The following is a 144179-nucleotide window of genomic DNA, read 5'->3' as shown; positions in this document are numbered from 1 at the left end:
CCTAGGTGACCATTTTCAGATGTCCTTTGAGTGTCTCCAGGAAGGGAGACTGCACAACCTCTCTGGGCAGCCTGTGCCAGTGGTTGGTCACACCCTCACAGTAAATCAGTGTTTCCTTCTGTACAGATAAAACCTCCTGTTTTGCAGCTTGTGAATCCTCTCTTGCTGAATCCATACTGATGATTCCCAGTGATTTTTGTGTCCTTCATGTGCATGGAAATCTTTGCCAAGATTAGTTATTCCATACTAATAACTAATAATGTATGTTATTAGTTATTCCATAACCAGGGATTGCAGACTCCAGGGATCAAAGTGATGAATAGGAATGACCAGCCTGTCATTCCTATTTCTAATGAGGTCAGAAGCCCGCAGTGACTTCGATGGGCTTCAGCTCAATTCATAAAGTCAGAAATTGACTCAGGAACCTTGCCTTTCAGTGTTTGCCACCAAGTACAGTTCTTAACATTACTGTGATGGTCCACTCCTAGCCAGTAGTTGCCTTCCTTACAAGTACAGGTAAAGTTCAAAACAGCCAGAGTAGTGAAGTACCTTCCAGTATCACTTTTGAGGAAATGAGCAATTAAGAAGGATGTACAAAAATAGACTTACTATGAAAAGGCACAGGACTGCAAGCCTTCCACAGTGCATGGTTCAAGGGGATTTCTGTAACTCTCTGGCTAGCACTGAAACTGAGAAGTTTCTCCCCAAAGCACAAAAACATCCTTTCTGCAGCTGGCTGCTTTCTGTTTTTTTGTCTGATTACATATTATCTCTCACTTGCATTCTGTTCTCCTTTTTCATAACCCTGCCGTGAACAGGCACGTTCTTCCTTTCATATCCCTTTTCCAGGCCTTCTGGTATTCAGCCTCTTCTATTAAAATCTCATCTAGATTCATTATTTTTTAAATATAAGAGGGAAAATCTATTCCCTCTCCAATGTACTAATTTATTTATTGACTACATGCATCATCCAAAGATGTAGTCCAATTGTATGAGAGCAAGATGGAAATTCAACTTGCACATCACATCTACAAGCCCTTCTGGGTTATGTGGCTTGCAAGAGATACTAAATATAGAAATTAAATAGCTTCCATAGTTAATCTAGATTAAATTAAAATTTTAATATTGAAATTAAATACCTAATGTGGCATTCAATCAGTAAACTAATGGGATCATATTTCAAAATATAAAACAGAAAATAGAATGTTCAATATTTTCCACCCTGGAGTCTGACTCTTAGTACTTGTATCAATTTTTTGCTAGGTGCCTGTAATTCCCTTCATAAACCTTATCAGACAAAGCAGTTTTAAATCATGGGAAGGTTTGGCTACAGCCCAGTTGAAGATCTACTGCCATGTCTCTTTTGGCATTTACAACAGCTGGCACAGGACCCCACTGGCTGAAAATCAGCTAGGGAGACACTAACAGCAGCAGGTTCCTGCCTGCCCTGGGCTGCTCCACACCAATTTAAATCCAGATCTGTCCCAGAATATCTGAGTTCTGCTGTGAAGACTTGCTCTTTGCTTAGATGCTAGAGAGGACTTGCTCTTCCACAAACATCTGCTGCAAACGGTGGATCAAATAACAGAAGATACTATATCACTCCACGAAGAACTAGACTCACTAATGGTTGCCTGTTGTGACCCCTTCCCTGGGTGCTCCTGTGTCTTCTTCCTTGCCTTGAACATCTCAGTGCTTTGGGAGCACCCCTTCACCTCATCAAATCCTGGGGATCTTAGATCCCCTTATCCCTGCCTGCCCTACAGGTGGTGACCAGCACACTGTATGCAGCCCCGAGGTGGCTAAGCAGTGCAGCAGGCTCTGGTGACCCCGTCAACACTGGGGCTAAGGGGCTGGATGTAGTGACACTCAGCAGTGGAGACACACACAGCAGCTCTCACTCCTGAAGATTTCATGGACTCCTCTACTTGCTCTGCAAGTATGGGTACATGAATTTGGAAAACCCATGTTGTTTCCATACCTCATTCCCGTATGTTCTTCTGGGCTTTTGCTCACTGCAGTTCAGGCAATGCACAAGTCTGGGTTCTGCAAGTAAATTGCATTCCTTAAGGTACCCAAAACCTCCCTGATTATCTTGTCATAGTATTACTAATGCCAGAGGCCCACAAAGCATTCTCTGAAGTATATTCCTGCACCCAGATGCTTAAATAATTTATATAGTCAGCAAATCACTATGTTGGTACAGAGATGCTTTAATATTAAACTGCTGTAAATCTGCAATGGATACATTCTGCTGAGCCCAATGAAAGGCAAACAGCAATAACATGACAAGGTAGCTGAAATATTCAGTACATTCAGAAAGATGCTTGGAAACCAAAATAGCTCACAATTTGTTCATCTCTTCTGCAGACGTTTAGGGAGGATTTGATTTGGCTGAACACAACAGTAAGTTAATAAGGTCAGAAGTATCTATATACTCACAGTATATAATACAGCCTTATATAAGAGAGCAAATGCCTCAAGAGGACCACATGCATTTCTTTCACAACATGCTATATAATTGCAAAGTAATTCAATCTTGTCTACTTCCAGTCAAGCCAAATACATGACATGAGACAGAAAGTGAGAGAAAAAAATCCATGTGAATAAGCTCACAAAATCTTCTGTGTAGAGTGGAAATGAAGGAACCTCATATGACTAAAGCCAATCATATTGTGCCACAAAACTAAAGTGCCAAACACTACAAAAAGGAAGGAAAGGTAAAATCTTTCACAGACTATGTGAGAGTTCCCCAGGTACATAGAGAACAGCACAAAATCAATTCACACATTGGTTTCCACAGGCAGGCACCTCTAGGGTAGAATACAGCAGGATTTAATAGCACAGAGAAACATTTCATGCTTGCTTTTGGACAGAAAGTAGAAATGTATAATGTAAGAGAAACAGAGCAGAAAACAGTGCCACAATGGTATGCTTCATCCATGTAGACATGCTTCATTACCAACAACACGAGTGGTTTTCAAGCTGTGAAGTTTTTCCTCATTCATTGGAACACAGAACATGGGAGTGAAGAAAATGTAGGGCTTGTTTGTAAAGAAAATTAGCATTCCAACAAATGGAAAAATGGTGGGTCTCAGGCCAAAAAAACATACTTAAAATGGTTTAAAAAAAGGCCAGTAATGTGAAGCACACTGTGCTCCAGAGTTATTTAAAAATACAAGAGACTAAAAAGTGAGGCAATTACAGCTCAAGAATTACAACCAGTGTCTTTGTTAGCTTTGATTTAAACCAAAAGCAGACATGCTGATATCTCCCATCCATACTTCTAAGAGCAAAAGATATTGTATTTAGACCATAAAGCTATCTCTGCTCTACCTATTTCTCCCATTATGACCTTGTTCTAGCCTTTTGCTAGCCCCTTCCTAAAAGTGATACTGCCTTCCAGGCAGTGACTTCACCTTTCTCTGTACCCAGTCTTTCCCAATGGATCATCCAGTCACTAGTGTTCCACTGACAAATCTAAATGGTAACTTAATTCCTTCTTGTTTCAGTCAAATTTGACCTCCTAAAATGAGCATTTGAGGTTTCATATTTGGAAAGTGAAATTAAAAATTCCCAGCCTGGAGCTCTGAGAAGTGCCAGGTGAATATCAGATGAACTGAAAAAGTAGAAATTTATTTAATCTACACTAGAGGGGATCTTCCAACCAATTACAACAAGCTGCAGCACCTAAATATAAACACAAGTTTAAGAGAGAAGTGTATTTAAGCCGTAATACTAAAATTACTTCTGCATATTGATGGCAAGTTAGCAAGCAGAAGTTTCCACTGGAGCATACAGCATGCTTTGAATAAGTCCCGGCGCAACACAAGTAATGTTTTTACATGTAAAGGCAACCTTGATAAAACATTATTGAAAGTAAAAGATTGTTTTCTTCCTAGGGCTCAGAGGTGACTCCTGATAACAAAACCAATAAATATCGATGGCTTTGTCCACCTGTGCTCTGCACTGCACTCTACAAGAAAAACAGCCTTAGCCTATCTTTTTCTGCCTTAAGCTTGGGCATGTCTGACACCAGCAACGTCAGTCAGAACAACTCCTGGGCTGAGCTGTATTGAGCTCTGCATTACAGACTATCTCTCTGCCTACAGAACCTATGGAAGTGGCCTGGGAGACTTGAAACTCTCCTTGTGGAAGTAGCAATAACCCTGGAATAAGCAGGAGGATGGAGGACCTTTGCCACTGGGTATCAGAAGTGCCTTGCAAGTTTTGGCCGCAATGCCTGTGCCCAGGCTGGCTACAGGACAGGGCATCAGTGCACACCAGCCCCACAGCACACACAGCTGATCTGCTGAGCCTTGGTGGGGTCCAAAAATCTCAAAGTCCCACCAGAGAGAATGAAGGAGTAACTATTTCAAAGGAAAGTAAACATTTCATAATTGATTTTTATCAGTTTTAAATTTAAAAACTGATTTTAACCATTCTTGGACTCTTGCTTACTTCTTGCCTTGTTGCATCGTGCTTATGTGACAAGGTTTTGGTAGTGAGAGGCTGCAGGGTGGCCTCTGTGAGCAGAGCCCAGCAGCTGCCCCCATGCCAGATCAGAGCAAGCTCCAGACAGCTCCAAAAGGGACCCACTGCTGGACAGAGCTGAGCCAGGGTGCAATGCTGGTTGGGCATCTGGGAGAGCAGATTGGAGAAAAGGGGAAAAAACTGTTGTGCAGCAGCTGGGTGAGGGGAGCAAGAAGCAGCCCTGCAGCCCCCAGGTGGGTGCAGCAGGAGGGCAGGAGGTGCTGCAGGCAGGCAGCAGCAGTTCCCCTGCAGCCTGTGCAGGGAGAGGCCCCTGGTGGAGCAGGCTGTCCCCCTGCAGCCCATGGGTCCCACATGGAGCAGATCTTCACGCTGCAGCCCCCCCATGGGTGGAGGAGCCCCCGGTGGAGCAGGTGGATGTGGCCTGGAGGAGGCTGCAGCCCATGGAGAGCCCCCGCAGGAGCAGGCCCCGGGCCGGAGCTGCAGCCCGTGGAGAGGAGCCCACGCAGGAGCAGGGGGTCTGGGGGGAGCTGCCGCCCACCCGTGGGGGACCCGTGCTGGAGCAGTTTGCTCCTGGGGGATGGATGGACCCCGTGGTATGGAGCCGTGTGGCAGCAGTGCTTGAAGAGCTGCTGCCTGTGGGCAACCCATGTGAGATCAGCTGGGGAAGGACGGCATCCCATGGGAGGGACCCCACGGGGAGCAGGGGCAGGGAGTGATGGAGAAGGATCAGTGGAGACGAAGCATCAGGGACTGAGCACAGCCCCCATTCCCTGTTCCACTTGGGGGGGAAGGTAGAAGAGGGTGGATGTGGGGGAAGGTGTTTGTAGTTCGCTTTGAGTTTCTCACTTTTCTAGTCTGATAGTGATAGGGAATACATTACATTAATGTTTGTTTTGGTCATGTCAAAGAGTAAAGTCTGTTTTGCTCATGATGGTAATTTGAGAATGATCTCCTTGGCCTTAACTCACAAGTGTTTTTATCATATTTTATTCTCCATCTTGCTGAAGAGGGGGAGTGAGAGAGTGAGATGGTGGTACTTGGCTACCTACCAGTGTTGAACCATGACAGTTGTACAGAACTCTCTTCCATCAAGTTCAATGAAATCACTAAATTCAACAGGTCCATTTTGCAACACTCACAACCACATTTTCTCATTGGAAAGTGATGTATCCTGACTGTGTATTTGATCTTGTGTCTTGCCTGATCCTAGCGGCTGTAGCACTCTGCTACTCACAGTTAATGGCTCCCCTCTTTATAGCAAGTGATAAATGTTGGCCTTTTCAAGCTGATCTCCTCCCACAGCTGATGTGCTTTTCTGTAGGCAGGAAGTTAGAAAAGCAGGTAGGGAGCTGTACTTTATGAAAACTGTATTTTTTTTTTTTTCATTTAGCCATGGAGATAGTTAGAGTAGAGGCATACAGAGATCAAGTAACACGCATAGAGTAAAAATAATCAAAGTTCAAGATCTGGTCCCCAGCTCCCTACCCAGAGATATGAGATGAAAAACAGAATTTGCAGAGATATTCAGCACTGGTAAAATACTGTACCCATCTCCTGGTGATGAGGGACACAGACAGCACACAGAAAAAGAAGAGAGCTGATAAAGCACAGTCCTGTTGTTTTTTTAGAACTGAAGATCAATTAAGTGTGCACATCTTTGAGTATTTTTCCCCTTAGGAAAAAAAAATATACTGCTGGAAAAGATTTCACGTACCAAACAAGCTTCTTAAACTCCAGTGGCTACTCACCATGTTAAGCTTAACTCCTGTTTATTCTTTTAGCACAAGTAAATGAAAATGATTGTCTGATCAGATTGCTAGACCCAGTAGACCAAGATAATATGAGACAAAAATGCCAAGCAGAATTGAAGGCAGCTGCCCCATTTGTCTGCTGTCACCCTGAGCAACTTCAGAGTTGTGTATAAGACACATCAGGCACATAGGGATGCAAGATGCGCTGTCCCAGCACCAAGAGAACTGGCCATGGGGAGCCCTTCCAGCACCCCTGCAGTCCCAAGATGTACGCTGGCATGCAAAGGGGTCACTGAGGAGACTCCAGGGCAGATTTTCCCTTCCAGCAAGACCTGCTGTCACATTTCAGCCGGTTCAGCTTCAGAGTGTAGCTGAAGGAAGCTGAACAAATGGAGGAGGACACCAACTGGGACTCAGGTACTTCCTTTGACTTCAGAAGCACGGAGACCCTGCAGAGCCAGATGACCATCCAGGAGAGTCCCAAGCTTTGTTCTGTTCTACCAAGCTGTGTGGGTTTTGTAGATTACAGCAGGGTTAATAACCTTTGTTAATCAATCCCAAAACACACAGCATAAAACCCATAAGCTTATAGGGTAACGTTCCTTCCAGGGCTAAGAAAGACCCAGAGGAAGAAAAAAAAAACTGAGCAACCATGTTCTGTGGAGAGGAAACCTGACGAATGATGAAAATTCCTTCCTTTTTACATTGCTACCCTCAGGGAGAGATGAACACCTGGTTTTCTTCAGAAGGGAAAAACAGAGGGTGAACGTGGCAGGTAGCATGCTTTGGTTTGGATTTGTCTGCGTTGCTGCAGAAACATGAAACTTGCTTGGTGAATCATATTCCCTAATCAAGTTACTTGCTGTCTAAAGCTCATATTTACCCACAGCCTCAGCAATGAGGTAAGAAATCTGAAGGGCCTTTTTATAAACTTCTTTTGCAGCACGATCATAGAAAGGATGGCAACAAACACTGCTACCTAAGTAAAGAACAGTAGGCTCTCCAGCCCGTCAAAAGATGTGCCTTCTAAAGTTATTCAGTGTTCTTTATGTTGCTAAACCTTTTAGTGTAACCTAACTTTGTGACTTCTTTAGCTAGAGTCACAGAAATCTGCCTTTCTACTTATTAGGAAAAAAAAAAAAAAGGCACAAAAGCCTGAAAGTTATGCCCTGCACATGTTTCAGTTTCCTTCTGTCCCCACCTCTTCTGAACAAATTTGCCCATACCATAGTTACAAGACATGTTACCACTTCAATCATCCATGAACATGAAAAAAGAAGAAAGAAGAAGAAGAAGAAGAAGAAGAAGAAGAAGAAGAAGAAGAAGAAGAAGAAGAAGAAGAAGAAGAAGAAAAGAAGAAGAAGGAATTAACAACAACAGAAAACAGCTATGAAATACCACCCTAGCATACTTCTCACCAGAACCTCTGATAAGTCATAGCGGATGTTGCTCTGCTCACTCAAGAAACAGGTCATACATCAGACCACAATGTGATGTTATCAGTGAAGAGCTCTTGAGACTTACTGGGTATAACAGGTAGACATAACTAAACTGGTGCATAATCTGATGAGACAGGATCACAGGTTTTTGTATTTAGATCACAAAGCAAGTTATGATGGTATCAGTCACAGTGTGTTGAAGAGCTTACAATTTTCACCTAAGGGTGGGTAAAATAAGATGGCTTATAAATGATTTGAGGAGGAATCTAATTAGCATGAAGGACATTTCTGTTGATAAAATTGAATGCCTATGTTCCAGACTGCTGCCTCTCATCAGACCCTTTTGTTCGTGGTTGTTAACAAGTACCATCTTCTCTGCAATGACTTTGTATAGAAGCTCTATCAGACAGTTTGGATCCCAAGCTACGCTTTAGTCTGCTTGACTGACACCCTTAAGTTATATCAAAATTCTAGGTCTGTAAGAAAGACATCATCCTAAAGTGAACACATAAATTCCCTATAGAAAGGGCAACAAAATACATGGGAAGACTCTTCTCCCTAGGACTAACCATCTACACAGGGCCCAGTAATGCCACATTTTTTCACTTGGCCAGAGAGTCAAACAGGTCCGGGTTTATAGGCTGGGTTTTATTTGTGGGTAGTGATAGAACAGTGCAACACTGCATTGTCCTCGAACTGATTGCCCTGTTTTGCACCGCAGTGTAATGCTGGGTGTCTCTAAACAGCTCAGAACCAAACATAGCCTCATTTTCGTGGATGCAGTGATCTTTCTGGCTACAGAATTTCTTTGTGCCTACTATGCTAAGTTAGGTAGGGTTGGATTGCCAAAGGCATTGCCCAGTGCCTTGAACACTTCAGTAATACAGATTATTCTTAATAATCTGGATTCAGCTTTCCTGACTAACCCAGTATCTGATGAACTGTGAAGACTTTTCTGCATGCCTTCGCTGACCAGATGACACAGATAAGATGCTTCTCTTCGTGTGCAGAAGAGTCTGAAAAATACTCTATTTCCTGTCCGAGCACAACAGATCTACACTTCATTTTTTTTTTTTCACCTTCAAGGCCACAAACTTGCCCATGCCCAGATAAACCAGCACTGCAGATATTTGCTGTAGAACCACATCGAGTCTTGCCTAGCCATGTGAGAAATAAGGGCCAGAGCTAGACCAAGGTCATGTTGCTGCTCACCCAGGAAGGGAAAAAGTAATGGAAAAGTAACTGTGGAGCATTAATTTTGCTGTTCCTTTGCTATCAGCTGTGGGAGAGTTTGGAAAAACAAGTGCTGCCACTTAGGAGAGCAAGCTCTGAATACCTCAAAACACTTTCTTGGTAGAAGTAGCACCACCAGCCCAGCATTTCAACTACCTGGCATAGGCAAAAACAAATCCATGCCATTTTGCTGCCCTAGGCCATTTCTTTCTTTGACTTGACTACAGCTAGCCCTGTTTTCCCATATACCCAGGTCAGCAGTGTTGTTACAAAATATGAGATTCCAGTGTTGCAGAATTTCTTCATCTGACTAATTTTGTCATTGTCATTGCGTGTGCCCTGTGCCCCAAGCTGAAGGGTGGAAAATCTTCTCTCACCTTTCTGTCCAATTTATGCTTGCCTTGTGCCTTGCACAAAACCAAGATGCACAAAGATCAGGATGGTACTACACAGAGGCCTGCCAGCAAAGGGTGAAATCCAGCAGATTCAGTCTGCTCGCTTTTATGGCCCCCCACCCAATACAGCTGCTGAATGAGGAGGATTTTGTTGTACATGTTCCTTTGACTGATTGTCTGTATGACAGATTTCAGCAGAAGTCAGACAGGACCTCTGGGAGGCAGCTAAATGCAGAACTCCTCTGAGCATGAAGCTCAGTGCCGTAACAAAAACTGCCCTCAATAAAAAGCTCAGCATATTCAAGCATTGTAAGTAATTAGTATTTTCCCCACTGAAAATTGTCTGAGACTGAGTATGATAATGAACTTTGTTCCTAATGAAGAATCAAAATGTATTTCAGAAGTTTATGACTATGCAGTTAGACAGATAGATATGCAAACTCTGGAGGCTGAAAATTTCTATATCTTAATTTTCTATTTCCATGGCCAGTTCCAGCACTCTCTTGGGTCTTCCAAATAGCCACCATAATCCATAACGTTTAACAATGCACCAGGACTTGGGTTCTGATCCCTTGACATTGGTGGTGATTCTTTTTTATAGAGGTCCAGAAGGACTTTGGAAAAACATTGTTTCCTATGCAGCATTCAGACAAGTCTCTAAAACATTTCTCTAGAAAACAATTTGCCTTACTGACAGCTGATTGATTGCAAACTGTAGTTACATCTCCATGGACTGCTCACATTCATACACAGGCTTAAGTTTCGTGTTCTGCAAATGAGCAGCTTAGGCTTTTAGTAGGACACAGGCTAGAAGTGCCTCAGTGATAACCCAATCTATTGTTTTTTCCCTCTTACATTTTCTCATATATAATACCATTATAATCAGATTATTCCTTCTTGTTTCTACTTAGTTATTAATATTTCTGCTATCCATACATATACTTTGAACAACAAGAACAAAAAAACTCTTAGAAGCACTGAAAAGAATGTCTTGTGAATTTTCACCCTCTGGTACCCATAAGGTGATGATGAATTTACCAAGGTATTTTGTAGATATTTATGCATATGGTATTTATCAATGAGCTTACAATCAAACAGCTGCATTTTGTGCTCCTCAATCTTCTGAATGATCTTTCTCCATAGAATTAACTTCTTTTAGTCTAAAAACAAGGTGGATCCACTAGAGTAAAAAGAGCTACTGTAGATTTCTTTGATGTAAAATGCAACCTGAATCACCAATTTCTCTCCAGCTAATTCACAAGTAAAGCCAGCTCATGTCCGTAAGACCCACAACACTGTAAATTAAACTACTGTTCAATGAGTGGCAATAACCAATGCTGTGGCAGGAAAGCATATGCTAGGGCAAGAGGATATAGTCAGCAACAAGAGCTTATAGATATGCCAGGCAATGACAACCTTTTAAGTTTCTGGGAGATTTATTTTTATTGCCTTAGGAGATGGTTAGGACCTCATGGAAGAAATGTTCTATGAAGGAGGTTGCTGCTATCTGGGACACAGCAAAAGCAGATGTGAGGAAAGAAGGGAAACAAATAGGTGAGTCTTTTTGACAGACTAGAGAAGGGCAACAGGGACACGGGGATTATGGGTATGGGTTGTGTAGGGCCAGCAAAAGCACAGAGGAGTGGAGTCTGAATGCTGAAAATTCACAACCTCTGTTCTTCTCTTTTCAACACATATTTTAAAAATTGCCATTGAAAACCCTAGTAAGTAGCAAAGGGAGATCCCAAAGATCAAATCTAGGCAATGCCCTAGTACAGCCAGCAGGAGTAAGGGGACAGCATAAAGGATGAGTTCATTCTTATCTGAGCAAATTACCACAAAATGGTTTAGTGGCCACTCAGTGAAACAGAAGAAATCAGCCAGACAGAGTCATTAACACACTTTATACTCATGAAAACACCTACCTAAGGTTAGAGAAGAACAAGACAGGCTTAAGTAGAGTCCAAAGACAAAAATTGTACATGCTGTCTGCAGTATTTTCTTTCTGAAAGGTACAAACATAATGACCTGTGAATCAGCAAAGAAAATGTAAGACCTTGCATTTAGAATATATATATTTTATAACTGTGCTTGCAGACAGGTGTGCACTGATACATGTGCACCTACATAAATAGACACAATAATGCTACATAAATACACACATAAATGCTTACAGAGGAACACAGTACATGCTCTTTGGCATGGTGACTGACCAGAGGCAGCCTGACTAAGCTGTCCCTTCCAGTGAGCTCCTGGATGCAAAAAGTCCTGCAGCAGAAATACAAGTTGCTTTGATCCAGGGTTGGCTGGATCAGAAACCTGAAGGCCTCCTTGCAGCCTCTGACACAGAATAGTTACTCACACCCTGCCTACTGGGCACTTGGGACTTCTTGCCAAGTGCTTGAGCCTGGTAAGCCAAGAGGAATGGCAGATTCTTCTTTTGTTGTGCAGACATCTACAAGCTTATTCTCTGAAAGAGTTTAATTTTTTTTCCCAAAAACTGCTGAAGCTCCTTTCCTAGCAGGCTTCCTCAGAGACTATCTCATTAGCACAGATTCAATTTTGTTAACCATTACAGTCAGAAAAGAGGACAAGCATCTGGTTACAGATGGCAGTCCTTGTGGTTTCCTCATGCTTTCTCCACCCAAATCATGTCAGATTGCTCCACTGTTTGAGAGTCAGCCTGCAAGATATCCCTTTGCAAGTTTCTTTTTTCTTTTTTCCTTTTTTTTTTTTTTTTTTTTTTCTTCCCCAGGATGCTGTTAATTCTAAAAAAAGCAAGTTGTTTTTGTTTTTGTTTTTCCATTTGTGGGATTTCTTTGAAGATGTACTTTTGTATTAGCTCTTCTTCCTCGGGCTGCAATGCAAACACCCATCCTTATCTCTTTCCTCAAATTTCAGCCTCTGAGTTCACCAAGCTTTGCAACGTGCAGAGCTGGCCTAGGGCAAAAGGAAGTTCAGCAAAGCAACAGGAAAGACACAGACCCCACTTCTCACTTACCAGCTCTCCAGCTCCCAGCAGCACCGGATAAGCACGAGGCAACAGCCAGCTGCAGGGAGGAGCAGGCATTCTGCCGGGGGCTGTGCCTGGGGGTCACGGAGGGGCTCCAGCAGCCTCCCCTCCTCATCCCACAGACTGTGGGTCGGCCTCTCACAGCCACCTGGCAGGACACAGCCTTCAATCCTGTGCACCCACCTGAATGTGACTTCAAAAACCATTCCTGCCTGTCAAGACAGATTCCCTTCATCATCCTTAAGTTTTCTGATCCACAGCTGAGAAGAGAGATCACTCTTGGCAACATGGTCTTAGGATTCACTGTGATTTTGCTGCTCAGCTCACAGTAAAATGAACTCACCGAGTTCAAGCCAAAGCCCCTTTGCCTCCTCTTTTCTGTTTTCCTGTTTGTGCTGCTTTCTTCAAAGAGTGCTCTTCACCCTGTAAAACACAAACAGTTTAGTCCCTTGCTTACCACTGCTAGCTGCAAATGAAAATGATGCTTGTCTGAAAGGACAAACACTTCACAACTGAAAATACAAGCCAAACATAGGAGGCTGCATCCTGCAACACTACAGATCCTGCTGAGGTACTTTCGAGCACCTTCATTGATTTTGAGAATCAAAAGCACAGCATTTGATTCTGCGAGCAATCAGTAACCCCTTAAAGGAGCAGAGTAACCTCGAGCCTCATGGGGAATATCCAGAAGTACCCCCTCCAGTCTGCAGACTTGCCTCTGTCCCCTCCAGAACAATATCACAATGGGACTTGCTTGTGGATCCATGGATGGAAACAGATGCTCCCATCGGAGAGCAGCATGCTTACCATTACTACCTGCCTTTCCTGCTGTGGCTCTTGCAGAACTTTATCTTTGCATACAACCAGGCAAAAGAGGTATAAAATGCAGCCAGAAACAAAGAAGTGCTTTGATCACTGACAAGACAGAGACAGTGAACATTTTTTCTTACAGACAACACTCTGTCCCAGACAATGGTAACATTTCTGTGAATATTAGGAAAAAAAAAAAAAAGTTTTACAGCAGGATATTCTGCTATTTATTCCATAGGATACTTTCAGCCACCCATCAGAAAGACCTCTTAGGTGACAAACCCTAAAGGTCTTTTATATATGAAGTTACCATGTAAACATTTGAGTCTCTTGATATTCCCAGGCACCATACAGAGCCTGAGCCACTTTCTCCCAGAGACAGTGGATGAGTGCCATTGAAATACAATCTTTTGTTCCACTTTCCACAAGCAAAGATGATGGTCTACAATACAACAAAGGCAACCCTTGCCAGCAATTCAGGTTTCTGGGTAGCAATAAACATGACTCATTGCTGAGGGTTGTAAGAGACAAAACCACAGGCTGCTGGGCATCAATTTATTTAAGAAAATCCAGTCTAACTCAACTGTATAGTGGAAAATTGGGCTTCCTCGATTTCTACAGATGCATCAATCATTCTCTGACATGTTCCTTATGCGCATGCAATCAAGATAGCAAGCACTGCCCTATTCTCTAGCTTTATCCTATAGCTATCCATTTCTGTCACTGGTTTTGCAATTACTTTGCTGCCTTTGACTGGCTTGCTCTTTCCCAGACCAACTCAGTCCTGAGCTTTGAATCATTGTCTTACAGCTACTGACTTGCTTGAATCTCAGTCATCTCCCAGCTATGAACCACTCCCCATATTCCCCTGTTATCCAGTTGAGCACAGCCTCATTTTCCATCATTTGCATTGCTTTTAATAGGCAAGTATTAATGTGTCATGGTTAGCTGAACTGGGCAGCACCTTCCTGGCATTTTTACTTTCACCAGAAATCACACCTCTTTTTCTGTTTGGTGAATCACACAAGTCACTTCCTGTCACTACTAGACAATCACTGGCAACAGGACAGCAGACTGTTTTTAAGAGCCATCTCCATGAAAAATATGAAGTATCATTCATCCTCAAACAGTGAATGGGTTTCTGTGTTGGAAAAGAAGAGGGGAGCTGTGGAATTCTTGTGTCATTTGGTAGAAATCTTAGTGATTATAAATGTGTATGACTAGCTGTCCCACATTGCAGCACCCTGTTCTAATTTTAATGTAATTTTTCATTAAATTAATCATATCTTTCTTACCTCTGCGCTGACAGGATTATGAACTGGTTCATTTGTTAGAAGACCTAATTATTGGGGGTTGGATTACACAGAATGGAAAGATTTTCCTAGGTCAGTAGTTATCTCTGCATATCAAAGTGTCCTGGAAATGCTCTAAGCAATATCTTAATAGCTTGTATATGAAACAAATGGATATTAAACGCTGGAGCTTAATGTTTGTTTGTTTGTTTGTTTGTGCAATATCTAATGCAAATGAACAGCAGGGAACGCATCTTGCTTCCAGCTTCCAGGACTCTGGTCACTTCATTTTGCCTGCATAAAATGCCCAGCATCACTGACCAAGGCAGACTGCATGATTCTTTTCTTCCTGAAACCATTTTGCCTGACTGTTAATCTCAGATTTGAACCAAGTATGTCCTAGGAATCCCTGAGTACTACTCAGGGGTGCTTGGAAACTCAGGGGGCTGTACCTCTTCTTTATTAAAGAAGATGCAGCAGAGCTGCAGGTAAGAAAATCAAAGGTGTTAGCACTCATGATCCTTAAAGATCCCATATCCTTTTCTCCTGGGAGTGCATAGAGCTGCAACTGCAGAGCCACTGGGCAGCAGCACAGAGCACTGCACACTATAGGATGGCTCCAGCAGAGGCAAAGCTTGTACTGGGGACACACAAAAAGGCACAGGACCTGGCAGAACAAGTGTCTCTGAATCTGAGCAGCTTGGCTAAGCACAGCTGCCCATTTCCTCCATTTTAACACACCCATAAATGCAGCTGGATGAATAGTGGACTTATGTGATGGTATATCAGGTGAGCTGTAAAGGGTTCTGCAAAGCAGCACTGCTTGCCAATCTGAGTGTCTAGCTCATGTTCTGTACAAGGAAATCAATCATAGCCCAAAGGGCTGGATTTCAACTTTGCTTAAAAAAATAAAAATAAAATAAAAATAAAATATACCCCTCTGCTGCATCTTGTGGAGAAGCTGCTGTAGCAGGAACCTCTTTCCCCCTCTGTCACAAGCCTTGCAGCTGCAGACCTGCCTTCTGAGTCACTGCACAAACCGTGCGGGTGCTCTGTGCAAGTCACACACTCACCACATAGAAGTGATGCCTCAGGTGCCCAGTCCCAGAGTTTTTTTGTCCTTAGTGAAGCACTGACACTCACAAAATCAAAGGCAGTGATTTTGTTAAAAGGAAGGCTGCACTCCTGAACTGTGTCTGACTCACTGCTCTGAAAGTCAGTGTCTGAAGAGACTGCTAGATGAGATTTAGGCACCAAAGCTCTTCCTAGAGCTCTCCACGAACCATCAGCAAAGAATAAAATCATCACCATAGCACAGAGAATGTAAGTGACCTTCACTATCTGTCTTCTCTGCAATAAGGCCAAGCCTAAAACAATCTTTCAAAAGCTCTTTCAGGTCATTACCGTGCCTTTCAGGAAGGCATGGTAAGTACCCTTTTCTCAAGTGATCTGTACAAAATATGACACATTGTTTTTCAGGGAGTTTTCCTAATAGCTTTTCATACCAGGGCTGTCTGAGATGAAAAGTGAAGTGGAGGATTAGGCTTGCTAAATCAGTAAACTGCTCTCTGATGCATTTGTTCTATTGCTGCTATAGAAGCCAGCAAACTAACTGAATTACATTTTTTTTTTTTAACTGTAAATTCTATTGCTGGCAGCTTCTGGTTAGACAAACTACCCTGGAGACGGTGTAGCACAGCTTCCTCTTTGCATGAAATTCACAGGAACATCATGTGCAAAACACAAAACAGCAATTTTCAGGAAATAAAACTTTCTGATATTTCTCATTATTCTTATCATATATACATACTGCTGTGTCTGCTTTTGTTGCAGTAATTTTATCAAGATTCATATTCACCACAGTTGCACTGCTTCTTGGTACAACAAATGCTTGCAGTAGCCCTGCTTCTTGGTACAACAAATGCTTTCAGTAGCCAGCTGCTAACTAACTTCTTTGCATGAGAGACCTCTTGATATCAGCAAACATAAACGTCACAGTTGTCTTTTCCAGTGGATAGCCTGTGCCTATCAGAGGGTAGTTAACACTACCCAGCACCCTCAAGGGGGAGGAGGAGATGTCTGAATCTGATAACCAGACAAAACACACTGCAGCTAAACCAGAGGACCAACCACCTATGGTGTCAGTCACCCCCACAGTCAAGGCAAAACAATGGAAGTGGAAGTCAGCTCGTTTAGTAAGGGAAGAAGCTCCTGCTAGAAGTTCTGTGAGGGAGAAGTGGAAAAGGCAGGCAGCTCTAATGCAGAGCCATCACAAAGAGAGGAGGAAGAAGAGACAGAAATCATAAATGAATCAGAAACCACTCGATCCCTATCCCTGAGTGAGTTATGAGACGTACAAAGGGATTTCAGTCATCACCCAGGTGAGCACATTCTCACCTGGCTCCTTCGATGCTGGGACAGTGGGGCCAGTAGCCAGGAACTAGAAGGCAAAGAAGCCAAGCAGTTGGGATCCCTCTTTAGAGAAAGGGTCACTGACAGAGACGTGGGGAGAGGGGTGCAGGTTCTTAGCCTCTGGAGGTGATTCCTGTCAGGCTTGAAGGAAAGCTGTCCCTTCAAGGAAGATACTGTATATCAACTAGGCAAGTGGACCACCATGGAGAAAGAGCTCCAGCACATGAGGGAATTAGCAGTGCTGGAGATGGTTTATAGTGATTTGGGCAATGACCAGACACCCAAAGATCCCAATGAAGTCCAGTGCACATGCTCCATGTGGCAGAAGTTTGTACAGAGTGCACCATCATCACACACCAGCACGCTGACAGCGATGAATTGGAGTGATAGGATGGGATCAGCAGTGAATCTTGTGTCCAGTCTGGCAATACAGAGAAAATCTGTCTGTTCCCCTACAGGCCTGCATCTTGGCTGTTGAGAAACTGTCCTAGCCGGTCCACCACCTTGAAGGACATACTTCTTCCTCCTCACCAATGTGTACCTGCGCCTCAGCTATTAAAAGTCAGCATTTGTCTGCTCAGGGGTGGGGTGGTTTCACCATGCTGGGCAGCTGAACTCCACCAGAAGATGGTTGTCAGATTGCCTGGTGTTAACCAGCCAAGTGGCTTCTGGTAAATTCACGCCCCAGTGTTTCCATGTCCCAGCACCCAATACCCATAGCATAGTCTTTAACAGTGCATTATACCTCTCAAACTTTCAAGAGGCTTGTGGGTGATAGGCATGTGATAGGCCCATTCAGTGGCGTGCCTCTTGGCCCAGGAGGTGACAAGATTGTTTTGAAGTGACTCCCACTGTCAGACTCAAAACAGTTGCTCTGTTTCCATTGTTGTAGCCACCCCCACAGAGTGTTTGCCACCATCCAGTATATATAGAGTACTCAGCATATACAGTACTGGCCACTTTTCCCATTATGCAATTTTTAAGGCTGATTGGATAGCTTTCACTTCTGCAAACCAACTCAACTCACTGTTCCCTTCCTAGCTTCCATGACTTGCTGTGTGGGAATCCACACAGCAGCTTTCCACTTCTGATAGTTTCCTACTACACAGCAGGATCCATCAGTGAACAAAACATAGTGCTTTTCATCTTCTGGCAACTCATTATATATATGGTGGTGCCTCTTTGGCACAAGTCACCTCTTCAGCTGATATTCCAAAATCGCTGCCTTCTGGCCAGTCCATTATCTCTTCCAGGATTCCTGAGCAGCTGGGTTTCCCCATTCAAGCCTGTTGTGTAACTAATGCTGCTGACTTACTCCACATCGTGTCAGCTGCATGATGTATAGAAGGCATTGCCACTTTGAACAACCAATGTAACACAGGTAGCCGTGGTGCTAAGAGGAGCTGTGCTTCTGTACCAACAAACTCTGAAGCAGCTTGAACAGCCTCATACACTGTTAGTATCTCCTTTTCAGCTGGGGTGTACTGGGCTTCTGATCCTCAATACCCCCTCTCCAGAAATCCAGAAGTCAACCTTGAGTTTCTCCTGGGGTTTTCTGCTGGAGGCTCCAGGTGAGGCCAATGCTCCCCAGCTGCAGTGTAAAGCATGTTTTGCACAGCTGGTGCTGTTTGGGCGGTCCCAAGGGCTACCGCACGAGCTATTTCCTGTTTAGTCTTTTCAAAGGTTGTTGTTGCTCAGGGCCCTGCTTGAAATAGTTCCTCTTTTGAGTTGCTCAATATAGAGGGCTCACAAACTGACTGTAGCCTGGAACATGCATTCTTCTGAACTCCACAAGACCTAGGAAAGCTTGTGTTTTCTTTAGGCTAGCTGGTGGAGACAAAGCTGTCATGTTGTTGATCACATCCATGGGGTTCTGACAATGTCCATCCTGCTACTTTACCAAGAACGTTTTACCTGCCAATCGCAAGAACTGGATTTCTAGTGCAGGTTCCTTGATCTTACTTTGCTCTATGGCAAAACCAACTTTCAGAAGGAATTGGACTATTTTCTTCCCTTTCTCAAAAACTTCTGCTGCTGTATGGCCCTACATGATTATGTCATCAATGTACTGCAGTGTTCGAGCTCCCTTCATAAAATCATTAAGGTTGGAAGAGACCTATAAGATCATCTGGTCCAACCATAACCCTACTACTAATATCACCCACTATACCATGTCCCTAAGCACCAGGTCCAATCTTTCCTTAAGCACCCCCAGGGATGGTGACACCACGCAACCTGTTCCAATGCCTGACTACTGTTTCTGAGAAGAAATTTCTCCTAATTTCTAACCTAAACCTCCTCTGGCACAACTTGAGACCATTCTCTCTAGTCCTATTGCTGGTTATCTGTAAGAAAAGGCCAACCCGCAGCTCCCCACAACCTTCTTTCAGGTAATTGTAGAGAGCAGTAAGGTCTCCCCTGAGCTTCCTCTTCTCCAGACTGAACAACCTCAGTTCCCTCAGCCACTCCTCACAGGACTTGTGTTCCAGGCCCTTCACCAGTTTCGTAGCCCTTCTCTGGACATGCTCCAGGGCCTCGATGTCCTTCTTGTGCTGAGGGGCCCAAAGCTGAACACAGCACTTGAGGTGCGGCCTCACCAGAGCTGAGTACAGGGGGGTGATCACCTCCCTGGTCCTTCTGGCTGCACTATATACAAGCCAGGATGCCATTGGCCTTCTTGGCCACCTGGGCACACTGCCAGCTCGTGTTCAGGTGAGCATCGATGAGCACCCCCAGGTCCTTTTCTTTTGCAGAGCTTTCCAGCCACTCTGCCCCAAGCCTGTAGCATTGCATGGGATTGTTGTGGCCAAAGTGCAGGACCCAGCTCTTAGTCATACTGAACTTCATCCCATTGGCCTCTGCCCACTGATCCAATCTGTCCAAGTCCCTCTGCAGGGCCTTCGTACCCTCCTGCAGGTCAACACTTCCCCCAACTTGGTGTCATCTGCAAGCTTACTGAGGGTGCTCTCAATTCCCTCATCCAAATGATCAACAAAGATATTAAAGAGGATGGGTCCCAACACCAACCCCTGGGGAACACCACTTGTGAATGATTGCCAGCTGGATTTCACTCCATTCACTGCTACTCTACATTACTACACAGCAATCACATCTGCCAACTTCCGTAGTACCCTTGGGTGGATCCCTTCTGACCCCATGGACATGTGACAGGAGCAGCAGGTCTCTAACTGTTTCCACCTGAACTGTGGGAAGGTTCTTCTGCTCCCCATGCCAGACTTCCAGGTTGTGAGGCTGAGTACCCCAAGGAAAAGTGGTCTGACTAGTAAAGACAGATGTAAAGGAGGCATTAAGAACCTCAACCTTTTCCTTATCCTCAGTAGTCATGTTTCCATCTGCGTCCAGTAAAGGATGGAGATTCTCCATGGCCCTCCTCTTACTGTTAATATATTTGTAAAACCATTTTTTGTTATCCTTAACAAAGTGGTCAGGTTGAGCTTGTGCTGGGCTTCAGCCTTCCTGATTTTTTCTTTGCATATGCTGGCAACTTCCTTGTACTCTCCATGAATTGCCTATCCCTCCTTCCACTGGACATAGATTCTCTTTTTCTCCTGAATACACAACAAAAGTTCTGTGTTCAGTCATGCTGGTCTTCTCCACTGTCTCATCTTACAGCACACAGGGACAGCCTACTTCTGCACCTTTCAGACTTCCTGCTTGAGGAGCATCCAACCTTTCTGGACTCCTCTACCCTTCAGGACTGCCCCCCAAGGGACCCTCCCTACTGGAGTCCTGACCAATTCAAAGTCTGCCCACTGGAAATCCAAGGTAGCAGTTTTACTGACAACCCCTCTTGACTTCACCAAGAATAGAGAACTCTGTCATTTTGTGGTCACTCTGCCTGAGACAGCTTCCTACCACCACATCTCCCACCAGTCCTTCTCTGTTCATGAACAGCAGGTCTAGTGGGGCACCCCCCATGGTAGGCTCACTAACCATCTGAGTCAGAAAGCTGTCTTCTGTGCACTCCAGGAACCTCCTAGCCTGCTTCCTCACGGCTGTATTGTATTTCCAGCATGTCTGGGAAGTTAAAGTGCCCCATAAGAACAAGTGCTGGCAATTGCATGACTTCTGCCAGCTGCTTGCAGAATGCCTCATCTGTCTCTTCATCCTGGTTTGGTGGTCTGTAATAGATCCCAAACAGAATGTCCACATTGTTGGCCATCCAGTGATTCCAACTGCTGTTTGCAAATTGATGACAATGGGAAACCAGTGATGCAAATAACAAAATAAATGTGAAAATTGGCCCACGTACCTAACCAAACGTGGATTTGTAACTGCCATTTGGAACCAGGCATGCTGGGTGCTGGGTTCTACAACGCTCAGGGTCCCTGTGACATGTCGCTTGTCAGCTGGATTGGCCACAGAGGGGTTGTGAGCCGTTTTGCCATTGTCTCGTTCACAATAGTAGGTGAGACTTCTCCTCCATATGTAAGGGGTGCCCATGGCGGGGGAAGGAGAGGAGGGATGTGGATGGAGTGGATGAGGGCAGTGGGGGTGCTGCAGGGATTCTGGGGAGGAGTAGAGGGTGCCAAGGGCCTGAAAGCACTGCTTTTGCTTCCTGCCACAGGGGGACACGGTGGCGATGTGCTGCAGGTATGGTGGGATGACACAGCTCTACTGGATCCTGTGAGTACTGAATCCACACGAGCAAGTGCTCCATCTCCTCCTGGTACATCAAGGCACCGCTATGCTGACTGCGCCAGGGTAACAAGTGGCCAGGACCCCAGGTACTTCACTGGCCAGGGAGCAGAATCTCTGGCTGGCTGGCTGGGGACCAACTCTGGCTGGCTGGCAGGGGAGCAGTCTCTCTGGCTGGCTGGCTGGGCAGTACATTCTCTGGCTGGCTGGGGTCCACACTCTCTGGTTGGCTTGCCGGGGAGAAGACGGTCTGGCTGGCTGGTCGAGGAGCACACTCTGTCTGGCTTGCTGGGGAGCACATTCTCTGGCTGGCTGGCTGGGGAGCAGATTCTCTGGCTGGCTGGTTGGGGAGAACTTAATATTTCCAGTTAAATCAATAATATGTTTAAATAAAAATAAACTATGGTTAAAAAAAAAAAAAAAAACAAAAAAAAACCCTGAAAATAAATAAAATAAAATAAAATAAAATAAAATAAATACATTAACCAATACAATTAATAATAAATCATGTACTCTTTAGTGCTTTTTTTGTTTTCTTTACTACTCAGAATAAAATGATTTTGTTGGTATAGATAGGTTCACCATTTCAGATATACTGGCTGTGGAGCTCTTTCTCTGGCTGGCTCGTGGGGGAGCAGACTCTCTGGCAGGCTGGCTCAGAAGCACTAAATATTTCCAGAGAAATCAATGCCATGAATTAATAAAATATTAACAAAAAATAAATGGAAATAAAAACTTTTGAATAATACCATAATTATATAAAATAGTAATTTCTCTGTGTTCTTTATGAAAAAGGAATAAAATGGAATTTGTCAGTTCAAGGACGTGCCGGATGGGGTGCATGTTTTGTGGCTGGCTGACTGGGGAACATGAAGGTGACAGGTATGGTAAGGTCTGGCTGGTTGACTTGGGCTTTTTTAAAACATGACATAAATATGAGAATATTATTAACAGGAATCTATTTTCAAAGTAAGGACTGGAATCATAATTTAAAATTACAAGTAAAATCCTACTTTAAATCAATGACAAATATAGATATATGTATGTATTTGGTGTGTGTGTGTGGTTTGTTCATTTATTTATTTATTTATTTTTATCGTATGGTTTTGGCAGGTAGCATGAGGTTATTTATTGTGCTGCAGTTGAACCATATATTAACTAGAATTAAATAAGTAGTATGTTAAACAGCCACCTGTATACAAGCTTTCATAGAAAAACCTGCCATATTGGACGTATGATTATTTTATAAAAGTTGTCCTCTTTATTATGTGGGGCGATTTAGTAGTGGTTATTAAAGCACCCCTGTCTTTTAGGAGTTAACCCAGCTTTCTCTTCTATTGGGAGTAATCTGTCAAGGAGGACAGTGGCAGTATTCTTGCTCTGTGAAATATCTTTTGCCAAATGTTGCTCTAGGAGACACTTTCATCAGGCTTTTTAAGCTCATCCATTGTTTTGCATAATGTACAGGGAAGATAGATACCAGCACAGATTGCACCTGTGGCCCAGCTGCTGGGCCTGTCATGGGGGTTGGAGCAGCCATGGGTCTTGTCATGGTGGTTGGAGTGGCAGCAGGGCCTGTCACAGTGGCAGCAGGGCCTGTCATTGTGGTGTCAGGGCCTGTCACTGTGGTAGTAGCAGCAGGAGGGCCAGTCGGAGGGCCTGGAGTGGCTGCAGGGCTGTTGCTGACCTTGGATTAGTGTTGAGTGCAGCTCAGTTGGCATGGACCAGGCCCCAACACGTTGCAGTGACTTGTATCTCTCTGGAATTGCCCAAGTGACAGCATACATTTTGCAAATATTTTACTAGTTTTTCAGGATTTTGTACTTGTTCAGGGGTGAAATTGCAAAACACTGGAGGTGCCCACTGTCATAGGTACTTGTCCATGCTCTACAACACCCGCCGCTCCCAACTTTGCTGCCTCAGTGGACCTGTGGGTGGTGGTCTTAAATAGTTGATAAACAAGGAACAAAACCAGAAACACATTCCAGAGACATAGCATAGGATGTTCAAAATTCTTAAGGGCTATTGTGGCTAGCGTGGAGGAGAAGAGGAAAGGGAAGTGCTCCATCTCCTCCTAGTACATCAAGGCACTGCTATGCGAACTGCACCAGCGTAATGAGTGGCCAGGACCCCAGGCACTTGACTCCTTGTGTGACCATACTACTGGGAAATAGGAATAATTTAAATGACTCTATGAATGGCTGTCAGGGGAGCAGACTTTCTGACTGGCTGGCTGGGCACTGACTCTCCCTCTGCCTGGCTGGGGACCGACTCTCTCTGGATGGCTGTGGACTGACTCTTTTTTGTGGCTGGCTGGCTGAGGAGCACATTCTCTGCCTGGCGGGCTGGGGAACAGATTTGCTGGCTGGCTGACTGGCTGGGGAGCACATTCTCTGGCTGGCTGGCTGAGGAGCAATAAATACTTTAATGTAGATGAACACAGAGAATGAATAAATATAAAATACAAAACAATAAAAATAATAACTATGATATTAAATAAAAAACATTTGATCAATAAAGTAATAAATCAAATATTATTTAATATTTTGTACACGTTATTCATTAAATAATAATTAAATGGAATTTGTCCATGCAAGTAGTTTCACAGTTTAAAGATGTGCTTTCTGGTTGGGAATGTGAAGGTGACAGGTTTGAGGCAAGTCCAGCCACTTGACTAATATATATATATATTTTAACATTAAATAAATACAACAATATATTAAGCCAGAAGTTTCTACATAAGAACTGGAATAATTCTACAAATAAAGAAAAAATAAAAATAAAATCCATGGTGAAACTTCTGGTTTTTTGTTTGTTTGATTGTTTGTTTTTTTAATGTGTGTTTTTGGCATGTAGCTATAATTGAGTGCACCTTCAGCAATTTTGCCGATGTCACCAAGCTGTGTGGTGCAGTCACATGCTGGAGGGACGGAGTGCCATCCAGTGGGACCTGTATAGGCTTGAGAGGTGGGCACATGTGAACTTCATGAACACATTCTGTCTGGGGAGCACATTCTCAGGCTGGCTGGCTGGAAAGCAATAAATATTTCCAGAGAGATTAATACAATGAAAAAAAAATAAAATAGAAAATAAAACAGAAATAATAAGTGATAAAAGGATGGAAAATAAAATCATTCCACCAATAAAATAAATTATCAAGTACTATTTACTATTTTGCTTGTGTTCTTTATTAAATAGTAATAAAATGTAATTTGTCAGTGTGACTACTTTGACAGTTTAAAGATGTGCTGCCTCGCTGGGAACATAGTCTTTGGCTGTTACCATACATTGATAACAAGAAGAAAACTAAGAAAAATGTGGGCCCATTGCTGAATGGAAGGGTGCCCTTGTGACTAAGGATACAGAGAAGGCAGAGTTACCAAATGCCTTCTCTGCTTCAGTCTTTACTGCTACAGCCAGCCCTGAGGAATCCCAGACCCTTGGGACATGAGGGAAACTCTGGAGAAAGGCAGACTTTCTCTTGGCTGGGGAGGATCGGGTTAGAGACCATTTAGGCAAACATCATATTCACAAACCCATGGGCCCAGATGGGACGCACTCACAAGCACTGAGGGAACTGGCAGATGTTATCGGTACGCCGCTACCCAACAGCTTTGAAAGGTTGTGGAGAACAGGGGTGATGCCAGAGGTCTGAAAGAAAGCTGATGTCACGCCAGCCTTCAAAAAGGGCAAGAAGGAGGACTCAGGGAACTACAGGCCAGTCACCCTGCCTCCATCCCTGGACAGGTGTCCATCAACAGCTCATCCTGGAGGTCTTCTCTAATCGTGTAGAGGAAAAGGTGATCAAGAGCAGTCAGTGTGCATTCCCCAAGGGCAAATCATGCTTAACCCATCTGAGAGCCTTCTGTGATGGAATGACTGGCTGGGTAGATGAGGGGAGAGCAATGGCTGTTGTCCACCTTGACTTCAGCAAGGCTTTTGACACTGTCTCCCACAACATCATGACAGGTAAGCTCAGGAATCGTGTGTTAGGAGAGTGGGCAGTGAGGTGCATTGAGAACTGCCTGGATGGCAGAGCTCAGAGGGCTGTGATCAGCAGCACAGTCTGGCTGGAGGCCTGTAGCTAATGGTGTCCCCGGGGGGGGTCGGTACTTGGTCAGTACTGGGTCAAGTACTGGTCAGTACTCGTCTGTGGCCTGGATGGAGGGACAGAGTGCAGAATTCCCAGCAGGTCAAGGGAGGTGATCCTGCTCCTCTGCTCAGCCCTTGTGAGACCCCACCTGGAGTATTGTGTCTAGTTCTGGGCTCCCCAGTGTAAGAGGGACATGGAGCTCTTGGACAGAGGAGCTCTGATTAAACTCTTAATCTGTTCTGCCACTGATGATTAGCATACATTAATTCCAGTGCTATCTTCTGCTAACTACTAGCCTCATGAAAAGGTTGGAATTAAAAGATAGCTCTTACCCTTGAGTCCCACAGTCATGGTATTCCCCAAGTGGGACTTTACCAGCATATAGACACATAACCCATAGGGAAAGGAAGAGTAAGCTTTGGTCTGAAGGGATTACTTTAGCATAACAAATCAGAATGGCTCAGAATCCCTTGCTCTGTAAAAAGCCTTTTACCTCCATGCTGTGGTAACAGCACTGAGTTTCTTTGGGTGCTTTTTTTCTTTCTTTTTCTTCTTTCTTTTTCTATTTTTTTCCCAACAAGCTCTAAACTACAGAGTTGTCACTTCTCTAAATTATTATCAATCCCAAATAGCTCTTCTTTGTTCCAGTGGACTACAAAACATCTTTTTTCTTTACTCTGGAAAAGACTGTATTTCAGAAGCAACCACTTTCCATTACAACACTTAGTGGACATAACAATGGTTCAGCTCCTCCAAATGTGGTGGACAAATGCAGGAATTTCAAATGCTCTTCCCCATTCCTTTCTGTGATACATACCTTTTTTACTACTGGCCTCCAAGGGAAGGAAGGTCTAAAGAAATATAAGTTACATCTGGTTTGTCAGCAGAAGAGCAACAGCCTCTCTGTCATTACATCACAGATCTGCAGAGGTGCAGAATGGGTTCCTCAATCAGTGAGCAGATCTTTGGATGAGGAAAGGTAGTTGTACCTTTTAGGTAATAAGAACACAGCTAATGTGTATAAGTGCAGATGAGTAAGCTGAAAGTAAACTGATGAAAAGATGAGCAAATCACCATTAGGAAATTACTTTGGCTATAATTTCATTAGTTGTCTAAATACAGTTGCTAGGATCTGCCTGTGCAGTGTAAACAGCTGCAGCAGGCTTTAATGCATTTGCTATCTTACTTGCATTCCCTGACTGACCTCATGTTCACCAGTCCTGCTGGCCCCGGATTCTGAAGCATAAAATAACATTTATTATAACCAAGCTCAGCCTTCATAAAGTCCACTATTCAGCCACTCTGTGCTCACAAGCAGCACAAGAACTGCTCTGTGGGCTTCATGGTGGTTGCATGACAATTATGTAGGCTAGAAAGAAAAGCACAAAATAAACAATAGACAGGTCAAATAAGGACAGAAAGCCCCTAATCAGGATCTATGCACACACAGATGCGCACATACAGAGGGATTTCCATATCCATCTATTTATACCCATCTATATTAACCATCTGAACATACTGATCAGAGTTGTTTTATTTATTTTATTTTAATACTATGAGAGGAAGTTGGTATAAAGCAATCAGAGAAGGATTCTCAGAGTGACCTATCTGGGCTGCAGACATTTGCAAAGCTGATGGCAAAAGCATGATTCATTTTTATAAATTACTGAACAAAAACCAACTTTCTGTATCCAGAAGTAAGTACCATATTGGTAACTGCTGTACCATGCACCATACATATGCTTACATATTGAAGAGCTATGTGCCAATCAGCAAGTCAAATATTTACTTATGGCAGAGAGGTAATAAGGACAAATGTACACCTATACAGACTTACAAAGTGTTTACCAGCAGCTTACTTCCCACTAGAAAAAAACTGCTTGTTTGTCATTTGTTGGTAGCTTACTCCACAAGAATCATATAAACTTTTCATACTAAAACTGACACCAAGTCTCAGAATTTCAGTACATGCTCTGAACGCTCTGGTTCTGTGCATGCTGGGTGGGTAGCTAAGTCCAAACTCTTAGCTCCTGTTCATATTGCTTCCTTATTCATCTTAGACCACAGGTTTAAAGACTATGACAAGGAAGTTTTCCATCTGTCCATCAAAGGCAGCATACACATGAGTAATTCATTCATCATTGGTTTTACAGGGTCAAGTGGTGTCACAGACAGGCTCCAAAGCAGAACTTACCTAGGTGCAGGTGCAAAAGAGTGACACAGAGGACAAGTCAAAAGGGAAAGATTAGAGAAAGAGACAGCAGAAGAAGGAATATATTTTGGAGGTTATTTGAAGACTTTATATATGCCATCAAGTTATTAGTATTTGGTAAAACCCTGCCTTGAGACTTGTTTGCATAACTTTCATTAGCACTTCTGTTCTTCTAAACATTTTGCAAACATTAACTAACCAATAACAAACATTAACTAACCAATTAACTTCCAACAGTATGCTATATATTACCATGACTAGAAGTATCCTCACTGAAAAATTAGGAAAATGTTTAATCTGAAAGTTTTTCATATTCAGTCAACAAGAAAAATCTTTAAAGATTTTTTTCCCCACCCAAAGGGAAGTAAATATGGTTGCAGAACAAATAACTTAATCAGGAGTCCAGTATTCTGTAGAACAGCAGTTTCAGCAGATATTTTCTGACAAGTTTACTAGTAACTCACGCAAAGCCTCACAGTAATTCAATACCAAGCTCAGAGCTTTACTTCAAATCAAAATGTAATTAAATTCTACTGTCATTATTTAAATGTCTTTGTCATAACAGAACACAGACGAAATTCACTTTTGCGTACCTTTAGAGTTCTTTTCCAGAGATATTGTGCATCTGTGATACGTGGTCTCTTCTTTGTCATGGTATCGCTCACATTTTGGTCTCACTCCTGGTTGCTTGCAGTATGCAAAACACAGAACTGCATGAATTTCCGTCTTTGTTTGGATATGGGGTGGGACAACAACAAAAGCAATACTGCTTCAAGAATGGCTCAGTTAAGCATCATGAAGTCAACATACATAAAATTGCACAATTTTGGCTATATCTGGGCCCTCAGACTATTTCTTTACATACATATCTAGGAAGGAGATAAGGCCTTAGGCATGTGATTATTGCACTGGCCGAGATCTTAAATTGGAGATTATCTTAGATAACATGAACTTCTCAAAGCAGTAGAAGTTATAATGGAAAAATACTGGCAGAAACTGAAACAACAAAACGCGTAATGAAAAAAGAAAACCTTCTAGCCCTTCAGATCTTATTTGTAATTCACAGGCTGCTCCCCACCACCTCTCCCCTGCCATCACTTTTCACCCTGCAGCATCATCAGTGCCAGATATCCCTTGCTACACCCAGCCTCCCCAGCTGGCTTCTCCAGCCCTCCTCTCCAGCTAAGTTCTCCCAGCTCCCACTGTTTGGGTCTGGCAGGGCTGTGTCGAGGGGACACATCCCTCCTGATCTCCCTACCATAACCCCTCTTCAGTACCCTCTCCAGCACTGCCACCAGCCCCAGAAGATACTGTTGTCTTCATAAAATAGCCCTGCTCCCAGAACAGCGTCTAAAAACTGGTTCTTGTTGTTGTTTTCTTTTTGCCTGTTTAATTATGAAACAAACATTTCATAAATGTAGGGTTATGTAGTTTGTCCCAAGTTGTTCAGTCCAATGCAGCTGCAGAACCATGGTCTACTGATGAGCATTCTTATTGCTTTAATAAAACAAAAATGAATAAACTAATAATAATAATAATAATAATAATAATAATAATGAGAGTCATTAAATATTTAAGATTTTTAGAAGCAGTGTAACACTGATTTGCTGTAGAGGCCTTTCTTGACGTTGGAAAACAAGGAGAAAACAGTCTGTGTGCAGAAAATATGCCCATCACAGGAGCTGCAAGGAGCCAGGAGACATCTCACTTGGGGAACAGAAAAAACTCTTTAATGACTGTCAAGAATTATACTCCTCAGAAATCCTTTCAGTAAGCCCCATTCTGTAATTTTTTTAGATTAGCCTGGTGGCAGGAATGGGACTCCAGTGGAGGCAAGAAGCAGTGAGGATAAACACTGTGAAGCCTGACACAGGAGTCAGCTGGGAGAAACAGCAATTGCTGTACACCAAGGAGCATTCAGGGTGCAACCATGCAGCACTGGCACCGTTTCATTAACCTCCATTTGCAGATGTTTTTCAGTAATGCGTGGCCTACTAAAATCTTCATCTTGACTTTGAGGATGGGTTTTCATCACTGACCATTGACTTTGCTTGTACACTTGTATGCTAGGGCTCTGAGTTGATGCAATCTTACAGAATAACATCTTTGATTAGGCTGATGGCTTCTTACTGATGCAGCAGTTTCTATCTGTGGTGTACAGATGACCTTCTCCTCCACTGCCTATCCTCCTTCCTAATGAGAATAAACCGCATAAAGATAAACCGTGTTAAATAGGTGTAACTACTCCTATGAATAGGGCTTCAGGTGCTTCAACAAGAGCAGAATAATTCAAGATAGCCATTTTTACATGTAGGTCATCACTGGTGCTAATTAATGCAAGGGTCCTTTATGTTTGTAATGGTCAATATGAGCAATTCATACTTCCACTTGAATTTAGCTGTGGTTTCTATGACTTTATCTGTAGACAAATCTAATGAATCAAATCATCAAATGAAACCTGTCTGCTGCATAGTGCAGACCATGAAAAATTGGAGTAATGCCTACTTCAAGCCTTCAAGTAAGCATTACTATTTAACTAGCAATGTCTCCGAATTACACCGTATTAAACATGTTCTTCAGTAATTTGTTCCAAAGCCAAATTCCCTTTCTGAAAAAGAGTCATAATTTGAATTTTATTGCTAATATCTGGCATTGTGGTCCAGCCACTGGACCTTCACTAAATTTCTGTCTGCTAGATTAAGCATTGTTGTAGTAGCTGATTTGTTCACTTTCTGCATTTATGACCCAAGATCAAGTTGCTTTTTGCCTAGGGTTAAAAAAAATAAATAAATAAATAAATAAAAAAAGAGAGAGAGAGAGAGAAAGAGAAAGAGAAAGAGAGAGAGAAAAAAAAAAATGCAGGTATCTCCATCTATCAGAAGCACTGACATAACTTCTTTTTGTCTGCCTTCCCTTCTCTTTAGGTGTTGTTTTAATTTTATCTGGTCAATCACTCATCCATAACTCATTTTCTATTAAAGATTCAGCACACTGTTCATCTGCATCAGCAGGGTCAACTGCACTGATTAACAAGGAGACACATATGGATTTGGTTTTCCACAGAAATCACAAGAAGGAAGAACATGATCAAATGGTTGATCACAACAACAGACTCAATAGAAAATATCCCACAAAGATTTTTTAGGAGTTTTTTACCCAGCAGACAGAGGAAACAAAACCAAATACGCTTGTAGGAAGGCTTTGGGAACAGTTTGTTGTAAAGCAATTCTAATCACACGGGGCTGGATTCAGCAGCTCCACAACAGTGGCTTCAAATGAGGACCTACTAGGATGACCTACTGTGTCCATTCATAAAATGTATGTGCAGAGACTTTAAGTAAATTTTCATTTAAGAAAGCTGTGAGGAAGAATTCCTGGATTACAAACTTCAGCTGATGAATACCACAATACCACATACCACATACAATTAGCTGACTGATTTCAAAAATTATAATGCTGATATGCTCTAAGGAATTGAAAGAGAGGCAGTGTTTCCTCCACTGGCTGAGTGGGCTGACTCCTCCTCCAGCTTGGTTTGTTGAGGCAGCCCCATTCTTGGGAAGGTGTGTTGTCTGATCTCTTGTGTGCAGATGGCCAGAGGCTTTTCTATTTAATTCTCTCGTTATTTTTCTCTGCCATATAGCAAGGCTGGAATTGAAGGCCTGGCAAAGAAATAAACCATCTAAACATGCTCATTGTTTTGCAGAACATCTCTGTTCTGCAAAGAAGAGGGATGAAGCTTTATCAACTGCTGGCATTCACATTCCAGTTAAGAAAAATCTTGGAAATAAGAATGCTTTTTGAAAACATTAGTGGAAATATAGCAGTCAGAGAAGTAAGTCTCCAACAAGCTGCATGTAATGCAGCTGCATGCATTTTATCCTTGTCCAGTCCCAGCATCATCCATTTCTTCAATAACTTGGAACAAATTTTTTAACCAACTGTTTTTCCCTCTTTTCTGATGATGTACATAATCATACTCCTTCAGATGCATCTTCTTGACACAGTTTTTTTATGTGTAGCTCTGCCTGTACCAAGCAGAATCTGGGGGCAAGAGAAAGAGGTTGTTTGGCATACAAACAGAGGATTACTTTCTCTTGAAACACAAGCAGAATAAAATTTGGGTAATCTCCTGGTGATGGAAGCTCATAAGTGTTGTACCAGGTCAGGCCCAGAGTAGCTGAACACATGCATATATCCTGCCCATTAAATGGAAATTCAGCCATGCCATATGTTGATTTTATTGAGAGCCCTTAGACCTGTTGTTGGACAGAAAGCAAGTTCTGGACTCCAAAGAAGTTTAGAATAAATGAAAAGCAAAAACTAATTGATATGCTGATCTTAAGGCCACAAAGGATCTGGGTTGCATTATTAATCAGCAAGAAAATACCATAGGAAACAAAAGCAAGTATAATATCTCTTGGAGAAAATAAAAATATGATGCCATAAATTCTGTCATTTAAAACTCTTTCAGGATGAAGACTTTTCTGCTAAATGAATGGTCTTACAATTTGTCTACAGCAAATTTTTCCATGTATCAGATGAGATTGGCAGAGGACCTTTGGAGGCCATTTGGTCCAACCTCCCTGCTCAAGCAGGGACACCCAGAGCAGGTTGTCCAGGATCATGTCCTGGTGGCTTTTGAAGATCTCCAAGGATGGAGACTCTGCAAGCTGTGCCAGTACTCCATCACCCACACAGTAAAGTGCCTCCTGATATTCACAGGGAACCTCCTGTGTTTTAATTTGTGACCATTGTCTCTTGTCCTGCCACTGGGCACCATTTCTTTTTTGCACCATCCCTTCAAGTGTTTACAGACATGGATAAGATCTCCCTGAGCCTTCTCTTTTCCAGGCTGAACAGTCCCAGCTCTCTTCCTGTCCTCACAGGAAAGGTGCTACAGTCTCTTCATGATCTTGGTAGCCCTATGCTGGACTCTCTCCAGTATGTCCAGGTCTCTCTTGGACTGAGGATGGAGGTGTGTGTCCTTACTTCCTAAACCTACTAGCAATTTAGTGCTAAAATATTTGCAGGTAGACAATCCAACTGTATGATTTCCAGTTCCTGTCGTGTTTGTGAATAAATGGTGACTTGAACCTCTATGGTCTATGATGCAGTTGTTCTCATTTCCCAGCTGTGGTGGTAATAATGCCACCTGCCGCATCTCATTGTACTCTCTAATTTCCTTCTCATTGCCCCAGGTAAAGCTTGGACTTGCCATCTTTTCAGTCTGAGAGAACAAACTCAGGCATTGAAAAGAGGCTCAGCAATAGAAAAGCTGCTGCTTTTAATTAAATCACAATGAAGTCTCTAATTGTAGCCCAGGGAAGAGTCTTTTAAATAAACTCAAAAGTGTTATAGCAAACACTTGAGATGCAAGGTTGAAGTCCATCACAAATTTTTCGCATTAGCACATTGTTTAAATTGATTTCTACAGATAATGCAGAAAACATCATTAAAAACCATTGACCTGCCTTGAGCAAAAAAATCACAGGCTCTTTCTTCAGCCCTTTCTGATGAAATACTACAATATTCTAAGTAATTTTGTTAAAATATAGTCAAGCTGCAGTAAACTTTCAAGATTTTTCAAAGCACACTTTTTACAAGAATAGAGGCTGATATGAGCTCTGGGCATTTTCTCCTAAATTGCCTTAATTTTCAAAATATACTAATGCAAGTCTTGCATGCCTTGATCAAAGATGGCAGCAGAAACCATGCTATAGGCAAGCATTTCCACTTAAGCAAATCTCTACTAAGACACGTATGTGGCAGCTCTGTAGCAAAAAGATGTATTTTCCCTGTCTCCCTTTTCAATATACCTTCTGACTCCTTTCTGCCTCGGCTGAGAAAATTTCCAGTCCAGAGTGTCACAGCTTTTCCTTTCTCCCCTTTCTAATGAGGATTGCTGCTCTAAGGATTAGTGTACTTTAGCCATAGGAAGCTCCAGGAGTCTGATAGTCTTGAAAAAAAGGATCAGAATAGTACTCAACTGTTGGCTTGAAAGACTGAACAGTGCTGAGGTACTTCCAGTGAAGATTTACACCTCATTACTAATGGATCACAATGTTCTGCAATAGGATTTCTATGTAAATGGGAACTACCACACCAAGAAATAAGCACATTCTATAAAAACTTCAAATACACACAGATATTGTACCTGAACTAAAAATTGAGGTCATGCTGTAAATATGCATTCATGTGGCTCTTAAACTCCGTATTTGCTAACCCAAAAATGTTTTTATAATGTTTATACATTCTGATTCCAATGTCATGGTAGTGACACAGCAGTCACAGAAATGCTTAACAGACCAAGTGTATTTTAATTACAGTTATAGGTTGGGTGTCTAGTTTCTAATGTTTCTCTTCCAATCCTTTTATTCCAACATCAAAGAAAACATGTAGTGAGGCATTTATGTTTGTATATATTATCTTCCTGATTCCATGTCCAGCCTAATAAAATCATTAGTGAGATAAGTTGTACAAATGTTGTCCCCACAGTGTATTAGTTCTTTTTCTTGTTCCCTTAACTTTTTTATTTTAGGACACATTTAGCATCTTTACTGTTTCCAGACACTAAATAAAAACAGTGGGCTGGTTTTGGACCTGTACTGGCAGCCAGGAACAACACTAGTGCCCTGCATACACATCCTTGCTGCACAGGAAAATTAGGTTAACTGATAGTCCAAGTGCTCCAAGTGCTCCATGTGATCAGCACTGGGCAGGATGAGTGGCAGAAAGACAGTGTGGGATATCCTGAACAAAACAAAGACAGAGGCATCAACATGGTATCTACATTGCTAATAGCAATGTCAAACAAAACAAAACACAACAAAACAAAACAAAACAAAACCACCAACAACAGCAAAAACTAGATAATATTATTCAAAAGTTAAGGAACTTATATTTTGTCCATTTTTGAACCTGGAAACACTGGGACATGTTGTGCCAGGGGCTGCATTAGATGATTTTCCAGCCAGAAAGATCCTGTGATTTTGAGAACTGCCTTTCTACAGATTTGGTTGGCCTTTAAGTCACATTCAGAAAATAGGCATCTTTATAATTCCGTAGTAAATTTGCATTCCATGAAGTTGCAACTATGCAAACTTGTACCTTCTCAGCTATCAAACATACCACTGTACTGGATGATGCTTCCTTACACTGTCATCTTTATTACCTGCAAAGCACACACTGCCTTATTTCAGACTAGTTATATTAAAGATATCACTCAACCCAACTCAGTAAAAGTAGTGCAAAATTGCACATTGGTTAAAATTATTTACTTCAGCTAAGTTTAACATGCTGGTCTGTTTGGTTTATCAATTTATGACAGAGCAAACCATTCAAATACAAACTGGGATGTGTGTATGTCCATACATATAAATAAAAAATCAGTTTAACTAAATAAAAAAGTAAATAAATATATCATTAAACATAAATTTATGTGTATAGAAGGCTAAGACATGTTCTTCTGGCATCCTAACATTCTCTTTTATTAACCTTTTTCCATGTGGAATCCTCTACTTTTATATATAAGTACTGATGTATGAATCTGTACATACCACCAATGTCTCATATTCTACAAAATTTCTATAACCCCAGTCAAGTCAGAACAGCCCTGGGCAGACATGGTAAATCACCAAAATAACAAACACACACTTTAAAAATAATCCCCATTTATTTGAGAAACAGTACATCAAAGAGATACTTGACCTGCACACACACAAAACTTCATCAATGGTTTTGATCAGCAATTACTATTGTGCAAACAACCCACCTCAGACATCATCCATACATTTGTAAGTGCTTAACAAGGTAGTAGAGCATTGTTGTTCCCATTTTACAGCTGGAACAGAAAAGTCAGATGACTCGTCTGAGAACTCATAGGAAATCAGTGTCACAAATGGGGGAAAAGGCCCACGACTATTGACTCAAACCCAACCTCAAGCCACAAACAAGCTGACCAGGACTGCACTTAGAAACAAAATCCCAGACCAAGGAATGACTTGGTTCCTTCAACTCAAAGAAGAAACAAAGTTTTCTCGTGGGTACAGGGCATGATCATTATTGTGGCATCTCATGGGTGCCTTTCACAAGAGCCAGGTGCATAGAAATGGGACAGTAACACAGAGAAAGCTAGACTGCGGAGTCCTCTGGAACCGCCAAAACTGAGCTGGTGGCACAGCAACATTGCAGAGAATCCCCCAAAATGCCAAGGGGCATTTCTTAGCCACAAGAGTCCTGCACTGACCAAGGTTTCCCTCAGCGTGTGGTGTGGCAGCCCAGCTGAGAGGAAGCCACCCGACCCCTTTGCTACCAGCAGGTCTGACATGGGCCTTGGGAAGCATGGGTGGCCTGAAGGATGGCTGCTATAACTCTGAACTGCTCTAAAGTACAGACATCAGCCTGGGGTCATGGCAGTGTGAGGCTGTAAGACTTGCACAGAAAGCCACTTCTACACAGGGCCTGCATTTCTGCAGCATGGCTGTTCTGATGATTGCTGCTGGATGTAGCGTGTTTTGTGTTTCCGCATAGCACCACACTACTCAGTGTTAATTAGAAATAGCAGTTGTTATCCACCACGTGTAAAAATACTGTCCCAGAAGGACTGGGATTTCACAGGAGGGTATTTCTATTGGCAGGGATAGATACGAAGGCAGACATCTTTTGGCATGGGTATCTACTTTTAAGGGCTGCCATTAGGACAAACCCTTGCTACCCTTGAAGAGGAGTAGTGCATTATTCACGCATGTTCACAGAGGCTGTTTTCAATCCACCACCACCCACTCCACATGTGTGGCACAGCCCCTGAACACACACTCCCCAGAAAGAAAGACAACGCGCAGATGAGCTGGGAGAAGGAAACAATGCCAAGTGCAATGTGGTGTCCAAGGATTTCTTCTCCTTGTGTCATCCAGCCACATTCACGTTACAGAGAGCTCTGCTCGCTCCCGCAGAGGGGGAGTTTGGGGCTTCAGGCTGGCTGGGGAGGCCACATGGCTCATGTGGTGTCGCGTTCTCTTGGCTTTGTCTGTGAGCTGGGCACTTCCACTTTTCCTGAGGTAGCAGATATAGAGGTCTTTGATTCACACCTTAATGAAAAACAAAAATGAAGGAAAAGGGGAAGGGCAAACAGGCACGGCGGGGTTCCTTAAGAAAGACACAAACACGCTTGATGATAAACATTTCTGGAATATTCCATCAGGATAGTGCCAGAGTCTCCAAAAGCAAACCTTAACCTTCCAAAATCACCTTGAAGAACAGTAACAGGATCGTTGTAGCAAGTTACAAAATGGTGAACCAGAGACACATGACTTTTCATAAATAGGTGGCCAGGTACACGTCTCCCCAGGGCCCTGGACCTTGTGCAGAAGGAGCAGTTCTCCTGGCAGCCTCCTGCAGCAGGTCAGGGCAGAACTCCAGGCCCCTTGCTGCAGCAGTACACAATACTGAGAGCAGGGAGAGCGGTACTGCTATAGCGAGGTATTCACAGAACTTATACGTAGAAAATATTTGTCAGAGGACAAATAAACCCACTCTTTCTGTTGCTCTGCCAGTTTTTCTGCCAAACATTTTATCAGGACGGGGTCTACTTTGGAGTCAAACTTATTGGCAAACCAATGCCCATAATTCATAAGCCATCGTAATTCTGCAGCCCCATAGATACAGACACTGCGAAGGTGGGTACCAGTGCATGGAGGATATAAATGTTCTTCAAGATAATTCCATTTCACCAATCGAGTTTTGCTCTGAAGGTCTGTGATGTCCTGGGCTGACCTTGAAATTTCCCCAGGCACCCCAGGAACACGTACAAGAGTGGCCCAGAAATGTTCATCCGGAGAGTAGGTATCCCTTGACCAATCAAAAAAATCTTTTGCAAGAGAGCTTCTGAGGGTGTACTGAATAAAAGCTCGACTTAAAACAAAATAGGCACTGCCTACAAACACCTCAATATTATGAGGTGGCGGGTTCTTGGAAACGTTGGTTTTCACAGGCATCTGCATGTATTCGTAAGGCACTTTCATAAGTTCATAGTGATAAGTAAATCGTTCTCTTTTGCTGCTGCTTGGCTTTACAGTTTCCAGCATGTTTCCCCCATTGAGTTTCTTCAATTCAGCGACCAACTGGAAATTTGACCTCAAAGGGAAATCTTGGCCACACAAGTTAATAACATACTTCCAGGGAACTGTAGAGTCCATCAGATCAGACAAACAATTGAAATCTGCTTGCAGCCTCGAAATATGTGCGTAGTCCACTGTCTCCAGTTTTGATGCAATGAAAATATTGGGGAAACATTTAGCTAGATTGTTCATTGCAGATTTGAAGCTTTTTGTTGCTTTTTGGTCATAATGGATGCAGTATATATTTTGATGACTGTACAGTGAATGTATGAGCCTTTCTACCATTACTGCATCTTTGTGAACAACCAAAGAATAGGCTAATGGAAAATTCTCTTCCTCTGGAGAAACAGGTTTTAGGTGGTATTTCCTAAGTGTGCGATAAATGTGGCAATCATTCGTCATTGCTATGATATCTGCATCATCTAAATCAATTATATCTTTTCTTCTTATCTCTAAACTCTTGCCAATTTCTTGGGGATCTTGTTCATATATAGATGAACAATTAATTTCATACTGAAAGTGATTTCTAAGGTAGGAGTACCTGTTTCTAACATAAGAAGAAGTGCTCAAGAAGTGCTCAACCAAATAAATGCGCTTAGATGGAAAAAAATGTCTTTCAACATGGAGGAGTTTCAGGAGTGCAATCACCCACCCCGTGAAACACAAAATCAGAATCTTCCTTCTTGTGGGACATCTGTAGGGACACTTATGCCTCTTCATTCTGTAAGAAAACAGAGATAAATTGACATTTTACAATAGGAACAATGCATCAGAGGCAATTACAGCTTTTGACAAAAACAGGAGCTCACTGGTCTGGCTACAGCAGAAGCATCACCTTTCTCTTTAATCATCACATTAATTTAAGGACAGATTTTGCCACAATAATAGGCAATGATTTTATTACCTTTAACTATCTGATTGAAAGCAATAAAACAACTCTGATTTCAGATAATAACCAGCTAGATAAGTGTGTTGGAATAAGACTCCTATTGTTTATTTTTCAGACCTCTTTTCTTCATTTGAGTCATAAACTGAGGTACAGCAACCCCTGCATTGGCAGAAACATGACTGTCCTCTAAACGAGTAGAGGAAAGTGTATTTTCCCAGGTAACTCCAGGTAATTCACTGGGTGTGGCAAGAGACTCTCTCATGAGTCTGCAAAGAATGCATGTTTAACAACTTTCTGTATTTAAAAGTTAAAAATTAATAAAATAAATTAATTAATTAATAAACCTGAAAGTTTTAAAATTCAGTCAGAGCATCCTCATTGTCTTTGACACTAGGGTTGGCCAATGAAAAGGTCCAGAGGGAAATGGATTTCCTTCCTCCCCTCCCAGCAGGATATGTCCAAAGTTCTCCCTACATCCAGATTCCTTCTTGAAAATACTGCTAATCCTCCCTGAAAAAAGACAGATGAAGACGATATTTCCATCCACTGGAGGGAGCGTATAATACAGCCTTTGAAGGCAGGAGGGACAGCAGTGGGAAGCAGAGCATCTCTCCTGTTCTTTGCTGTGTGATTCAACCTCAGCTGTGACTGCAAAGGCACAGCCACAGCCTTTTTTTTTTTGAAACAGGGTGTGCAATATCATTTATGTGAAGCAACTTAACAACTGAGGTATTACTGCAGTGAAAGCTAAACACAATGATCCTGTTTCCATATATTTTTGCCTTACCAGTTGGGTGCAAGCAGCATTATTGTTATCCCTGAACTAAAATTAGACCAGGGTCCACATCCAGGTGCAGCATTAGTTTAAACTCTATTTTCTCGCTACATTGAACCATTCATGCAGAACAGCTCCCAGCAATTTCTTTCAAGAATAAGCTGTTCCAGAATGCCTCAGAGTGAAGGCATCAGACAAGCTATTGAAACTTTGCATGTGCAGTCAGCTGAAGGGTGCACATAACCTGCTGTAAACATTGTGCAGTGCTGTAACAAGGACAGAAAGGCTTCAGTTCAGAACAGAAACAACACAGTCTTTTTGCAAACCAATGAGATGATTTGGGAGGATTGTTACATAGTGCCATGACAGGAAGTTTTCTGAACAGTGACCAGCTTTTCTGTATGTCTTCCCACAAAGTCCTCTCCCTCCCTCCCCCTTGTTAGGCACAAGACAGGGAGCATGGTTGAAGTACTGTGTGCTCTCTTGTTCCTGAAGCTGTGCAGCAGGTGATGATGCCATAGCAAAACAGCTCCCAGTCATTCCCAGAATTAAAGCCAGGTGGATGGATGGCTTAACACGACTCTTCTCCATCAATTCCTGCAACAAGTGTTAGGCAAGCACCTGTGATACTGTGCCTTCTCCTCTCCTGTACCAACCCCAACAGGAGCTATGCTTCCACATGCAATGCCAAGACAATTCCTTTCAAAAAATTTGGAGCTTCCCCCTCTTCCCAGTTTTCAGGTGCAGTTATGGGTAGGAATAAAATGGTGGGACCACCAGGAGTGGTCAGATGGCTGCAGGTTCCAGGTATAGATTTAAAATCAAGTTCTGAGATGTGTGTGCAGCTAACTTAGGGATCTTTAACATACCCACAGTGGTCAGGTCTTGCAAACTCTAGCTTCACAGTCAAAACTTATCCTGCCAAAATTGAGTTGTTTCATTAGTCTGCCCTCCCTGTGTTTTTCTTTTCCTGTTACTTTCTCTGTGAGGGGCAACAGAAAGAAGAAGGAAATGCCACCTTTCCTGAGTAAATACATGCAGCCTGATGCAAGCCTACATGTGGGTGCCCATGCAGGCTCACCAAGCTTGCCTGAGTCCCTGGTACTCTATGTTTCACACAGGGGTGCCAGCTAGAGACTGGGGAAGGGGGTACAGTAATATACCTATTTTGCAGAAGCCAGAGCTTGGCAACTCTCTGTAGGTTTTACAGCCACCGCGCATATTAACAAATTATGAGAAAAACAAACAAACAAACAAAAAAAAAACAGATCTCTCTTTGCAATGCTCCATTATCACAAAGCCAAGACCCCAGCTTCTTCCTTAGCCAGCGCTTGTGTGCCTTCACTTCTCTAAACCAAAACTCCCAAGGTCTAATCAATGTCTCACTGTCTAGACAAGGTTTCCCCTTCACCTGCTTCCTTCTTCTTCTTCCTTTTTCTTTCTTCTACTTTTTCTTTGCAGGAAGCAGAAATGTGGAGTGTGATCTCTGTGGGCAACCTACCTGGCGACTGCCTTGTTGTCTCACTAGCTACCAAGGACAACCAATGTCACGCCTGGCTGAGCGGAGATCACTACGTGCTGGAAGGGAACAAATCTCCAGCGACTGCCCAGCATCAAACATTCCGTCTCTAGGTGTTCCAGCAAACAAGCCAGGACACCACGGTTACCTTGGACTACTGGAGTATGGTGTGGTCTGTAGGCAGGCCAGGATGTGCAGGAAATCACCTGGGCAGCACTGAGGCTTCCTTCTTCCCAGATGATGGAAAAGGATCTGTGCTCAGCTCCGTTTAACGTTCCTATGGTTTTCGGCACTGCCAGTCAAAAGAAACTATTGTGCCATAAAAAGAGGTTATAGAAACCCACAAGATTGTGGTGATGTGGTTTGAATTCCTCATGAAGAAAGGAACTAATGAGCACTGGTAAGAAATTGCAGCTCCTCCACTGAATCCCTTGTTTATGGAGGCTCTCTCCCTGGTCCAGGCCTGGATCTGGTCAGATGAGAGAGCACAAGGAGTCTGCAATTATATCCACAGCCTCATCTGTGCTTTTACAAAACACAGTATCACTATCACCACAGTGGTACAGACAGAATCAGGCCATGAGTGATCCCAGCCACTCTCCAGCAGTGCAGTTCACCACTACCAGTATCTCACTGTCCCTCCTGCCCCACTCTTAATATATTAAATTCATATTCTCTGTTGTTACTTCCAAGGAATGCAAGGGCAGGGTCAGTATACCGGTACAGGGGCAACAACTTTACTCTTTAGGCACAAAATATTTGCCTGTAACCAGAATGAAGTTAATTTCAGCAGGAGACTGGAATTTACTAAGGGCAAATTGTGCCTCACAGATCTGGTGTCCATTCACAATAGGGTTACAGCACTGGTGGATACGGGAAGAGCAACTGACATCATCTGCCTGGATTTGTGCAAAGTATTTGACCCTATCCCAGACAACATTTATGTCTCTAAATTGGAGAGACGTGGATTTGATGGATGAACCACTCAGTGGATAAGGAATAGGCCGGATGGTTGCACTCAAAGAGCTGTGGTCAAGGGCTTGATGTCCAAGTGGAGAACAGTAACAAGTGGTGTTCCTCAGTGGTCAGTACTGGGACAAGCACTGCTTAACATCTTTGTTGGTGACATGGACAGTGGGATTGAGTGCACCCTCATCAAGTTTTCTGATGACACCAAGCTGAGTGTTGCAGTGGACACGCTGGAGGGAAGGGATGCCATCCAGAGGGACCTGGACAAGCTTGAGAGGTGGGCCTGTGTGAACCTCGTGAGGTTCAACAAGGCCAAGTGCAAGGTCCTGCATATGGGCTGAGGCAATCCCAAGCACCACACAGGCTGGGTGGAGAATGGATTGCAAGCAGCCCTGAGGAGTAGGACTTGGGGGTGCTGAGTGATGAGAAGCTCCATGTGAGCTGGCAACATGCACTTGCAGCCCAGAAAGCCAACTGTGGCCAGCAGGGTGAGGGAGGTGATTCTCCCCCTCTGCTCTGCTCTCCTGAGACCCCACCTGGAGTACTTCATTCAGCTCTGGGGCGCCCTGCAGAACAAGGACATGGAATTATTATATTAGAATGAGCCTAGATCAGGGCCATGAGGATGATCGAGGGGCTGGAGCACCTCTTCTATAAAGACAGACTGAGGGAGTTGGGGTTGTTCAGCCTGGAGAAGAGAAGCTCTGGGGAGACCTTAGAGCAGCCTTCCAGTACCTAAAGGGGGCCTGCAGGAGAGATGGAGAGGGACTTTTTACAAGGGCATGTAGCGATAGAACAAAGGGTAATGGCTTTAAACTAAAAGATAGTATATTTAGATTAGATATTAGGAAGAAATTCTTCACTCAGAGGGTGGTGAGGCACTGGTACAGGTTGCCCAGAGAAGCTGTGGATGCCCCATCCCTGGAGGTGTTCAATGACAGCTTGGATGGGGCTTTGGGCAGCCTGATGTAGTGACAGTGAAGTTGTAGTGACAGTTTTTGATACCAGTGCATAGCTCTTGTTTCTTAGCACAATGCAGCACTTGAAGCCCCTCTTGGACACTGCACTGTACCACATGCACCATCATCTCTGAAAGAGGAAGGGAAAGAACAGCATGCTACAGATGGTCACCTAGAACTACCTGAAGCACCTACTTAGGTGCTTCAGCACTGACCATGATGGTTATCTCACCCATGTATTTCTTTTTCCTCAGGTGCTAACATCCTGCTCTTTGTACAATATGTAGGCCCAGTGATCCTGGACAAGGATTTTATACGAGGAAGGGAGGATGGCATTGCCATCTTGCCAAGTTTCCTAACATGTCTGCATCTTTTTTTCTTCTGCACGCAAGATTCTGGCAGGAATGAATGAAGGTTGATCACATCTTGTAAACAACACAGGTTGCACAGCTGGTGTACATACACACATACACAGTGTCTGGCCTGGGCACTTGCTGTGTGGGATGCAAAGTACTGGATGACTCAGAGAAGACAAATGGGTGTTTGTATTTATCCCTTGCATCCGTAATGCAAGATCAGGAGATGTTCAGAGAAAACAGGCATGCAACAAATACAAGGTAAACACATTTGTATTGTGTAAGAACATGCATGTGTTCTTACACAACACGTGTTTACCATCTGTCAGAAGGTATCATAAAGACCATGAGTTCAGCAGGATTCAAGAAAGAATTAGGCAATCAGCTGGCTATTGGGAATTCCCAGAGAATTGCATTAGCCAAGGCAGAAATATGGACAGAAGGCTCAATTCTCTGGCACCATAACATAAGGCAATTATCATCCACCAAGAGCCCTGACAGGAAACTTTTACCAACAGGAACACTTACTGTGACCATTGCTCTGTTCTCGGAATCTGCTTTTATCTCCTGTTGGGACAGAATAGGGGCTGCTAGTTAGATCCATTACAGTGGATGAAGAAGATGCAGGATGTTCTTGATGATGAATGCAGGAGCTGTGCTAGCCTTCACCAGCAGAATAAATACTCCCGAGGGGCATGGAGGGAAGCCTGAGCCGGCTGTTGTTGAAGAGGAACTATCAGTCCTCACCTCCAATGCACTTCACAGTGCCCTGTGTCTAAAGCAGTGATGCTGGGCTTACAGGAGGACCAGAAAATAACAGCCTTCTGCAAGTAGTCAGTGGTGCTCCACTCCCTCCTACGGGCTTCAATCCAACGTGCATGTCTCATCTTTTGGGAGGCTGCAGAAGATTTCTGCAGCTCTTCTGTAGCTCAGAAACCACTCATAAAAACCTGTAAAGCCCATAAAACTGGAGTACAGTGGTTTGCTTTTTTTTTTTTTTTTTCTCCTCTCTTTGTCCCGAAACATTAGCCAAGCAACCAGTATTTTGACTCATCTCGTGGCAGTGAAACTCAAGTGTTGCTGGAATTAAAACAGTGGAAAAAACTGTAGGAAAAGCTTCCTTCGCAGGACTTCTTCCTTAGCCCCATGAGCTCGCAGAGTACTGAAAGTGCTGATAGTTATGAGCAGAGCCATGGCCAGCTCAGGGAAGCACTGGCAAGGAAGGCCAAGCTGATGGCACCAACATGCCAGAAAATGCACACTGAGACCTGGGTTTCTACTGAGTTGCAGCAACATGGGGACAAGGCAATGAGAACAGAGGAAATAACACGTGTGTATATACATACTGTGTATATTTCAGGTAACACAGCAAAGATTTGGGGAAATGATGTATGGTCTGATCAGGGAAGCGTGACTGTAGAAAACCCGCTACCTCAATGGTCTCTGCTTGCTGCTATCAGCGAGATGTGCTGAAGTTCACCTTTCTGAGAAAGAAAAAAAAAGAAAAAAGAAAAGGTGTTCCTGCTTGCAAACTAGTCTGTCTTATTCCAGCAGTCTGGAAACATAAATTAAAGCTGTGGAGTACCCAGAAATGTGCAATCCCCTGCAGTTGCACATCATAAACGTGGAAAGCAGCATTTGCACCTGTACAAAAGCCATAGACAACCTGCTTGGGTCAATCACATAGCACAGTCAACGCCAAGTTCATACTGGGACATTTCCACAGAGGTAGAAATAATGTGCAGTGTTAGGGTAAGTGAGGCAAATTGAGCTGGTGGCTATTTCTCTTGGCTATTTCTCTCAGATTTTACAACACAGCTTACAGAAACAACACAGAAATGTGGAATTTCTATACTAAAAGACAGTAATTGCTTGACATATTAATTTCTTACAGGGTGAAAGCCAAGGAAAGGCTAAGTGAAGGTAAATTAAAACCCACTTTTAGAATTCTTTTTGGAGAGAAAAAAATATAAATATGAAAACAAGTATAATTCCAGCTCAGACGGCTGCTAACATTTCTGCACACTACAAGGTACTTACTCCTGAAAGTGGCTCCTCCCTTCACAACTGCTGCGATTAACTGAGCAAAGGCAGAGCATCCACCCCCCACGTACAGCACTCTAGCCTCTTCAGGAATATGCTCAGTCCTCAGCTGCAAAGGTCGCTGCACCAAAGGTTTCTGTTCTTATAAATCCACGCACACCACTCAGGGTTTGGCCACCACACAAAAGCAAACATAGGAGCCGAGCAGAGGAGGAAATCCCATCCACAGGCACTCGGGCTTCAGGTGGAGCAGCAGAGCGGTGGCTGGGGAGCAGTCCGGCTAAAAGCTTTCCCTCACGAACCACAGGCATTAATTACAGCTGTTCTGACTGACAGCCAGGCCCTAGTGTGCCCTCCGTGATATTGAAATTTAAATGGCTATCCCTGAAAATGGTTCAGCAAAGGTCAGGCACGCCGCTAACACCAGATGCAAGCTGCTCAGAGAATCCCCAGCATCGTGGGCACCACTGCTGCTCTGCAAGCTGTGTGGACAGCCATGTGCCTTCACATTTAGCTGGCAGGCTCCTGTCCCAGTCACTGTACCATGCACTTGTGTGTGACACACTTTGCCCCACATCTGCCACACTGTCTGAGGTCCCTCTGCAGTGCATTGGAAAGATGGTAGGAACTGCAAAGGACAATCAGTTCCACCCCAAGATCAGGCTGTGAGGAAAATAGAGGAGGCATCCCCAGGAGAGCCACTGCCCCAAAAAGCAGTGCTCCAGGATGGTGTTCAGGAGCTGTGGAGAGAGGCCAGCCCAGGGGCTCCTCTGGTAGGCCTCAGTCGCCCTGGAGGACCAAGGCTGCCGGTGTCCTCCTGCTCCAATGTCTTGTAGCCATGAGGGCTTCAGCTGCTTCAGCTCTCTTTCAGACTTCCCTGCTCTAAAGGGTTAAGGAGGGACTCAAACAGCTGACTGAAATGGGCAGATCTCCCTCAGCCACGTGGAGAAACTTGCAGGCTTTGGGCTTGTGCTGCCTCTCTGAAGGCATGTTTCCACTTTGCTGGGATCCTAATGGCTTACATATGCAGAGCTCTGGCTCCTGAGGGAGCCCAGTGCTCTGCCACTGCTCCTCACATTGTTATTTCTACCATTTCCATATACTGCACGCACTGGGAGTAACTGCAGATCCAAGTCTGTGCAACTCAGCAATGCCAACATCATTTTTGTGCAGGAGGAGCCTGCAGCTGCCTTCGCCCTGAGCGGGAACAGGTGGTTGGCTTTCACTTGCCTCTTGCCCTGCATGGCGAGTCTCTTCTGCAATGCAAGCAATCACCACTTCTCACGTCCCTGTATCAGCACTGCAAGCCAGAAACCGACTGCCTTTCTTGCTGCAAAAAGAGAGCAGACCCCTCCATCACCGAGGAACCAGCTCCAACCCCTCCAGAAGCCTCCCTTCCTATATGGCAGATAACTCGCAGATGGTTGCTGGAAAGAGCCTGCTTGGGAACAAACCAGTTTCCAAAAAGCTGTTCTTTTAAAGCAACAGCCACAATATCTGAGGTGCTTTTCATGGATGCTGCCCATGTGGAGGAGCTGTGCTGAGCCACCAGGGTCCGTCATAGCAGCCCAGAGCCTGCTGCAGGTGGATTTCACACTAGGAGCACCCAGATTTCTGCTCAGGGCAGGCTGGTGCTGTGCAGCCCACAGAGAGGGGAAGGAGCTCTGGGTACAGGATGGAGCAAGCAGGCAGAGCTACCTGAGGAAGCTTGCAATGCACCTGCCTGCGTCAGTCCCTGCACAGCGACTTCCCCAAGGAACGCAAGATTTGCATCAGTCAATACCCGCTGGCCCTCCTGCTCTGCCCTCTGCCAGTCCTTCCTGAAGGACCTGTTTGGTAAGCAAACAAAATTCCAAGCTCAACCACCGGCTGTGTGGAGATGCAGGAGAACAACAGCCCTGGCCTCCCTTCAACATGCGTCTCCAACACATACTGTTTATTTTCTGCTCCACCGTTACCCATCTGAGAGGTCTGCGGCTCCCTGCACTGGGTCACAGAGGCCACGTGAGATTGCTGGTGTCATGCCAGAGGGCCAGCGGGTGGGAACCAACTCTTTATCTGTTATCAGCTCAGCTTGGGAGTGGTTAACCCAGGCCATGGCATACCAAAACAGGGATTCCTGGAAAATTCAAGCTGTAAGTAGGCAGCACACTCTCCTCACTGTATGTGGAATACATTGTACTCGCTATGAATACCATCAAAAGGAAACCTGATTTTGTGCCTGTCACAGAGCAAGAATCAAGGGGAAATATAAATTCTGAAAGAAAATCTGTGAAAGGAGAGGGAGTGGATATGCAGGTCAGCAGGAGTGCTCCTGCCCCACCGTGTTGTCATTTCTCCCATGCAGAAGCCCTTCTGCAGACGCTCTGCAGGAACCAGGCAGCTCCCCCTCCACAACTTCAGTAAAAACAAAACCACAACCAAACAGTGGGAAAGGGACGGGTGCTGAAAAAAGTAGGAGAAGCAGAAAAGGAGTGGGGGAAAAGATGAAAGAGTAGAATGGAGAGAGGGATCAATTGGGGTAGGTGATTTCATGTGAGTGGCATTAAGGAGAAGAGAAAAAAAGAAAGCAAACAGAGCAGCAAAACATGTGCTTGATCTGACTTGCTGCTCCTCCAGCTCTCAGAGGCACCTGAGTCAAAACCAGTGTCCACACCTTTCCTTGGAAGCCAGACTACCGTGTGCCTCAGTGCTGCACAGCAGCATTACCATACAACAGCAGGAGCAACAGGAACCTTTCCTTTTTCAGGCAAAAACACTCTGGGAAAAGATCTCCTCTCTCCTCTCCCTCATTAGAGACCTCTCTTTGCCTTACACACACCCACTCCCACAGTAGGTGTGTGCAGACTTGGTCTTCACTGCTGGCTCTGCAGAAAGATGCAGTTAGCTCCTGGTTTCCCCTCCGCTCTGTGTAAACCAAGCTGCTGGAGAGGTCTCTGGGGAAGGCAGAACAAAACGTCCCTGGGAAGCCAGGGAAGGAGAAAAGCAGTGATGTGCTTTGCTAAGTGATTTTTTTTTTCCTTTAGTAAACCGTCTGGCTGAGTTAAACTTTTATCTCTACGTGATTATTCAGTGCTGCTAGCTGGGAAAATTAATTCATTCATGTACTAGTATTTACTGCTGCTAGCTGGTTATTTTCATTGCAGATTCATCTATGATAGGGATCTCGGAGCTCCTGTAGGAATGCTTTATACTGGCATCAAATCTAGACCAGTTGATCTATCCGGTTTGTTTGTTTTTCCACCCATTTTTCTGACCCGTACATCCTCGTGCTGGAGCCCCAGTAAGAACAGCCTGGCACCTCAGGCTATGCCCCTGCACCAGGCAGCAGTGCCCACTGCCAGCATCCTTCCCCACAGCTCACCCCCTTGTTTTGACCTGCCTGATGTCATACACAGATTTCCTCTGAGTGACTGACAACCACAGAACTAAGAAACTCCTGCTTTTCCCAATTACTTCTGAGCTGTTTTATGGACCTCTATTTGTGAGGTTCAGGACGTGGAATAATACCCCATTACTTTTCGACCCAAGCCATTTAAACAGTAAGCCTGCCAGTTTTAAGACCCTGAAGATTTAAAACAACGTGGTGCCCAAGGAACAACAATAACAATAAAATCCACAGTTTAACGCTGCTCATTTTGTTTGTGCTTCTGGAAGAGAAACGACAATGTCTGTGCAGATGGGAAATACAGATTCAGCAAAGAGTAAGCAGCTCTGGTTATCACCTCTGACTTCGCCCTGTCTGGCAATGATTTTGTCATGCCAGCACTAAATATTGGGACACTTTATTGCGTGGGATACATAGATTTGTGCTTCCTTACAGAACCTGCTGTGCTGACAGTAAGTTACTTTGATCATCTCTCTGTCCCCGGTCCTAACTCTGTAAATGTTCCTTAGAAAAGGCCAAGTGCTCCTTTCTCACTGCAGTCAACATGTAGGTGATTCTCATAATTGCAGTAGAACACCTGACATAATTTCCTGCATGTTTATGTCCCAGAAATAAGTCACAGTAAGGGAAGTCTGGTCTCTGCTCTTCAGCCAGTAAAAGAGGCAAGTGGCTGCTGCAAGGTGGTGCAAGGAGACGGCCCCCCAAGGGAGAAGTAAGCCCAGCTCCTCTGCCTCCCCCACCAGCCACAATTACTTCAGAGTAACTTTTACTGGAAGCAGCTCTGGTGAGTGCCTAAAAAGAAAAACCTCTCACCAAATCCCTTGGTATGTCCCAAACTACTCTGTCCTGCAGCCCTGCTAGGACACAGAGGTGTTTGGAAAGCCCAGGGATGGTCAGCTGAGAAAGCTCTCAAGCCCTCATCACCTGCAAGGTGAGTATTTAAGCTCTCTAACTGTAAGAGGTGGCCATATCCATGTTTTTCAAGAACTTAAAGGCAGGAGTCAAAGAGGATTTAAAAATGGAAAGAAAAAAAAAAAAAAGAAAAACCAACACAGGTAAATAGAGTTTACTCACTTCTAACTTGGGGCAAGCCAGGTTTGAACAGCTTCTCTCTGGTTCATATGAGAGTTTAAAATAATAATAAGTCTATGGTGGAGTGAGGGTTAACCTTTACCCCCAGACTACTGCACAGCATAAAAATCAGGCCCACAAGGGCAAAGCTTGTGTACATTGGCAAGCACGGTCGGCATAAGAGAGGGTGGAAGTTTCCTGTCGGAGAAGGAGGCAGGAGAAGCTGCACCGTGCTCCAGAAAGGCTGCAGTGAGCGGCTGAGCCTATTTCTCCTGTTCCCCCAACAGCAAGAATGCCTTCACCTTCCTGCCGAGCTTCTCACAGGCTCTTTTCTGCAGACCCTGGCTGTAAATTGCATCACTCAAGTCAATTCCTACCGAGCCAAAGCCTTCCCAACCAGCATCACAGCTGCCGTATCGGTGACACCATGTACACCGAGCTGCAGACCCACCTCCTGGATGTTGCTTTGGTCTCTTTTCCCTGGGGAACACTTCAGGGCGCCCTGCCCAGGAGGAACCACGCAGGCACAGCCGATGTGGTGGTGAAATGAAGCCACTCTGCCCGCCCCATGCTGACGGCACCGCGTTCAGGTTGGTCGGCCTTTCAAGCGCGTGCGAAGTCGGACAGACGTATGGAGCAGGGACATCATTGCCTGCAAAGAGTAATAGTAATAATAATAATAATGTGTAAAAAAATTGTTGAAAAATAATGAGTGTAGCTCTGTATGGCAAGCCACGGAAGTCTTTAGTCAAACCACAAGCACCTATTTCTGTTCATCCACGTAGCACTCCCAAGCACGGGGGAAAAACAATCCTAAAAAAGAGCAGCTCACGTCCAAGCAACCACATTCCCTTCCACAGCAGGGCAAGGTGAACATGAAGAGGGAAATCTCCCTGACAGGAGAAGCACCTGCCAAAAGCCCTCCTGAGTTCAAGCCTTGGCAAGCGACTTCCCCAGCCTGGCAGGGGTCACACAGGACCAGGGCCATGCCAAGGTGGGTGCAGTGACTGGCAGAGTGGGGGGACACCGGGGCTCCACGGGTGCTGGCCCCTGAGGGGATGGACACAGATGGGGCAAAACACCTCTGCTGGTGGGCGAGGGCCCCGTGCTGCTCCCTGGAGCTGTCCTCCCCACAGCCGAAACCCCAGCACCCAGCTCAGAGGCAGCTTGCTGCCCACGGTCCAGAGGTGGATGTGATGCCAGGGTGTTGGATGCTTCCAGCATCCTTTGACTTCATGTCCCAAATTCCTTGCTGAGTCCTCGGATAAGAGACCTCGGCTACGGACCCAAGGACAGGAGTCTGGGCTACGTATCACAGCAAAGGTCACAGTGATCCTTTCTGGAGATTGTTTTAGGCATGACAATCTGCCCTGCAAGCCCACCTATTCATAAGCATCCCACATCCTGTTTCAAGTCTCTCATACATCAAGAAATCTACTTCTGTGCTACTACTGATAAGCTTCACACATGCAACACTCACGAAGAAATCTGAGAAACCACACGGTGTACCGTCAGCATGTACAGTATATAAATGCCACGGTACTTTCTGCTGAGGAAAGCACAGTAGCTGTACCCCAATCAGTCATACAGATTTCTCCTCTCCGCCCAGACTTCAACCAAAGCATTTTGCTCACCAGCCCCCTCTTCACCACCAGCCTTCCCCTTCACGTGGGCTTACAAACCACGGAGCCCACAGCCTGTGCTCCACCCCAAACTGGTACCAACAGCTCTCAGAGCTTGGTCGAGGGGCCTGGAACAGTTGGCAGCATCCCTGTCACAGCACGTGGGCACAGCATGGCAGCTTCCCAGGGAAGGGTGGTCCTGGGATCCCCCCCCGTGGCGCTGCCCCCATGCCTCAGACACACAGGTGCCATTAATTGATGAACACACTAGGAACATAGAGATTACAGCTACTGCAGGAATTTTCCCCGGTTGTTTACGTGATCCATCACCAGCTGACAGCGGGTGATGTGCCTGGGCATGATGTGGTCTGGGAACTTGGCGTTTGCCATGGCTGTCCTTCGCCCTCCGTCAAGTGGCAAATCCCCGTGAGCCCCCCCCAGAATTCGCCAGCCAGCAATCTGATGAGGCTTGGCTTGTTGACAGAGTTAGACCAAACTTACTTCCCCTGCTGGATTCGGCACCCTGCGGTTTATGCTCCAGAAACAAGCTTTCTGTGACTCATCCTCCATGTCTCTTCACTCCTTCATTGATATTTCCTGGGAAACCTCAAACGCTACAGTCGCCGTGTGACTGCTGATGCCATTCCGCAGCTGGAACAGCAAACACCATAAGCTCTGCTAAAGCCCTTGTAGCATCATCTGCTAGCAGGACCAAATCGCTCCGGCAGCCAGCCTCTGGAGCTCACATCGGGGCAGCCTCACCTAACCCTACCCAAAGTAGTTTCTTCTGCTGTGTACAGGCAGAGTAACCAGCAAGAATAATGTCAGCACCTCTCTGGTGCTCAATTCCTGGTGTTGAGCAAAACCTAACACTTTTCCAAAATCCCTTTCTGTATTGCATCTATTGTCCTTTCCTGAAACCTTTCGGCAGAAGTCTGGAAATGCTCTCCATCTGTTCTGCTAATTGACACAAAGCTTCCACAGGGGAGATTCACAGGTCCAAGGACTCCTCTTGAAGCCACACCGTACACTGTGGATGCCCAAAAGGGCCTCAGCGGAAAGAATAAACAGCTGACAGACTGGCAAGATCTCTGAACTTATCTGTTCCCTATGAATGTTTCAGCATTATCTTGGTTTCTCTGAATTCTGTGCATCAGTACTCACCAGTTTCTTTGTATGTGCTGATAACACACTGCTTGACCCTTTGTACTCTTTGAATTTTGCCTTTGGTCAATCCTTCCTGGATGTCCTGAGCTACTTCTGAAGAATTTGGGAGATCTATTTTTGAGATGATCAGACAGTCTGGTGATTGACCAGCACAATTTGCAGATATTACACCAGGAAATAGCACATACAGCACAGACTGACATCCACAAAGTCACAACAACTGGCACAATAGCGGATTTCAGTGTTTGGTCCCCCTTTCCTGCATCCCCACTGTAATCCAAAGCAATCCAAAACTGCTAATTTTTCCTTCCCACTATTACCACTTTTCAAAAGTTGTCCTTAAGAATTGCTCACTAATTAGGATCATGCATCACAAAGTGCTAGCCAGTGCTGTCACTGATCTTTATTGCCTTTACAGGCAGGCAGCATACCCAGAAATGCACAAAAACCAGAACCCAAACCCCCGGGTAGCAGATATGTGACCACCAGCCACAGATGCACAAGCACGGCAGCATCCCACGTCCCTTCCCATGTCTTGTAGGAACGGGCACATCCCGCCCAGCCCACGGGGCCCCTCCAGCCCTGGGCGCTGCCCCTGAGCACACAAAGGTGGGTGCTTGGGAAGAGGATGAAGGACAGAAAAAGAAGAAGCATTCTGCTACACCTTCTCCATGTATCCTTTCAGTTTGTGCCTACTTAGAGTTCAGAAATCGACAAAGCCAGGAGTTACAACTTCCATTTCACAGCACCAGCACACTGTGACTTTCTGCCGTGAAACTCTACGTTTGCTTTTGAACCCCTGTAAATCTTTGGATATCCAGGAGACATCGAGGGGCAAAGCACTCCACAGCTGATCCACACACCCTGTAAGAAAACCACTTTCTCTCACTTGTTTTCAATCTTCTGCCTACCAGCGTCACTCAATAGTTGTAGCCCTTGTCCTGGAAGACAGCAAGCAAGCAAGCAGCTCTTCCCTCCTTGGCTGCCTTCACTCCAGTTTCAAGTTTACCTGTCATATCCCCACTCACCCATCTCTCTCCCAGGCTATCAAGTGGAAAAAAAAAGAAAAAAAAAAAAAAAAGAAAGAAAAAAAGAAAAAGAAAAAAAAAAAGGCTTTGCAAGAGCTGAAATTACTCCAGTACCGCTGGTTGATGGACTAATGCTTTGAAACAATTTAGGGGATGTTCCGTGGAGCAAGCAAGTCTTTGGGTGGGATGAACTGACCGAGTTAACCCCAAAACCCACTTTGTGCTACCCATAACCTCAAGGCAAGGTCCCTGTAGGGTCTCTCTCTGAGAGCTTTCCCCTAGTAAGTCTGTTCAGCCCATAAAAAGACTGAAGCTGCTACTGTCTCTTCCTGAGGGGGAAAAAAAATAACAAACAACCTCCAAACATTTCTTTCTGACAGATCCTTACTCTTCTGCTTCCCTAGAAGGAAAAAGAGCCGCACTGGAGAAAAAAGTAAGAGCGCTTGGCAGACAAAGCGCTCCCACAGCCTAACGCACGGGGTTTTAGCAATGCACCGAGCGCTGACAGAACCGGAGCCTTCGCCAGCTCCCCGGCAGATTCAGTTCCTGTTACAAAACCGCGCCGGGCTGGTACCGGCGGCCGGGGAAGGGGCTCGGTGGTGCCCCGGGGGCTCCTCGGGGCGCGCAGGGCGCCCGCCTGCCCCGCAGCCCCCTCCTCGTCCCGCTGCCAGCCCCAAAATCCCCCTGCGCGCAACTTCTGGGGCGCACGCGAGTTCTTACCGGAGCTCCTCGGCGGCACTCGCGGACGCCGACACCGAAAAGACTGAAAGCACCGGCACTCCTCGTCCTTCTGTCTGCTTGTCCTCCTGTCTGCTTGTCCTCCTGTCCTGCTTGTCCTCCTGTCCGCCTGTCCTGCCGCCGCGCCCTGCCCTGCTCTGCTCTGTCGCCCCCGCGCAGCAGTGCGCCCGCGGAGCGGCGCCGCGCCCCTTCCTCCTCCTCCTCCTCCTTCTCCTCCTCCTTCTCCTTCTCCTTCTCCTTCTCCTTCTCCTCCTTCTCCTTCTTCTCCTCCTTCTCTTCCTTCCTCCCGCTTCCTCTCTCCAAACTCCGCCGCCGAGCCTCCAAGTTTGCCGGGCAGCGCGGAGCCTCCGCGGCCCCTGCGCGCTGCTCCGCGAGGAAACTTGGGGCCGGGACGGGCAGGAGGAGGAGGAGGAGGAAGATGAGGAGGAGCAGAAGGAGGAGGAGGAGGATGCACGTCCTCGCAGCACAGCCCGGAGCCGGTGGGCAATGTTGGCGGCAGCCGGGCACTTGGCTCACCTGCAGCCGGGCACGGTCAGCGGCTGCAAATGGCCATCGGGCTGCTGGCAGATGGAGAAACAGAGCCTAAAGCTCTCATGTGAAGTGGTTCATTCCCTCAATCCTTTAAACGGGGCGTTTTTCCCCCGATTAACATTGTCTGAGATCCAAGGAGGAAAAAAAAAAAAAAAAAAAAGAAGAAGTCTTTTCCTCTGTGTCATAATCACAAAACACTTGCCAACTCCAGCTGCTCCAAGAATTTACCAGGATTCCTACGGCGACGTTACGCTGGGGCATCTTCTGAGGGTGTTTGCACCGTGCAGGGTTTTTGACAGCTTCCCATAGCTGCCCTCCGTTCCCACGTTTCTCTAACCTTACCTATTCTTGCCTCTTAGAGTTCAGCTTTGCCGGCAAGAAGGCACAATGCTCTGTGCTGATCCTCTGCCGAGAGCGTATTTAGCTCTATCCGTATCTTTGTCTTTGCTTCTTGTCTCTTTTCCCCTCGTCTCCCTCGCTTTTACCATTTAATAACCTATGGCCTACGTTATGCAGGAGGTCAGATTTTCACATCGGCCGCTTCTGGCCTCAGAACCTCTGACTCTGTGTTGCATTGTCTGCCTCCCAGCTGCTTATCTTCCTTCCCTCTCACGCTTTTGTTTTGTGCCTTGCATTCTTCCTCACTGGTATTAATCTTCTCACTGAGGTTTTTTTTTACTCCATCGTGGCAATACATAAATAAATAAATTGGTGGAAATACATGTCTGAATTTGTGGCCTTTGTTCCCGGCATCATCTCCTTCTCCTCCTGTTCCCCATCTGAATGCTAACAACAGGCAGAATGCCACAGGTTTTGTATTCCTTGCATTTCTTGTCCTGTCCCCTTCATTCTGCACAGCACAAAACACGCACTAATTCACAGGCCAAGTAGAGAGGCGTTTTGCTAAGAAAGAGAACTGGATGGTGACAGAAGCAGAAGGGCTGCGAGGACTAGCCCTTGCTGCTTGCCAGTCATGAGAGGATGCTTCGTTATCCTGCGGTGCTCAGGATCACTGATAGCTGCCTGCCTTAGACCCCCAGAACTACACTCAGAAAGAAAAAATTTGATCAAAGAAACCAAAACATCCTACTGGTGGTGGCAGGACTTTTGTCGTCTCTTAGTGGGTCTCTACATTAAGAAAAAGATTCCAGTAGGCACAACATAAAAAATTAATCGTTGGAAGATTTAGGAAGTAGAACCCTACATTGGTTGTCAAGCTAAAGCCTTTCTTAAGATGCTTCCATGCAATACAAATATCAAACAACAGCAACAACAAGCTGGTAACTGACTTTTACTTCAGGTGTTAACGAGCTGTTTTCATGTCGCTCTCTGCATTTTTACCTCTCTACCTGTTTTGAATCATTCAGACTTTTGTCACCGTATCTTTGTACTGCCTTAGGTCATCGAATCGTGTTAATATAATGATGGGCGAGAAGCATTACTGTCAAGTCCTCCCAGTTTTTATACCGCAATTTTATTAAACATCTGGTAACAAAGAAGTCAGGCAAACACATAAGTAACTCGGCAGTAATTTTAACAGTCAAAAATCTTCAACTTCTAATGAAAAACTACTTCCCTCCATCCGAATGAACAGTTCCTTTAAACCAATATGCCTTCAGGTTTGTTTTGCTGCAACAGCTGTGAGAATGTTCCATTTTCTTTTTGCATGGAAACTGACCTTTACTAAATACCTGTCAGTCAGTAGCCTTTAACTTTTTTTTTTTTTTTTTTTTTTTTTTTAAATCTTTATAGCCCATCAGGCAATGATTGCTCATGCATCCCAGGGCAGAGTACTAACTCTGCCCGTCAGACCCCTCTCTCTTTTCCCTAAACCTTCTCCCACTTAAGACACTAATCAAATCCCTGCAGAACAGCTCTTCTGACTCCAGATAGAGAGCTGAGGATGTTAGGTATTGACAGGAGGTATTTCTCACCCCATTCACTGGAGTTAGGAGTAGTAGGTGTTATTATTTCATCTCTCCTTACAATCTGGGGAATGAAAGAGCAAGAACACCACTTGAATGCAGATAACTCTCATGACAGTCAAATGTGTTATGAATACCCTACCGAGGCAGATTCACACATTGTAAAATAAGAACAAATAGAAAGCCTCCACAGATCAGGGTGGGAACATAGGATGTTGTTAAACATCCTGGAAAAATCCATTTACCAGGAATGGGCTCGGTGTATTTCCTGCCAGACGCTGGTGCATTTTTTGACTATCAGATAGATTTGGTTGCAACACCAATGGAATTTCCCTGAGCACTCTGAAATGTTAAGAGCCCTTTTCTAACCTCTCACAACATACATCCCATTCTCAAATGTTTGTATATAACCATGCCCAGTAAAGCAAAGTTGCTGGTTATTTTCAAAGTTGCCCGTCTTGACTTCTGCCTAACAGCTCACGTTATTGCACAAGCATTTGCAGCCACTTCTGATAGTATGTGCTCTGGAAGCATTGCTCACCAAAAGCATTGCTCACCAAAAGCATTGCTCACCAAAAGTGAGCATTGGTGTTGGTACCTGCCTGGTACTGTCAAGCACGGGCAGGTAGGAAGGCAGAGAAATCAGTGGAGTATCACACAAACTTACCAACACAGACTATATTTCATTGCGCACCAGCATATAACAGGCCATTGTCTACTTTCCCATTTAATGATGTTAAAGCACAAAATTCAATATTGACAGTTACTTTCACCTGCTACAAAGTACTCTTCAGTTTCTCATTTACTGAAACAACCTTTCAGTCCATTCCAAGTGCTGGGCAAATGATTTATCAGAATGACGGTAACAAAGCACTTGGTTCTAGAAGTTCAAATGTTTACTTCTAAATGTTGATGAAAAAAAAATAATGTTAGCACTCAAGAAGTCTTCAGAATCCAAAATCTTCACATGCTAGGTAGAAATTCCAGTGCTTTTCCATTACAGACCATGGTAGAAATTCCTCTGTACGTAGAAGTAATGTCTCATTTACAACTTGTGTCAGACTTTGTACTGAGTTGAACTGGATAGAAGAGCCTGTTGAAAATGAATGCAAATGATTACACAATGCATGCTGAAGCAAGAGAAAGCAATCACTGGCACTATTAATTACACAGGTGTTAGTAATTTGTTAGAACCACGAAGGCATCACAGATCCCTGTGCCCTAGGATGCTCGTAGCCTAAGACCCCAGATATCTCACCCGTGGTGCTACCACAGTACTTGCACAGCACTTACACAGACTTCAGTGCGACAAGGCAGTGCTATGTGTTTTGGTGCTCAGGGTGAGGATCCCTCTCACCACGTCCTTCCTATAATCCTGAATGGACTCCAATGAATTCCAAAATGAAGCTGTACACGTTTATACAAAAAAAAAAATACAGCATTGAACAATGGGTATTTGCAGTATTTACATACCTGCTGGACGGAAGCAACTACTGCAACGCGTGAGTTTAAGGCATTTGTGTTGCTGCCAGAGCAACTGAACTTGTAGTTTTTACTGTTAAAATCAGTAACAAAATGACAGAGTTGAGATCCAGCAACAAATGTTTTTTGTTTGTTTGTTTGTTTTTTCCATAGGGGTGCAGAATCCAACAGGCACTTGAGACTGCTGTTTTCAGAGTTACTGGGATTTGTTCCTCTTTCATCCACTCAGTATGGGTACGCACAATGCTAGAGCTGCCACAACCAGCCCAACATGGAAACTGCCACATGTAGCAGATGCTGGCTGGGAAGGATTGTCATGAAAAGTGGTGATGGCCTCTGTTTAAAATAAACGTGTTCTGATGGTGTTCAGTGTCTTGAGGACAGGTATTTCAAGAGGATTAGACTGGCCAAAAGAAATACTTGTTAAAATACAGAGAAAACATGTCTCAAGGTACAGCAGGTGGTCATTTGGCTTGCACTCCTTTCTGATGTGCCATGCCAGGAGTTTGTCTTCCTTTGTCACCAAAGTTTTCTAACTGTGTTACCTACAACAATTCCAACATGCACGAGAGAGTCACTGCACTGACCACACTGGTAGGTCCTAGTGATGAAAAATCTGCATGTCTTGTAGGTATCGGACCTTTTAACTGTGTCTCATGCTCAATGAGCAGTTGCCTGCCATTTCTTGATCACTCGCCACCCGATGCAGAGAAGCAGCAAATTACTAATAAAAGTGAGAGGTCTGAGTTCAGAACTGCAAATACACGATCTTGCACGTGAGGGTGTGTGTTGTTCCACACAACAAAACTTCTCACTTCAGTGAGAATAGGATATCACTCCATATTTTACACCCCCAGTGTGTCTTCAGTATGTCCCTGGCATAACACAATGCATAATGGAAAAAAAAAAAAAAAAAAAAGAAAGCACGGTGGAGCTATAATCTGATGGCTAGTGTATATTGAAGTATCTTGAACTACGGCAAACAAAGACAGGCAGGCTGAATGCATGCCCCATCCGAGAGGTAACATCGCAGTGCTCCTCACACAAAGCTTGTACCTCTTATGAAGGAGTGGTCAGTCACACCAGAGGTCCCTTACACACTCAACTGGAAGTAATTTTCGAAGGGTGTAAGGAGGAATGCCTGAATGGGAAGTTACAAAACAGTTCTAAGGACAATGTCTTCAGGAAAAAAAAAAAATCTTAAAAGCAAGCCTGGGAATATTTTGATAAAATAAACTGGCAGAAACTGAAAGGTTATCATTAATACTGGGTCTAGAGTAACATGACAGGCATGACTTCAACCTGTTTCAATGTGTTGAAAAAGCTTTTTCATCCTGAAATGCCCACATATTGCAGGTCAGCACAGGGAAACTTCTTGGCAAAGTCTGAAGTTATGTGAACAATGTTTTTTCATATCATAATTGGAGAAAAGACATTCATTTTTCACTTGTGGAAATGATCTTTTCAGCACTCTCACTGCAATATTCTAACTTACAAAAAATCTAAAATCAAATTTGGAAGTGTAATAAAGTTATGACCAGATAAATCCATTGGTTTTGTTCGTTGATTTGCCGGCAGCAGATGGCTTTCTTTGCTGATTCCTTTGGGACAAATTAATGTTTTACCAATTGGATGAAGATTTTGTAAAGTAAACACCTAAACACCAGCATTCTATTATAAATACAAATTTACCTGAGTGTATACTTTAAAAACAAAAACACACAAACAAAAAAAAACAGAAGCAAACAAAAAAAAAATCCTTTTCATTCTAACCTCTAATTTTTAGTAATTTTAGGTAATGGTTAGCAAAAGCACTACAATTTATACACACCAAAGCCTCCGCCTTGGTTCTGAACAGCAGTGTTGGGTAAAAGAGTTTCTACATCCACACACAATCTCTTGTTCCTTAGCAGGTATCAATCAGTTTCTTAACATTTAGTCTCTGTGTTTCTTACTCCGTATTCTGAAATAAGCGACTCGCTTGGTCTCATTTCCCTTTTTCTTTCTCAGCTCTTCTTCCCTTTTCTCTCTTTGCTTTCTATTATGTTTATCACTTTAATACCCACTTTGAAGTTTCCTTTCTCCCTTTTGCCATCTGTTAACTCCCTTCCCCTTACTGGCAGCTTACAGGCTTTTAGCAGTGCAGAACTGCTCCCATGCTACTATCCAAAACTCAACTGTGTGCCTCAGGTTCAGAAAAAAGCTTAGGCAGGTAGTGTGCACATAGCCAGGGTTTTTCTCTGCTTTACCACCTTTGCTGTCTTGTCAAGTGCTCTCAGTTTTCTTCCACCCTCATAAACTAGAAGATAAAGTACCAATCATTATCAATATCAGAATTAACTTCTTTTTTTTTTTTTTTTTTTTTTTTTTTCCTGTAAACCTGGGGAAAACATATTCCCTTGGTACATTTTCCACCCCGCCTGCCAAGAACTTCTCTGTGTGCATTGGTATCTCTTTCAGCCTTATATTTTTGAAGCCTTTTTAAATGTTTTTCAACTTCTGTTTTTGTTTTGTTACAACTTTACAAGACCTTGCTTCTGTGGTAGATAAGAACCTGAAAATGCTATTTAAGGATAATTCCCATTAGTGGCACAAAAATATAAATGTCAGACCAGAATCTCCAGTTTGCATAAAGGTTAGTCACCAATGATTGCTACTACTGTGCAGCCTCCATTTTCTGATCACTAAAATATCCCCTGAAAGATCTTTTTTTTTTAATTATTACTTTTATTTTTAAATGGCTATCCTACCAGTATTGTTTCCAATTAGAAATTGCTGAAACCATCCAGAGATAACATTAAGCATTTTGTAACTATTTTACTGGTGTAAATTATCTGTAAAAGTTATTTAAATGCTCTTGCATTATAACCACCAGCATATTTGAGTCAATATACAGGCAGCAGTCAATCTAGTGTCCACACTTCTGTAATACAGGTGAAGGTTATTGCTACACCTGAGAGAAAGCCTAACTGATTTGTGATATCTGTAGCAAAGTCACAGGAGATGCTATTCATCTAGCTCAAGTTGATCTGGTTAGGTGCAGTAAGTCTAGATGTGGGCTACAGATGCATCAGCAAAGAGAAACTCTAAGGACAACACACTGAAAGATGTCAGCAGTTGATCTACGATTAGGCAGTGAAGATTTAGAACAAAAAAAACAGCCTTAGATTTCAGGATTCTCGGGTTTCTTCTGCGCTCCTTTCAGGACCCCAAACAGAGAACACCAGCCATAAGCCAGGAACCCCAGCAGCCTTTGGCCCTTCACACCCAGAAATGACAGCCAGCACCTCACATAAACAACATTTAGATCCCGTGACTCTTACGAGGCTGCTACTGAACTGAGGCACATGAGTTCTGCCCCTGCTAGTGGTAATGTTGCAAATGACTTATTTCAGCTAATTAAGACATTAATTGGCATCTTGGAAAATTAGATGACTGTGGACAGTTCATCATTGTAAGACTGTATCTTTCTCTGACAAAATAAGATGCTCCATGGTAACTGTTTTTGTTTGTTTGTCTTGTTGCTTTTTCCCCTCAAAATGCTTTTTCTTCTTTCCAGGTCTCCCCACAGTTCTTGACTCACTTCACATGATGTAGGTCTTCATTCTGACAGATTCTCATTCCCTGTATCCTGTAGTCCAATATCTTTGCCTTTACAAACAGATTAGTGATCTTTGTCTAACAATCAGACGTGACATCCAATTCAGATACCCAAAGGTGAGGTATTCCCTAAAAGATACAGGCTACAGGATTTTGGCTACTAGCTTTGTGACACTCTGCATCCACCGCTGTCCTGATTTTGAAAACACTTTTTCCTCCCCCAAAAAATAATTTATCAAATACACCTGCTGTATTTTTTATATTGGTAGTTAATCCCCTTTCAAAAATTTGAAGATTATTTGTAACATCCTGTGAAATAAATAAATGAATCATTTCCATTTGGAAGCTAACTAATGGATTATAATGATCAGCTGCAGTTTAGCACACAGCTAAAATTGTATCAGGAGGACTTAGAGCACCCAGCCTATGTTTCTTTCATTCACGTATCAGACAGCTACTCACCACAGATCATCTGTAGGTTCAGTTCATCATTTGCCTATAAATAGAATTGGCATGGCAATAATTTGGAATTTAATTCATGCTTTCACAAACCATTATTCTATTCTCTTGATGCTAGATAAAATGGTAGATTTGAGAAAGTACTGTTTCTTCTTCTGCTCAATAAAGAACAGTATTTTGCAGGACTTCATTCTTTCTTTTTGTCCTCCAGTAAGATTGACAAAAGCAATGTCATAAAGCAGAAAAAAATGATTAGGTATCTAGAGTCATTCTTCTCTGAATTCATTTCATAACAGTGACCTTTCTTGTTACACTCTGCTTCTGTATGGAAAAAGAACTTGCAGGCACGATTAAAGAGCAGGAATTCATGCCTTTTATTCTAAGGCATCAGTTTCAAGGTTTACACTGAAATTTCTTTAATTATTTTTATATTTCTTGTAGCAGGAAGTATTGTTCCTGCAACACAGTCAATGAGATTATATACTTTGTGGAAAGATACAGTTACTAGCAAATTTATTTCTAAATATCTGGGGGAAAAAAAAAAAAAAGTGTAATATTAATAATACTTCATAGCTTTTCTGCAAGCAGTGCCTATATAGGTGATATAAATACAGTATATCACTCCCCATTAAAACCTGTGCCCACATCATAATCTGATACTGTATCATTTTTTTCTCATTTGCTAGATACATTGGGCATATGCATGCTAGCCAGTAATGAATACTTTGTACGATATCATACACTCTGAATTGCTACTCTTCAGGGTCATTGCGCTGCTGTATTAAAGTATTTTAAGTTTCTTATTTACCAGTCTGGGAACACAAAATAGTAAATTCCTTGCAGAAAGAGAATGTTACAATATAGAAATAAAATGTTACAATAGGCTATCAGGGAAAAGAGAGAATAATTTAAGTCTCAGCAGATCTTACTGTCTTCAGTGTAGCTGTAATTTTATTTTTCCCCAAAAGCTGAGAGGCGTTATTGACAAATACACAAATATCAATCTTGAAATGTATACAGACTCCCATAAAAGAATCTATACTCAGGACTGAATTTATTTAAAAATATATATATATGTGTGTATATATATATATATATATAATATAAAACATTATGCCTGATTACTTTTTTTTCTAACCGAAATATTTTTACACAGCTGTCCAGATGACCTTTCCGTTTCTGGATTAAGTCAATCATTCTACTGAAATACCAAATTAGTAAATTCTCCAACAAATGCATTTACCGATATCAATGTATTTACCAATATCATTTATTAAAAGGCAGTAAGATTGCTCTTAAAGGATTAATAGGAGACTATTTCTCACTCTGACTATCAGGCTGCAGGTTCTCACCACAGGCTTCTCTCTTTTTAGACTTACTATTTTGAGCTATTATTTTATACTTGATTAGACAATAATTCATTTGTGTACTCATATGGAAGGCACATACAGAATTCCCTAAAATTATTTCTAAGCATTTTAGAAAACCTGAGTTTAATGTGCCAAGTTAGTAAGAACCAGCTCCAGAACCAACCCTGAGTAATTAAAAACTATCACTTTAAAATTCTCACAATTTACAGCACAATGCATTGTAGATTGGAAGAAACAGAAGATAATGTATAAGTCAATTTACAGCTCAGGTCAGAACAATTATTTGATAGAAAAACCAATAGTTTGTGCTTTTTGTGCACTGGCAAAATCTACAAGAGCTGTGATTCATTCAATGGATTTTATGTGGAGTCTCAGAACAACTTCTAGAGACTTCTCCCTAGCTGTTATTGTGTGGTGATTTAAACACTGAATTGTTTTCCTTAGAAGATTTGTTCCAACTTCGTGAAAAATTGGTCCTGAAAAAACAAAAAAGAAAGAAAAAAAAAGTGCAATATTACTCAAATGCTCATCAAGGTAAGATTATGAGGTATGAGGTTGTCTACTAACTGCCTTAATTTGACCAAAAAAAAAAAGTCTGTCTTTTCCCTGTTTCAAGCAACACAGCAGCTGAAAGCACTTCCTCTTGAGGCTTGCTGTTAATCACATTGCTTTTCATTTATTGCTTTCTTGAGTAAGGTAGAAAAAAGACTGATGTGTATTTGGAACGTTATCTACAACAGTTCTGTTTGTCTTAGTATTCTCGCGGTCTCCACAGGACCACCAAAGCAGATGAAAAGCCGCTATGTGCAACTGAAAGGTCAGTTATCAAAGGATTTCCCTTACACCTTTTTTATTTATTTTTTTTTTTTCACAAAATAAAAAGGCCAGAGAGCCACTGCTTAAAGCTTTTAGGAGTCAGTTTACTTACTTTTAGCCAGACTTCCTAAGAAAATGAGTCTCTTATGCAGAGGAAAAAGAAGCAATTGTCAGTAATTGTAACATATAAGATTCCAACATAGATATATGGAAAAAAGGTCACCATGAGCATGGTCAAGCACTGGAACAGCTTGTACCGAGACGTTGTGGAACATCCATCCTTGAAGATATTCAAAAATTGACTGGGCAAGGCCTGGAGCAACCTTATCTAACTTGGAAGTTGGCCCTGCTTTGAGCAGGAGGCAGGGCTGGAGACCTCCAGAGGTGCCATCTGACCTACATTAGTCTATGGTTCTGTGAGATCACTCTCACTGTCACCTAGGTACTTTTGAAGTGATGTTCCAGTTTCAGAAATTAATTAATAAATAAAAAAAAAAAACAGGTAAGAAATCACATAAATTAAAATCTTACAATTGGTTTCCACAACATGTAGTCCTTGATAACTTTTTCTTGTTTTTCCTTTTTTGACCACCTCAAAAGTGAATTTTGTTTGGTTCTTGCTAGCCACTCAGCTCAACTCCCAGTCAGTCACACAACATTCTGCCTTTTACCTTGCTGGCAGTCACATAAGAGCAGGTAGAGGATTTTGGAAAGGAAAAATGTGCAGAAGGAATAAGCCTATACTTCAGTAATGGCATGCAAAGTTACTGGAAAATACAGCTTTGTAAATTGTGCTGACAGAACTATTTGCTTCTTCATAAAGTACGTAACTACCTAAAGCAAATGTCTGGAACTTAGAAGTGCTGGAAAATATTTTTAAATATTTTGTCTTTAAGTCATAATGAAGAGAACACAGCATGCATTCAAACACTATCAAAAATAAATTTTTGAAGCCAGAACTCAAATAATAGACGTACCATGAAATAACTGAGACGGAAAAATATTCTGGATAGAAGTATTAGTCTATGATCTCACACTGTTTCCAAAGTACAAAATATAAAGTAGCAGAAAATATAAATAATATATAGTGCATGCCCCTGTCTTTTACAATCACATAAATAAGGACATTGTATGGTTAATGAATACTCTGCTACAGGTAACAAGGAAGACACATCTATTAAATGCAGGAAGCATATTTGTAAGATGCTGTGGACTTTATTTTTTTTTTTTTACACTTCTCTGTACTTCTCCTCTTCCATATAATTATTGCCATTATTGATGGTGATGGTGGGCCACTACTTCAGTAATTCCCAACCACAAAATTCAGATATACAGAGTCAAGCTCCTGTGAGTCATGATGTTTTGTGTGTCTTCCCCTGCCTTCACCCCTCACCAAAAAAAAAAAAAAAAAAAAAAAAAAAAAAAAAAAAAAAAAAGGAAAGAAAGAAGAATTAATCTTGGGGTTCTTGATTCACATACTGATTTTGGAATCACTAAATGTTCAAGATCTTTTTCAGCTATTCTCCAAAAATATTAAGATAATAGTTGCAGAGTTTTTTACTGAAAGTAGCTTCTGACTTAGTTCTCTAAGCCTTGCAGAATCTGGAGCTCTGAATTGGAACTCTATGCAGCACCGAAAGTATTACAAGCTTTCAAGTATTGGTTACCTTTCTTTACATTACAGTTACTTAAGGCAAGGAAATATAATCTACACTGGGCCAGATTTGGGTTTTGGAGTAATACCTAAGTAATATTTCAACAAGTTCAATGAAGCAAAGAGACCCCTCTTCTGAAGAGTTCACAATTTAAAATCTAATGGAAGATTCTTGCCAATACGTATATGCAATGTTTACTAGTACCCTAATGTTACACCTGTCTATGAGGTATAGATACACTTCATAGTTCTGTTTCATGCTGCTGAAGCACTTGGATTTAAATATTCTCCTGCCACATCAGCAGTTTCAGCCTCACAACTTTCTACTGCGTAAGGACAAGAAGATAAGACTGACTAGCAAGAAAACTGAAATTAATTACACTTCTATCATTTTTCCAGGACTAGTGAAGCCGCAAAAGAAAACTAGTTAAAAGTCAATTTAAAATGGCTGAGCTTTACATTCAGAATTTATTTAGCATGAAGTAAAGATGCAATGGCGTTGTGCATCTGAATGTTTCTTAGGAAACAAATGTAAAGGGCAAACAATACAGCAAATCCATCTTTGAGCTATATGGGTTCTCATGGCACTTCCAAAGCTTCATTTAAGAGATTTGATAAAATACACTGAGACATTTGTTTTTAAAGAATTTTCATTCCTAACTAAGAGTTTGATTTTGATAATTTATATTCAAAAATATTTTTGTTCAGACTTGAAATCTGAAAAGGTTCTCCTCAGAAGTGGATACAAAAGGTTTGGGTTCTGCAAGCTCAAAAAGTGGAAAAAGGTTTGTTTGTTACATTTTTTTAAAGATTATACTGCACAATAAGCAGTTCCTTCCTTCACTTAAAAGAGTAATTGCAGCAAATAATTAAAAAATCTATACATAGAACAATGTTTCTGTGGATTTCCAAGTTACTAATTTTTATTTTATTATACATTTTTATTTTTGCATAATCCCCACATCTGTTAGAGTGGGGATTTTTGTCTACAAAATGAACTTTTCTGTATAAAATGAACCTACCCTCTTGCTAGAAGTTTCCAGAAGTTAGCACACAGATAATAGGGCAACAAGGACCACACATGCTACGAGACAGTTACGTTGGTAAGCAGAAGTACAACTAGTACCTTGAGAAAAAATGAACATGGCTGGCTAATCATTTGTTTAGCAGAGAAACACGGTTCCTGTGAGCCATAACGTGTAACTTTTCAATTCATATCAAAGGGAGTTCAGCCTGTTTGGTTGGTTGGTTGAAACATAAATGTTAAGACAATGTATTATATAATCTATATAATCTTTATAATTAATATATAAACTTTTATAATTATATAATCTATATAATCTATCTTTTGTGATTTTAAAACCACCTCCCTCCAAATATTCTGCCCTGGCAGTTAAGACACTCAGTCTAATTTCTTTTATAACACACGCACACAAACACACAGAGAACTAGGTTAACAAAGCATTTTCTGCAGAAGATTCTCAACTCCAGGTTTTACTTCAACTTTTGTACTGCAGCTGAAGGGCCTATGTATAGTCTTGAAGTATCGTAAGGAATTGCTCTACAGTGTGGATACCCTTTTGGTTTACAGTGGTTGACACAGACGTAGACACTTCACCTCTGATAGATAGCCTTGTTCCTGTTTGCCACAGCAGGAACCGACTCAGCACTGTTACCCACTCCAGTGCACAGTGACACTGGCCATGGTGAGGGTGTGAGCTGACTGCTCTGACTCTGCACTGCTGTTGATCAGGGCTGTTGGTGGTCAACAGGGCTGGGGTGTAATCAACAGTAGTAGAGGCAAAAATGCTAGCTCAAAGTGCAGTAAGCACTGTTGAAATTCTGCAAATACTACAGATAATGTGCAATCAGCATGTAATACTGAAAATACAAATTTAAAAGCTCAGTGAACTCCACACAGATCTCAGCATCTTCAGTAACATTTCCTCTCTTCTCTCTGAATTAGACTACACTCATTATGTTATTCCACAGTGCTGTTATATCATATTTCTCTTCCAGAAAACATTTGTCTTTGCTCTTACTCTGTGGAGACAAGCAACTAAATACTTCAAATGACATAGAGTTATTTTGTTAACTACATCAAAATAACAAAATGTTTCTAATTTGGATGCAGGAGAGTAGAACATACAGAGCTCTCAAAAACTTAATTATTACCTCTTTTAGATCAATCTAACCCATCAGCAGAGTCATCATTTTTCCCCAGCACTCCTTCCCTCCCCCAGACAAATCAATTCCCTTCAACCTACTTTCTTTTTTCCTTGTGTAACTGCTTTATATCCCCTGCCCCACCTTATTTTTTTTTTTTAACCAGTTAATAAAATAAACAAACAAACAGCAAAACTTACTCCTTAATTCTCTGGTAACTGGGAGACTTTCAGCTGCTTCTCTTTCAGTGCATAGCAATGCTTTCACAGTTTCTGTCTGAGTTCTTGGATGCATGTTGCTCAGGTCAAAGCTCCCAACAGGCAGAGCAACAGAGTCAGTGCAGGGACTCAGGCAGTGCTGGGTGTGGTTGCTCGGCTCCCTTGTGATAAAATTCTTTCCTGGGAATGCAAAAAGATGAAGACAACATTGTTCTATTTATTTATAACAGTATTATCTGGTGCTGGTGGTTTAATGCTTTAACGTACAGAATAGTTACGATTTTTATCTTTCTTGAAGGCAAATCCTGAAATTCCCACTCAGCTTGACATTCTTTAATACGTAAGGAGGTTTTGGTTTTCTGCTGCTTTACATCTGAGCTGTAGCTGCTAGATGATGACTGGGGCATTCTCTTTTTTCCTTGGCAAAATTACTTTAGATGCCATACAAATTTAGCTTGAAAAGTAGCCTACTAAATATGCATGAGTTTCATTGCATGTCTCAAGGAAAGCAGAAACATGTGGTATCATGTACGATCACAACAAAACTACTCTTATTTGCTTTCATGCAATCCTCCTGAGCTCAGTCACTCATTTCATGCTCAATACCTGAAGTAACACTAGCATCAACATTCTGAAACAGTTTCCATGGATCAGCCATTAAGAAATCACCCCAATTTCCTTGAAAACACCCTTTATTACTCATAGTTTTTGCATCATTCATAAACTAAAGGTAGGGAGTCATTCTAATATTTGCAGGTGTCCAATGGCTATTAAAGGCAGTCAGGGATTACCAGGGCCCAAGAACTGCACCAGTCACACTGTTTTCCAAAGACCACCTTCCCAAAATAGCAACCTGGAAAATGTATGTATGTATTACACTTGCTGTTAAAACTGGCTATGCTTTTATTTTAAGCCACTGAAATGTAAAATCTCTGAAATGAACATCTGCTCTGCAACTGACATCTGCTCTTCAGCTGACATCTGCTTCTGAATCCTTGCTTACTCCTGGCCATTTTTTCGTAAACATTATGTCTTTACAGCATTTATCAGAAAGGACACAGGAATAAATTCTAAACCACATAATCATAGTTTATTCTGCTTCTCCAAATACAGACAGTCTAGAATTATTGTATATCTTCTCAATGTTTATTTCTCACTCAGACTTGAATACAGTAATTCCTGCTAGTGTGATCCTACAAGATACTAAAGGCTCAGACTTAAAGAGGCATAGGTGTCTAAAGTACAGTTTAGTTGGGATTTAGATAATTCACTCCCAAACTGCAATTTGTAAAACTTCTGTTAAACACTGTTTAAAAATAAATAAATAAATAAAAATAAATTTTTTTTTTGCTTAATGGGATCTTCAAGTAGTTTCCATTAACCTTCCTCAAGGGCCTAAACTTCTGCTACTATACAATCCTGGAAGAACCTCCATCTCAAAAAGCTGAAAAACTAGGACTTTTCTTATGCTATCAGCAGCCACAGAACAGGAACTCCTTCACCTGTCTTGCATAAGAGCCTTAATTTATTAAAGGTTCTTAGGACATGCTTCCTACATTGGTCTGTATGCAAAATTCAGTAGTAGCTGTTTCTTGCTGTTAAAAGATGACTAGATACAGCCACTGCCACATCATTTTCTTCCCACTATCCCATCCTCTTCATACAATAGCTCAGTGACCAGAACATTGAGCTAAAATATGGAAAGCTGGAAGAAGTGCAAGGGTATTACTTAAAATAATGGCATTCTGCTCTGAAAATAGTCAAATCATCAGGCCCAGTATTCTCTTCTAGCAGTGTTCTGGAATGCATTGAAGTGAATACAATTCATTATTTCAGAAAAAAAAAGAAAAGAGTTATTCCTCAAATAAGCAGGATACACTTCTATTATAAAATACACATGTAGTGTTTGATTATGTATTTAAAAAATAATATTACATATTAGGACTGTTATGTTATATATTAGAGAATAGAAGTGTGCTTGTTAGTAGCTTGCATCCATATTAACAAACCTTCCTACGCTCTCGAGCAGGCTGACTGCAGGCAAAGTGCCCCTTGGGAGTTGCCCTTGGAATAAGCTCTCTCTCAAACCACCTGCAACCATTCTCACAGTACAACAACAGAGGTTAATCATCTTCTGGAAATTTTTAAGACCCTGTTTAATTTCCTAGTATGTATCTGGCCATGTAGTATCTGAAATGGAACTGAAAGCAAGAACACTTCAGCTTTCCCTCCTCAATTTCCCACCTAGGACTAACGGTTGAACATTAATATGATCTTACATTACACTTGAGAACACAAAACCTCAAAAAAACAACACAAAAAGAGTATTTACTCTTTTCTAGATTACCCTAGAACACCCTGGGCTGTCTATGAAAAGCATGAAAATAAATAAATAAATAAATAAATAAATAGATTATTAATAATAATAATAATAATAAACACATTTACTGATCCCCAGTCTGATTTATGTTTTTCAAGTTATTCTTTGAAGAAACTGATTTCCCTGTTTTAGAAGTTATAATATTTATCATAAATCTTCCATGAGAGGAGAAATTTATAAGAAGTAGTGAAATATTCAAAAGCCTATAAAAAGATAGAGACTAAATCCATTTTTTAAGTCTCTTACACCCAGTAAAAATTTAACTTACTGAAGCAGGACAATATAATCTCATTATCTTAGTGTTCTTATCCTGAAGCAATTATCAGTAGAACATGATAGTTTGAATATCAGATTAGATATTTTACAAGAATATATCTTAATTTACTTTTAGTATCTTAAGAACAGACCAAGCCTGGTATCCCAGTTCACGTGAGGTGCACTGACTCATCAAATTAACAGACCCAATTACAAGAGCCTAAAAGCTTTTCAGATTCCAAGTGCAATGACTGTCAAAGACACCTGGGTTTCCCTGGAAGCACATCAGTTATCAAAATCAGGCTAAAGTTCTTAGGTCTACTGTGCAGTTCTGAAAAAAACTATTCAATGTCATTTTCTCATATTAATGCACTCCGTTTCTTATGACTGATTATTTCTAGAGAATAATATGTCTCCCTAGTTATTAATGTTGCTTTAACATACCAGAAGATTTCCACTGACACAGATTATTCAGTATGACTTTAATATGTACATACAATTAAGATATTCGTCTATCTGGGTTTCCAACAGAGTAAACAAAGTATTAAATTCACTTATTAAAATCTTCACTTTTTCTCTATATTAAATATTTTAGACAAAATTTTACATAAATATTTTTATATAGCAGCCATGTCATAATTATTCTCTCAACACAACCACATTGTGAAAGAAAAGAAACATGTACTTCTTTAAAGGTAACTAGTAATTACTGTCACTATGTTTCAAGCCCAAGATCTACAATACACATGTAGAAAAGAATAAATCAGAAAGCAGTGGATGAAATTGGAATTTAAGCTCTTTAGAAATCACTTTCTGCTGCTTTCAGTCATGGTGAATATTAGATTTTGTGGTACATACCCAAGGGCTCTCTTTGTTGTGATGGTAATTCCAGGTCATTAGAAACAGGCACTTCTTCAACAAGAAGTTTTGACAGCTGTGTCCCATGATACATAACCTGTACAAACAGATCTAAATCACTAACTGGTCATTCTAATTACTTTGTGTTTTGTTTTGTTTTGTTTTGCCTTCCTGATAGGTGACAAATTTTCACTTTTCTTATAGTATTGAGTTTATGCATATAATAGTCTAATCTGTGTCTATCAATATCAAGCAGTAATTCTGCTTATTTGAATTCTGACTGACAAAACATACTTTATCTGCTAAGCCCTGTAAACCATGCCACTGTTTTTGCAACATTTGTCCCTGACACTCTGACATTTCAGTAAGATTGCTCCTTTTTGTTCTCTTAACTACCTTTCAGCTTTTCCTGTCAGTCTCTTAATCATTTTTAAAACTAATCTTTAAAAGCACTGAGAGCTTACAGAGTGGGCATTCCACAGTCTCTGAACTAGTTCATCACTGTATATCTGCTCTTTTTCTGGGGTTATGTACCTCTCTGTTTGGGGTTATGTACCTCTCTGTTTGCTGCTCATTCGTTCACAGTAAGAAGACTTTACAATTTAGGCTTGTACTGTCTTCTGTTTTAAGAACTAAGAACTAGAGGTCCTAAATGGTGAAAATATTTTCTAACTGCATTTTACCTTCTGAGTTAGAGATTTGTGGAATTTGTTATTCCTATTTATTAGTATTATTTCAGAGAGTAAAATCAGGCCTACCTTGTTCCACACATATTTCCATGTCACAGAAATATCACTTCCTAATAGGTCTTTAACCCACTGAACTGGATTCTGAAGTATTTTGTTTTCACTTGTTTTGATCTTGCCATTCTCTAGGAGTGTGGCTTTATGACTAAATTCCTAAGAAATAAAAATTAAGGAGGAATTTTTAATTCATAAATCAACAAATCTAAATTAAAATCCTAAAAATATGGGAAAATAATGAAGGATGATATAACTGCAATGTTGCAGCTAGCTTGTTTTTTCTCAAAAAAAAAAAAAAAATCATTGCCACTATGTAGCATAAACTGTGATACATAAGATAAGAGGATCTATTCCAACAGAAGAAGATGTTTTGGCCCCATAGTTAACACTGTCAGAGGACAACTCACCCTAGGTTTGAGATCAAGTTCATTTTAATAACAAGTGCTTGTCAGAACAGTATTTCCACTTTATTTCCTCTTAGACATAACAGAGCTGTGAATAAATTAATTTGCAAAAGAGAACTTAGGAACTCAAACCCCAGAAAAATGTAACTCGAAGTCAGTCTCTTAGCTGTGTGGAATAAATCCATGTCACAGTACAATTCCAACATTTCAACATTTCAAAGATTCAACATATTTGCACAAAACTTTATCTACATCAAGAGACATTAAAAGGAGAAACCTGACAGCCTTACCTTATGCAAAATTAAGTATAAAAGAATTTATTGTTACTGTCTCTTTGGGAGACTAACACAGACCAGTTCTGAAAACTTAAATGCACCTCTGGAAACAAGGCTTACAGTTGTTTACAGATCAGTAAGTTATGGTTTTGTTATACTGGTCTTGTTATACTGGCTAACGCAGCAAAAATAGTTGTTGATTGGTAGATTGTTGATTGTGGACTGTTAGAACTTGCTAACTTTGCCTAGCATGCACGAGGTTAAACAGTCACAAAAGGAGAATGATCCATCAGATTCAACTACCTTCTACCACGACAAATGGCTTGGCTCTCTGTCTGTAAGAACCTAAATGAAGATGTTTAACCCAAACATTCTGATGAACACTAAATCCAGTTTACAGGCTCATAGCTCACAACTGTAACTATAAAGAAGGGAACTTTACTGATCATCACTTCTTTGCAGTGCAACGGATACTGGCTTCTTAACTCCAATCTCTACAATACTCACTGTCTTCTAAGACATAAATGAGTGCCATTTTCATTCTACTAAAAACCACTGACTTCTGTAAACCCCCAACATCAACATTTTAAAATAGGGTTATAATTCCTCACACCTACATGTATCAGGCTGATATCATAGGTAATGGTCTTCAGATACAACAGTAAGCATACCAAATTCTTCATCCTTGAAATTAGTCATCTTGGGGTTTGGAGGAATATTACATTTCCTTCAACAATATGAAGAATGTGTACAGGACTCAGTGTAGAGAGCTGTAACTTGCTAACACTGTCTTATGTTACTAATCACAGTAACACACCAAACAGCTGCTCTCAGCAGAAAAGCATTCCTGAGCAGATTGTAGGTGCATAAATGAGGGTCTTTTCTACATTAACTATACCTGATTAGCTGAAAAGAACCTTTCATATTTTAGTCAATATGTTGCCCTGGAAATCAACTAACTCACAGCTGGGAATTCAGTCAATAATTCCATCGTTTACTCAATACAAAGCCAGTTCCCTGGCAGCTGTCTTGCAAATCTGCTTTGTATTTGGAAGCACGGGGGCATGTTTTTATATTAAAAAGAGGTTGATTTTACTTTTACTTTTTGAAAATGTGGTTCGCATCAGACTCCAAAACCAGCTGGCGTGTAAGCAAGTAATTTTGCATGCTTTCATGTCTGCCATGGCACAGTGAAATCCTTAGTGTTACATTAATTTATTTGAGGGACCTGACAGTTGCTTCAAAAATCACATAGTCATAAGGACTTTAATGTACCCGCTCCTTTCAGTCTGAAAGCTGGGTATTACACAATGTAGACCAACTAGCAATTCCACCCTGTTTTTTAGCAATAGGAAATACTAAGAAACCAATAATGCAAAGTTAAGCACAAACTTTACATATTCAGTGTTTTGGGCGTTAAAGTCATGGGATAACAGAATACATTATATGTAGCATTTTCCCTCAAAACACATAAAAAATTATCCATAACTAATACATAATTTTTTTCACTACCAAAAGCTGAAGATACAGACTGCTGTTTCCCCATTTTAGTGTTTTTTAATTATTTGCTAATATTAGCATTATTCTATCTCAACAATTACCTGCAGTTTGAATTCTAAAACATTTTCTCCTGGCTTAATCCTTCCCAACTGAAGAAGATCTATCAACTGAAGCTTCTTCTTGTTTTTTCTTTCATACTTCACTTGTTTTTGTTCACATTCCTGATAACTATAGCCCTGGGAAGATTTCTTACTAAGGCTTGCTGGATAATCTGTGTTTGCTGTAAGATCTGTAAGCACTAAGTTGTCATTAAATGGGTTCTCACTGCACTGAAAGATCATTTTCTGCAGAGTATTTGGAAAGTTCTCTGTGGATGTTGACACAATTACTTGCTGGTGCTGCTGCTGGAAAACTTCTTTCTTATTTACATATCTGTGTAAATCCTCATCTGTAAGAACCTGCTGACAGTCACTGCCTGGCTGACAAACATTGTTATTGACAACAGTGCTTCGGGCTTCTGAAATATTTAATGTGTTGGTCACTGAAGTGGGATGTAAAGACTTGTTTCCTTGCTCTGCAACTGCTACACAATCAATGTTATTTTGCTGTGAATTCTTTGTTTCAGTAGTGGAACCAGCAGTTTCTGAAGACACAGTCACCACTTCTACAGCATTTGACATAGTATTGAAGGGGTATTTTCTTATCGTCTTTTTAGATGTAGAAGTATGATCGGAAACCTCTTTGCTTCTAATTGCTTCTTTATTTGCTTCTCTCTCAGCCAAGCAGTTGTTTGGATGTTGGCTGCATTCCTGAGCTGAAAATCTATTTTCTAAAGAGAGATGTGCTTCTACTCTGTTTCCATTAGGCATGCTGGCACCAGGCCCTGTATCAGATATAACTACATCAGGATGCATGATTTCATCAGCAGCTAAACCTGGTCCTTTACCATTTCCATAGGAAAAAACTGTGTTTGAGAATTGGTGCTCTAACTGTGCTTCTCTGAATACTTGCTTTGTTTTTCTGTAATTTTGTATTTTCTGGACTAACTCCTCCTGGTTTTGGGCAACAGTCAACAGACTCTTTTGCCTGGAAGCAAGGTTAACTACTTGTTCCCTCAGTGCTCCCTTCTTAAAAGATTCCACTGAAGCCCTACAGAAAATTAGAAAAGTCATATTTAAAGACCCCGTAGTTACTATGAACAGAGAACAAAAACAGTATAACATATGTAACTCACTAAAAACAAAGTAGATTTCCAAGGACTTTACCAACATTTAAAATTTGAACAACGTATAATCATGTATAAAGTTTATGGTTCGGATCCAAGGTTTCATACAACAAACTGCATAATTCTGTCTAGATGTAGCATGAAAGCACCAAAACTACAGAAAAAAACCTTATACCACCCTTCACTCCTAGAATCTAACCTGGGTCTCTATTACCATTGGCCAGCCTTTTATCATTGCAAGTAGCAATGGTTCATTGAATTCAAAGCCTTTGCAGCTCAGGTTTGGAGCCTTTTACAATGAGCTTAGAATGAATTTCTAAAGGAAGCATGGAAGTACTACAAGACATTTTTATGGTCTTCCACTGTAAAACATTTAGTGAACACCAAAACTGTAATAATATCACATGACCATTCAGACAAAAGCATTTTAGGAAGCTGTACGCCAGTTTGGAAATCTCTTTCCCTTCATCAAGTCTTGCTTCCTGGTTGAACTGGTCCTGGTTGAGCTGGTCTCCCTGTAAGACTCTTTCCAGGGATTCACCTCCTGATAGAAGGGAATTCCTTGTTTTCCCACTTCCTTTGGCACAAGAACCACCAGCATGGCCTAATACTCTTTTCTCCTCATCTCCCCTCATGAGACAATTGATTGCACCATTGCTCTGTCTCCTTGCTGGAAAGACAGAGGAATACCACGAAGTATGGGCAAAGGAACAGCAGTGCAATTTGCTTTTAACTCCACCCACAGCAGAGATGCCATGCAAGTAACACTATCCCAATCCGAGAAAAGAGAGGCTGTAGAGGGGATCAGGACAGAGGTACAGCAAGACTAGTTCGTACAGAACAAGGACAGATAAATAACAATGTGACTGTATTGGTGTTCCATTCTGACTGTGGTACTGCTTGCTGTCATGTGCTTAGAATCCATGATTTGATCAGTGTATCAGCATATCATTGATCACTGATATTAGTAAGTCTTGACAACTACAGAATACCACAGAAGCCTGTGAGACTCCACACATTTTTCTAGCACTGTTTCTCTGGGAAGTTTTGTTGCTTTATTGCCAAATAGGCACAGAAAGAAGCTGCAACTGAAGAGAAAGTACAAAGCAAAGATAGTGCAACTAGAATGACAAAGGCAAAGCAATTTACAGCCACTGACAAATACAGTGCTTTTTTCCCCTCATTTTTCTTAGGTGAGAGAAACATTTTAATATCTTCAAAGGAACATACTGAAATAGAGAAGTATACATGTAAGTAGTATCTCTCCCTGGGCCAACTAAGTGAATAACAGAAAGATAAAAAAACATGATGATGCTTCCACATATTCTGTATATTCATATCTTGAGTGGCAAAAGCTTATGTTAATTAGTTTAAAATAAACTTTATACCATATAAATAATAAAAAGGAAATATAATGTAATTTGGCTCATTACTGTTGATGGACAGCTGTTGCATTAGCTGCAGGGTATCTGCAATACCCAGAAATTTTTATCGTTTTTCTCTAGAACAGTTTAATTCTCATTATTAGAAGACAGATAAAACTGTGAAAATATTAAATTAATTACATTGCCCTTGTTTTTTAATTCAGTCACTAGCTTGTTCACAAGGATAGTTTGGAACCCTAACTTCTCTTCACATAAAACTGTCTTTCTTTCTCATATTTTACATATTCTGTGTAATTTACCTCTTACTGGAAGTAACTGAAGCCAATATCGATAAAGACTCAGCAAAATCTGAATGAGGAGCACGTATTTTTGCTTTCACACTACTGTATACTTCTAATTACATCTATCAGTACTGCTTTAAAGAATTCCTGTAAATATAAACCTTGTATTCCACGTACCTGTATTTTTTAGCAAGGGCATCCCTTTCTGTCTTCTGTTTTGCAAACATTTCATTCAAAGTATTTTGTATCTGACACAGCCTTTGGACATACACATCTGTCCAATATTTTGATATAATCAAAATTATGATGGCAATAAGAATTAGAAAATAATAATAGTAATAACATTTTTGATGTAGCAAATGCACAGCTAAAGTACAAACATATTTTTACAGCATAACCTAATACAGTCATTCACATTAAAAGCTATTTACAAGTAGAGAATTTCCAAAGAAAATGCTCCCAGGAAGAACTAAACACAAGTTCAATTTAAACTGAAGTAGTCTGAGTATCAGAAAATTTTGAGGTGCAAGTGCCTAGCCTAGAAAGTCATTATGAGAACAGGACAGATTAAAGAACTGCCCTGTGGCTGGTAAGAACTGAAACTTTTTTGAAGTTTATTTGTGTTGCAAGGAGTTGCATAACAATAACGGTATGTGAGGCTCCATGCAGAAGTTACACAAGTGTAAGAAGGTAGATAAAACATTCGTATTTTAGTATTATAAAACAGTTTGATGAGTTTAGACTGATCTTAGTTTAATATATGCTAAAAACATATGTATCACAGTCCTACATACTATCTAATACATAGTACAAGACAAAATATGATTAGAAATTGTCACATTTGTTAGCCATATTTTTCTGAAATAAGAGGAATGATTAAAATTTCTTCTCTATATCTCTTATTTTCTTAGACAGATATCAAAAAGAGAGCTCAGAAGTCATGATCAGGAGATACCACTGGAATAATACAGTGAACATATAATCTCATTTCTAAGATTATAAAAGAGGAGATATGAAATCTCCATTACCACAGAAACTGGATAATTATATTATTAAAATTGCATTTATGTTTCCAATAACTTACTTCACAGTATCTACCAGTACTCATTTTTTTCACTAGAAAAAATATTAAAATACTACTGTTATTAATCATAGAATCACAGAATGGCTTGTTGGAAGGGACCTTAAACACCATCTAGTTCCAAACCCCTGCTGTGGGCAGGGACAAATCCCACCAGACCAGGCTGCCCAAAGCCCCATCCAGCCTGGCCTTAGACACCTCCAGGCATGGTGCATCCACAGCTTCTCTGGGCAACCAGCTCCAGTACCTCACAACCCTCAAATGTAAGCTTAAGATAACTTAGTAGAGAATTTGAATCTATTTTTTAGAGTAAATTGTACTCCATGTAAACACCTTGATGGTTTTATTCTATGCTGTAAATTTGTCAATATAATCCTATATTCTTGTTCAGTCTTGAGCTTCTCCACAGGCAGTAACCATGATTTTATTTAAGAGGTGCTACATTATTAACATCTTAGTCAGCAGTCTATACCAATCATCATGTTCATTTCATTCATATCCCTAAAGAGTAATAGTCTGATACTTTTCTTTTCCTCATTTATGAAATTGCATAGATCTTTGTTTCAGCCTTATCATGCACAAAGCTTTAACATGCATACAGATTTCTGCCTATCATAAGTCTCTTTGTCGAACATTTTTCAAGCAAATATGATTTTAATTAACAGCTCATAATCCGTACATTTGACTTGGAGACTACAAATCTGCACAATTCCATATTTAATATTTGCTTTTGAAGGTATATTTTAAATATAATTTGAAAGCTCCAAGCTATTTTCAGGGAAATAAATAAATAAACAAAACTTTCTTTTCTGTGAGGAAGCAAAACTTTTTAATGTGCATGATCTGCTGCAAAGCACACAGTCCCATCTAGCTGGCAGAGGCAGCTGGAGAGACTCTTTTGTCAAAAGTCTTCCTGCAGCAAGCTTTGCCACTTAAACAGTTGTGGCACAGACACAATATGCTTAAACAGCTATGCAGCACCAGCATCATGATGTTTTAGGAAGTCAGGGTCACTTAGTTGTCTCTTGAGACTAATCTGAACTGAGATTTGATAGACTAAGACAAATTACACCTCCAGGCACCAGCATTTCTGAAACTGCCCATCATCAATAATGTTTGCCGTATTTTTTACCCTCATAAATTATTTTAGGCTCCTGAAAGTGCATTTGCACAAGAATGAAAATGCTGCATCCATTATTTTTTACTATTACAGGCACATATTCCTGATCATGGAGGGGCTCCGAAAGAATTTCATACTTGTCACTGACCAACAGCGTGCATTTTTATCTGATGATCCTTATTTATATGATTAAGTTGATTTGAAACATATAATATTTTCATGCCTCCAAGTGGCATGCTTCCCTTTTTTATTATTACATTCATTCTTTTGTAAATGGGAAGTAAAAGGGAAGACATACAAGGAGCGGCTGAGGTCACTTGCATTGTTCAGCCTGGGAAAGAGCAGGCTGAGGGGAGACCTCATCGCAGTCTACAGCTTCCTCACGAGGGGAGCGTAGGGGCAGGCACTGAGCTCTGCTCTCTGGGAACCAGCGATAGGACCCAGTGGAATGGAGTCGAGCTGTGAGAGGGGAGGTTCAGGCTGGATATCAGGAAGAGGTTTGTGACTGAGAGGGTGGTCATGCAATGGAACAGGCTCCCTAGGGAGTCAAAGCACCATAACCTATCAGAGTTTAAGAAGCATTTGGACTATGCTCGCAGTCGTATGGTCTGAATTCTGATTTTTGGGTAGACCTGTGTGGAGCCAGGGGTTGGACTCAATGATCCTTGTAAGTCCCTTCCAACTTGGGATATTCTATAGTTCTATGATTCTATTCAAGTAAATACACTTATCTGGGAACTGCTATTAAATTCTTATTGTCAAACTATATATTCCAAAGGAGATATGTAAATACCATTACTTGTTACTTGCAATACTATTTCTAAAGTGATGATATTAGATATTTACAAAAAATAACTGAAACAACTTGAATTTACATCAACCTGCATCTTTGGAAGTTCTCAGTTCAAGTAGCAACAGTTCTTTCTGCTTCTTTTTGGTATCTTGTATGGCTACAACAGACTCCTGTTAACAAATACAAGAGTTATAGCAAGAAGTAGGGTCAAATGCACCATATCCTGCATGGCCTGCAGGATAAGTACTGGTGGACTCAAGTCATTCCAGGTCGGGAGCAGCTTCTGTGAGAAGGTCATGGGGGGCACTGATACAACAGATACACATAGTACTAAGGCTATGCTCCGCAAGGGGCTTTCACAGCCTGGTTTTGCCCAGGAGTTCAGACTTGTCTTTGCTCAGAGTCCCACCTCTGAGTGCACTGCAGGGATTAAATAGTGAATTTCACCATGAAATTATCACCTAGACAACATACATATAGCATATGGGTAAAACATAAAACTTGCACATAAAACTTGTGCAAAAGTCTTTGCTGGTGTTTTAAACAAAGATTAAACAATTTCTAAATGCCTTCATTATGAAGAAAAATCATTACACTTTCAAAGAGCCATTTTGGAAATGTATTGAAAAGGCTCAGGATTCCTCACCTTTTTCTATTCATATAAGGAATAAAAAATATCTATATGTTGTCTACTATTTGCACAATAAGTATAAATACATGGAAATCATGAACTGAGAGAAGTGATAATCCACAAATTTATTATTTACTGAGCATCACACTGTTCTTTACATAGATTCTAATGTTATTCAGACATTTTTATGTTATTCAGTCAGTAAATGATGCTATACAGTACTACACTATGAATCAATGTAACAAAACTCTTCTATTGTCCATACTCACCACACAGGATTTCTCATTCTGTCGCTTCAAAGCTGCATCATCATTTTTGCAGCACTCAGAACAACTTTTTGCTCTTCTTAACCTAAGACAGTTCGTCTCTTTGCAATTAAAAAAAAAAAAAAAAAGAAGAAGAAGAAGAAGAAATATAATTAAAAATGAAAGTGCAGGAGGAAATTGCACCATAGGTTAAATTAGCTCACACAGATTACAAAAATGTAATGTCAGATCATACTATAAAAAAAGATACCTTGTATATGCAAATGAGATTGTTTTTAGGCAGCATAGTCTTTAAAGCTACAATTTAAAAAAACAAAACAAAACAAAACAAAACACAAAGGTCCTGTAAAAGAAAGTATGGAAGCCAATGAAAATCTGAAGAGCCAAATATGTCCTTATTCCTTAGATTCTCAGGAGGAAAAAAAAAAACAAACAACATCATGCAGCCTATTTTCTGAAAATAAATAAATAAATCCTAATCAGTTGTTAACAGAGTTAAACATACCTGTGCCAGACAGTATGCAGCTCTGCAAATCAGCAGCAATCTAATGCACAGTTCTGCACTAAGACTACAGATCCTATGATTTACATGATAATCCTATTTTTTACATTACGAAACCAACATACCTGTAACCTCAGCAGTTGCAACAGGAAGTACAGAGTCAATAGCACCATAAGACTTAAGCAGTTCTTTCATTTCATCATCACAAGCTTCATCCAAAGCACTTTTCCCAGAACTGGCTCTCTCACAGGGATTTGCTCCATGCTGTAGTAGAATCCTGGCTGCCTATTACATATTATAATTTGTATTGTGATTATTCTTGATGTAGAAGTATACCACAACTAGCTATGGTAAGCCACGAGTAACAAAGGTGCAAATAAGATACCCTAAAACCTGTTACACGTGTAGAGCCAAGTTCTTTGGGCTCTTATTTTATCCTTCTTTCTTTACAATAACAAATTTTAAAAGGACAACTTGTGAATCACTAGAGTAGACAGTAGCTACAAAACATCCTAGACCTAAATAATAGAAACTGGTGAATTTTATTGTGAACAAAGAGCAGAAAAGTGTTTTTTTGTTGTTGTTGTTGGCAGTGGTGGTGTTTGTTTTTTTTTTTTTTCTCAAGACATTTAATAGTTTTTTGTCTTTCAGCTATGCACTCTGATTTCTTCTCTAATTCAAAATCACTTATACATCTGCTTACTTTTAAAATGTGGAAAAGAGATTAGTGGCATCTGTGGAATCATTTCCCTTTAAAACTGAGCTCATATGAAAGCATTGAGGGGGCCAGAGGTTGGATAGTAAAGAATTTTCATACATATGATTTCTCATTTTTAACACTTCTAATTTTCTTACATTGCAAATATTCAGAATACTGTTAAATACCAAAAGAAGAACACCCCATGGAATTTCAAAATCCGTGGTGCTGCCTCTGAAGTAGTGGCATAATCAGTCATAACCTTCTCTATTGGTTTTGCCCACAAATACTGAATAATAGTTTGCATGTTTTCAAGAATCTTACTGACAGTTAGGTACCAGGACTGTGAAATCGCCTCCTTCATATTATCTTGCCTCACAGAGAAGATAAATGGGATGCCTCACAGAAAAGATAAATACAACAAAAAATCAGTTCTTTTGATGGAAATAGAGGAGGTACGTTTGAGTCAATCTGGCATCATCTTTCTATGCTCAGTTCCCTGGAACTCACTGTGCCAAAACAACATTTTATTTATTTGTTTGTTCAAATAAAAGGCAGACATTTGGCTGAGCTGGAGGAGTGTGTTTTACCAGTTACACATGGATACAAAGCTGCTTCCACAACTGTTTTCTTACTTTGCACATTATAAACCCCAAGTACATGCTCGTAAGGAAGTCCCAGCCTACATTTGGGACTCTCCAGTGTGGGAGAACCCAAATGCATATAGGCCACATTCCCACAGACAGTTATCCCAGTCACTACCCACTGTGTGCCACCCCAACCCATGCTTTTCCTTACACTAGCACAATTCTTAAACTGGCTCAAGGGGCTAATCTAAACTAAGCCTTGTTTTTGGAGGATTAGTTTTCCATTTGATCATCTCCCTGAACCAGTTTTATGCATGATCACTAAAGAGCTCCAAACTGAAGACTGGCCATTGGCAGGGACTTTTGTAAGATACATGCAGTGTCAAATGCTCTTAGAAATGTATCCCCTTCTTTGTCTGTTGAATAGACTTCAACATCTCCTCTACAGTCTTAAAATGAAGTTGAACTTTGGATGGATTTCCTTAACAGTAAATCGAAATATTTTTAAATGCGCATCAAGCAAATATTCATGGTTCAGAAAGATTTACAAAAGTGAAAAATTATGACAATATATTTTTATATTGCTTTTTGAATAAATCTGGTATTTTCTTTGGTTATTGTGATACTTCTTAACTTGTTATTTACATCGTGTAAAGAAAAAAACAAACAAACAAATAAAAAACAAATAAAAACCTTCACCACCACCAAAAAATGAGCAAAGCCTTCTGTTTTAAAAAGCAACCAGTTTTTCATTAACAGGTAAAGATTTTCTTCTTTCCCTAGCCTACAAAACATCTCAGATCTCTTAGTCAGTATTTTGTCTTCTGAAACATCTTTACAAATCCTGTATGTTTCAATAGGAAGTGTATTCATGAAAACTTAATTAAATTCTTCTCATTAATTTTCTAAATATCAAAATATGGATGTGTAGGTGTACCAGAATTATTCATTGATTTTTGGTCGAATCAGGCAAATATGTTTGCCTGAAATGATTAAATTTTTGGAAAAATCCATCGTTTGTCTTTAAATATGATTTTCCTTTAAAAATTATATTTTGAGAGTTAAACTATGCTTGCTTTAATCTAATTTAATGTGAAAATTATCTAACTCAAAACACATCTATAGAATTCAAATTTAGAATGCTCAATGTTTCAGTATTATTTTAAAGACACCCAATTTGTGGGAGAGAACTATTTATTGCTTCTGAACTTTGCTGATTTGTACACTGGACTGAAAATGTCAATTGATTGTACAGCTTCAATTGTCACTACTGAAAAATAATAATTATTCTCATTTTCATCAACTCGAAGAATGTTGATTTATTTCCTAATTAATATACGAATTAAAATATTCATTTCCTAATTAATATACTAATTAAAATACTAAAAATACTAAAATTGTATTAGTAACTTTGACTTTTCTTATTTAAACCAGCATTTTACTTTGCTGGCCCACTCCTGGACATCAGGTTTAGGTAGCATAATTAAAAGAAAAATGTACCTCCAAATAATTGCCAGAAACAGCATCATGTATGGGCAAAACACCATCCATGCTTCTGCTGTTAACATTAGCACCAGCTTTCAGTAATTCTAAGATCACTTCAGTAAAACCACCATTGGAAGCTTCATGAAGTGCTGTCCAACCTAATCAAAGCAAGACGACATGGATCTGATTTGGAAACATCCACACAAATCATTAAATAGCAATTACACAATTTTGCGGTGTTTGCTTTAAAATACACATTGGATTATTATCTTTAAGACTAACTTTAAACAAAGAATCACCATACTAATATAAATTATTTCCTGTGTAATTCAGCTTACTTCAGCGAAAACTGTATCCAGCATTAGCTAGAAAAATATTTTTTACTTCTCTACTACACCACTAGAAACAATAGAAGATACAAACAAAAAATGTTGAGTAGAAAGAGTAAGAAATTTATATGATTTTTACCCTTATTTCCCAAGGAAAATTTCCTAAGGAAATACGATTCATGTGATTGTGCTTCACAAATGAGTATATATTCATCAAGAGCATCAGCTCCCTCTGAACTTCCCAGGCCACTGGTCTATTCCAGTCAAATTTAATAGAGGCTGTAGGTCTCACGGTTACCAACCTTCCATACGCTCTCTGACAGTGTGCTCTTCAACAGAGGAGCATACCCTGATTAATGTCCCTGCTGAGGGAAAGGCTGCATTTGCTCCATTCCGCGGCACAAATCCAGAGGTTCACTGACTGCTTGAACTGACTAAATGACTTCCTCCCCTCTTCTCCTTTACCCATCTGAAAAGTTTGGAATCAAATACTAAAGTAGACACACTTACCCTTACCAGTAAGCCCACACATCAGGAGAGAAGAAATGAGTTTAAAGTAGTCATAAATATAAAAAATAGAACAACTCTCCACAGTTTGTCACACACCCCATCACTATAAGGGCTTCGTATAAATGCTGTATGTGATAAATGTACGTGTGCATGTATGACTTTATAAGCACTAATATGCAGTCATAACAGCACCTTTGCTCTGCTGAACACTATATTTCCAAGAATTAATATGTCTTATTTGTAATTGTTATAAAAACATTTGAACAAAAAAATACAAACTGTGTTTATTTAATAAATATGTAACACTAATGAAGAGAAGCTATTTGCTACAGGATTGTGGTTGAACAGTTTCAAGAATCTCAAAAATAAATCAATATTATTATATTAAAATTATATGAATTACATAAAACCAAATATACACGTTACATAAAACTATATTTAAAACAAGTTCATGAGAGCCATATTCAAACCTGCATTGTCCTGTTCATTGACAAGAATTCCAGATGATATCAGAGTTTTCACCAAAGACAAATTTCCTCTCCTAGCAGCAATATGCAGCTTAGTTTCTCCTTTTTCATTTCTCTTTTTCTTCTTTGATCCACCTGTTGTATTTACAGGTAACATGTAAAATTACATCTTCCCTTCTGTTAGATAGGGGAGATTCTGAACACATATTGGATGCTCAAAATGAACAATAAAAAACATTTAATTATAAGAGGGATTAAGTTTCCTAACTCATTTGGATTACTGTAAATTTGTGCAATACTGTGACCTTAATTAGTCAGTACTATTAACTGACTATATCAAAAGTTTAGAAAAGTACTGCATAATAGTGTGGAAAACAAACACATTCGATGCCAAAACATACACAGTTCAGATCTAGATGACTTAAGAAGGGTACAACAGTTCAGGGATGAACTGAAAAGATAACAAGGTCGAATAGTTTTATAACATATCGTGGTAGGAAGCTTGTCACATTTCTCCATAAATTTCTTGTAAGTTACCAGGCATACCTGCCAGATATATTAAATTTGCAAATTGAAGTATTTAAGAAAGTACATAAAAGTGGAGTGTTGACCATTACCACTTCTCCATTCTGGATTCTTTATTATGGAAGCCATACATTTCTACAGAAGATATTTCTACAGCTATGATGTGACAAAATCCCATAGACAAATTATATATTTTTGATTGATGTCATCTAACACAGCTGAACTGCCTTTTAATTAAACCGGTGCAGCACTGGACTCATGAGGGTAAATAAACTTGATTTAATCCTTTTCTTATTGGTTCACAAAAAAAAATACGTCTGCTTTAAACAGTATCATATGATCAAATAGGTGCTAATTCTCAGGCTTCAGGTAACAGGCATAAAATTGGAGGTGATACAAAGAAAAAAAGCAGATTAAAAAAGTATTAATTCTACATATAGAGTAAGGCCCCCAAAAGACATGTTTCAATATTCAAAGCATGTATAAATCTTCAAAAGCTCTACCACACATTAGCTTTTTTTTTTTTTTTTAAATCCTGTTCTTACTGTTTTAATACTGTGCTATCAGAGTTTCAAAAAAAAAAAAAAAAATTATAATAATTCATTTAGTCCTTTCCCCAATTTCTTAAAAATCTGAAATACATCTAAAAAAAGAAAAACAGGCTTCAAGTAAGAATTTTGCAAATCTTATCCATTTTTTGTAAGTATTTATATGAACAATTAGTCCCTGCATCCCCATTTTCCTCTTCTCATCAGATAAGTTGTCTTCTCAGATATTTTCAGTTACCAGTAACCATTGCTATCAAACATCTTTTGTGATTTGACAGCTTAGGTTCCTTCTGCCTCATGGAAAATCCGTCTTTCCAAGGTTTTCTTTATTGTAAACTACTGAGCTTGTCATCTAGGACTGTTTGGAAGCATAAGAAAGATATATTGCAAATATATTAAAGATAAACATGTGGTGAGGATATATCCATATTAACTTTAGCTCATTCAGATCCTGCTGCAGTGAGACCGTGGCAGCACAGAGCTCAACATAGGCCATTTATAACCTGTCAAAAGGCATTTGGGCAGCCAGCTTTGTAATGAATGTGCTTGGCCCACATCGTATTGGCAAACAAAATAGCTGAAGACTTTCTTTTTCAAATGAAAACTATGATTCTAGAGCATGCAGAAGGGAGCACATTATTGAAATACTCCAGCCTGAGACCTACTCTTCTGTAAGATAATGTACTGTATTTTGTCTAAAAGCTTCTGGGTCTGAACTCCCAAAGCAATCATCCACTTTCTGGTCCTTGCTTTTTTTTTTTTTTCCTTTGATTCATGGGAAAATGTCCTAGGGACTCTTTATGGAGATGAAGGAGAAAAAAAAAAAAAGGGGTGCACAACAGCACATTAAGCTAATGACCCTTAGCAATATTGGCTGCACGTGAACAGAAATAATTGCAAAGTTTTCCAGTTAAGTTGTGATGTACAACAGTATTCTTCATGCTTGTTAGGAAACATTTGCAAAAGCATAATGTGACATTGGTATGTGAATCATAGTTTTCCATGAAGTACATTGCCAGGTGTATCATAAGCAGGAAGGATCAGGATCTTGGCAAATAAGAGATCTAGTAACTGCCAGAACAAAGACAAGGTGGAGAGGTTACAGTAGCCAAGTCAGATTTGATTAAGCAGCAATACTTCAACAGCTTCTTCAGATATTAGTATACTTCACCACTGGTCTGAGTAATTTTTCCCACAAATCAATTCTCTGTAAGCAGAGTATGAATGTTGATACCCTAACAGGTGACTGAATGTAGATAAAAGTGGCACTGTGTATGTGTCCATTTAGGAATAGGAATTATTTATTCAAAAATAAAATAGCATAAGGAAGGTCACTAGGACACAGAACAAGCAGCTAAGATACAAAAGCCAGTTAATGAAGAAAAGGCATGAAACAACAAAAACATGTGAAAATGCTGCAAGCCAGGAAACATTATCCTATCTTCCACTTTTTCTGCTGCATCTGAATGCCATTTTCCCAGTCTCCAAAGTGATTAATGCATTCAGTTATAAAAAGAGCTACATTTTCTCCCATGACCTGTCAAACAGCAACGTTCTTCTGCAATGAAGGAAATAATTAAATTTTAGCAGAAAAAAAAAAGAATCTCTCTTGAAAACAAACCTAAAAAAAAGAAAGTTAAAAAAAAAAAAAAAAGTGATCTGTGAAATGATATTCCACAGGACACCAAAATTTAAGACCCATGTTTGGGATAAAGTTTATTAAAATTCTGAATTATGTGTAAAGGAGATAAAACATGTAAAGTAAAATAAAATCCAAAATGTATCAAGGTGTACACACCTCACTATAAATACTGAGCAGAAGCATAGGAGCTGCAGAGAAGGACATTCAGAGGGAAAGGAATGATAGTCAGAAGTGTTTATTCTTGCAATAATTAGAAGCAGATGGTGCCATGTATCAATTATGCCATGTTTTCTTTCCAGAATGATGCAAAAAGTGTTTCCTACAACAGGAGGAACCAATTTGGAGATAGGAAAGCTAAGTATTGACACTGCCAAATATTGCAGAACAGTAAGTAGAAAGAAGCATTGACTGCTTTCCACCCACCCTTTCATTTCCAAAGGAATACAAGAGCTTGCAGGCCGAAAGTTCAAGACAACAGAAACCTGAGATGGATCAAAAAACAGAAACCACCTGAGACAGAATAAGGAAACAGAATTCTGTACAACTGAAGACGGAAGAGAAGAAGAAGACTGTGACCATAAAAGAGAAAAGATCAGCAAGAACCTTGTGTAGTTTACTTGTTAATTTTGTCATGGCATCATGACTGTTACAGGACGTTGCCAAGATTAGTTGGTGATTCCTTAATTCAACATATAAAACTAGTAAGCATCAAGATCAAAGTCACCAAAAGGAAGTCAATTGTTGCCAGCAAAGGTAGAAACAGAAATAGTATTTTGCAGGACACAACTACTTTTCACAGAAGCCATGTCAAGTCTGGCTTAGGAAGGCCAGGTTAGAGACCTGGGAGAGAGTGGAATATTAAATGAAAAATGAAAAAATGTATAAAATGTGTATATAAATGTGTATAATAGAAAATACAAGTAAGTTGTAGAAGAATGATATGGAAAAACAAAGGAATACAAGGAAATAGTCACAGCCAGCAAAAATCCTAAAAAGGCAGTATTTACAGATATATTAAAGCAAAAACAAATTCCTCAAACCTGTAATTACCAGACAGAAATTTCAGAATTCTCTGAGATAACAATGAAGACAAATACTCCATTCTGCATCTAGGCAAAGCTACACAAGGAATTCTTGTCTTTTAATGACATGGTACTTCTCATTTCAACACAAATTAAGAAGAATGCCAAAATGTAATGAAAATAAACGTTTCTGAATCAGCAGTCCAGATACATTACATTCAAAGGTTTTAAAAGAGGAGGCATCCCATCTGAACAATGGGCTTTGGTTTTATAAGTCTTGAGTACTATGGTGGTTCCAGAAAAAAAAATGTTTTTTTTTGTTTTTTTTTTTTACATCAAAAAGACGTAACTGAAAAATACTTGGGGGTTATGATGAATAATCTGTTGGATCAGGGCTTTATGGTGAAGGCAAGACTTCAAAATAAATGTAAGTCTTAACACATGTGATGAAACTTTTAAACAGAAAAATATATGAGCAGGCAGAAGAGCTTGTTGCAGGGCACTAGAGCCTCCTACTGAAGTAGGTTCAGCCTAAGTGTATGCTGATTTAATATATAAATAATATATTAATGCCTAATATATATTAGTGCCTAATATATATAGTATATAAAAATATAAGTGCCTAATATATATAGTATATAAAAATATAAGTGAATATATGTGTGTCAGGTACACTGAGAGGCAATTTTACCTGATATATTGAATACCTCACTGAAGACCAATTTAGTATCAAACTCTCATTTAAGTAACTTAGTTACCTGGGTATCAATTTAGTGTTATTTAAAGCTCCCAGGTATGATTCTGCATCTCCTCAATTACCACGCTGAAGAGACTGATGAATGCAACGTACATAAAACAGAGTAAGAATACCCATTCTTTAAAACTGACTTCTGGCAATATTTCAAGTATTTGTAACTCACAAGACTATTTGTTTAGTATTCTATTCACATTTTTCCATGCTTTCACTCTGGTATTACAAGAAGCCTTCCTCCTGTATGTCTGGGGAAGAAAACAGCAACACTCTTTCAATAAAATATAATTAACCTTTCACCTGATTTCTTAGACGTTAGCTGTTCTGATGCTTGATTGAATTGTGATTGATTAGATGAAAGCTTGTATTTACTGCTACTAGAACACAAGTCTGTCTTTTGGCTTGTCTCCTGTAGGTCTAATCTCATTTTTTTAGTTTGGATTTCTTCTGCTTCAGTTAACTGTGAGAACACATTGCTTTTTCTACTTCCTTCTTCATTTTCTTCAATGTCTTCTATTCCATTCATTCCAGCAAACCCTCCTTCACCTGTCATTTTAACAAAAGAACTTGGAATAACTATGCCTTAATACACTGTAATGTGTTAAATGATGTTAAAATTTATGTTAAAATGACCACCTAGTCTAGGTTAAAATACCACTGCAGTACTCACTCAATTTTTGAAAATACTTTAACATAATAAATAGTTTGTTCACTATTCACTGTATGTTAATGTACTGAGATTGAATCCAAAAGAGTCAAAGATTCTTTTGTGAAAAAAGGGCCTTTATTGATTTGTAAGTATTAAAAAAATAAGGTGCTTAAGAAATTCACTCTAATTAATGATTAATGCAACAAACATTCTGGTCACATTTTGATAAATACAATGGAGACATTTATATAAAATAGCCTCTCCCCCCCCCCCCCCAAAAAAAAAAAAAAGGCAAAAATGACCAAATAGTTATTCTGGCATGGTGGGCTGTACCAAAACATATTCTCTGTTTTTGCCATTTATTCATGACGATAAACATGTTCTGGAAATCCACAGCTGTGATTTTTTATTTTTGTGTGTGTTTTGTTGGTGTTTTTTTTTTTTTTTAAGTAAAATACACAGAATGCTTATAACAAACAGATAAAATAATTATTTACAAATAAAAACATTGTAGGCATTTTCTGGGAGGTTTCTTTCTGTGCATTTTACACAGTCTGAAATGAATAAGGAGCTTTCTTGTCTGTCTTAATACTGAAATGCAAACCTGATTTTGAGCTGGCCTCCTGAAGCTCCTGACTCTTACGTTTAATTTGATGTGCTTCATTTTCATGGAGTTGTAAAGCTGTAAAATGGATCTCTATACTACTAGCATTTTCAGTTGCTTCAGTTGGACAGCCTCCAGCACCTTCTTCTGCATTAAGCAGGATCCTCCATCCTTTCTCTGGTCGTGGAGCTTTTTCTTCAATGGTACTTAGTGCACCACCAGTAGAATTAGAAAGACTTCTAGAAACACTTTCACCACTAGTAGCTGCTGAAAGCTCACGTGCCACAATTGCTTCTGTATTTGTTTGAGGTGTCTGTTCAATGCAGCTGGTTCCATCATCCAATATATCAATATGAATGTTTTGCACCTCATTTACAGTAGTCTGTTGCAATATGTCTGCTCTCCCTGTACCAGTAAGCTTCGCACCTGCTAGTACAGACTCATCCGTCTGTAAGGAAATCTGTACAAACAAAGGCAAAGAAAGTTTTAAAATCAGATCCTATTCATTTCATTTCCATCAACATTAAATTTAACTTTATTTGTCAAGTTTTGCAAAGAAATGATTTGATCTGAAGGTACTCTCATATCAGTATTTAGATTCCCATCAGTCAAACTATTACTGTTACTCTGCTTGAGACGTTGATCACTCTCCTAATTCTTGGATTTCCTGTTATGACTTTACAGCAGATACATTGTGAGAGGAAGTCAAAGCAAATATTGACTGAGAATCAGGTTCTCTTAAATCAGTAGTCTCCGAATGCTGTACACACTTTTTATCCAGAAAACAATGATGCAAAGAAACACAAACTGGTGATCACCTCCCCTATTAGGGCAGAATTGCTGAACTTCTGCCATTTCTGCCTTTTTTCTTTTTTTAAATTGATTTTCATTGTTATCACTGTTGAATTCATGTTCCTGTTGCAGTCCTGTCCAATTTAGCAAGCTCAGTTTTCCTGAATTAACTGGAATGCAGCAATTATAACTGGAAACAACAACAGTGATGCCTGTTTTGTTACATCCAGCATCAGGGAAACATGTTTTCTGTAATTTAATTGTTCCTTGGTATACAGGTGGATATAAAGAAGACAAATATTTCTCATGTTTATGAACTCTGAGTAACACTATTTCTGAGCAGTTTTAGTTTTGTCCGTAGCCTCTGTTATATCAGTAACAGATATATTTGCGTTTTTGAATGTGTATTTTTTTTATTTTTTTTCCCATTGTTTTCTGCCTTCACTATCCCAAAGAACTGTATTTTATTTTATTTTTTTTGTAAATTTTAACAAATTTCTTTGTTCATTTTAAGCAAAAACTTTGATGCTTTAGTAAGTTTAGTATGTTGAACTGTGCTATCTGCAACCTTGAGCAACGCAGTAGCTGCCTAATCTTCTCCTATCGAAAACAAATTAATACAATTTAATGCATGGCTGCAAGAAGCAGCTATCCAAGTACTACCAGACAGACAATATTTTGCAGTTTCAGTCAGGTTTCTACAACTACTAAGAGGCACTGATGTACCATGGTTGTTGTAAATTACCACTACAGCACTTGCAAAAACTCAGTAAGAACCACTGTTCACGAGAGACAGCTGATTGCCTCTGTCTTGCATCTTCATGAGGCTGCAGCTTATCCCAAGTAACATCAAGGATCAGCAACTGTTTGCCAAATCACAGAATCACAGAATCACAGAATTTTCTAGGTTGGAAGAGACCTCAAGGTCATCGAGTCCAACCTCCAACCTAACGCTAACAGCCCTCCACTAAACCATATCCCTAAGCTCTACATCTAAGCGTCTTTTGAAGACTTCCAGGGATGGTGACTCCACCACTTCCCTGGGCAGCCTGTTCCAGTGCCTCACAACCCTTTCAGTGAAGAAGTTCTTCCTAACATCTAACCTAAAACTCCCCTGGCTCAACTTAAACCCATTCCCCCTCGTCCTGTCACCAGGCACGTGGGAGAACAGGCCAACCCCCACCTCGCTACAGCCTCCCTTGAGGTACCTAAAAAGAGCGATAAGGTCACCCCTGAGCCTCCTCTTCTCCAGGCTGAACAAGCCCAGCTCCCTCAGCCGCTCCTCGTAGGACTTGTTCTCCAGGCCCCTCACCAGCTTCGTCGCCCTTCTCTGCACCCGCTCGAGCACCTCGATGTCCTTCTTGTAGCGAGGGGCCCAAAACTGAACACAGTACTCGAGGTGCGGCCTCACCAGAGCTGAGTACAGGGGGACGATCACCTCCCTAGCCCTGCTGGTCACACTGTTCCTGATACAAGCCAGGATGCCGTTGGCCTTCTTGGCCACCTGAGCACACTGCTGGCTCATATTCAGCCGACTATCCACCATCACTCCCAGGTCCTTCTCTGCCTGGCAGCTTTCCAACCATTCCTCTCCCAGCCTGTAGCTCTGCTTGGGGTTATTGCGCCCCAGGTGCAGGACCCGGCACTTGGCCTTGTTGAACTTCATGCAGTTGACCTCAGCCCATCGGTGCAGCCTATCCAGATCCTCCTGCAGAGCCTTCCTACCCTCGAGCAGATCGACACACGCACCCAACTTGGTGTCATCTGCAAACTTACTGAGGGTGCACTCGATGCCCTCGTCCAGATCATCGATGAAGATATTAAAGAGGACTGGCCCCAGCACCGAGCCCTGGGGGACGCCACTAGTGACTGGCCTCCAACTGGACTTGGCTCCATTCACCACGACTCTTTGGGCCCGGCTATCCAGCCAGTTTCTAACCCAACGAAGCGTGCGCCAGTCCAAGCCAAGAATGTCACCCTGCCTCAGTCCCTCCTGGATACAAAGCATCTAGTACATTATGTGCTGTTTTTGAAACACATTTCAGAAACAGTTGTCTGCTTCAGTTTCCTGAAGAGAGCTAGCAATCCCATAACTGTCCAGCATCAAATTAATATCAGAATTCTTTGTACATCTTTGTAAAAATGTACCCGGTGCAGGTTTATATCATCTACACTTTGAGCACTTAATGTATTCTCTGCATCATCTCCACCTGAAAAGAAAATAAGACAGAAAGGAATGATTACTGAAAAGGGACCATAATTATTTGCTTTGTACATATTGTGTATTGTGTCCAAAATCTTGTGCAACAGTACCTACCACATTTAGCTGTCGAGAAACTTACTAAGCCACAGGGTTTTTATTAGAATATAAAACATACCAATACATCAAATACATATCCAAATATTGACGCCCAATCTTCACTGCAGAAGGGACTTCGTACAAACCAGAAGAGGATGGACTGGAGTTTGACATTATGTTTCCAAATTTTTCAGATCAGTGATTTGAGCAATTCTTTTTGAAACTTAGAGGAGCTACTATGCTTCCCTAACTTAAAATAGGCACCTCTGGTTCCCAAGAGACTTTTCTGGAGCCAGTGATAATGGGATACTTATGTCTTTCCCTGCATACCATACTTTGGCAGGGAAGGGGATGAAGTAGCTAAAGCCAGGCCATTGGTATACAAACAAGGAGGGATATTTCCTAGCACCAGTTCAGTGCCTTGCTGGTGGATTGCTTCAGCATTCCAGCTGCTCTCTGTGCTGACAAAATGGCAAAAAAAGAGTACAGCAGCTACCAGGTTCTGGCCTTAGATATTAATATACTTATTTAATCCACCCAAGTCAATTTATTCATTTTTTTCTCAATGTATTCTTAAAACTAGACTGGCCATGCCATATTGAACAAAAATCTAGCTCATCACCCTTTGTTACTTTCACTGCAACATGAACCCCAACTCTTGCCCAACAACCTATGATGGAACCAGCCTCAAATTTAACAGGCATTTCACAGCATGGTAACTCTTTTTCTAACAGTTCTGGGAATCTCCCTTACCAGATGTTAACTCTAGCCCTAGGATCACTGTTAGTCCAGTGGCTCCTGCCAGTCTTAGTCCTAAATCAAGCCTAATGGCCCAGCTACTGAACACTGATTAGGCCAAATCCTAATCCAAACCCTAATTTTGAACATAGTCCTATCCCACCAATCTTTGTAAGAATCAGAATATCAAGATGATTTTTGGTGGCTGCAGCCTTAAACCGTAGTACAGCAGCCTTAAGCTCCTAAGTACAGCAATCCCTGCCAGCAGCTTTAATTTCTATTTCCCTCATATTTGAAGCCAGTAATTTCTGCCCACTCCTTACTCCTTTAAAACCATGGGGGAATGGTTCTAAATTAAAAGAGGGGAGATTTAGATCAGAGATTAGGTGGAAATTCTTCACTCAGAGGGTGGTGAGGCACTGACAGAGGTTGCCCAGAGAAGCACTGGATCCCTCATCCCTGGAGATGTTCAAGACCAGGTTGGACAAGGCCCGGAGCAAGCTGATTTAGTGATCCATGGCAGGGGGGTTGGAAGTAGCTGTTCTTTAAGATCCCTTCCAACCCAAGCCACAATATGATTCTTACAGCCCTGACTCTAAGTTTATTCTGGGTATTCCTTCCACACTGAAATCTGCTACATCCCAAACAGACTCATCAGGGTCCAACAGTCCTAATTCCACCTCTAATCAAGGCTTACCTTGTGGCACTACTTTAGATCTGCCCCTGACCAAACAGCCCCTTCTGAATTGTCTTCTCAACTTACCTCCTAAGACGGTACAGGATCCAACTCTCGTCTTAGCCTAAACATTCTCCTACCAACACCCTGCAAACTCAGTCTTTATGGTAGTTCAGCTACACTATTACCCCTAAATTGTAACTTAACCCTAGTCCCTGCCCTAACATCAGCAGCTAAGGCCAAGCCTTAACTAAAGTCAAGTCCGTGGAATTACTATCTATATTTAGGGAAATATTGTGAAACGGATGTTCTGAGTTCCTTCATTAAATAACGATAATATGTCAGCACAATTTCTCCACTGTTGTGGTTTAACACAGGGGGCAGCTAAGCACCACACAGCCTTTCACTCACCCTCCCCTCACCCCCCATGGGGTGGAGGAGAGAATCGGAAAAAAATGGCAGCCTATGAGTAGAGGTAAAGACAGTTTATTAGGATAGAAAGTAAAGGAAAATAATAATGATAATGATAATAGTACTGCTAATAATGATGTGTACGAAACAAGTGATGCACAATGCAATTGCTCACCACATGCTGACCAATGCCCAGCCTAACCCTGAGCAGTCCGGCCCCCTACCCCGCTAGCCACCCTTATCTTATCAGCATGACCCCATACGGTACGGGATGCCCCTTTGGGCAGTTGGGGTCAGCTGTCCTGGGTCTGTCCCCTCCCAGCTCCTGCTGCACCCCCAGCCTGCCCGCTGGCAGGACAGAGCGAGAAGCTGAAATGTCCTTGGCTTGGTGTAAGCACTGCTCTGCAACAATTAAACCATCAGGGTGTAATCAGCACTCTTCTCATCCTAAATGCCGCAGCACCATACCAGCTACTAGGAGGAAAATTAACTCTATCCTACTTGAAACCAGGATACCCACCTGATACTGAATCTCCTCTGGATTTTAGTAGATAGCTTTTAAGCAGTCTCTTCATAGATTGGTCAGAAGCTTCTTCTAATGCACATCTCCCCTCCTCATTTTTTAATAAGGGATCAGCTCCATACCAAAGCAATAATGCTGCCACCTAGAAAAACAAGGCTTTTTCTGAGATTGTTTCTCTTCTGGCAATATTTTTCATACTCCTTCTTTATAAATGTTTCTCTCTGGTGAACTTGAGAACATGAGCAACTAAAAATAAATCTAAAGCCTACAATAAATAGTCCTTCCCTCTACTAGTTAATATATCTTAAGTATTCTCCTAGATGCATAATTATTCTAAAATCTTGTTTTTATGCTTAAAAATTGTATCCAGTGATTAACCTGATGCCACTAAGCCACGGCCTCCCAAAACACAAGCTAGGATTCATCAGTCCCTAAGCCCTTAACTGGTGGAAAATAACAAGCAATTTTAGGATATGAGTCAGTTTACCTGCTTAAGACATCTACTTTGGGAGAAAATACGGTGTACTATAAGTGTGTACTTTGTTGAGACTCTTTTTGCCTGCAGAGGGAATTGGCAGCTATTTCAGATGTATAAAGTACATCAGGTCAAAGGAAACCCATTCAGACAGTCTTACTGACATTTCAGCTTCTTTACAAAATGCAAAGCCTGATTGTGTTGTTGTTCACGAAACGATCACTTCGGCAAAACGTTCCACCTAGCTTTAAAGAACACTTTTTTAAAACATGGAAAATTTACAATCTGATGATTTCTTTTCTGTGGCTAATGCTGCAGTCTTATTCCAGCACTAGTGTGTTTTTACTTGTACCTTTGCCATTCTCTCTGTTCCACATCTATTATCATCTATTATCCCTCACCCATGCATTTAAAGTCCCTCGTTCCTTCTAAGCAGATTGCTACTGATAGAATTGCTAGCAAAGTTTGCTCAATTCATACATTCTTCTAACAACAAAGCAAATAAAAAAAAAGTATTCAATTCACAGCAAAAACCCTCTTGGCCTTCACAAGTTGTCTCAAATCTATGAACTCTTTCATACAGGAATGTTGAGAACTTCTTCCTTAATGAGGTTTTGAGCTGCACATCACACGTGTATGCTCTCCTCCTTAATTTTACTATGAGAAAGTCTTAAAGTCTTCCATATGCTTACCATTTTTGTGAAGTAAGAAATTAATTTTGCAATATTGCAGGTGGGGAAAGGAATGAGGCAGTCAAATTCTGTGTTTCCAATCTACAATAGTAACACAACGCAGAAAAAGTAGCTTTTAAAGAAGCACGTACAAATGCCATATTACCAAAGCAGCAAAAATTAAGCCTGCTGGACCACTACAGTGATGTAACTGTACTGAGCCCTGCTGTGCAGTACCATTCCCCGTGAATATGCCAGCTCAGATAACTCATAACTCAGCTTTGTGTTGATTGATGTTGATGCTGTGGTGGTTTTACCCAGCTGGGCAGCCAAACTCCACCACAACCACTCTCTCACTCCCACTCCTCAAAGGGAAAGGAGAACAAAATAGAAAAGGCTAAAGGACTGAGATAAGGACAGGGAGCTCACTCATCAATTTTCGTCACAGGCAAAACAGACTCAGCATAGGGAGAATAATATAATTTATGACCTATCACTTGCAGGCCAGAGCAGTGAAGAAAATAAAAGCAAAATACAACCACCTTCCCCCCATCTACCTTCTACCCCCATTTACCTTCTGCCTTCTACCTCCTCCCACCAAGTAACACATGGAAATGGGGAATGGGGGCTGCAGTCAGTCCCTGATGCTTCGTCTCCACCGCTCCTTCCTTGGCCCCTGCTCCACCGGGGGCTCCTCCACCCATGGGGGGGCTGCAGCGTGGAGATCTGCTCCATGTGGGACCCATGGGCTGCAGGGGGACAGCCTGCTCCACCAGGGGCCTCTCCCTGCACAGCCCGCAGGGGAGCTGCTGCTGCCTGCCTGCAGCACCTCCTGCCCTCCTGCTGCACTCACTTGGGGGCTGCAGGGCTGCTGCTCACTCCTCTCTCCCAGCTGCTGAGGTGCAGCAGTTTTTTTTCCCCTTTCTTTAATCTGCTCTCCCAGAGGCCCAGCCAGCATTGCTCCGGGCTTCGCTCTGTCCAGCAGCAGGTCCCTTTTGAAGCCATCTGGAGCTGGCTCTGATCTGACATGGGGCAGCTGCTGGGCTCTGCGCAAAGAGGCCACCCCTGTTACCAAAATCTTGCCATGTAAGCCCAGTGCAGAAGTGTCCCAAGTGACCTAGCAGAGACCAGTGTTTTTACAACACTGTTCAAGTTGCTGATCCTTCAATATTACTTGTGGAGATGCAGAGTCCTTCATGCCCAACCATGGACACGGTAGCTTAGGTACTTTCAGTGATCTCAGAAATATTTCATGAACCCCCAAGAGTCTGCAATCTCTTGACTGCAGGTAGAAACCAAGCCTGGGGCTTGGTCTCAGAAAAAAATGTTATCCAAAAGCCCTCTCTTCATCCAGAGGTACCTGGGGAGGAACAAGTTAAGTCTTATATTGATTGGGAAACTGAAAGAGAGCAAATGCTTAGGGTCAAATCTTATTATATCGTATAAAAGTTCTTTAAAAGAAATCATGGAAATTAATAAATGTTAGGCAGCAAATGTGCACTTCTAGAGGAAGAAGCAGGCAGCAGGTAAAAGCAACATGCAGAACTACAACAGGAATTTGGGCCACCCTAAGAACAGACACATGCAGGTGGAGGCAACCACTGCCAGACTGAAAGAGGATCTAGAATTCAGACACAGACTATGAAACCATAGAATTTACCATCATCATTCACACTAATTCACACTGAATATTCAGTTGCCTTTCTGTTTAAGATTAAAATACATCTAAATTAACATATACATCTAATTAAATCTAAAATACAAAGGCACGTATTCATGACTGTCTACGCTATGCATTTTTACCCAAAAAATGTCTGTGTATACTTGTATCTGCACATCTGCACACCATACATGCACATTTACTGAAACATGAAACAAACAAACAAACAAACAAAAAACATTAAAACTCCAAAAGAGTGCTCAGGTCATGAAATGACTCTGCGAAGTGATTATAAGGTATGTGAAATAAGTAGCATTAAACAGCAGGAACCTATTCCTCAGCACTTCAGCCATTGTTCCAAACACTTATAAAAAACAACTCACTTATGCTATTGGATAAATCTTGTAAAACAATGTTACACAATAACAACAAAAAAAAAATCTAAAAAATAATAAATAAATAAATAAATAAATCTTGTGAATGCAACGGTTTGAACAGAAATTAGACAGAAAAGACTTATTCACTCCTGAATTAACACATAATCTGAAAGGACAAACCCACATGTAGTAAGACTACGTAACTTTCTGGATTAACAACAATAATTTCTATTCCCAAACCACAATTTACATTAAAATTGGAATATACCTCATAATGGCCTTCCTTAACTGCATCTTGCAACGGTGTTATTTGTTCACTTCCTCTAGCATCAACATCAGCTCCTGCTTTCAAAAGTTCATTTGCTATCCTGTAACAGCCTCGGACACTTGCTTCATGCAGTGCAGTCCAGCCTATGAAAAAAGAAATCCTGACAACTGAAAATTGTGTTTTGCATTTGTGTAATTTATAAAAAAACAGGTCAGTGTTAGATTTTCTACGTGATAAATATTCCAGAAGGACATATTGACAAGTTGAAAACTGATGCATTTTACAGTAAGTTGTATAAAGAAATATTTATTAAAATATCAAAAGTGTTGTGAGCTCTCAGTCTTTTGTTGAAATATGCACTCACTGAAGAACGATATGCTGCTGTAACAATGTTAGGTTTAGATTTGATAGTTCTTTTGAAACTTCTTTTGAGAAAAAAAAAAAAAAAAAAAAAAAGAAAAATTATTCCACCTTAGTTATTTCTCCATGAAGGCAATGTATATGCTATTTCAAGAACAAGTTAATTTTCTAGGATTTCTTTTTATTTTTATGGCCATGATAAAGAGGGCTGGTGAGAAAGAGGAGACAAAATAAAAACCTGGAGTTATGTATAAGGCCACATCTTAGAAATATATATTTGCAAATGGAAACAGTAAGGCAACATCTCCAAAAATGTTTTTTAACACTATCCAAGAATGGTTCAAATTCAAGTTTCTAAAGAAAGCATTACAAAATACTTACTGAAGTTCCACATCCATTCCTAGCTGTATGGAATAAGCCATGGTATTAGCTTCATGGTCCATGGAACAATTATACCCCATGAAGGAGGTGTTGAGGAAAAACAGAAGGTAGAACACAAGTCTTTGGACTGGGATTAGCATAGTTCCATGTCAGCTCCTTGAACATTTATTACGTTTTTCTTTGTACAGTGAGAAAAGAGAAAAAGCAGAAGATCTTCCAATTCCTGTCTCCCACCTCTCAAACCAGCGTTCCCTACAGAAGACCATTTTGATGGACAGCCTTACTCTTCAACTATCTTCCATTACTAGAAGGTTGTCTGAGCTTCATTTTCATACTAAATTGTTTGTTAAGACTGTTCTGGTCTCATTAAGTGAAAATATCTTAATTTAATTGGAAAGGTAAAACTCTTGAGGCTCTCTTCTACACTACCCAACCCAGAACAACGTATACTTGCACAGAATTGGCTTTATTATGTACACAGGATATTGCACTGGGTTGCCTAAAAACTTTGTGCTATTAGGCTTTGTTCCCAAGTGCTCAAAACTCAGCTAAGTTCTACATCGCCTAATGCTGACAGTGCTTCAAGATGAAATTTTCTTTAACAATATAATAGAGCACCTATAGCTCATTAAGAAACTATGGTAACTCTACTCTGGAGATAAAGCTTGAAATCTGTTAAGGAAAAGAGGAAGAAGGACACTTAAGTGAAGGCACCTATTTCCCCATCTGTAAAAAGTATCTTTTATCTGATATACTAATAGTCCCCTGAAAAACTGCACCTGGAATGTGTTTAATAGACAATCATTACAGTTCAGCAACTTGTTTCTCCACAGACTATAGAGAAGCACAAGCTTCATTGCAAATACTCTTCTGCTCCCTAAGGGGACTGTGAACCAAGGCTCAAACTGAGAGCACAGACTGTGTCTCTCCCATATCCCTCATACTGATGTCTGGAAAATAAAAGGTGAAAAAAAATCAACCTCAGGTATTCAGTAAAGTTCTGAAGCAGAATAATGAAGTGGAGGAGGAATGAAAAAGATGAGGTTAAGATATGTATAATTACTGGTGGAGGGTTTTAAAGGAAAAGACAGGGCACAGGGCCAGAATATAATCATTAGAACAGTGATTTTCCAGAGTGAGATGAAAGTGGATTTTAAAATGGCACGGGTCTGGCAATTCCTCTCTGGTTACACCTCCCTCACTGTAAAAGAAAGGAGCAGGGTCAGGTCAGCTTCCCATCTTTTCAAGGAGTTCAGACAAAGCACATTTTGTGCAGTTGTGCTCCTTTCACATCAAAAGACGGATGAGTCTGGGGGATTAGGAAACTGTGGCCTGGCAAAAGGTGCAGAGGCTGAAAAAGGAAGCAGCAATGAGACCAAAAACTGGAACCACTGTACTTTAGTACACTTGCTCACACAGATTGCAGTTGACAACACCCTATCAATGCTCCTCTGTTGTCAGTTGCTGGCTTTGAAACCCACCAACAAAATACTTTCTCATCTAGCTCTAGCAGAAGTTAATGTACAGGTCACTCTGTGAGTTCAAATGCCAGGGTCCTCTGCTGTGGAAATACAAAATCTGCACCTGACTCAATTTATCTGTCAGTATGTTCCAGAAGACAAAATGTCTAGCTTACTTTTGGTCTGTTACATGCCTGAATTATGCAATAGTCTTTAACTGCAGGACAACGTATTTTTGTTCCCACATCACAATTTGGAAATCTTAGCCCCTGTACAAGATGGACACACTCTAAGAATTAAAAGAAAATCTGTGAAGCACATTAAGTTGATTATTTACTTAAGGGACTGTATTGTGATGAGAACACACAGATCAATGAATTAAGGTTAAGTAAACATAATTGTAGCTTTGCCTAAGTTTTTGATTGCTTACTTTTTCAGCAAAATTTTCTAATATACTTTTATATGTATGAACTTTCTCAAAAAGAGTTAACAAGCTAAACTAATAAAAATTCAATAATCTACTGACCAGTCACAAAACCACAATTTCTTTCACTGCACAAACTCATAATATTAGTTATAGCTAGACACTTATTTGGAAAATAGTACTCTAATATAATTGTAACTTACCAGCATAATCCTGAGCATTTACATTTGCACCAGATTTTATTATGTTACGTACAAGGTCTGTATCTTCTTCAACAACAGCTCTATGAAGTAAGGTCTCACCAAAAATATTCCTCCTATTTATTCTTGAAAGTGATATGGGGCAACAAGGATTTACAAAATAGGATTCTAGTCCTGAAAAAAAATAATTTAAAAGATCTGTTTACAGAAAAATATATTTCCTCTCTTACCTTGGCTTCAGATTGCATTAGAATTAGTGGATAAGCCTTCTGGAGAGAGAAAATGTTCATTTGATCTAGCAGAAATAAATATATCAAAAGAGACATTACCAAGTAAATAACAATCACACTCAATAAAAGAGTCCATAGTGAATTCCATAACAAATCTCCCAACTCAAGTTCACCACACAGGAAAATAACTTCGCAAAAAGGTACTAAGTTTAGCCTTTTGTTTTTCAATTACATTTTTTCAAAATGCATTGTTTCCCACCAGTTGATAAAACTGCTATTCTAGGCTACAACCCATTACATGATAAGCAGATTTCAATAGCTAATCAAGCAACTCAATGAATTCTTTCTTCTTAACGGCCAAATTCATCAGTAGATTTTGTACTCATTTACGCTTTAAAACCTCTCCTTTACGAGCAAGAAGCATTTACACCAGGATAGGGAATGAAATTAGCTCCTTCGTATTTCCCTATTACTTCACAACCAGCTCAGCTATTTGTCAGTGAGGAAAACAGTTGGACCAAAACCCTCATTAGCTATCCATTATCTCTGCTTGGGTGTCAGAATACTAAACATAAAAAGCACAGCAAACCATCATTATTTTTTTTGTTTATTATTTTACAAAGGAAATGCTGTCTCGCATTATGCACCCATTATGCTCTTCAGTTTGGACAAAATGATTTCCAATATATAGATGAGCTGTCCTGCACTTTACCAGCAGCACAATCCCATTACCTCCTCTCATTGCATGGAGTCTGCTGCCTCTTCTGAAAAACAGGGAGGAAAGAAAGAAAAGAGTAAGACAAGAAGATGGCCTGCAGGAAACTCAAATGGTTCAGACCATTAGTTGATCTACTAATGGAAAATCTTAGGTTTGCAGGGAGTGCATGCGATATCCACTGCTCCTCCACAGTCTGTGGCAGATGTGTCCCTAAAATTCCACCTGTGTGGCCCTTTTGCTGGTCCTAAAACTCCAGCTGAGTGTCACAAATAGAAATTTTAAGCAACACCTTTAAAGACATTGTTCTCTTAGAGCTGTAACTCATGGAGCCTGATGACTCCACTGCTTTGTGCATCCTGGCATACTGTAAGCCCCTACTCCCGACCTTTTTAAGTGTTCAACTCTGCACAGATTTTTAGAATCCAGTAGCTAGAGACTTACCCTGCACCTTCCTTCAACTGAGCACATGAGAAGTCTTTCTCTTCTACCTATCCAGCCTTGCAAGACCTTAATCATTTTATAGCTTAATCAAAGTTATTCTAAATCAGCCAAGAATTTCAGAAGGGGTTACACCATGCAAATATTCATTGAACATGGTGCAATTTTTTTATACTTAATCCAATTTAATTAGGTATTACTTCAAGAGGACCTATTTGCTGCCACTGGTACTCTACCTTCCCTACCACCTTCCTTGTGTCAGACCATGCATAAAACAAGTGATGCTTGCTGACCCAAAATGAAACTTTACTGGTGCTGTTTTTTCAGTGAACTACCAGGTTAAGATGACTCACAGGCTCCTGATGGCTAGGTTTGATGCAAAAGGGAAGTAAACTTGTTAGATGGATTAACATGAAGCTACCTCTATAGGCAGTGCAATGCTTTCTGCAGAAATTATGCTAAAAACAACAGCCTGTTTTTTAAGTAGAAACTACTAAGTCATGAAATAGATGAGCAGTTAGTCATGCAACTTTAAATCTCACAAAAATAGTACTTCCACTGGGAATACTGAAACCCTGTAAGAGAGAAGGATTGTTAATTGCTGGTAGAATTATTCTTGTTTTGTAAGATAATGTAGCTGTTACAGTTCAAATACTTCTGAACCTTTAAATCTGTTTAAATGTTTGTAACTGCACAGATAAAAACAGATTGAGCAGGCTTTAAGAAAAATAAACTTTTAATACCCAAGTCTTACAGGCTGGCTCTGGGGTAAGCATGTGAATGTGGAAAGTCTGTATTCTCCTACACACTTTCTCTATGAGCCAAAGAATTTCTTTGCGTTCACCTTCAAAAGATGAAAAATAGCAATCTTTCTCTCTGACAAAGAATACTGCAAGGAAGAATACTTTAAAGAGTGCTCAGTGAATGTGATAGTGAAGGCCTATAATCCTATACATAAACAGACAGAAAAACAGCAGCAGGCATTTAAAATAAAATAAACTGCTTTGTATCGGTCAGTTCTTGGGGATGCCATTGCCCTCAGAATAATGTTGCACCCTGAATACTAGATAACAGAATTATGATCAACATTCTCACTCTGTAATAAAACATTTTTCTTCTGCTTTTTAGAATATACAATAAATGTTTCATTCCATGATTAAAAATGCATCCTGGAAAAATTCTCATGATTCCTAATGAGCTTGTGTTTACAAGTCAACTGTTAGGTTGCTCGTACACAGATTTAAACAAGGAAGGGGAATTATTAATAATTTGAATTATTAAAATAAATGTTTATGCCAACTTTTAAAACAAATTCATGCCACAATATATTGTAAAGGCTATGAATTATATTTGATTTAGTATAGTTTTTCAAATAAAAAAATAACCTGTCTGATAAGTATGAAAGAATATCTTACTCATTTTATCTTTGATTCTTTTGCTTCTCCTTATCTCCTCAGCATTTTTATCCTCATTTGGAGTTATTTCTTGGTACATGTTGGTTTCTAGATCTTCCTTGTCTTTAGAAGCAGGTTTCTGAATTTTACTGACAAGAGATTTTTTAGAATCAAAACAAGTATTTTCTTCCCTATATTAATTGGTATTTGTGATAGACCTAAGAAGGTTAACATATTTGATTTTAAAATGAAGTTTCCAATAGCATGCTAGGATATATGCTAGCTTAGGCAGTACTGAATAAATGGTAAAGAGTAAAGAAACCGACTTCCAGATCTTTAAATAGAAGGAAAACCTTTACTTTTGGATCACCTAAAATCACTAATGTGAGGAATGAGCAGTCTGTATGAATTACATTTGTTAGATTAGTAAAAAGAAAAATTTGAGAATACTGCACATGACTTCGTCGTACCTAAAATCCTTGGGTTTGTTTCTTGTTGTATTGTGATTGTGAGACATACTCTGCTGTGTCTCTTCCAGTGTGTGGTGATGACAGGAAATACTATCTCTGCACTTTATTGAGGAGGACTCTTCTAGCTGCATTGTTCTCCCTGATGCTGTTTTATTGGTTTCTGCACATACAACAGTCTCCACTGAATGCAAACTTCCCTCCTCATTTTGTTTTTCATTAGAGATGGCACTCCAATAATCTGAAATTGCTTCTTTCCCTTTCTGCTGATCACCCTCAAGCTGTGACAAAAAAATAAATAAATAAAAATATTACAAGCAACTGGTAAGCATGCAATTAAAACAAGGGCTGTATAATATAAGAACTCAAAAAACACTTTGTTATAAATGATATATGTGCTCACAGATAACAGAGTTTCTTAAGTGAGAAACTGGAATTCTAGATACCGGAGACGTTACGTTTTCATAGGAGAGGCACTCCTGAAGTAGAATGCCACACCATGTAGTGGGAGAGCCAGCCATGGCAAGTATGATACTCAGAATCACAACTTAGGTAGTAAATCTAGCCTGGCTGACAGGGAACAAAAATTATTATTATCTGTAAGTTGTTTAGCTGGATGTGTGAAACAACTTAGCAGATTCATTTCAGTTTCCTATGGACACAAGCTCCTGTCATGAAAATATACTGTGACATTTATGACGTCTTAAGCTAACCCTTCTTATTCCACTCTTGCACAAATCTGGAAAAGTGCACAAGATCTGGAACCATGTTTCACCTGAGGCTCAGTAACTACCACCTGAGAAGCTGTTTCTGAAGACACACCATCCCTAAGCTACAGCCACCACAGAAGAGAATCACTTCATTTACCTTCAGCCTTCTAAAAAACAGGCATCTAAATGACACTAAACATGCCAGTTCCCCTACCACAGATGAAGAGGAACAGCAGCTTTCAGAGTGATTCACCTCATCCTAAGATGTGCAATGGGGAACTTAAATTACTGCTTAACACCAGAGGCTTTTCTCTAACAGTCAGTGAGAAAAATTCCATCCTAATTACATGTCATCACATGGAAGTTCATTTGAGTTACTTGAGTTTATTCACAAATTCAGTCAAGTGAGTATGACGTGCTGTTGAGGCATCTCTCAAGTTGCTGAAATGGCTTGAGTACTCATTAGCTTATTACACGCTTGACTAATGCTGAAAGCTCCTAGGGCACACCCTCAGCACACATGCATATGAATTCTTTCACAGCTATGTGGGAGAACTTGATACTCCTTTCCTGGGACACAGGTGGAAATGGAAGAGTCACTGATATTTTTAGAATTTACATATTCAGCAGAAAGGCTGATGAGGAGTCGAATCCCATACCTAGATCCGGTCCCCTCAGACCAAGACATGATGCATTGTAACACAGCATTTGGGTGAAAACAAATATTTCAGTTTACAAAATTGAATCAATGCAGTACTTTCTATTGCATTACATCTGCAATGAGAAAAGGGTTTGAGAAAGAGAAGAAAACATTTCAAAGAAAATAAAAGTCACTTGCTTTACAAGGGACTATATATTACAGCAAATGAGCTATCTACCATGCCGATTACATCTACAGGGCTGTACAGGCTCTCCTCTTTTGAGTCCTTGTTTCACCACAAGAAAGATCCTCTGAATAAACAAGGATGAGAAACAACCAAGGAGAACAATATACTGCCAGAAAGCAACAGTTACTAAAACAGATATCCTAGATTTCTTTGTCATCAAATTGCCTGCCTACTTTCAAAAACAGCAGATGGAGACATTAAAAAATAATAATACAATTGATTATTATTTTAAAATAGATTATAGATCCACATCCCCAAAGAACCCTGCTCCACAGCCTTAACTGTAATAATATTGAGTAAAACTATATATTCAGCTTCACAGAGCTACAAATTTCAGAAACCACCACTATGTAGGTTGCTGTGGGTCTGAGAGAATTACCTTAGAGACCTTTCAGCACCTTTAAATTAGCATTTTATTACACCTTGTTATATTCAGTTAATATTACCAACAATAGATTGAAACAACTGGCAGCTTTGGGATGCTTTATGCCGTTCTGTGGAAGCACAGTGGCTACACAACCACCTAAAGTATCTAGTTATACATGGTTTATTGTTGATTTTCAGCTCCAGATTATTCCAAGACAACACAGAGAACCTGATTCCAGATTTACAAGGGATGTCTACTGTACTCCTTAGCGTAAACCTACTTCCCCTATGTGTCCTCTTTCCTTTACTATAACCTAAATAGGAAGACACTACGGTATCGCTTTCCCTTCATGTCCCCCTCTACATTTCTGCCTTTGTGTTATCGAATTCTAAATGCAATTCTAAATGTACCTGTAAAAAATCCCTGAATGCAAGGGTTTCCCTGCCAGTCTGTGGGAAAGACACAGCTATAATTTCTTTTTATAATACTTGCAAAGTATTTGTATGCTACAGTGGCAGGGGACATGAAAGCAGAAAACAGCGTACTCTAGTATGGGAAAAGCACAACAACAACACAGGGTAAGGCAGAAATCTAGAGTTAAAATTGGCTAGTATATGCCAGTGGGTTACAGTGGAATAACCGAAGAGTGGTTTGGAACTTTCCTTGGAAACTATGTCAGACAAAGAAGACATGCATTGGTACCAGGAGTTTTTGAAACTTCCATGCTGACTCTAGATTTCCACATCAGCCACTGACTTCACTTGATTTTCCCATCCCAGCAAGTTCAGCCTGTTTCATAACATGGATATATCAAAACAGAAACAAACTAAAATAATACTGTAAAACAAAAATAATGTATTAGGCATTTAAATTACTGATGCCAGTTTATTCCCTGTTAAGATTGCACCTCCTAGTAATTTGACTATTATAGAAAATATTTTCTGATAAACATAACTTTTCAAATACTGATTAAATTACTTATGTACTTGCTCATTTGTTGTCCTCTGCAAGTTAGATCCTGTTAAGGCTTTTATTTCTTCCACGTGAATCGTAGGAAGCTGAGGCTCAGACAGGTTTGTTATTTGTGTACAGTCATCATCTTGCTGGGGAGTACTGGGTTCCGAATTTAACTGCTCTTCCTCAGCGGTAAGCTGTCTCTTGCTTGGTGCTACAGGACTGTCAGACTGTATTACAGACCCTGACAAGGAATTCAGAGCTGTCACAAGCTCTACTGGAAGGGCATCACTGTTCTCATCTGCTGATATATCACTGGAAAAGACATGACCCTGGTAGTCTAATATGTCATGCAATTGGTTTATCATTTTAGGACTCTCGGAATCACTGAGAGGTTTCAACAAATCACTGACTTCAAGTTCAGCAGTCTCTATGCTCTGTTCAGGGAGCACTAGTGGTTCCGTGAAAACATTTCCTAGGGTTGCCAATGATAGATCTGTATCATTATTACAGGATTGTTCTTTTACACTGTTATCTGTGTCAATCATGGTCATGCAGGTTCTCTGGCAATCTTCTAAAGCATGTGGAAATAAATCTTGTGGTGTCTGTTCCTTTGAAACTGCTATTATCTCCTCCAGAAAGGCATCTGGATGCAGGCTTGTTTCTGGAGAGAGACCTTCATAACTTGTTTTCTGTGAAATCTACGCATTAAAAAGAAAAAGAAAAAAAAAAGAAAAAAGAAAAGAAAAAAAGAAAAAATTACAAAAGGGAACGGAACAACTCTTTATAAAATGCATGTAATCAACATTTATTTTAGAAGTCATCAGTATCCATGATTTGTTTACAATTTTTGCATACACTCTAAGACCTGTAAGCCTACCCTAAGAATTCATACGCTTTCTTAGTAAGGGCTAGAGTGATGTCTCAGTTTCAAAAGCAGAGCAGCTGTTACATTCCCTAGCAGTAAAAATCAGAATGAGAGACTAAATCTGTTATGAAGTCAAGGATTTTATGCCATTGCCAATGACCTGAAGATGTTAAAAGGTCTTAAAAGAAAGGCATTAAAAATTTCTGTCACACAGAAATAATGAAAGTGGACATACAGAATAAAAAGCATACTCAGTTAAACACTACGTACTGTAAGTTTTGATTAGATGTTTCTGTGGATCCCAAGGTATGGAGCATTTGTGCCTCACAAGCTTTAGGTCAAAATCTCAGGAGTATCTCTGGAGGCTGCACATTCGAGTTTCTACACTGGCACAGATCCACAAACTACAACTGTTTTTGTAAAAGAAATACTGCTGTTGTTTCTCTAATTACTTGCAGTTGCTTTCAACCCATGCACCCATTTTTATACCAATTAATAGGTTTTTCTTTTTTTTTCCTTTTCCTGCTTCAAATGCTTCTGCAAGCCTAAAACATGTATTTCCATATGATGTCTGCATGTAATTGTGGTGTTGCTTAATAATAGTGGATCTTAAGATAATTTCTTTCAATATATTTTTAGACTCTTACTGCCAGCAAGTGGCAATACTCTGCAGTGCAAGAATTCTGTAACACTGCTGGTAACATATTTTTGTAATTTTTTTGATAAATTATGTTACCAGATATGTTAAAGGTTCTTCTACACATAATAAAACAGAAAGGGCAGAAAATTGACTCTGTTGGCACATGTTCAGTTTGTAAGCCATTATAAACGTGCATGTATGATCCCTTGTTGAAATTTTTTTCCCATCTGCTCTTTCCTACATTGTGCAGCTAATGGCTCCTTTTTTAGTACTGCCTATGTTTTACTTTCCTGCACTGAGTTACAGTCTATTTTTAGACCACTTCTCCAATTTTTCAAACTTTAAACAACTGGGGAGAAGAAAACACTGACATAACCTTCCGTACTTACAGAACTATGGTATAAATGGCAGGTATGTATATTATTTATTTTCTACCAAAAAGGTTCGGTGTACCAGATGAAGGGTAGGTGAAACTGACATTTATGTTAATGAAGAAGGAGCAGTCAGCCATAAGTGGCTAATTTGCCAAGACCCTGAACACCCAAATGCCAGCTGAAATCCAACACTTAAATGTGACTGGTATTCAGAAAACCTCCACCTACCTATAAAGCCTGTATTTCTCCAGCACTTGTTTCTGTTAGTACATGCCAGTGGGTTATCCTGTGCAATTACAAGTAACCAAAATCTGCAGAACGTAAGCCCAAACTTTCCCTCTCCAAACAAAATCCTTAGCTGCCACTTACCCATAAAGACACTTAAAGCCCTAGTGCCCAAGGTCTCTACACCTCCCATTGTCTGTTGGAAATGTATGGGAGAGCTGCTGAAGGAGCAGGGCTGAGCCAGCTGGCAACTGAAAGGAAGCATCAGCAGGATTCTTAAACAGGGAACTCTCTCTTTTGTGTACCCCAATCTGGTAACTCTGGTATGAATACACAAAAGTTTCACTCAAGGGAAGAGCAAAACTCATCCTCAGTCAGTAGCTCAGCAGTAAAATATCAGTATTGTGGTTAATGCAGGTTCAGGTCCATCTTTTACCAGATGAGCTATGCTTCAAACAATTCATTTCATGAAGGGGTTCCTATAAAAGAATACCAACAAGTAAAGGTATCTCATTGGCATTAACTTGCTTATTTCGGAGTGAGGGAGAGGGCGGAATACCAGCCATCTCATGGTATCTGTGAATGTCTTCCACTGAACACATTCAGGGTACTTAGAAACCCTTGGTCCAAATCCCACTACCCTCATGTCTCAATTACTTCTGGTACAAATCCAAATCGTGGTGCTCCTTAATCCAGGCACAAATCCTCTTGGCCTTACAGCATTAGCCCAGAATCTCATCACCCCATCTCACCCAGGAAGCACACGCTGGGTAAGAGCTGAGCATTCAAATCCACATTCAAATCCAGCCTCAGCTGATTCAGAACCTCGCACAGGAGGAAGCAGAAGGACACTGAAATCAAAGTCTCATCTAAGAAACCTTGACTGCAGATACAGAAACTGTAGGTTAAAAGCCTCAAAGCCAGACTTAGACAAGCCTTGTATGTCTAACTCCGCGTAAACTGTACGAACAAGCTTGTATGAGACACGATACTTCCAGCAGATGGCAGTGCATTCAAATCGCTTTTGTGAATCTTGAGATACAAGGACAATTAAAAAGTTGTTGATAAACTGGTGGCTATTTGGCGCTATGGATCGTGTCTTGGAAATGTTACAAAAGATAGAAATGGGCTGAATAGTGCAGAAGTGTAAGTAATGAGGGTGCAGCAGACATATGAAGGGGACTCCTATTTCTGCTAGCCCTGTGTCAAACAACAGCAGAGAAATTCAGTCCTTCAAAACACACACATAAGAGAGAATCACTACAAAAGAGTTAAGGCTTTAGAAGGCTCAACACTCCCAGCTTTTGGGAGAGTGCTCAGCTGAACACAATTGCAATACATGTATACCAGGACATGAGAGGTACACAAAGAGAGTCAGAGGGTAGTTGAGGTTGGAAGGGAAGCCCTTGCAATCACCTAATCCAACTTCACTGCGCAAGCAGTGCTGGCTGTGGCACTTTGCCCAGCACCACATCCAGTCAGGTTTCGAGTACCTCCACATATACAGTCTCCACAACCTCTCTCAGCAACCTGTTCCACTTTGTGGCCACCTTTACAGTAAAAAAGTGTCTTCCTGTGTTCAGATGGAATATCTTTGGTTTTCATTTGTGTGCATTGCCTCTTGAGCTAACAGTGCTGAACTACAGAGACTGAGAAATACAGACTACTGACAGTCATCTTCATCAGTCATCTTCACTCCTATCAGTTGTTTACACACGTTGATAAGATTCCCCTAGTCTTTCTCTTCTCCAGGCTGAGGAGTCCCCACTCTCTCAGCCTGTCCTCATGTGAAAGATGCTCCAGTCCTTTATCATCTCTGTGGCTTCATCAGTGCTGAACAGAGGGGAAGGACCCGCTGGCAGACCTGCTGGCAACATTTCCTGGTGCAGCCCAGGATATTGTCCTCCTTTGCCACAAGTGTGCATCGCTAGACCATGGTCAGCTTATTGTCCACAGGACCCTGAGGTCCTTCACTGCAGAGCTGTTTTTCAGCCAGTTGGTCCCTAGTACGTCCTGGTGGATGCAGTTATAGCTCTGCAAATAAAGGACTTTGTGATTTCCCTTGCTGAACTTCATGAGATTCCTCTCTGACCAGCTTGTCCATGTCCCTCCTATTGGCAACACAGCTGTCCAACGTGTCTGTCACTCGTCCTAGCACAGTCTGTGAGCTTTCTGAGAGTTCATGCTGTTCCATTGTCCAGGTCATCCATGAAGACTTTGAACGGTACTGGCCACACTACTGACAGGCAAACCAGAACACAAATCAAGGCTGCTATTTTATCAAAATCAAGAAAATTCAGTAAGACTCAATTTATGGTGTCATGATTTCTAGAGATCACGTTAATTATTGACTTTCTCTTGTATTTCCAGGACTACATAAAAAAGACAACATGCCCAAAGACTCACTGCTGGTTGTCAAGGTGTCTGTCCTGCCCTTTCTTCAAATCAGTACACAGAAGCTGTGATGGTCGTAGGTTCCTCTCACAATAGGTTTTCCTGCAGCTCTCAGATCTTGGCAGTGTCACCATGAGCCAATATGGAAAGAATTCACCATCAGTGATAAATCCCAACCTTCCTACTCCAGGCACCTGAAATATCCTCTGCGGAGGTCTTCTCAATACACTTGATTTAGCTATTCTCTACAGGCATTTGTTTCAAGGCATTTAGGTTCTATTTTTGTTCCATTCTGCACAATAGGAATGTTTTATTTACTAAACCCACTATTATAGTTGCATATTGATAGTTGTATATTTTTCATGAAGAAATTCTGATACTGGTATCTTGCTGTAAGCTAATGGCAGTTTTCCTAAGAAGCTGCAGATGTCAGCAAGCATTCCATGCACGCACCAAGATCCTCTTGTTTCTCTACAACCAGTGCAGCTGATGTTGCCAGAGCTGCAGAAATTCTCATGATGGTCCATGACACTGCAATAGGAGCTGGTAATAGCAGTTATTTTTTCCTGCAGAAACTAATTTCACTGAGTTTCCTTGTCCAGCATCCACAGGCCTGAGAGCCGTGAGCCAGTCAGGAGAGAACTGAGACTAAAAATCAAAAAGCACAAAGATGACACTGTGCCTCACAAGGGCAATAGTGGGAGATAACCATGAGGTGGTAGCAGACCAGATACAAGTAAAATCATGGCTTTAGACAACAGCATAAAGACATTTAATACAAAGGCCAAGAAATTCTTCATGAAATGCTGCCAGCACTCCCTCTGCTGGATGGAGATAAATATGCTCAAGTCCTTCATTACAGCTTGGACTTAATCACCACAAAAAAAAAAAAAAAAAAAAAAAAAACAAAAAAAAAAAAAACATGACTGGATTGTGCTGGAAGGAAAAGGAGGAGAGGAGAGGTAACAAAGGCACATTTGACCACTGGATGTTTAAGTCAGTGGTTGCAGACTCAACTCCTGTTCTAGATCCTTGTGGGTTGGATGTTTCACTAATATGTAGTTGAAATTTTTGTTAGTTTATTAAAGATGGGGGGTATTCCCTCTTCCCTCCAAGGTTTTCTTTGTTTTATGGGCAAAAACAGTGCCTACAAGCATGTAATTTTTAAAATAATCAGCGTTGCATGTGAGTTACATTCATAACATTTAGGTTGCATTAAGCTTATATAAATTAGTCTTGCTGCAATCCCAGCCTTATGTTTGCTGGAAGCTATGCATTTCCACTTATCTAATCTTCAGTAGAGCTGGCTTGAAAAGGTAATCTGGCTAAAACAACAAAGCCAAATTAAAACAAAAAAAAAAAGATGAACAATGTCTGAAAGTTGTTCCCCAAACCTTGCTTCATGATGGGGGTCAAACAAGTACTAGTGCTGGCAAAGAAGCAGCAGAAACAAGTTACAAGGAAAATATGCAGCACCTTGCAACACCCAATTAGATGGGCTTACACCAGAGTGGAATCATCCCTGATTCAAAATCTCTGAGAAGGCAGCTGACAAATGGTGGAAAAGGTAGCTCCAAAGCTGTTCCTTCGCTTCTACACAATCAGCAGTGAAATCTGTAATTCATGAGCAGCTTTGGGATTAGCAAGGACATAAAGAGACTGGTAGTGCCTATTTCAGCACTATAAACGTGAATGAATCTCTGCTCCCAAACAGGACAGTTACAGATACTTTGTTCCTCCACAGAGACCTTCCTAATGCCTTTTCCATAACTTTCATTGGTGGGGAACAGGTTTTAAGCCACTAGAAGTCTTCACCACTTCAATTTAAGCCACAGCCTTATAGACTCTGTGTCATGACAATTTTGCCATGCTTCACTGTTACTGCTTATGCCCTGTAAGCTTATTAGCTGTAGTTCCTACCCAAAAAGCAGATAACTGAATAAAGCCTAGGTTAGTGCCCAAGACCTTTACATCTAATGTGCTCGGTGTTGGTTTCTATAGGTATGTGCCTGCTTTTAAAAATGAAAGAACCTGGTATTTTTCAGTAAAATATTTTCCAATGGTAATTCAATTAGATGAAATTTTCTATATATTAAGTTGTAGAAATACACTAACCTTTCCTTCTGAATCTCTCTGTAATCCAATCACCGTCGTATCTAAATTTAGGAGAGTAAACAAATATTTCAGTTGTACTACCACTGAATTTGACCTCTGGATGTTTCCATAATTTCTAATAAAATGAGACTATACCTTCTGATTAAGTCTCAAACATTCTTAAAAACGACTGTGTTCATATTTCCTAACAGTAAGTTTTCTAGTTAGACCCCTTGTTATATTCCAATTATGTTCCAGTGGTACTTTGTCACTTTTCTTAACTGTGATTTAGAGACCTGTGCTTCCAAAGACTACCAGGAGTTGAAATTACCACGCATTCCAAAGGATGAGACATCTTCCCTGCCCTCTGTAATTACAATGCAATTAGACAATACAAGTGATACAGTACAAAAAAAATACCGCCTCTGAAAGGGGCTGGTCCCACATCCCTTCCTCACATCACTCTGTTTTGATATTCGTAGAACTCCCTGGGAAGATGACCTTACACTCAGTTTAGTGAAAATTAATCACAAATAAAGTGAATGGGTTCTGGTTAGCAAAAATTTGCTGAGGAGGAGCAACAAAACAGATGGGGCAGTACTGTGTTACTGGGAGCACACGGAAAAAAAAAAAGTACAGATGAAGTAGCAGCAGAAAGATGCGAAACAGATCTGGGTAAGGAGTGGTAGCATTTTTAAGTCTCCTTTCTTAGAGATGTTTTTATTCTTGGAAGCACTAATAAGAAACATGTAGGAACCCTCAGTGTCTGTTACTCACATCCATGCTTATCTGACACATCTATATGGCACTTGACAACCATGTGACCTGTAACTTTTGCCAAAAAATTCCATAACAATAAAGTAATTTTAAGCTGGAAATATACCACTGGCTTAGGACTTTTTTTTTTTTTCAAACAGTCCTAATAGAGTACTAACAGGCAACTATGAAAACTAAGCAACAGTTGAAAAGGTCACATATATTCAGACTCTAAATCAATCTATAAGGATACTCATCTTCAGCTTCTCAAATGATTTTGCTATACCTAGAGCAACTTGCAGTTTCATACAGTGTACAACATACCTAAAGAATTATTTTGCTGTCCCTCTGCTGCAGAATTTAGTGAGAAAGCAGGCTTAGAAATATTTTCAGTAAGCAATGGATAGTTTATCCAGCCCCTAGAATTAAATAATAAAATAACAAGTCCTATTCAGAAAGAATTGTAATCATCTCAGCTTAAGAAAATTTCCACAGTAAATTAATTTATGCAGTTTTGTATTTATAATTATTTATAGAAACAACTGAAGTTATTTCAGAGGCATACAAGGGCGTGCAGTAATTAAGACTTCCTGATCTCCTGAGTTGAGCTACCTCTGGTTGTACACTCATCCTCTAAATTTAAAAGGCCCCTTCCAATTTTGTATTACTTATTTCTGTACTTCTGTTATAACTCCACCCTTCTGTTATAAATCCATCCTGTACTGAAATTCTTCCATAATTTCTAAGACCAAAAGGTCCAATAATTTTTTTAATTACATTTTTTTTCTATTTGTCTAGCTGCTTATATCCTAATATCATTAAAGGCAATGCCATCAATACAGACAAATATGGGTACAGTTTGACCGATACGGGACACAGGATTACCTCTGACATGAATATATCCTTCACTAAACAAATAAGAAAACTGCTTCACAGTAAGACATTGGGAATGAAATAACATACAAATTGAGGTATATGGGAATGGTCTAGTTACAGTGTGCCTGACTGGAATTCCTGTGTGATGTACTATATACTCACTGCAGGAGAGACTGAGACTCGTCAGGTGCATATTTCTCTTGAGGTATCTAGACAACAACAACAGAAAAGTGTTTTAGCAACTTAGTAAACAAAGTACTTCATTATTAACTTTCTCAGCATTGCTATATGCTTATCTTCTTCCTTCTGTAATAGCATTTTTGGATCAGGTCTTTACATACCTTACTAATACGATAAAAAAGCCACTTCTCTTTAATCTTTTTTTTTTTTTTTTTTTTTTGGGTTATTTAAAGAAATGTCAAAACACAAATCAAGATTGTAAATGAAAACTCACACAGGATGAAAACACACCTATGCAATTACAAGATGACTACTTTGAACTTTGGCTGTTTCATACATCAGAAGATTAAACTACAGGATATTTATATTTGAACTCCCAATTTTAACCTTTGTTTTTTGGAACAATTCCTTGTTCTAATTAAACAAGCTGTTTCAGATATTGTGGAGTTTATTATTCAGCTCTGAATATGCCTGGAAAAGGAAGAATTAAGGAACTTCTCAGATGACAAGACCTGCACATCAACAAGCTCTAAATGGCACAAGAAGTCAGGGCCACTGCACAAAAACACAGGAAAGATCACGTAGATAAGAAAAAAGCTGAAGTCAGAGCAGGGGACAAATTCAAGTTCTTCAGTAAAAGGAGCTTGGATGCTTTCTGTGCCTCTGACTGCACTCTGAGGAGAGAAAAATCTCAAGTTTTGAAAATGAAGGCGTTATGCAAAGTCCAAGGCAACTTAGGGAAGATGAAGACAAGCAAATGAATTGGAGAAGAGTTCTAGATGAGGTGAAGATTGAGTATTACTGGCTGCAATTTCAAGCAAATTATTGGCACGTAGTTGAGAACATTCACAGAACTATAACTTTGGGAAACAACATCTTTGTGTGGACACGCAAGGATGACTTAGCCTGCACTAGGTACTAGTTACACAATAATCACAACCTTTTTAGCAAAGAGCTGAAAAGTAACAAGTTGTGATCACCCAGCAGGAATGACTACTGAAAGGTTCCAAAGAACAGAACAGATCTTTTAGAAATAGCTTATGCAATAATTACTGACTGATCTAGTTCCAAAATATGGCAACAGCATAGCTGGCAGAAAGTTATTGACTTTGCTAAATATATCCTTAGTACAAATCAGCCTGGATATTTACACTGAACATTATCCAGAGACCAAGTGAGGTCTGGAGGATAGCAGCATGACTAGTAAATCTCTGCTTGGGTAACATTGCTCAGGAAGTGACTTAAAGCTCAGTGGACTGCCTCTGTATCTCAGATGGAGGAGTTACATAATCTGCTAAAATATTAGATTCTATGCAAAGTCAGTCTATCACTCATAGCAACAGTCTTGTTGAGAGGTTTTCTCAAATCATGAAAGTTACACACGCAGTATTTGTGGCCACAGACTGTATGTACTGGGAACACTGGGAACAGCCTTCTGTCCCGCTGTATTGCTTTTGGTAAGGAAATTCCTGCAAAACTCAACTGGTTCTTCCCATGTGAGCTTTCATTTACACGGTCATTTGAAGGGATTCTGGAGGTGTTTAAAAGACTGAAGTTTATAAGATTTAAGTGCCACCTAATAATTTTACATGCACTTCACTAAACTGGAAAAGGAAAAAAAAAAAAGCCCAATGAAGGTGAATCATGGGGCCTGCATGAACAACCTATGGAATAGGGTTTTAATAGGTAACGGAAATGACTTGTCTGGTTGAAAGGACCTGAAGGCTACAAAATCTCTGGTGGTAGAAAAATCTTAAGGACAGCCTCTTACATGGCAGAATCAAAGACAGGACTCCACATCCAAAGCTGTTGCCAACCCACCTCAAGTACACAACAAGCCAAGGCTCTTCAGAACAACAGGAACAGGCGCTGCATTTCCTGCAGAAACTCACTGCTCCACACAACCCTCTGGCCGCACAACCCTCACAGCACATCACATCAAGATGTGGTATTCACATAAACCATTTCCAAGGATGCAGCTAAAGGAAAGGCTTTGGTGTAATCACATTCCATGTTGGCTCTTGGAGTGGCTGAAAAGCCGCATTGTTGCAGTCTACACATGCAAGTAGTAAGGATGAAAGCCAAACACAGTTGGTCACTGCCTTCAGTAACCATTTAAACTTGAAACTGACACCATGCTGTGGATGATCAAGCTGCCAGTGGCATGCTATATAGATCTCACTAAAAAAAAAAATAATAAAAACAAGTGAGAATTAACCCAACTATTTGCTAACGTATTTGACAATTCTTTGGTTTTCTGACTCTTCATTTTGGGGAAAAGAGGTTTGTCTGTCTTAGACTTGGAAGAATCCCTTATTGGTATTGCTGACTGGCTGCTCTGGTGACAGCCACAAAGCCAAAGACTTAATTCAGGCAGCCTATGGTCAGATCAGCTCCCAGAGGAGCGAAGTAATAAGCAAGTGGGCACACTTCTCCTTCCCTCTGTCCTTGAATAAGCCTCAGTCAAAACAACTCCAGCAGTAAAACAAATTTAGGGAGAGAAGCCTTTAAAATAACATCTTTTCAATTTAGTTCAGTGTTTCCTTTGCTGACAGCCAACCAAATTTATTTGCTATACTGTAGCCCTCTATTAATAACATTCACTTCAGTAGAATGAGTGTCTTTTCAGTATAGCCATTGCAATTTAGGGAATGGTTTATTTTTTTTTTTAAAATCTCCGCTTGTACTGGGGTAAGGATACAATATATACTATTTTTGAACCACAATACTATAAGTAGCATGATAGTCACAGGCTTAAAAAGAATTTTTGTTAAAGAATAGGAACCTGTTTCTATTCACATGAAGATGCCATATAAGGGTGGAAAGCTGATTGCTCAACAGAACAGAATTTAATAGGCTGGCTATGGACTGTGCCAAATACATTAAAAACTAGGCTAATTGGTAGATTAGGGAACCCAGAATTACACACAGATTAGAATAATTGCCCAGTCACCACATAAACAGAGATTTTATTCTGCTTTTCAGATTATTATCTCATTCTTTTATAAAGAAACAATTGTCCCAGTGTTGGATCACAGCTCCGTTATGAGTAACCAAGGGTGTATTCTGGTCAACCCAGATAGTTATCTTTCACACCTGAAGGGAACATAATAAAAGGTTCAAATCTGAAAGGCTGTAAACTCATAAAATACCAAGGAAGAGACTTTGATACAATCCTGGAGAAAATGTGCTACGTATGTGACAACTTTTTTCCCCATAAAATACACTTCAGCTGCAGGCCACCAATCTGTTTTGCACAAAAAGAATGGCAGGCTCGGTGATTTTATTAATTATTAATAGCTAGGTATGTGTAGAAGGAGATGTATCATTTCTGTACATACTGGATTTACCTGTTTTGCTTTTAGTCCATACATATGATCATGAGCTATACGCATAAAAGCGATTTCTGGAGAGCAAACTCCTAGAAAAAAAAAAAAAAAAAACTTCAGTGGCAAAATGCAGTAATAAAAGGCGGTTTTGTTGTCTTATGGTTCCATAAATCTCTGTATGTATCAAAATCTCTAATATGCAATAGACTTGAATGGTTTATCAGTCTAACTAAATTTTTTAAGCTACAGCATAGGAGAGATGAATAAAACTGAGTAAAAATATGTACACTTCCAGATACAATGCTTTTCAAGATGACTACACAGAGGGAGAACTCTGGAGAAAAATAAATAAATAAAAAGAGAAACAAAAGGGAAACCCCCAGGGCTGGAGCCTTAGGCTACAAAACCACAACACTGACATGAAGAAAATACTCTTGAAATTAGTGTTTATGATATGCATCTAATCACCAAATTGCTACCGGACAAGTATGCACAAATATATGAATAATGAAATAATAACTCTAAGTATAACACTAATATAAAGTACCACAGGGAAAATGCTAAAAATATTTTAAGGTGTCACATTCACAGAAACAGAAAAAGAAACCCCCACCCTCAGGTAAATACCCCCTCCTACCACAAACTGAAGAGCAAGTCAAAAGAACACACTTTAAACCATCGTTTACCAACCAAGAATGTTGCCAAGTTCTTATTTCTGTGGATAACCATAGGTAAGGTCAAAAGGATAAGTTCAAATGCGTCTCTCCTCAGACAAAACTACTTAGCAACTTCAAAAGGTTCAGCATCAGACGATGGCAGCAATAGGAAAAAATTTCAGATTTCAACGGACTGTAGATAAAATGTACACTAACTAAGACTAGTTTGATTAAAAAACAAAAACAAAAAAAAAAAACAGGTAGTTTTGAATCCAATCAGGTTTTCAAATTGGCAAAAAAAATGAACGAAAAGAATCCTGAAGAATATCTTGTGTCACTTAAGAGTAGGCAGTCTGTATATTGCCAGAGTAAAACATTAAGGAAAAGAAATGAATTGTGTTAAACAGCCAAGGACATTACAGTAGAATTGTCATGTAACTACCAGATATTTGTTCATGTAACCTCTTTCAACAGAGTTCTTGAAGGAGATTTTAAGTTGTTAATTGAATGTGCACACATTTACATTTAACATAGTTAATAATGCACTTAGAATAATGCACTTAAGTATTTGAAGAGAATGGATCTATTTAACAAATGTAAAACTTTTTCCACTAGTATATGCTACTGTAGTTTCACGTGAGTTTATGGGGATGTATACATGTATATTCCATTCATTTCCTTCTGTTCAAATACAATGCACATAAATGTACCGAAATGTAAAGGATATTCTTCATGCACTTCCTAAGCAAAGCATTCTCACTTATAGCACGTAGAAAGAATGGTGAAATTAAGAGCAAAACGGTTTTTCAAAATGTGATTTACTTATTTATTTTGGTAAACTACCAGTTAAAAACATGGATTTAGTTAGTGATAACTTGCGTTTCAAAAGAATGCAACATTTAAATTTCAGCATTATGGACTCTGGCAACATCCGCAGAAGGAGTTCACTGAAAAAACTCAGACTGAGAAAAGAATCTGTCCTACCTTGATTCTTTTTCATTTCTGCTGTTAAATCCGTGTCCTTATCAAAAACAGATAACCTTTAGAAAGAGAAGAGAAGAGAAGAGAAGAGAAGAGAAGAGAAGAGAAGAGAAGAGAAGAGAAGAGAAGAGAAGAGAAGAGAAGAGAAGAGAAGAGAAGAGAAGAGAAGAGAAGAGAAGAGAAGAGAAGAGAAGAGAGAAGAGATCAAACATTTGGACAACCCTCTTTCCATCCCCATAAGCTCAATAAGCAGTTTAGGCAAACCTTATTAGCTTACTTTGTGAGGATGTTGCAAACCTAGATGAGTACCATCTAACAAAAATACCAGTTGTGAAGCACTCCCAAACCATGATGCTATATACGCATTATACTGTTGCTCTGCATTTTAAGCCTTATGTAGGGAACTGCATCGCTTCCACGTATTACCAGCCAATATTGAGATTCAAAATAAGTACAAATAAGAAGCGCAGATGCTTGGCAGTTTCAGCTCTTTGCAACACTTTAAAGAATATGGAAAAAAAAAAATGTAAGAACGGCATTAAAACTGCAGAGCACCAACGTGAGCAACAATCTTATTTGATGGCACTTCATTTTTATTTTCTCTGAAGCAGGATGCTGGGAATGCTTTCACCTCACTGACTAAAAAGCTAAAACCACACATTCGTGAAAACCCGTGGAGGTGTTTGTTTGTGTGAGAGATGTTTTAGACGCTTTGCCCTGCAGGACGTCGGCCGCGGTTCGGGCGCTGCTCCCCTCAGGGCGGCGCGGGCTCCCCCAGCCCCCCTGCGCCGGGCCCGCGGCTCCTCCCGCGCCACGCCCGCCTGAACCTCCTCCTGCGGAACTCCTCGTCGTCCACATCGCTCTCCGACACCGAGCCCTCCACCACCGTCTCGTCGCTGTCGCTGCTCCACATCAGCTCCCCCATGGCGCCGCCGCCGCCGCCTCCCCGCTCCCCTCCTCTCCCTCTCCGTCTCCTCCGGGCGCCCCGCGATCGCGCCCCGCCCCGCTTCCCGCCCCCCCCCCCAGTGGTCTCCTCAGGAGTGGCGGCCATCTTGTGGGGAGCGGGGCCGGGCATTCGCGATACGGAGTTATTAGTAAAGATACTGAAATGTTGTGGGTTTTGCAATATTTGCGGCTGGTAACCCGGTGATCACCTTTAAAATGGAAGCGTTTTCGTCACGCAGGCCTGCGCTGCCTCAGCCTTGCCTTCCATGGCCACAGCAGCCGGGCCAGCGCTATTGCCATGGTCAGTGACAGAGTCAAGCTGGTCTGTGGGCCAGGGAGAGCTGCAGATACAAAAATAAAAATCGAAATAAAAAATATACCGCAGGAAACCTTATTCCATATATATATACAATCCCTATAAATTCCAAATCATGGTTCTGACTCATGCCCACACTGAGCTTGATGATAAAATTAAGCATTCAGATTAATTTCTAAATTAGATTCCATCACAGACTATTCAAATAAGCAAAAACAAGACCACAAAAAAAAATGCTGCAGAAAAAGCATAGAAAACAGAGAAAGATAATAAAGGCTATCTTGAATTACATAACGATTATACATAATTGCTGCAAGTGTGTACAAATTGCTGTTTTGGTTTGACTTAGTCATATCCACATGCAATTATAGCAATTGCAGTTGCACATTACCAAATTACTCCAGAAAGCTTGGTGGTAATGTTTTACTTTTCTGCGAATAAAGGTGAGATGCTCAAGAAAATGCACATTAAGAAAGAAGCGAGCTGGGGACAGGGATACGCAGCAGCAAGTTGTCAGGATCTCTGCATATCATGTTGAGAATCCAAAGTGTAGTATGTGTTAAAAGACCGAGCTGGCATGAATAATTTCCCCACTCATAACAGCTGCTTTGGGTGGAGTTTTCAGGAAACCTTTCATCAGTGTATCTTTTATTTTTATTATTTTTTTTACTTCAGAATTACGTCAATGCTTTGCCGCACAGTAACTGACATATGGTGTGCCTCGAAATATTTCTAAATGGCGTGCGTAAGAAGCAGATTTGGAAAGCCCAATGTGTAAATTGTCCATAGGAAAATCGTTGCAGGTTGAGTTTCGTTTGAAACTCGTCAGCCTGGCATTGCTCAGACCTGGCAACACAGGGCGGCCATGTGAGTGAGGGGGTGATACACTGACATGCAAGTGTGGGGAGCTGGGGGTCGGCCTCTTCTCACGGGTAATTGGTGATAGGATTGGAGGGAATGGCCTCAAGTTGTGCCAGGGGAGGTTCAGGTTGGCAATGAGGAGACATTTCTGCTCAGAAAGAGCCGTCAGGCACTGGGACGGGTTGCCTGGGGAGGCGGTGGAGTCACCATCCCTGGGGGTGTTTAGGGAAGGGCTGGACGTGGTGCTTGGGGACAGGGTGTAGTGGGTGACAGCTGTGGCAGGCGGATAGCTGAGCCCAGGAGAGCCTCTCCCCCTCGCCAGGAGCCATTCCGGCCGCCATGGGCGCACCCCCCCCCCCCCCAAGCCTCCCTTATCGCGCCGGGGCGGGGCGGGGCCGGGCCGCGCCCCTCCCCTCAGCGCGCCGCGCGGGGGCGGGGCGACCCCGTCGCTCGATCGCCGTATGTAAATAAGCCGCCTCCCGCCGCCCAATCGGCAGGCGCGGCGAGAGCAGCGCGGCGGCCCATTGGCCGGGCGGCCCCGTGGCGAGATGGCGTGTTCGCCGCTGCTGATCGAGCGCCGGGCCCCGCGCGGCGCTGGGCGGGCCGTTGCCCCGGCGACGCGGCGGGTGACGCGGCGCGGGCTGGGCGTGGCGGCCGCTCGCCATTGGCTGCGCGATCGGGCGATGGCGGCGGCCGCGGCGCCGTGCCCCGGGTGTCCTTGCGCGGGGCGGGGCGGCCGCCTCAGTGCGCGGCGCGGCGCGGGGCGGCGAGGCCGGGCACGGAGCGGGCCCGGGCGGCCCGGAGCGGTGAGCGGCGGGCGGCGGGCGGCGGGGAGGGGGGGTGAAGCGGCCTCCCGAGGGGCCCGGCTCGGTGGGGGTGCCGCGGGGGCAGCGGGAGGTGGTTGCACGCTGAGCGGGACGGGAATCCCTGCTCTGCCCTGCCCAAACGTGAGGAAGCTTGGATGGAATGTATTTCTGGGATGGCGTTTGCCTGGGCCTAGCAGCAGTTCTTTAACTGGTTTTATAAATGCCGGCAGTTAACATCGCTCGGAGCCGTATTTATAATTTTAAGCCTCGCGATGTCTCTATATCCTCATTTGATAACTGCTGATTTTTGGTTTTCCTGAAGCAGCCTTATATTCAACAGCACCAGTGCTTTTCCAGCATATTACCAGGCCTTTTGTATTTCCGTTTGTGTTTCAAAATCTTTGGGAGTAAGATATTACCCCGACCATGTCTTTATTTTTCCAGTTAAATGGTACTGTCAGTGCTGCTGAGGAAAAAAAAACATAATGCTGCTGTGAAACAGTTCTGGAAGAACATAAATTCGTAAAAGACTATGTAGGCAAATCCATAAAATGCTAAGCAGCTGATGTTAGAGGGGGAAAACAAGGCGTAATGTTGACGTTTAAAAGAATTTTTGGGGAAAAAGGCAAGCAAGCTGTCTTCGTTTGAGGGCTTTTCTTTTTTCTTCCTTCCTTTCAAAGGAAATGGAAAAAATTGTTCATGTGGAAGGCAGTACTCTTAATGATGTTACTCAGTAGGCTCCATCAGACACAAAAGTCCTGACACCTTCGCTGTGGGAGGATAAAGAAAAATACATCGGTGCTATTGATGCTTAGTAGGCGCTGGTAGGAAGGCAGTCTGACAACCAGCATGACTCTGGCATCTTGAGTAACACTGAGCAGATAGATTTCCTCGATTTATTATTTTCTACAACAGATGTCAGCTGCGTTTGTGGTGTCAGAGCACAAGAAATAAATAGCAAGACTGTCTTCCTGAAAGCCTGGTGGTTGGATTGTTAATTTCAAGGTAACATGAGTGGATTTCTATCCACTTCAGTGTGATGGTGTGGAGCCCTCAATCTGGTATGGAAACCTCCACAGTGCTGGGTTGGTACTGACATTATATATAGTTCTGTATTTGGAAGTAAAAGACAGAGTGCTATATAAGTCTTTTGAACCTTAGTATGTGGCTATATAGTTAACATTCAGAGTAAGAGTTTTAGAAGTTGTTGATTATGTGCAATGGGAAAAGCAAAGTTCCAATACTAACGTATTTTAAGAGACAATTTTATGGCATTTTGTTTGTGCACTATAAAACATAAGTAAATATCCTCGATGAACTTGAAGTCTAAAGGTACAACACAGAGCAAATAGACTAGGATGCAGATTTTACAAGAGAAGGAGCATCCGTGTTCTCAGTTACGTGGAAAGGTGTGAGCATTTTTCCTGAATGTTTGTAATCCATTTAAAGCAAAGGGGATGATGAAATGCATCAGTAACCTGGGAATTAGTTACAGTACAGAGAACTGTTGCAGAATACTGTATTTGAGAAGGATTAGTGTCTTTGCGGTGAAGAAAGAAATGCTTTGAATGTAATTAACTTGAATCAGCAAAGAATATTTATCAGCAAGTAGAGAAGACACAATCGAAGGAAGGTAACATTGAGATTCCTACTGCTGAAGTTGAGAATTACCAGCAATGGTTTGTTGGTAACTTGTTTAGTCAAAGTTAGTATCTTTTGATAGAAAGAAGCAACAGAATTTAGCGAGTGCTTACGTATGCTGGTGGTAAGAACAAGAAGTTGGAGTCAAAATGGTGTTGAAACTGCATGACAGTAGGAGGTACTAAAAAATGTGAACGTTAACTGAGAGTGGAGGAGAATTGTAAGCAAGGCACTTCAAAGAGATAAGGGAGATGTGTATTGTTTGTTTGTTTTAAGAAAAAAGTGGACTGAGAAGGCAGGAGCAGATCATACTAAATTTCAGAATACTAGAAATAAATATGTTTTTTAACAGAAATTTGAAGATGAGTTTCCTTACTCATCTGTTACATAGCTGGCTTTGAGACATCCTGAGAGATGACTTGCAAGAATTTATACATCTCTGTCCTTTTCCCCTGAAACTCGAATTTGCTTGTGTGAAATATTTTTTTCTCGTTGTTGCAGGTTTGCTAAGGATAGAAAAACAGTCCTGAAAATGTTGTCCAGACTCTTTCGAATGCATGGCCTTTTTGTGGCTTCTCATCCATGGGAAGTCATTGTGGGAACGGTGACTCTCACCATCTGTATGATGTCGATGAAGATGTTCACTGGGAACGATAAGATCTGTGGCTGGAATTATGAATGCCCAAAACTTGAAGAAGTAAGGATTTAAATTCATGTTATACTACTTATTGTTAATCAGGTAATTGATGGGATCCAGTAGAATAAGATTAGGTTGTGATATATTAGAAGGAGTATAACTGTGGCAAAACCTCTTTATTGCCTTCTTTCCCATACTAGATTTTTAAAGCTGTATGCAAGCAGTGGTGTGCTGCAGAAGGTTTTCATCACACCTACAGCATCTCTCCTATGGGAAAAGGCTGAGAGAGCTGGGACTGTTGAGCCTGGCAAAGAGGAGTCTTGGGGCATCTTAGCTGTGTCTGTAAATCCCTGTAGGGAGGGTGAACGAGGACGAAGCCAGGCTCTTCTCAGCAGTGCCCAGGGCTAAGACAAGAGGCAGTGGATACAGAATGGAACATAGGAGGTTACCCCTGTACACCAGGCAGCACTTCTGTACTGTGTAGGTGATGGAGCACAGACACAGGCTGCCTAGAGATGTGGTGTCTCCGTCCTTGGAGGTCTTCAGCCACCTGCCTGAGCATGGTCCTGGGCACCCTGCTCTGGGTGTCCCTGCTTGGGCAGGGAGTTTGGCCGGAAGGCCCTGCCAGCCTCAGCCATTCTGTGATTAAACCTAATATTTTTTTGTGAACAAGGATGTGATTAATATTTTGCAATATTTTATTTTTACGGCAGGCTAGCAGTGATTGTTGTTTCATTCAGGGGGAAAAAAACAAAACACCTTCATCATAAGTGCTGCTTCACAGGGGATTTTTTTTTATTGTTATTAGTGAAACCTAACAAGTTACTGATAAATGTAAACGCTAACTAAATCCCTTTTGTGTTTCATGCAGGATGTGCTGAGCAGTGACATCATAATACTGACAATCACACGCTGTATAGCAATCCTTTATATATATTTCCAATTTCAGAACCTAAGGCAACTTGGATCAAAATACATTTTAGGTACTCTATCTCATTTTCTATTTGGTGTATGCATTTTAATTGTTTGCTTTTTGTACTATAAATCAGTGATGAATGTTAGCACTTCATTACTTATATACAGAACAGGTTTACTTAGATCTATGCAGAACATTCTGCTGTCTAGAAAAAATTGAAATGCAATTTTGTAAGAGACATTGTGTAGGATTGTATAAACATTGGAAACACAACTCTTGAAATATATATTATGCTAAACTCTAAAAATTAGTAATTAGTGCTGCTTAAGCCAGTTCTCATTTTTTCAGATAATAAATGAGAAGGTTTATGGCTTCTATTTTTCAAAGTCTTATTTTGAATACTGTACAAATCTTGGATTTAAATATCCTTATAAAAACTGCATCCATATCAGTTTGTACTTCAACTGCTCTTAATGCAGTCTGAGATGAGTTGTCATTCATTAACATCTAGATTGATTTAGAAGTATAAGTTTTTTTTGTTTATTTTGGTTTTGTTCACTCCCCCCCAAATATATGTGTGCGTGTATATAAATATTTTTGCTTTTTTTTAAGGTATTGCTGGCCTCTTCACAATCTTCTCAAGCTTTGTTTTTAGTACAGTGGTAATTCACTTCTTGGATAAAGAATTGACAGGTTTAAAGTAAGTAGTGAATTATCGTTATGGATTTCTTGCTTGAATTTTTTTTCTTCAGTGGAGTAAATTTTAAATCTTGAATTTGATTACTAATGTGTTCCTGTTTGGTTTTTTTGTTTGTTTTTTTCAGTGAAGCTTTACCATTTTTCCTACTTCTGATCGATCTTTCAAGAGCAAGTGCATTAGCCAAATTTGCACTGAGTTCCAATTCACAGGTTAGTTTTTTTTTTTCTTGCAGTGGGGCTTTTGCATTTAGTGTTCCTAGATGAAAAATCCACAGGGAGAGATGCACAGGTGAACGTGGTATTAGTGATACGCAAAAAGGATCAGATGTAATCTGTGTTCTGTACTGTCATTAATCCAGGTCAGTGTTCCAAGTGAAGAATATCCAGAATACCACGATACAGTCATGTTAGCTAAGTTAATTTTATGTATGAGTGCTTTATAAGATCAGAACTTTAAATGGCATTGCCTATACCTCTGTTAGCGAGGCTAGACCAAAGCCTTCCATAGAACAGTTATGGATAGGAAAATTATTCTGTAGGTCTCAGGAACAGCACATAAACAGATATCTAAAGTTATAATGCTAGTACAGGAAAAAGCATATTTCTAGACAAAATTCAGAACAAATATGGCATATTTATGGCATACAAGCACAATCTTGCTCTAATTTTGGAAATCTACTCGGAGATGCTCAAAACCTGCCTGGACATGGTTGTGCCTGACCTGCAGTAGCTGTCCCAGGCTGAGCAGGAGGATTGGACCAGATGACCTCCAGAGGTCCATTCCAACCTAAACCATTCTGTGATACATTAATGCTGTTAATACAGCACAATGTGAAGAATAAACAGTATGTTTTGCCCATTGTACACAGGAATGTTTATTTCTTAATATTCTATGTTGTAAAAAAAATTAATTTCACTTCACTATGTAAATGTGACTATAGCCTTCCTTATTTATTTATTTTTTAAAATCAAATACATTTTCACTACAGCTTTTCCTTGATTGAAATTAATCAAACGGGGAAAAAAACAAAACAGCAGTGGACCCCTAGAGTTATCCATGCCTGGCATTTGGAAAAAGTTCATTTCTTTTTGCCAGGGGAAAACTTCAGTATCTTTTATATTCCTTTTTTTTTGGTTAAGCTGAGTCTAGATAGTTACAGAAAGAAATAAAACAAAAGTTAGGTTACAGATATCTGGTTAGAAGAACTTTTGAGATGTCATGACAGAAGCAGTTTTGTCTTAAGGTGTAGAACTCTTAATCTTCTGAGTGTACATTAATTAAAGTCTGTGCTCATCGTTGTCATAGGAGCCTAGAATAGTGATGAACCAAAGATGAAGAATTTGGAAATTAAATAACCCTGTTGCATAAATAAAGACTGTCAAAGCATAACAGCTTATGAGAAACCAAGCAATTAAAGAATGCGTTCTATCCACAGTAGTTCATTTTTCAATGTCTGTTTTATGAAGCCTTAGCACTATAACAGTCAATTTACTAATCATGTTATGCATGTTGTACCTTACTTTGATTTTTTTGTCCTTATTGTAATGGAGAGAATTTTTTCCTTTTAGGATGAAGTAAGAGAAAATATTTCACGTGGAATGGCAATTTTAGGTCCCACATTTACACTGGATGCACTTGTGGAGTGTCTTGTGATCGGTGTTGGTACTATGTCAGGTGAGTGATCAAGTCTAAAGGTCTAAGTCTTGCCAGTTTTTTTTTTTTTAAAAAAAAAAAAAAAAGGCTGAAATGAAACACATTAAGTGTTTCAAGAAATGTGTTATCTATGGGAACGGAAAGCCAATCTATTTGTTTGGCTATTTTGGGGGACAGAGAAAGAGGGGGAAATTTATGTTGATGAGCAGTTTTCCTGTTTATATCTAGGAAAAAACTCGTTGTGGTATAGCATATAGTTATTTTTTTCTTGCTGTTGTTTTAACTTTTGAATGATTTACACTGCTAGCTCATTTATCTTTATTAAGGGCATTCTGTAATGTGTAACTTTAACACTTGTGAAAGTGCAGGTGGGGCACATATTCTTATTTCCTGAACACTTAATTGGCCATCTTTTACAAGGGTTTTCATTACATAATGTTGGTTAACTGATCTTTGCTTAGATAAGGGAAGAGTTTCAAACTTCCAGCATAAAGCTTTAAAAATCATAGTAAACTAATTATTTTTATTTACATTTACACTTTACAATTTTTGTGTAAATACATATTGTGCTTAGAACAGGCTAATACAAAATGTCAGGGCTTAATGTGGTTATTTTTCATTAATCTAGGCAATTCCTTCTATAATCTGCAGTGTCAGTTTAATGGTTTCAGAAACTGTTCTTCAAGTATTATAAAAAGCCTCCTTGCATATTCAAATGTAAAAAAAAAAAAAAAAAACAAAAATAAACACGCTTTTTTTTTTTTTTTGTAGGTGTGCGACAACTTGAAATTATGTGCTGTTTTGGCTGTATGTCTGTTCTTGCCAACTATTTCGTCTTCATGACCTTCTTTCCAGCTTGTGTGTCTCTGGTATTAGAGGTAAGACCCACCTAAAGACAGCAATTGAGCTTAGTATTCAGACCCTGCACTTCTGCTAGGCTATGCATTTCTTCACTGAGGTATATGCCAGCATGTTTGTCTTCCTTTTGAAGTGAGCAGAGGGAATGCACAGAAAGAGTTACTGTGGCTCTGCTGATGGGCAGTAACTTCTTAATGCTACTGTAAACAAATCACAGTCAACGATCTGAGTTCTAATCTAAAGCAAAGGAGGGAAAAAAAAAACAAAACAGTTTAAATTAATGGCTATCCAGGGTTTCTCACTGTTTAAACTCTAATATAGACTCTACAGTAGACTGTATACCAATTCTTTTGTTGACAAATTTGATTTAAAAAAAAAAAAAAACTTTTTTGGTAAATAAGCTTTAACACTGTATTTCTATTTGATCACTTGCTTGTTCTTCAGATAGCTGCTAAATAAAACCTGGTTTTATTTGTTTTTACAGCTTTCCCGAGAGAGTCGTGAAGGACGTCCGATATGGCAGCTTAGCCATTTTGCTCGTGTTCTGGAAGAAGAAGAAAATAAACCAAATCCTGTAACACAGAGGGTCAAAATGATTATGGTTTGTGGCTTTATTTCACCTGTTATTACGCAGTCAGTAAGGTGTCTTTGGAAAACTAATAAAGCCTTTGTTTTCTGTAGACTAGTGTTCTGCAGTCCATTGCTCTAGCTAACTGTGGTAGTTTTTAATCATGTCCCATGTATATACATTTACAGTCTTCCTGCGTATGCCATTTCTATATAAAACTCTTCTGGCTTTTCATGTGTACATGTGTTCAGCTTCCTCTGCTTACTAATGAGGAAGAGGAAGACTGTGCTGGGTACTAAATGATGTAGATGGAAGGAGGACAGAACCCTTTAGCTTTAGACTTGTGAGGCATGGGAAACAAAAAATGAAAACAATTAATTTTAGTAGGTTAGATAACTAATTACAGTTGAAAAAAATATTTGTCTGTCTTTTTGTTTTTAATACAGTCACTGGGTTTGGTTCTTGTTCATGCCCATAGTCGGTGGATAGCAGAACCAACTTCTCAAAACAGTACAGCAGAAAATTCAGTGGGATTGGATGAGAACGCACCAAAGAGGATTGAACCTAATGTTTCACTATGGCAGTTCTACCTTTCTCGGTAAGTGACTTCACATAAGAGACAAGTGTGTCATGGTGTATTCTCCAGGCAGTGGTCCTTAGGGTGCAACAGCAACAAACCTACAAAGCTGACCAGAATTTCTGGAAACCTAAGATGACATTTTGTAAGAAATACTTCAATATTTTGCTATACTTTAGTCTCCTTGAAGTAATAAGAAAGATCAGGAGGCAGCTCTACTGGATGCATCATAACTGGGACTGGAGGGCTGGAGCACCTCTCCTTTGAAGAGAGGCTGAGGCAGCAGGAGCTGTTCAACCTGAGATGGCTCTGGGGAGACCTCCATACCTAAAGAGGGCCTGGGGAAGGACTCTGTCAGGGATTGTAGTGATAGGACAAGGAGTAATGGTTTTCAACTAAAAGAGGGTAGATTTAGATTAGATATTAGGAAGAAATTCTTTACTATGGGGGTGGTGAGGCACTGGAACAGGTTGCCCAGAGAAGATGTGGATGTGCACTTCCCAACACACAGTGTTCAAGGCCAGGTTGGATTGGGCTTTAGGCAACCTCGTGTAGTGGGTGAGGGCCCTGACCATGGCAGGGGGGTTGGAAATAGATGGTATTTAAAGTCCCTTCCAACCCAAACTATTCTGATTCTATGATAACACCATCTTTTCCCAACAACCCTGTCACTTTTCAGAGCACACTGAAAAGTTAAGCTTTCTGACTGTGCTAGTGTCGTTATTTCTGCAGTCTCTGACCATTCACATAAAAGTATAAAAAGAGATCCATGTCAGTATTGCTTTTGCCTCAGCTCATCTGAAAGCTGAGCAGCTGTGGTTCAGTATTTCTTCTGAGAATTCAGAACTGTGTCTTACAGAGTATTTTCCCCTCGTCTCAGAAATTCAGCTTGCACCACAGTAGTCATTAGTGGCAGAGGATGATAATTGATTGACTCTTTCTACTTTATAATTGGGAGATAGGTGTTAAATGAATATGATTTACCTGTTGAATAGTGATTATTGTAGTCATTTCTTTTACTGAGACTGCTCTTTAACTAAGATTTTGTAAATAGTTAATGAAATCTGAAAATACATATGCTAATAATACAAAGAAAGAATTCTCTACCCTAAACTAGCACACTTGAATTCCCTGTTAGAAAATGTGTTTTGACTGGCATCTGAATAAGTGTATAAATGATGATCAAACTACTGTCCTTCCTAAAAGAAATGGGTGTCAGAACGTTGTTAAAACACACAAATCATATCATACATTTAATTATTGATTTTTGTCCTTTTATAGAATGGCCAGTATGGATATTGAGCAAGTAATCACTCTTGGATTAGCCCTTCTTCTTGCTGTGAAATACATCTTTTTTGAGCAAGCAGAGACTGAATCCACGCTTTCACTGAAGAATCCCATAATATCTCCAGTGATGGTTCAGAAGAAGGTCCCTGAGAACTGTTGCAGGAAACAATCTGGACTTTTGAAAAACAATCTGAAATCTAACACAGTAGAAGCAGCTTCTGTTCCCAGAGATGACAATGGTAATTTTTAGCATCTGAGTCTTTGCAACAGATAATGAAAACCTGTATTAGCATGTTATATTTGAAAACAAAACTTAAGATTTTTGTAAACCAAAGTTCATTTTAATTATCTTTATACAGCAGAAGTCATAAAACCTGTATTAGCAGAGTCATCAACCAAGGCTACGTTTGTAGTTGGCAGCAGCAACACTGTGGAAACTACCTCAGTTATTAATAGAAAAGAGGAGGAAATCGAGTTACCTAAAGAACCTCGTTCTATTGAGGAATGTGTTCGTATTCTTGGAAATGCAAAGGTATAGAAAAAACTTTTTTATAGCTTCTGACAAAATCTGATTTAAGAACTTTTGCAGTTTGTTTTCTGGCTTTGAAATGATCCCATTGATGTTAAAGAGTTACATGGCTTTAAGAACTTGTAAAGGAGAGGTGGAGAACACAAATCCCTTTCATAAGTTATTTCTGCTCCAGTCAGTTTCTGTTGCATTTATTTCTTAATAGAGATGAGGAAATCAGAAAGGTGTATGGTTTTTGAAGTTTTACATGAAAAGTCTTCTATTATGATTATCTCTCTCCAAGATGGGGCTGGAGAGAAGAAGCAGCTTCATTGTTCATGGCATACCAAGTACTTGAGGTTTCATTAAGTTCAGTTATAAGAGGGTGTAAAAAGTTTTATAGTAGGCCAGGATATGATCAAAAACCTGACATTGGCAGTTCTTTTAGATAGGATCTGATCTTACCAAAGTAAAGTTACCTTCTTTCATTTGGAAACGTTTAAAAGGATTTTCACCAACAGAATCTATGCTTACTTTCTCCATCCTTTACATTTCCAGAAGGGAGCAAAATTCCTCACTGATGCTGAGGTTATCAGCTTAGTTAATGCTAAGCATATTCCTGCATACAAACTGGAAACCCTGATGGAAACTCAGGAGCGAGGCGTGTCCATTCGCAGACAGATGTTATCACAGAAACTCCCTGAACCTTCTTCTTTGCAATATCTTCCTTATAGGAACTATAATTATTCTTTGGTAAGTAAAAAGCAGACGAGTAAAACTCACCGTGAACAGTTTTAAAAATCTATGAAACATTTGCTTAAAGTGATAAGTGTGAACTAACTAACAAGCTTGGTCAAAACTGATATTAAAAAAAAAAAAAGGCAAATATATGGCACTAGCTTTTACTGCTTCAATGTTTCTAAACCTAGAGAAGTAAGTTAGTTTTGTAGCTTACCCAAAAATATTTCCAACCAAGATATGCAGTTGCCTTATCTCATAAATATGTAATTCTGCCAATACTGAGGATAAGTTCAGGTGAATCAATATATTACACTGATCTCAAGTTAAAATGAAAACTTATTTAAAATTCACTTAACGCTATTAAATTTTGAAGAGCATTTAAGACTTAGTAAGATTTAATAGATCCGTCAAATACTTGATTTTAACAGTATCATCTGTTGAAAACTATAGCTACAGCTCTTGGGGCTGGGAATTGTTTGCTTTATCCATAGGATTGTGGGTTTCTAGCTAAGATACCTTGCTGTAGTCACATAAACAGTTTGTAGCATGATACTGTGCCACTCAACTCATAATCTTGCTGATACCTTTTTGTATTATTTTTTTACAAGGTTATGGGAGCTTGCTGTGAGAATGTGATTGGCTATATGCCTATTCCTGTGGGCGTAGCAGGACCATTGTATCTGGATAACAAAGAGTTTCAGGTTCCGATGGCAACAACAGAAGGATGTCTTGTAGCAAGCACCAATAGAGGATGTAGAGCAATATGTGTAAGTACCATTTGACAAGCTTAAACTTTCTGTAAAGCGTATTTGGGGGTGATAGAAGGCATATTTTTGACTTAATAAAAGCTAAAATTCAGTTTCAGCGATCTTATTTTGTTTCCTCTTCTGCTTTGATTTGTAGCTCGGTGGAGGAGCAAGTAGCCGCATTCTAGCAGATGGGATGACTCGAGGACCTGTTGTAAGGCTGCCCAGCGCTTGCCAGGCTGCAGAAGTGAAGGCTTGGCTCGAAAGCCCTGAAGGCTTTAAAATAGTGAAAGAAGCTTTTGACAGCACTAGTAGGTTAGTACAGTGGTTATTGTGGCCTTATTTCCTGATACAAGGCTTCTGTGAATGGTAGAAAGCTCCTAATTTTATTTCTGCATGCTGCAGTGCAGGAAATGGCACATTTCATTTTGCCTGTCCCATGTAGTGTGAATCTTAAGAAAACAGAAGTAACTCTGCCTTTACAGCTAGGCTAGTAATAAACATTTTGCAGTAAGTGGTAAACAATTGTGTCATATCAACAAATACCCTTGCTTTGTATTAATGCATTATTTATTTTGCCTAAACAGTTAAAAAAAAAAAAAAAAAAAAAAAAACAAAAAAACATTAAAGCTCTAAAACTCAGCTGTATTTTTTGTAGCACTATACTAAAAGTAATTTAAGCTTTGGAATCTAGCTCTACTAATAATATTACTAATATGATGGTTCCAGTGAATATAGGGTAAATTAAAACTAGAGCAGAAACATTTAAAAAAAAATAAAACTGTATTAAGAATAAGTTTATTTCAAATCCTAGAGTTTCTTCTAAGACTTAGGATTACTTGCTTTGTTAATGAAATCTTTCTGTAAATCTTCCTAATCCGTTTTGTTTCTTACTGATCCTACAAGCATTGACCACGGACATGCATGTATTTTGGTGATAATCAACTCATGCTGCTGTTTAAGTGCAGTATTTCCCAGTTCCTGATTGCCCTTACTCTGTAGGAATAAGGCTTTGATTTATGGAGCTTGCACCATTGCTGAAGATGGAAGAGATTTTGCCGTGCTGTAAAACTGACATAAAATTTTCCAAGGTCTAGAAAGCATAAAAAGGCAACCAATGCTCTCAGGAGCAGTACACTTTGAAGTATTTACTTAAGAGAACTATATGCATGGTAGCTGAAGATTTTTTCCTATGCTGAGGGAGGAGGAGAACAGATGGCAGATAGTGCTGTTAACTACACTGTGCTACGAGTTACTGTCATTTTGCTACTTAAAATTCTGAAGGATTTTAGTAATCATTACATTTTCTTGCAGGTTTGCCCGCCTACAAAAACTTCTCATAAGTTTGGCTGGTCGGAACCTTTATATCCGTTTTCAGTCAAGAACAGGGGATGCAATGGGAATGAATATGATTTCCAAAGTAAGGTTCAGACCCTATAAGTCTTTTTAATAAATGTGTATTTCTGTTAAAATAAATTGTATGCTATTAATTTGTGATTACCTGGTATGTGAAGCTGGAAAGTGAAAAACAAGATGCAGCTCTGTTCGCAGTGCTATAAAACAATATATATATATAAATGCTTGTTCTTTTTGAGCATAAACAAGAAGAGGATGAGAACAACCAAAGAAAAAAAAGGTTAAAGTAACTTTGTATTTTTTTTAAAATAAAGTATTCCTGATAATATAGAAGTTAAGCTGCTCATTCTGTTGTTTTGGGCCAAAGATTTATTTTACCCATCAGTAATTAATCTGTTACTGTGTTTATCACTTTTTCCAAATAAAGGATGAGGAATCTGGTAAGTGCCAGCAGGATAGTTTGGTCTTTATTTTTTAAATATGAATGTGGAAGACCATTAAACAGCATAAGGCATCGTATGTGTCATGTCTGAGATAGAATCAGCAGTCAATATTAAAGTCTATATAAAGGTTCTATATAAAATTTCTTAGAACCATTACAGAAATGAGTCTGTCCCTAGATAAGTACTAAATAAAGCAGACCTTCTGTCTGATTTCCTAGTGTAGAGAAGCTCTTTACAACTGCATTCAAAATGAATTAATTTCTTGCCTGTCATGTTTGACTTGGTTCATGCTGTTATCTCTAGTATGGGAAATGTATGCCTTTTCTCCTGGAATGTATCCAGAGAATCCATACGTACTGGCAAGAACCCAGTGCTGTTTGTTATTCTCTATGTAATTCTCAGAATGTAGAGAAAGGATGGTGATTGTGCTACCATATGTGCCTGTTTCAGGTTTCTTGTGGAATTCTGTTCTTTTCCTCATCTGTAATTAGTGATCTGATTAGACTTCATCTGATCTTGCTATTCCAGTGGTCTTGAGTAGCTTGCTTTGCAACCATAATCAATACGCTAACAATTAATGATACATACCTGTTTCTGTTCTAACAGGGTACTGAAAAAGCTCTGGCAAGACTTAATGAGGAGTTTCCGGATCTTCAGGTTATAGCTATCAGTGGTAACTACTGTACAGACAAAAAACCCGCTGCTATAAACTGGATAGAAGGAAGAGGGAAGTCTGTTGTCTGTGAAGCAGTCATTCCAGCTAAAGTTGTTAAAGAAGTAGGTGTCTGCATTCTTTTTACTTAGTTTGGTTCATAAAAATGTATGCATATTACAAAATTGATACACATTTTAAGTCATTAACTGTTAGTTGCGTTCCTTGTAAGGTTATTCCCGTGTGTATTTTCAGACTATTGCTGTACAATATATCACTTCACATGAGAATCTCATAGATTATATATTCTTTCTTTGAAAGGCCAGTGAAAGGAAAATGTGCTATATATTTAATCTGTTCGAAAGCATTAGGAGTTTCATTTTTTTTCCTTTGAAAAATTATACCACAGCCTGATAGACTTTTACAGATTAAAGTCAGTAATTTTTATCAATTCACTCATTTGTTGTCTTGCGCAAACATGGCATTCTTGTCAAAGTTTATATACCCCCTACAACAGGAGAAACTGATGATTAAGTGATACCAGTTACTCTGAAGCTGCGTTACTGTCTTGCATGATTTTGAACAAAAGTAAAAGTAGGCATCTATGACAACGATTGAGTCAAATTTCCATATGGAAGCAAATGAGGTTAGGGGGGAGGGCTGATTAACATGAAATAGGGTATTTCTACTCCTGATTAAGGGACAACCTATCACTTTGTTTAGGTACTGAAGACAACTACTGAAGATATAGTTGAAGTGAACATAAACAAAAATTTGGTGGGTTCTGCTATGGCTGGCAGCATAGGTGGCTACAACGCACATGCAGCAAACATTGTTACAGCTATCTATATTGCCTGTGGTCAGGTAAGTTTGTTTATACCGAATCAGCTTTTCTTTAGTAGAGTAGCTCTTAACTGAACACTTCAGTTGAATGTGATGTTTTTTTCTTCTTCCTGATCTAAAGGATGCTGCACAGAATGTGGGCAGCTCTAACTGCATCACTTTGATGGAGCGGACTGGTGCCACCAATGAAGACCTGTACATCAGCTGTACGATGCCATCTATAGAAATAGGAACTGTTGGTGGAGGCACCAACTTGCTTCCGCAGCAGGCCTGTTTGCAGGTATAAAGCAGGAAGCTTCCTGAATCAAAGCTTGCTTTCACATTGTTTTTATTATGTTCCACTGTTGTGTGAATTAAGCTTAATATTAAAGAAATTTAAAGCTAGCTGATTAGATGTAATTTATAAAAACTCGAATATTCAAATTTAGCATAAATTTACTTAGTTTTCACAGTGTAATACATCATTTTTTTTTCCCTCCAGATGTTAGGGGTTCAAGGTGCAAGCCAAGATAACCCTGGTGAAAATGCCCGTCAGCTTGCTAAAATAGTATGTGCTACAGTGATGGCTGGGGAGTTATCTCTAATGGCAGCTCTTGCTGCTGGGCATCTAGTCAAAAGCCACATGACCCACAATAGGTAAGAAATTTCCTATCTTTCTCTGCTATTTGCCCTTTTTACAAGTATACATGATCAATAACAATTATATTAATATTTGTAACATTTAGCAACAGTCTGTCACTGTAACGTAACTGACTTGGTTATCTTACTGTTTTTATCAGGTCAAAAATAAATCTACAAGATCTGCAAAGAACCTGCACTGAGAAGGCAGCTTGAATACTAAAGCTTTGAAATGAAGAATTGTTCCACCAACTGACTAGGCGCACAGGAAAAAAAAAAAAATGTAATCTGTGAAGTTTAGAATGAAAATCACCTTTGATTCAGATTTCCATGGATGATAAACTGAGAGATAATGGACTTGCGTGAGACTATTTCTTCAGTGGTTAGAGATAACTTCATGAAAGAAGTCCTGTCAGCTGTCTTGAACATAGCTTTGGAATTCTCACTCTTACACATCATCTTCTGAAGGGTCAGTCCTATGTTTTTACAAGTTGACATTACTTCAACTTGTAAACTCCTAGTAACTAGCAAGGTGAAAAGTGATATGTACTTTGTACAGTTGTTTGTTTTGTTGGTGTTTTTTTTCCTTTTTTCTTTTTTGTTAGTTGGTTTGTCCAACCTTGGCTTGAATGCACTGGTCCTTCGTAAAGTGATGGCAAACCTGATCACTTACCATGAACTCCCAGTTTTAATTTCTTTCAGATGTTAGTGTTAGGTCTTTGGCTCCAAGACCTTTTTATTAAATCACATTAGTTTTATAGAAACCTCTGTCAATATATAGTACTTCTTTGCTGCTGCTTCAGCTAAGCAGCATTCAATATTTTAACTCTACAGTTTAGGTTATTCCTTTAAAGAAAACTTGTGACCTACAAAGTGCTGACCTTTTAAATCTAGTATGTACTGAAGTGGGGAAAATATCTCAACTATTCTGTCATTTTCTTCAGGTACAAAAAATTGAAACTGATCACATGTCAGAGCATAATAATTTAAGCAAATGCAGCTTCTTGAACTTCTTGGTTAGGAGTGCATTCAGACAACAAAAGTCAGTAACAGATGTTTACACTTCTTAAAAGAAGTCTCTTAATGTACAACGTGTTTGCATATTGCTAAATGTTTTTTGTTTTTAGTGTTTGACACTTATTCCCCAGGAATAAGTGTGTATCCACTGCTTATGCTGAGATCAAATGAAGCCAGAAAATCATACTGTTCTTTAATGCTACAGGTTTTTTTTAATGTTTTAATTCTTTTTTTTTTTATTATTTTTTGGGGGGGCAGTGGAGTATTTATTTAAGAAGTCTTTTTTAAATGAAAAGTACTAATTAAAGGAATTCAGTGAAATGAGATGTTAATACAGCAGATTTTGTATTAAAATATTGTATTTGGACCAGTGAAGCAGTCTCAGGTGTTCTTAATGTAATAGAGAAAACACAATTGTATTCTAGTTTGATTCACTTTTTGGAAGATTGTTAAATGCCTTGCCCTGTCTAGTTGATCACAGGAGGGAAATTGTTAATATGCTTGATGATGATTTTTAGGGGGAGAGGGGTGGAAAGGGATTTAGGGTGGAATCAGTGGATTGGACTAGCTGGATTTTGTAGAGGAATGCAGTGGCATTTTTCATGGGGTGACAAGCAGAGGTGCTCTTCAAAGTGCAACTTCGATATAAATCATGATGAGTTGTTTTGTAGTACATCAACAAATTAATATTACTGTAATGAGCTCATAAAGCTACTGTGCAAGCATGAAGTCATACATGCTAGATATGCTATGATAGCATGTAAATACCATGAATGTTTATCTTCCTGCAGTATTGTTGTTAATAGCTACCATTTTATTTAAGGAGGAACTACTTGGTTTCTATGTTCATTCAGTGAGCTTATTTAAAGTAACACTGTACTGGCAATAAATGGTCATTCAGTGTTCATTTTGGTGGATTTAACTGACATTCTGTCTTGCAGAATTAACATTTTGTATTATTACTAAATTGTGTACATTTTGGTACAGAACTACTTTTTCAGTTTCAGTAAAACAATGGAAAACTTACTGGTTTAATTGTGATATTTTAAGGTTATCTTATGACACTGATCTTATTAAGCAACATAAAATGAAGCTTAAGGACTGCAATACAGTACTCAACACAGTGGGGATATGATACTAGAATATTTTATTGCAGAAGCCTGTAAACATTAAATAAAATAAAAGCTAAATTGTGTGGTTTGTCCATTTCACTTCAGCATTAGTGGTACCTTTTGTTAAGGCTTATTTGTGTGTTCTTTATGTTTCTCACAAAATTGTTGAATTGTACTTCTGGCAGTTTCTCATGTGTCTACTAAAATAAGTTTCAAACCTACTTTTTTAAGTTACCACCTGAATTCTAAACACAGCTTTCACCCAGAAACTATATTTTTATTGAAATAGGCAGTACTGCCTATGTTCTTGCAAGATGTGTTAGTATGGAAAAGTGAAAGAACATGTTAGGATCACATCAACAACTGCCTGATAACACAAGTTCTGCTATTGCGCATTTCCTTTAAAAGATTAAAAGAACAGATATGATCTTTATATATGTATTTTTCCTTTTCCTCACCAGTTTGATCTTTGTCACATCCATCACTCTAATCAACCAGACAAAGCAATCTGCATTCTTTTCCAGTCTCCTCAGTGCTATGCATTTTATACCAGAATCACAGGTTACCCTTTCATATCTGTTAAAATTTAGGGAACTACAGGATTCCTATTTCACTGCCTGCAGTAGGGTATTTCAATACCACTGCAAAATATGGGTAGTCTGACTTTCCATGGTAAAACCAACTCAGCTGTCTGGAATCAGGTTCCCAAAGCTGCAGCAAACTAAATGCTATATTATTACAATTACTGTAGTTTTTTTCAAATACTTTAAAATCCTGGCAAAATAAAATTGTAAAAGCTGCTTGGAAGCTAGTCTGCTTCCCCTTTTACTTCCTTTTATGCCCTGATTCTGCTTTCACCCTGCTACACTGCAAGTCCCACTCCTGCTGTCTGACAGTTTTGCAGGTATAAGGCTTGGGAGTGCTGTAGCTCCAGCTCTCACTAA

General features: G+C 40.4%; 3 protein-coding genes across 8 annotated transcripts; 1 reads left to right on the top strand and 2 right to left on the bottom strand.

Moving 5' to 3' along the window:
• Window positions 1–35412: 35412 nt before the first annotated feature.
• GCNT4 (glucosaminyl (N-acetyl) transferase 4) lies at window positions 35413–54615 on the bottom strand. 3 transcript variants are annotated; one of them, XM_082782837.1, is made up of 4 exons: window positions 54428–54615; window positions 50342–50542; window positions 44821–44872; window positions 35413–38642 (listed from the first exon to the last, which is right to left on the bottom strand). In XM_082782837.1, the coding sequence occupies exon 4, from the start codon at window positions 38639–38641 to the stop codon at window positions 37274–37276; it is 1368 nt and encodes a 455-aa protein (XP_082638963.1). In that variant the 5' UTR covers window position 38642; window positions 44821–44872; window positions 50342–50542; window positions 54428–54615; the 3' UTR covers window positions 35413–37273. The 3 variants fall into 3 exon arrangements, with proteins under 3 accessions (XP_082638963.1, XP_082638962.1, XP_082638964.1); XM_082782836.1 differs by lacking the exon at window positions 44821–44872; XM_082782838.1 differs by lacking the exons at window positions 44821–44872; window positions 50342–50542; window positions 54428–54615 and adding an exon at window positions 44735–44776.
• A 2491-nt stretch (window positions 54616–57106) lies between these two features.
• On the bottom strand, window positions 57107–124837 carry ANKRD31 (ankyrin repeat domain 31). The gene is made up of 27 exons (XM_082782818.1): window positions 124262–124837; window positions 123438–123493; window positions 121819–121889; window positions 120290–120420; window positions 118451–118497; window positions 116678–116718; window positions 110094–110762; window positions 107147–107424; window positions 106698–106825; window positions 103900–104070; window positions 101072–101214; window positions 97618–97762; window positions 95122–95183; window positions 92127–92641; window positions 92036–92043; window positions 91229–91474; window positions 86444–86575; window positions 85150–85292; window positions 82491–82650; window positions 81867–81964; window positions 81055–81136; window positions 78150–78246; window positions 75183–76230; window positions 72918–73058; window positions 72160–72256; window positions 68649–68720; window positions 57107–57994 (listed from the first exon to the last, which is right to left on the bottom strand). The coding sequence occupies exons 1-27, from the start codon at window positions 124507–124509 to the stop codon at window positions 57849–57851; spliced, it is 5175 nt and encodes a 1724-aa protein (XP_082638944.1). The 5' UTR covers window positions 124510–124837; the 3' UTR covers window positions 57107–57848.
• Window positions 124838–126257: 1420 nt separating this feature from the next.
• On the top strand, window positions 126258–143334 carry HMGCR (3-hydroxy-3-methylglutaryl-CoA reductase). Of its 4 annotated transcripts, XM_082782874.1 has the most exons (21): window positions 126316–126362; window positions 127278–127367; window positions 128505–128700; window positions 129512–129623; window positions 130169–130256; window positions 130381–130465; window positions 131825–131930; window positions 132681–132787; window positions 133252–133368; window positions 133782–133933; window positions 135194–135438; window positions 135559–135731; window positions 136266–136460; window positions 137057–137215; window positions 137352–137509; window positions 138509–138614; window positions 139600–139770; window positions 140369–140509; window positions 140610–140768; window positions 140970–141124; window positions 141268–143334. In XM_082782874.1, the coding sequence occupies exons 3-21, from the start codon at window positions 128536–128538 to the stop codon at window positions 141320–141322; spliced, it is 2649 nt and encodes an 882-aa protein (XP_082639000.1). In that variant the 5' UTR covers window positions 126316–126362; window positions 127278–127367; window positions 128505–128535; the 3' UTR covers window positions 141323–143334. The 4 variants fall into 4 exon arrangements, with proteins under 4 accessions (XP_082639002.1, XP_082638999.1, XP_082639000.1 ...); XM_082782876.1 differs by lacking the exon at window positions 127278–127367 and having other exon boundaries at window positions 126258–126362; window positions 135562–135731; XM_082782873.1 differs by lacking the exon at window positions 127278–127367 and having other exon boundaries at window positions 126258–126362.
• Window positions 143335–144179: the final 845 nt, after the last annotated feature.

This window comes from Aythya marila (assembly GCF_965140915.1).
Source record: "Aythya marila genome assembly, chromosome: Z".
Taxonomy (NCBI): Eukaryota; Metazoa; Chordata; class Aves; order Anseriformes; family Anatidae; genus Aythya; species Aythya marila.
The sequence above is the reverse complement of the archived record's forward strand: the minus strand, read 5'-3'. Positions and strand labels throughout refer to the sequence as shown.

Coding starts and splice junctions, on each gene's coding strand:
- GCNT4 (XM_082782837.1), bottom strand. CDS start 38,641: ATGAAGAGGCATAAGTGTCCCTACAGATGTCCCACAAGAAGGAAGATT.
- ANKRD31 (XM_082782818.1), bottom strand. CDS start 124,509: ATGCCCGGCCCCGCTCCCCACAAGATGGCCGCCACTCCTGAGGAGACC. Junction 104,071..106,697: donor AAGAATCAAAGATAAAATGA/GTAAGATATTCT, acceptor ATTTTTTTTCAG/GACTAGAATCCTATTTTGTA. Junction 81,137..81,866: donor AGAATGAGAAATCCTGTGTG/GTGAGTATGGAC, acceptor ATTTGTTAACAG/GAGTCTGTTGTAGCCATACA.
- HMGCR (XM_082782873.1), top strand. CDS start 128,536: ATGTTGTCCAGACTCTTTCGAATGCATGGCCTTTTTGTGGCTTCTCAT. Junction 137,216..137,351: donor GAGGATGTAGAGCAATATGT/GTAAGTACCATT, acceptor TTTGATTTGTAG/CTCGGTGGAGGAGCAAGTAG. Junction 137,510..138,508: donor GCTTTTGACAGCACTAGTAG/GTTAGTACAGTG, acceptor ATTTTCTTGCAG/GTTTGCCCGCCTACAAAAAC.